General features: G+C 36.4%; 1 protein-coding gene across 1 annotated transcript; it reads right to left on the minus strand.

Annotated features, from left to right (window-relative positions):
* Positions 1-4,570: 4,570 nt before the first annotated feature.
* sema3bl (sema domain, immunoglobulin domain (Ig), short basic domain, secreted, (semaphorin) 3bl) lies at positions 4,571-88,236 on the minus strand. Its single transcript, XM_038294041.1, has 16 exons — positions 87,876-88,236; positions 60,652-60,812; positions 48,084-48,143; positions 39,539-39,658; positions 26,600-26,690; positions 20,737-20,853; positions 20,369-20,511; positions 18,882-18,996; positions 18,635-18,704; positions 17,625-17,769; positions 14,220-14,451; positions 13,543-13,634; positions 13,188-13,229; positions 12,863-13,088; positions 9,749-9,879; positions 4,571-8,078 (listed from the first exon to the last, which is right to left on the minus strand). Exons 1-16 carry the CDS (start codon positions 87,982-87,984, stop codon positions 7,578-7,580), a joined length of 2,355 nt encoding a protein of 784 aa, XP_038149969.1. The 5' UTR covers positions 87,985-88,236; the 3' UTR covers positions 4,571-7,577.
* Positions 88,237-124,881: the final 36,645 nt, after the last annotated feature.

The raw sequence follows: 124,881 nt of genomic DNA on the forward strand, positions 1-124,881 counted from the left end.
TGTAGCCTCTACTGTTTTTCTATAAGGTAAAAGTCAAGACAGGAAAGCCAAGATTCTCCACACCAAACATTAAACATATATCCAGCCATGGAAGTGATTAGAACATCTGTATTTATTTGCTTGTGTGACTCAATACTTTTGGTAATATTGTGTATTTTATAGTATAGGTATAACAAAAAAGCCCATTGTATCAGTTATGTACCAATTAAATGTAAATATGAGGCTTTGTCCCCCTCCCTCCCCTGAAGACATCTGAAGCTGCCTTGTTGGTCAGATGACAAACTGTTATATCTGTCAAGGAAATTGACCCCTGGCTTCATGGACTTACTTTGCTCACACTCTGCCCAGATATGATATACGCACCTCTCATCCTTCTCAACGTTCCTGCAAGATGTCGTGTCATCTGTGTTGGCCAGCTGAGGATAAAATAGAATATTTATTTACTCCCTTCACCTATTATGATCCCTTTCTTTTTGTTTTTCTTACTATAATGGCAGCACCTTTTTATGGCAGGAAGGCCTCAGACACACTGTCCTCCCGTGTCTGTAGTATATTGTTGGTATGTTTTTGTCTTTTCTTTGATGGGCCGTACAGAAAAATAAATTTCGCCCTACTGGAGTGCCACTCAAGGGTGACAAATAAAGAAATCTTTAAACTTATCTAGATTTACTGTAAAATGCACTTTAAGTTTCCTGTATGTAATATTTAAAATATTAATATTATTATAGTAATATTTAAATTAATATTTTAAATTATAAAAAAATTTCTTTAACCAGCATTTCGTTTGGAAAACTGTAACATGCGTTCGGAAAAAATGAACAAATTTCATTTACAAACAATAAGAATCATGATCAAATCATGATAACACAACATAAAGAGGCTATAAGAAATTAATTGTGATCATGTTATTTGAGCCAGGAAACTAAATTCTTCCAATCCTGAAACAAATGAAAACCTTTTAGGTTAAGAGTTGTAAAACGGGTGTTGTGGTTATCCAGATGTGATAAGATTACATCATGTGTGCTGGTCTCTGTCTTCAAAGTTCATGATACTGACGTCCTAGAAAATAGATTACAATAAAATCAGATAACAGTTCATTCCAACACGTTCAACATGATTCAACCAGAACCATCTGGTAGCAAAGGGGAGTGAAATAAGGCATTTCACAATATCTTTGGCTCACTGCTTGGGTGCTGTGGAGACCTGTATAAATAAGCTAATGGAGAACTAAAACAGAAGATTTACAGTAGGTTACAGGCTGTACTTTTCAGGATACGTTTCACTGCTATGAATGCCATCTAAGTTCAAGGAGCAAAATGTCTCGGCAGAATGGCAATGCAGGATTAGCAGGTTAGTAAAACGTTCCAAAAATGTAAGCTTTGTGTCTTTATCTCTCCCAAGGGGCAAGAAAACTTTAAGGTTTAGACTAACTGAGAAAAAAAAACATGTATTATTATATGTTATTATTATATGTTATGCATTTATTCAGATTTGATTGGCTGGATTCCCTGACTCTGTGGCTTCTTCTCATTCCTTATTTTTCCACAACTCTGTTGTTTATATCTCTGATCCCAAAATCTTTTATCTTCACCACATATAATAACATAATTTCCCTCATTTTCGCTCTTTTCTTCTGTTGCACGTTCAGTGGCCTCCTTCACCTGTGACCCTCCAGGTCTCCTGATGATTCATCTTTCCTCAAATCTCAGTCTTTTTTAGCTTTTTATCTGAAATGAAGAAATTAAAACTTTTAAATACACTTATCATTGTGATAATGTTGAATGACCCCAAATCAGTTCCTGATTTAGAATTTTTCGTTATTATAACATGACATACAGTTACCACATCACCGTTCGATTGGGTATAAAAAGTTGAGCCGGTTTGCCTCCATTTTTGCTTCTTCTATTGTCCAACCAATGTTGAGAGAATTATGACCACTGGATGTAATTTTTGGTGTTTCTACCTGATCACTTAAGTTGAGGTATAACTCACAGTGGATGTGGAATAACACTTCTTTTTTTTGGATCCCTGTTTGGATTTATTAATATTTTTTACTGGATTATCGGATGGCTCCTTTGGGTTGGACTTTTAGGCTTGGTTCCTACTACGGTAAGTACAACCTCCTCGTGAAAGTTGGACTTATCATATAATATTTACATGGTAACTGAGAACTGTGAGTTAACCAATCCTAACCTCCATCACTAAGAAAAAGGCAATATTTTTTTCCCCTTTGTTCAGGACTCAGAGACATCATTACATCTGGAATACAAGTTGTCTGCTCCAAAGCCTAAACTTGGAAAGTCTCTGCTTCAGTAGTCAGCTTAGTTTAGATTAGGATGTTTTATTGATTTATCTTGATTAATAGTTGTATTACATGCCGATGCTGCTTATAACCTGCTATTAATAAAGCATAATAAAATGTTGATTGATGTGTAGACATTGAGTTTATGAGTGACCAATTTTTATAATGAGATCTACATGGTGTAAAGCAAACAGGTGTAGGGTGACAGAATAAGAAGAATAGAACTCATTTAAAGCTTGATAAAACAGCATCCTAGTGACTGTTCAGTTGCAAAAACTTTGACCAACTTCCAAAAGAGGTTTTATGAGAAAAGAAGGCTCTTAATGAACTGGAGAGACAATCAGGAAGGGTTGTATCATGGCTGCTAACACACATGACTTGTTCAATGGAATAGGATGTGTTTTGGTGAAGCAGACAGCTAAATGGTCAACATATTCTTATCGCCCAACCAGGTGGATTTCATTGGTTCCTATCTGTGGTCATTCTCAATAGCTCTACACCAGGAGGGCAGTTTCCCTTCATTCTTAATTATTTGATGTTTGTGACACCTAGAAATGCCTTCTGGTTGGATACAAGACTTTTCTACCAAGTCGTAGAATAAACACCAGAATGATAGCACCTGTCTAATGCTTTTGGTTATATCGTAAATGCTTACAAATTACTTTTTTAGACATCTGTACAACTGTACACATCTGTAGTTTTTTTTCTCTTTTGTCAGACCAGTAACCTTTAAAGAAAGTGATGGAATGTGAGACAGCCTGTCTTGCAATGTGAACAATTGATTTTTTTAAAATAATGACTATTTCTCATTTGTGTTATTCCTTAATGTGTGACATCTTCTACTGTACCTTACTAGCATTGTTGACAGGAAAACATGAAAAATCACATATTTTGAAATGTGTAGCTCATTCACTGCAAAAATCAATCAGTTTTAATACACTGCATCCATTGGTAATTAATAATTTTCTTCTTTTTGTATGTTTTTTAGGGGCAAAGAACAACAGACACACTAGTGGAGCTAAAGCAGCTGGAGGCTGAACCCTAGTAGTATTTAAGGATCAATTATTTGACTCATATAAAAGAAAGGTGAGGTTCTGCTAAGAGATAATAATAGTATTATTATTTAAAAAATAAACAATATTAATACAAAATATTTAAAGTGCATATAAATAGGCAGCCTATGTCAAAGAGATACAAAAAAGTAAAAATTTAATAAAATATAACAGACTTAAATACACAAGATACAAAATCATATAAACCTTTGGAAATTTGTCTTTGTTTGATGACCTGCTATATTTACTTCATTACACGATCTAAAGAAAAAAATTTGGTTTAAGAGATTTGGTTTAAGTATGACAAAATTTCCCAGTGATTTGTGTGCTTATTCCGCATGCTTGAGATTTCACATCACTTAAAAAAAAAAAAAAAAAGTCAATTACCTTCTTGCATGTGGCAGACAGTTTCCCTACCCAATACTGACTACCGGTACTCTGTAAGGATGATTTTTGAACAAATGAGTCTAACTTCAGTCATGTCTAAGACAAATTCAAAGATTTTTAGCACAATCCTATCTCATAGTTTAAACTTCCATTCTGTTCGTTAGGGCATACCTTTCACAGTTGTTTATGTTTTGTGTTGAAAGCCATTGGCAGATTGTGAATTTGTATGAAGTCTTTTTCCAGGTTGGATTTGAAGTGAAGAAGTGTTTGCCGAACCAACCATTGTAAACTAGTTCACTAAAGATGTCACATCCCCATTTGCCTTCAATCACAAGCATGGCCAGACTTTTGTCATGGGTAAAGACTTGGTCACTGAAGTCTCCAATCACTTTCACACATGTCTTGAAAAGGCTTTTGAAGTTTACACATAACATCTGGCTAAATGTGACTCAAACCTTTGCACTGAAGTGTGTAAACGTGGTAATTACCAACATGCCTCAACACATAGTTTAGATTTAAGTTACCTGTGAAGTATTCTAGAGTTGATATTAGAACACTATGCAGCTGCTATTAGCAGTGAATGTTCTTCATTCTTTAACTTTTTTAGCCAAGTATATATCGCCCTGCACATATATGGAAATATCAGAGGAAGGACACATTAAATGTCTCAACTTACTGGCCAAAAAAGCCTCATGCAGGTGTTCAGCTTATTAATGTAGTATGTCTTATCTTAGTGCTAAAAGCAAAAGTTTAGAAGAGAATATCCCCCTTAATTAATGGCTTATTGGGGTGGTCTTTATTCTAGCCCTCATCAAGAAATAAATGAGCAAGGGGTTAGCTTTTTATTTAAAAACAATCAACTTTAATTGTGTTAAACATCATGCAAGTTGGTAGAATGCATGGTAAAAATACACTTAAATAAAACATAAATACATATTTAGATTCCCTCTGAGACCCATCAACCACCTCACAAAGGTCGTTACACAACAATGAAAAAAGTTGGGTTTTTTTTATTACTACAGGTACACTCACTTTAAATGCTGACTTTTGTAATAGTTTTCTCTGTAGAATTACATCAACTTAAAAGTAAAAAACTCCAAAGTAAACTGGCTTGTTTTAAACTTAAAAATAAATGTAATTTAATAACTGTGACTATGCATGAGGAGGTCAACTGCCAAACACACACACACATATAAACAGTGAAGCAATAAGACCACTTGCAGAGTCAAGAAAGTGTTCAAATTACACTACATTTACAATAAAATATTACCACACTTTATGCAGCAAGGTGGGAAACGAAATCAAAGTAAAGACCGAATACAAAAATAGTTTGTTTTACACCATCAACCAACTGCAATGAAAGGATTAATGTTCTACGAATGTAAATATGGGTTTATTAATGTCAGTAACTGTAAAAGTTCTGTGTCAAAGCCAAGCTAAGTTAATGCTGATTTCATACATACTTAAACAAAATTTAAGGAATACCTACTGAAGCTCATATCGATTTTTTTAAACAAAGTCTTAAAGCTAGCACATTATTTGACTTCTACTAACCAGATATTAATATAAATTGATATTCTGAAAATTATTCAGGTTAATAAAATCTAAGATTTTAGAAGTTTTAAATACAGCTGAATTAAATGCACATAGTACCTTTTTAACTTCGTCCTTTGTTCTTCATTGAACCTTTCACATAGTATATTATTATAATGAAAAATCATGCACATAATTAGTACAGCATTCTGCATATATTTACATAAACATGATATTTTTTGCTTTTATACTATGGAGTTTTGCAGGGATTTGTGCTTGGGCAAATAGTTTTATGAATAATTAAACAAAGTAAATTTTTACTTGTATTTCATGTTGCCTTAATTTGTGTATTATAATAATGAAACCATCAAATGTTTTTTTTTAAGGCTCATACCTAAAAGGTTGAATAGATCTAACTTTCTTTTTTACTCGTTTTCCTGTAAACAATATAAACATTTATTTTTTGCAAACTGTAGCTGATGAGAGCCAAAAATAAAAAGAAAATTTTCAGAATTTTACAAGACATTAACTAAAAATAATATTATTGGTTTAAAGTAAGTGTTTAACCTTCCCTTTCCAAGTCACTTTTTTCATCAAATTGAAGGCTTATTATTTCCATTCTCAAGCCATCTATCAAATTAATATATCTTCTATGTCTGCTATTCCACTTAAAACCTAAATGTACTTTACAGTTGTGGATCTATGTATTCGCTTTAAGTTATAACAAAAGTAAAATTTTTAAATGACAGATATACATTAAAGAAATTAGCTAATTTGATATTTAAAAATACAACTTTCAATTAGTTATTTACAAGATAGAAAGCATATAAAAATCTGACTATTACATTTGATGACAGTAACTTTTTCTTGTATTGTCTCAAAAGAAAAAGGATAGGTTATTTGTTTTTCTACCTATATACGAGTCTTTTCTAGAGTGAAAGTTTGTTAAGAAAAAAATCTTATGAAGACATTATCTGCATAAAATGCTTCAAAATACAAAAATTAATGATACTAGAGGCTTAAAAATACTACTAAGAGTTTGGCATTGAAATTATTGTGGTGAATATCATGAGATATTTTGTGATCCTTGGGTATAAAAACTTAAAGGTATTTAAATAGTAGTGGCTCTAATGTGAAATGCCATATAGCAACATGACACAATATTCAGTTGGGAAGCTTTGTGTCACACCCAACTAAACAATGGATCAGATTGGATGCAAAACATATAGCACTAGTATTCAAGTAGCTGAATGCAAATGAACAATGGCCTTCTTAATCAACCACTTCAAAAACGTAAAATAACGGACTGTCTTAAACCTCTGTCTATGGGTCTTACATATGATCTGTGTCCTTGTAAAGCATCAAAGACAGGTCCAAAGTTGAGGGTCAATTGCAACCTACAGGTTGCAATTGACCATCATGTCTGTGCCAGGCAGCAGGGTACTTCTGTGAAGGTCCTGAGTCGAATTTGTCACATCCGCTTTTGGCTGCACATCCACAGTGTTCACTAACTTCAGCTATAGTTTGTCTTTGTGTGTATGTTCTGAGATTTTACAGTTTTTACCCCCCAAAAAAATTGAAACAGAGAACTTTCCATCTTTCAGTCAGTATGTTGAGGTTTCTGATCTTAATCTGTGGTTCAAAGAAAGGTTCAGTCCACAGCAATAAAAGTCTTTAATCCATTGAACCATCAGCAGTCGTTTCGCAGAAGGCTTGCGTTAGTTTAGATTATACATTCAGTGTTGCAGTTGACTGAAAATTCAGTTCATGTGTGAGGAGGATGTGATCATTATATGGAAAAGCTGACTCCGTGATTAGATTATGTGAAATTAATGTGAAAGTGGTGCAGGAGTGTTTAAGAGATGTATCAAAATACATCAACAAAGGATAGAAGCACATGAAACAAGATGGTACCCAAATGAAACAAACATTTTGTACAATAATTTTTCTCAGGGAAAAGCAATGCTTGGTAAATCTCAATAAACAAACCAACCTGATCACTCGAACATAAGCATCTTGTTGATGTTTAAGTCGACTGACAGCCATGTCCAAGTCCTTCACGTAACCTTGCATGCCTCGATCAAATACTCAAATGAATAAGTTTAGATATTTTGCTTGGTTTTTCCCTTAAAATTTAAACATTCAATTTATTTTATTGGACAAAAAAAATCCTCCAAATTCTCATAATTTTACTGATTGTAGCAGTCTTCTCGTTGGCTTCCAAAGCCATCCTAAACCAGGCTTAGAAGCTGGATCTATTTTCCACCTTTATTGCAATCCATTAACATTTAGAATGTCTTTTGTTACTCTTCCTGTCCTCTCAGATCTCGTGGCGTCCGGTTGCGTTCTCCAGAACCCTTGCTGCGTGCCTTCCTGGCACTCTCCTGTGCTTGGCGGTATTTCTCCAGCATACTCTTGTGTTTCCTCCGGAGCTTGTCGTTGCACCACATTCTCTCACAGTACTCCTCAACATGAGGTAGATTTGATGGACCAATGAGCTGCATGATGTCCTTGAACCATGTGCGAGACTGGCTGATTTGACCCCTGCTGTAAGTGCTGCAAGGCATCCAGGGTCTGTGGCTTCCTGGAGACCGGTCTTTGAGCATGTCCGATATGCCTTGGCCGTCCCGCGCTATAAGCTCATCCACGCTGTCCCCCTGGAGGACCTGAAGGGTGATGCGGGCCAAGCTTTGTGTAAAGCCATGCTCCCGAGAGCGGCAGATGTACACACCTTCATCCTGACGAAAGAGGCGGCGAAACAGCAGACCCTGATCTGTTGACATAACACGATCATCCAGTTTCACCTAAAGGAGACAGAGAGATAATATTTGTACCTAGATGAAACATTTATACATTGAAGTTGATTGAACTTTAGATGCACAAAGAGAAAACCCTTTGTAAAACCATGTTGTTTGATGCCAGTGTGTTTTTACTAGGTTTTTTAAATGCTTTACTAGAGGGGAAAAGGACTGCTTGGACACAATATTTGATAGGATGTAATCATTCAATGCCAAACATTTATGCTCTATACCAGGAATGCCCAAAGTTGATCCTTGAATGCAGTTGTGCTGTAGGCTCCAGTTAAGCTGATTTTCATTGATAGTTGATTAACAGGCTTTCGCTGAACTGCAATCATCAAAATCAGCTGTGCTAAAGCAGGGAAACCTCTAAAACCTGAAGGACAGCGGGGATCAAGGACCGATTTTGGGCAAGCCTGCTCTATACAAACAAATATATGAAGGTTTTTGGAAGGTCTCCCATTGCCCCTAAAATCCACCACTGATGTGCTTTTTACTTATTTATTTGCTGAGATACAAACAATTCTGCATGCAAAATTTAAAACACTAAAATACCAAGGTTTCTCAAATGCGCATTGCTTTTAAGTTATAGCCAAGTTGCCTTCACAATAGAAGAAACCCATATCAAACCAGCTGCTTCTAAATGCACACTTTTAAGCCAAGTGGAACATTTCTCATTAAAATATGCTGTGATCCCTACAAAAAGTTCAAGTTGAAGGCCTGCCAATCTTGCACAATGTTTACTTTGTTCAAGAACTAACAGAAGCGAGAAAAAAAAAGCAGGCATCATTTGACAAGTGTCACTTGAAGCTAACATATGAAAAGGTTTGCGTTACAATGCAGGTACAAAGTCACACTCTTGAGCAGAGAAAAGAGAAAATCTGTTTTATGGTATGACAACAGAATGGGTGTCTAGAGTCTACTGAAATTATTTTATCAGCACAACCTGTGGTAATTCCTGAGGTTTGTCCCTTGTTGTTTTATCCTAGTGTCTCTTTATTTCTTGCATATAAAGTCTTACTCTCTCTGCTTCCTGTACATATTCCATGCTTCCTACCTCCCACATTTTCATATTTTATCCTTTAATTTCTCCAGCAACACCCAGACGCCAACCCAAACATGTAACCTTGTCAGCTAGTGGCAGCCAAATGTTTATTTACAAGGAATCTGAGAGGTGTGGTAATGCCTTAAAACTTGACTCAGACATTTCCTTGTGTTCAGCAAAACAGAACCTCAGATGAACAATCTCTGTGGGTGTGCATGCACACAGCAACGTTGCTTTCTAAATACAGGCTTAGAGGTCTTTACTGCTTTGTGTTTAAGTCATGGTGGCCAGTAGACATTTAAGTGACATTTGATCTGTTGGCACCATGTGGCAGTGGAGGAGTGGAGCTTTTAAGGGAATTCACTGTTTATTCAATAGACGAGGCAACTGAGCATTTTGCTTTGAAATATAACTGCTTAATTTGTAGCATATGTCTAATGACTGTCAAATGTGTCAGCCGTACGCTGCCAAAAAGACTAATTTCACTTTTATAGGCAGTCTGTCAAAGGTATCCCGCCTCCCTTCAACACTTTTTTTCTTCACCATCATCACACATGCAGTTCATTATAACACAGCTGATATGGTATTTTTATATGATTATTATTATGATTATTTGTAGACATCATCTCACCTCTTCCTTGCGGTCGTTGCGTTGGACAAGCCAGGTGATGGAAGCTTGCGGCGAGCGAGGGATACATTCTAGAAAGGTGCTGTTTTTTTCTGTTCCATATACGACTTTATCTTCAGTCACATCCAGGTCTCCTTAATGAAGGAAAATGGAGAAGACAGAGAAGTGAGAGACAATCACAAAGAAAGATAGAAATACAAAATTTTAGCTTAATTATGAAGAACTAAACTACAAATAATACATTTTTCTTTACAGTTGATTTTGCTCACATCATAGCCATCTTGCTTTATGATGGAGTATTTAAAAACATAATATTTTAGTCTTGAAATAATAAAATAGAAGAACATTGATCACTGTGACATCTTTCCAGCTTTAAGCTGCTCCTGTTCTGAATAATGAATGTGTATTAGGATCAAAAGTGAGGAATTTCCAGTGTTCACTTGTGTCCTGAATGCCTCTTTATGTTCTGACTGTTTTAATGTTTAATGTTTCTGTTCAATGAGATAATACTCTGAATATTATTACTATAGTTATTTGAGTTAATCAGAAAGTAGGTCAGGTACATTTTGGTCTTTTAAGCTGCAGTGCTTACTCTATGAGGCAACGTTTTTTCAGCAGGCTACCAAAAAAATCCATTAGACCCTAGCTTATGTGGTAAACACAGTTTAATTCCTTTAACTTTGGTTAATTCCTAATAAGGAGGTGTCAGAATGTTATTTTCCTATGACATTGTCTCTTCCTCAGTCAATGTAAAGTAGGGAATATGCAACAGCATGAAGAATGATCCGGCTAAATACGTGTTGGAGAGAGTACATATTGTTTTAGGAAAATGACAAATCAAATTAGAAAGCAAACTACAGTGTCTGCAGTCTGGAATGCTAGAGAAAGATCACTGCTGACAGACGCCCATACACCCAGCCTGAGGGAAGTTATTTTCTGGTAAACAATTCTTAACAACTTCTAAGCATATTTGAAAAGCAGCATCTCCCAAAAAACTGGTTTACTGTACCTCCGACTCTGCTATGAAAGCTCCAAATGTACCAACCATCTGTCTACCCCCTGACACATACATACACAACACGTAAAGCAAAATAGAAAAAAAAAAACCTCAACCTTAAAAGCTGCACTGACTGATCATCCACCATCTTCACTCAGAGCTTCAAACATTTTCTGTATCCTGTACCAACTTGACCACCCAGGAGTGTGGCATGTTTCTCGACCTTAGCTGGACCACAATTAACTCAGGCATCCACCACCACAAGTTGGCCCAGCTGCGAGTGCCAGCCTTCACCTGTCAATGAGCATTCAGCTTCCTGACCGACCAGCAGCATAAAAATCCCCCCTCAGGAGTGTCTTCGTCCCACACCCCCTCCTCTGTACAAAAATAGCACCTCAGCCTGCCACTCTGTGAAACTACGGAAGTGTGCAGATGACAGCTTGTACCAGATAGCTTAACCGCCATACACAAAAGAAAAGAGACATTATTATTTATCAGCTAAATCCTACGGTGCTTGTACTTTGTAGCTTGTAATCAGTTTTTAATCCAACACTACCAACCTTTGCCTTTTTCTTTTTTTTATGGGGGGTAGAGACATCAGTGCAATAAAGGGTTTGCGTGAAAGCCAAAATCAGTGGATCATAAGCATGCTTGAACAGGAATTTGTCCTGCTGTAGAGTTTAGTTTATTTTCCAGAGTACAAGGAAAATGTGCAACATCCTCTCTGCAACCTTTCCTACCATAACTGCATTAAAGAGATTTTATGGAAAGAGGCTTATAAGTTAAATATTCCTGTGCCTAATGAGTGGTCTTTACTCAAACTGCAGTTTACACAAGTTGGAAAACACATTCCTAAACACATCAAGTTCATCCTAAGAAATATAAAACAGACTGTGGTATTCATTTTCAAAAACAACTAAACAATTTATACTGGTGGAAGAGGAAAAGCTGAAAGATACAAGTATGTTTAGAACCACAGACGTTGTTGATAGCACAGTTAAACTGCAAAAATTGAGTCTCTAGAAAAATGTTAAAACACTAACCCTCTGAGAAAAGGTGATAAAGACACTTGAAGTAATCTGTCCATGTAGTGTAATTATTTTAAGTAACCAAACTTCTGAAATTAAGGTTATACTGTTAAATTGAACAAATTAAATAAGAAATTAACTCTTAAAAATGATAAATTTTTAAATAAAATAACCTGGACATGACAAGTTTCTTCCAGGTATACCATAACCTCAAATTTACTCACAAATTGGTCAGATTTTAAATTATTTTCATTAAGTAAATAACTTTTCTCTCTGATAAGAAATTACAGGCATTATCAAGGAGTATTGATTAGTAAATAGATTATATTTACATTAAATTTACGGCCTGAGAAATACACATGCAGCAGTGTTTACCTTTACAAATAATCAGTATTGATTTGCATTTTTTCTGACCCAGCGTTTTGTATCTTTCCATTGTTATTTAACAGTTAAACTTTGGGATGAAATTCAAGCCTGTGAGGCAGAAGTGCCAAATTCTTTGCTTTCTCTGGCAGATTCAAGTCAGACATCTCATGGGCCATTATATTATTTAAGTACTGCTTAAAGCCAAGAGAAAAATATGACCAATGATAAAAAAACAAACACTTGTAAACCTTAATCTTAAAATAAATTAAAATATTTTAGGCTGGTTTGGGGGGAATTAAATGTGTTTATTGTCCCACAATGGGGAAATTCTGTATTAGACCCATCCCCTTGGGGAGCAGTGGCTGCCATTTTGTGACGCCCGGGGAGCAGTGTGGGGTTAAGGGTTTTGCTCAGGAGCTCAGAGTGGAGGCTGTTGGGATTGAACCGCGTACTTGCAATCTTCTCAGAGCACAAGCGCACTGCTCCAATCACCAGGCCAACACTCCCCCCTAATTATTCTCATATCTCAGCTTAATAGTAGACTTTAAAACTGATATTTTTCCGCAAAAAACTATCAATCTGTCTCTCTATCACTTAAAAAATATATATAACCGGCAGTTATACTATAAGATTTTAAGGATAGAAATATATACTTCAGTATGTAATTGAAATACGAACCACAGAGAAAGAAAGCATAGCGAAAATGCATAAGAAAGATATAGTTACCGCTAACATTCTGATCCACGCACTGTAGCACAGCGTTTCCGTGTTTGACATCCTGCCTGCGGAAGCGACGTTTGCTGTTTGGGACAAATCGTGCACAGGACGATCCATCCCATGCACAGTAAGGATCTCTGGCAAGGCAGCACTCAGCACAAGCTTTCCCATAGGTCTCACAGCGATGCAGCTTCACCTGTACCATTCCTGCTGGCGAGCCCACATATAAGGCTTGCTGCGTGAATTAGAGGAGTGACGATATGAGAACAGTTTTTCCAGGCGGACAGAGGTAGCATTTTTATATATTACAAGTATGGAAGTAGTATTAACTTACCCTTTTAACAGATATATCCATTGATGTAATTGGGGTTGGTACCTGAAATAACATTTATTTATAAATAAATGTACAGGGAAAAATTTATGATTTTAAATAATTTAATATATTTTAAGGGCAACGGGCATCATTGTCTTTTCGTACCCATATTTCATACACACTTAATGTAATTTTTTTTTTTACAACAGTCTTATAGGCGATTGCATAAAATGGTTGTCAAAGTTAAATAAAAAAAGGTATGAAAAATGTTATCTCAAACACATTTTAATAGCATTTTTAATAGCAGATTTGATAAAAAAAAAAAAAAAAATTGTTATATTAATTATCATTGTATTATTGTAAAGTTAAATCTTACTTTAAAGACTTGTAGCTCCTCTAATGTGACCTCCTCTGCCTCCAGACTGTTTCCACTATGGAGTGAAATGACCTTCAAGACTGTGCCAACATCTTCAAGGAAGACAGACAAATACATTAAAACCGTGTTCATATAACTGATAAAAAAAGGTTAAAATACAAAATTTTTTCCCATATATGACCCGTTCTGAGACAGTTAACAGAGAAAAATCCTATTTTAGTTCATTTTTATATCTGATTCTGAATCATTTTTCTCATGTGACCTCAGTCTAAACCTTTATGTACTTGAATACGGTTCAACAGTTGTCACCAGAGGAACCAAAATAAGCATGGTAGACACCCTTGTTGAAGCCAGTCATATATTTTGTAACTTTTACACATCAACTTGATTAAATATAAGGACACATTTTGACAAATTATGGAGGTTTACTATCCATATTTGCTTCTGTAAACACGGCACTGTGCATTTGAGGACACATCTCTTTCATTGCATGCCGATGTACTGAGGACTATCAGCTGTTTACACTCTGGAAATAGCCTGATATTCAGATAAGTATCTGGAATGATAACAACTTAAATAAAAATAAAAAAGTCAGTTTATCACCTAAAAGTCTCTGACCCTTTGTGTTACCTGTAAAAAATTCTAAATCAGAATGACTTTATATGACATGCGCCTACCTGTACCAATGAACATGACATCATACTGCCCATCCTCTGCCTCAACTCTGTCAACCACGATTTGTTTCAGCTTGTAGGGAATGTTGGCCTTCACAAGCACAGGCTGGCGACGAGCTGGGAGCACGGATCGCCACATCAGTGGGTGGCTGCGGGCAAACTGCAGCACTGAGTCTGGGAAGTCCTTTGTGCTCCCGAACTCTTTGCCAGGTTGGTTGGTTATTTTACTGGGACACTGGCAAAATGAGAAGAAAAACAAACACATAATGAACTTAAGGAGAGAAAATTGGTTGTGTTAATCAGTTATAACTGACCGACTAAAAGCCTGCTGCCAGTGAGAAAAAGGGACATGTTAAACAAACTAAACAGATGGAAGAGATTAAAATACTTTCTTCTCTAATTCCAAATTCCCACAATTTTACACCAAACTGTCGGTGTGTTTTCCAAACAAAGTGCAGTCTAATTATGGTCTTAAATTTTACTCAGAACCTTCATTATGAGTGAAAACTGGTTAAAAGTTCATGACAACTATTATGATTTTAGGAGCTTTGTAGAAGCTCCAATGTATGCCACACTAGAAATAAAAGATTTAATGAGTAACTGGCAGAGATACTGTACCACTGGATTAATTAAAAAGAGTAAAATTGCACCAAATGCTAGCATTTGCACAAACTATCTGAGGTCTAAGTTTGCGTATAATTGCATTCCTTAAGGCGGCAGCCAGTTCTTGTCAAGCAGACCTACATTTTTATTAATCTACCATACTATTGGTTTGTATATGTTTAAAATAAGGTGTAAGAATAATGCCAAAATGGCAGATAGCCAGTGTAGTTCTTTCTACGGATGGAAAAAACCATTAAGGGTTATGCATTATTTGTCTTTTTCTAAAGTTTCACTCTATAGAGTACTGCAGGACAGGCCCATGGGAAAAAGGCAAGCTAACCAAGCAATTGCCTAAGGCCCCAAGCTGGCCTGGGCCCCCCAGACATAGGCTGACCTGGTTATGAACTGCATCTATTGACTATTTGATGTTACTCAAAGCTGCTCACTAAAGAACATCTATGCAGCGCTTAAATGGAATCCAACATGAAATGTAAATCAGTTAGACCAACACATTTTTTTCAGTATCATTTTGAATCCATGTATCATTCATTTTACAACCTGAAATAACTGTCACAGAATTTCATTACATAATATGGAGAAACGGAGCACAGTTTCTGCCATACAACATTAAATATAGTACAGTAATGATAATAAAAAAAGGTAGTAGATCCGTCATTATTTTATTTTGTTTGGGTAGATTTTAGTATCTCAGCCTGCTGGACGCTGGATGTGCCAGGCACTTCTATTGATTATAAAGGATTTAACTTTTCTGGCATATGAGCTAGCTTCTTTTGAATGGCAGTCTGATAGAGCCCTTGCAAATCAGTTTTACCATAAAGATTAATGCATGTAAGAGTTGGAATCTGCTGTAGTCTGTTAATAAGCAATGTAAGTTGCTATATATATATATATATATATATATATATATATATATATATATATATATATATATATATATATATATATGTGTGTGTGTGTGTATTTGTTTGTTTGTAGGAAAAATTGGTGAGCAGACATTTAGTGATTGTAACAGCAGAAAAACACAATGATACCATTATCGGAATACGCCTCAATGGGCATAACCCTTCAAGTAAATTTTGCTTGGGGCCCCCAGATTCCTCGAAACGGCCCTGTTGCTGCATCTGTACCTCATCTGCAGAAATTCTATCTTTTGAAAGGCATAAACAATAATTTTTTTGACCCACTACTTTCTATTTCAGTCAGATTGTGGATTCGTTCAAATTAGTTGCTTATTAGCTTTACTTGGTCAATGGTATTTATCGATTTAAACAAAAAACACTTTACAACTCAGACAAGGAGCCTCACTCCATCAAAAAGCTCTTAAAGCCTTTCTAGGGTTAAAATGTTCTCACATTAATTTCTGTTTAATAATCTATAAATTTACTTCAGCAAAATTCTGCAGAAGCTTAAAAACTGTGAGAAAATGCTCTATCTTGTTAATCTCATTTGGCCAATCTGAAGTGAGACTGATATCAACATGCTGCTCTAAACTGAATGTTTTCTTTTCCTTCTTTTTAATATCTAACTTTACTCTTTTCCTCCCATTTTGAGGCCAAGACATTCCTGTGAATCAGATAGTCCACCACCACAGAGGTGTGCACTCGGTTCTCACATTATTCATCATCTTCCTCGCTCATTCACTCTTGTAATGAAGCAGAGCAGCACATGGGACATCATTTCACGTATGCGTGCCCATGTACACACAAGTGTTTATGTTTTTAATCAAGCTGTGTAACAGCCATGTGGATGAGAGATCGACACAAGAGCAAAGACGTAAACCAGTAAAGCATAAAGTTAAAACAGCTGCACTTCCAATTACAGTAGTTTACATTACTGATAGGGATATTTTCAACACCTCATCTATAATGTTTTTATACCCCCTTTCAATCCCATAATATTTTTCTTTTTTAGTTTTCTTACATACTATGAACTTCATAAACTATTCCTAAAGTTTTAGGCTACCAGCACTTAGCTCCCTTAGAAAAACATTTTCTTAAAAGAATGAATAGCTTTGACAGAACTATAGATCCATTAAAATCTTTTAGGATTCCTTTAAACCAGTAGAAAATCCAAAGTGGCTGGGCAGATGTTTGAACGGGGAGGCTGTTAAACTTCAATGGAGTATGCTTTTATGCGTTTTAAATGCTCTTATTTGGAGCAATTCTTGCTATCTAGTGATCATTAAAAAAAAGGTTAACCAGCACCATAAAAGGCTGCTGTTGAAAACTAATAACACAGCTACATTTTTTCAGTAAAACTGTTAACTGAATTAGAAAACAACAGGAAAACCTTTGCTCTCCGTAATTGAATGCATTACACAGAATAATAAATTTCAATGAATGTCATACTTTTGAACTCAAAACTTGAAATGGCTTTAAAGTGCTTTTAATTTGGATTTATGGACATTGTGGTGCCTTCAGTTTGTTGGAGCACTGGATTGTTTTAAAACAAGCTCCAACTTTCCTCTTGGTAATCAAACAAAACATCAAAATGTTTACATTGATTGCACTGACCACTTTCTCTGAGATGCAAATCTCCCTCTCTGTAAATACAGCTTTATTTTTTACATGTTTAGATTACGGAGATTATCAACGTAAATCCAGGGCTACGTAACTCGCATACAATAGCATAAAAGCATATGTAGGGAAATAATGCTGAGAAGCCCTACCGTGTACTTTAAACATGTAGATTGATGGATAAAAGTGTTTTATTTAGTGCTATAACACTTATAAATATGAGTAAACATTATATTAAAGGAAAAATAGCTGGTAATCTATCACTTACAACTCCTGGTCTTGGATAAGGCATCCTGCCTTCATAGGCGCCCCATTGGTAGTTAGGACCCTCTTTATGGGCAAAGGGTCCATTGAAAGCTTCCCTGATGTCAGCCAAATGGTAAACACATACAGCAAAACCCTGGAAGACATTACTGTGGAAAAAGATGGAAACTGTAGATGACTTATGCATGCTGTGTGGTTACTTTCTGAGTACAATTCTACTGTACATCAGGCAAATCTGCATCAGCAAAAAACTGTGTAGAAAATTAAAAGAATACATTGCTAACGTCACATGCACAATATCAAAACATCCAGATTTAACTAAACATACAAATGCATTAAAAACATAAACTCAAAGGGAACTCTGGCAATTAGCTGAAGCAGTTTTTCCAAACTTTTGTTCATCCTTGAATTAAAATGGGACCTTTTGTAACATACAGACAATCAACAAAGGGGTGCATATTATAAAAGGGCATAAAAAATAGTTCAGTTTACAGCAGCCACTCATCCCACAGTTGTGTTTTGAAGGTGTGGGAAGTCTCATCCTCCGACAAAGCTATAATAAAGCACTGATAGATTCTCATCAGTAGTAAGATATCCACTATCCTTGCAGGAACCCTCCCTAAACCTACAAGTTGGTTAATATGACTAATCTGTTTCAAATAGTGTGGTACATGGAAAGATGTTGACAGGCATTATATGCACTACGTGTAGCTTTAGTACCAAATATTCTGGCCACCTCTAGGGGGAAGTGTAGGGCACATATCGCAAGCTTCGATATAAGTGTAAGGGTTGAATTTGAGCAGTCTCTCATTATGCCAGATCTTTTGGTCTTTCTATAAGGTCAGACTGTTTGTTCACCTGTGAAAACTTGATCCCGGCACAGTATTTTACTCTTATAAGTATACACTAAGAGCATAAATTACTACAATACATGGGTGAAGAAAGTAAAAAGTTTTCTGAGTTACCTGATGGCTATCTGATTATTGCAAAACACATTTTGCTGCAGATGTTTACCTGATAGTGCTGAAAACTGCATAGATGTCTGGGTTTCTCACATCTTTGGTCTGCAGCAGGAAAACATCCTCTGTTTCAAATTAGAAAAGTTATGTATGTAATGTGAGTTTGATTTAATTTCACCACAAAATACAATTAGCTTTCTCAAACAAAGTTTCTTGTTTATGGAAGGAAATATTCCACTGAAAGGTTTTAAAGGTGTCCATGTTTCGTTTTTGTGTCATTTAATTGTTTCTGTTTATCTCACCAAGCTGGTCGAAGTGCGTGTCGATGCCATGAGGTCCAGGTACAGAACAGACCAATCTGGCTTTTATGAACGTGCTCCACTTATTGACAAGAACTCTTTGTCCTCCAACATCATTCTAGGAGAAAAAGAACATAAACAACCAAATAAACACACTTGGGTATTTACTTCTAGACAAACATTTTTTTTTCTTTTTCCATTTTGCTGCAACACACTGGTCTTTTATTTCAAGAATGACAAATATGGACTCATATTTTAGTTATATTTCAGTGTTCTTTATGGAGGCAAAGCAGGGTTTTTAACTTCTGATTAAAAAAAACAAAAACAAAACTGATTTGTCTCACTCACACACTGTGATTAACAGGCTTTTAGAGAAAAGCTAAAGCAATATTCTCTGTTGGCCAAAATAAAACTGTTCAAACTAACTAAACAACTTTTTATTCCAAGAGTAGAGGGAAACAACAACATGTTGATAGTGTTGTGGTTGGAAGGAAGGAAGGAAGGAAGGAAGGAAGGAAGGAAGGAAGGAAGGAAGGAAGGAAGGAAGGAAGGAAGGAAGGAAGGAAGGAAGGAAGGAAGGAAGGAAGGAAGGAAGGAAGGAAGGAAGGAAGGAAGGAAGGAAGGAAGGAAGGAAGGAAGGAAGGAATTAGAAAATAAGATTTGTACTGTAGTTGACCTTCTTTTTCCATCCTTATCCAGAGCTAAAAATACCAGACTGACTTCACAGACTTTGTCACACTGTGTCGTAGCCTAAAAATAAATCTTAAATTCTTCTTTAATTTAAAGTTTGAATGTATTCCGGATGATAACGTGCTGTAAAAAAATAAAATAAATAAAGAAAGATGACGTTTACAAAGAAAGAACCAGACAGCTTGGATATTATTAATATTTTCTTCTGAGTATTTCCCCAAAGTATTTCTGCTCCATATATCAACCTTCAGCCCTGCAGTTTTGTGCATATGTGCATGAAAACATGACTATGTGTCTTTTTTTGTGTTGGCTTCTCACGGCACATATGGTTTTATAAGACAAATCAATGCGTGAAAAAATGTTGGAACACGCTTGGAGTCTGGTTTGGAAATTTGACAGCTGCATTTAATTTGGAAGAAGAAAACATATCTTATTCTGAATATAAAGACGCCTTCACATTCTTTTAGAAGAATCTAAAGACTTTAAAAAACAAATTGACCTTTCAACACAAAGTTTTCAAGTGTCAAAATAAAAAGGCTTAAGCATTGAACACATTATCCAATCCTATAATGTTACCAGTGAAGTAAATTGTGGGACTCTGTCCTTATATTTAATAATTTTTCTACTTGTAGCTCTGTATAGGGTTTCATTTGCTAATTCTTCTGAGGTTGAACTTGAACAACTGCTGTGAGAAAAAGTCTTCATATAGTAACGCTCTTTGCAAGAAACTCTTCAAATGCAGGAAACTGGAAATAAAATAATTTACTGGCTCAAAATAAGAAGCGATTATGATATCTCACCGCACAGACTCGTCCAACTCGTGAATGGATGGCCTCCTCCCTGTCCCCCCGCTCTGACGCCAACTCAGTAAAGAAGAAATAGACTTTGTCATCATCCCTATCATCATTATCTGGGATGAGGTGGGCAGCGATGAACCGAGGGTCTAAAAAAGAAAACAGTCCCAACTTAAAGAAGATAACTCATTTGAAAAAGTCATTTTGGCTTTTTATGTTCTAGTATTTATAACTGAATTTTATCCCTACTTTCTAGCTTAGCGCCATAGGCTTGCTTGAGACAATAAAGGTACAAATATTTGTCTTATTTATCTGTAAAAGGAAGAAGACGGTTTTGTCAAGACAAGCTTTCAAAGTAAAGTCAAACTTTTTACCATGAAGAAGTTTCTGGTCAGTCTCTGTTCTCATGGTGGTACGACCTCCCATGCTCCTAAAAATAACAGAGTCTCTTCCCAGAAAATCCGCTGTCAGCCCTGTGTATAACCCTCCACCTGAAGGCAGGCAGAGGTGGAGAGAGAAAGACAAACATTTAAACAGACAAAAGGTCCAAAAGAGTACAAAAACAAAACAGAAATGGTGGATATTACAAATCGACATGATGGAACATGGTGGCGGATGCAGTCAACCGGGTAGGAATCAGTAATATAATGGGCAGTAGTCGTAGTAGGAGTTTGTCATTTAACTGGTGTGTGTTCATTTCAATCGGTCTCAGTTGTGTCCTTCAGCAAGACCCTTCAAATGGCTACAATGTAGCTTACCGTTAAATGTATGGGTTAATGTACTATGAAGTTCTTTAGGATTAAGGTAGCAAAAAATATTATCTCCATTTTAAAACCAGAATTTGAACTTGTTTTTTTTTCTATCTATTACACAAAAAATATTAAATTAGGCACCTACTACCTGCTATACAAGGATGGGCCTAAAAGCTAATCTGACTGACACCCAAGAAGCTGGTTTCCGATGAGTAATGTTTTGGAAAGGCTGCCAGAGTCTTTCAAGTTCAAGATTATATAACATTCCTCTGTTGGTTCCAAATTGTCTGTAACTTGTTTTGGTAAAGTTCAATATAAATACCTCGCAGCTGTTCATTTAAGTAGTTAGTGCAATTTTTTATCTGACCACAACATTGTGTACTCAACTTTATCAGGTTAAAAGAAAATCTTTGAAAAAAAATCAAGTTTTGATAGCTATATCACTTAAGTTTAATTAAACCCACAAAAGTAAAACACAGATACAGTAAGTAACTGGGGTGAATATTAGACATGCATTCATCACTGCATGAATCGCTAATATAGGATAGCATACAGGTGTTGAAATGAACCTGCAGGGAGAGATCACAGCAACTAAGCTGGTCAGAGCATTAGAGGAAATTACAAAGGATAAAAGAATCTCATCAATATTTTAATGTTTTTGAATTAGGTTTTTAGTCAAAAGCACTCATGAAGACTGGGCTAAATTAGTTGGGAACTTTAGTCACAATAGACTAATTATAAAACCCTTTAACAGAGGGCCAGTTAGATAGGTCTGAAACTCCCTGTCAGTTTCTCCACAGTTCTACCGTCTCACTGATAAATTGACACATTAAACATCAGTTTAATGACAAAAGCAAAACAAACAAAAATACATAACTCAAGACTTTGGTCTCCACGCTCTTGAATCCTATCAGAATCAGAATTACTTTATTAATCCCTTGCAGCAAAATTATTATTTTGCAGCGCAACCATTTTCAGAGGAGAGAAAAATAGGATTGTAAGTACAAATAAGATATAAGTATAAAATAAAATAAAATAAGGATCACCGTATATATAATTGAAAGTATTTACAATTTACAATGCTGCTCAGTAACAAATTTCAATTATTGCACATGTGGATAATGAAGTAATGAAATAAATAAATAATGAGTAATAAAATGAAATGACTGTCAGTTTGATGGCTGTGGTGCAGCGTGATGAAAGGAGTCTCTGACTGAAGGCACTTCTATGGGTAACCAGCACATCATGAAGAGGATGGATGGTGACCAGCATGGATTTTATCATTGCCAACATTCTCCACTCTGACACTTCTGTCAGAGATTCCAGCTCCTCTCCAACAATGTGACTGGCCTTGCGGATTTTTTTTTAAGTCTGATATAAAAGTTTATGAGTTGATATAAAAGTTTGGAACGCTGAGTAACTTTAGCCACTTTAGGCTGCTTCTACAGCTACCTTGTTTTCACTTTTGACATTTTTTTTGCAGGTTTTATAAAATGTTTAATTGCTGAGCATGAATGCTAATGATTTAAGATATGAGGGTACTTATTTAAGGAAGTCGATGTGCAACCCTACCTCTGATCTATGATCTTTTTATTACAATAATTACCTGTCATCACCCAAACGACCTGCCAAAACTGGCCTGGAAAAGCTCACTAGTTACATAATGAATTGTCATCACTGTGTTTTTCACTGGATCTGTATTTGTTCAAATCCCAGCTGATTTAATTTTCTTTCCCAGATTCTGTTGAAACTTAATCTGGCTCAAAGATTACTTTTACACAATATTGTGGAAAAAAAAACATTAACTTTCTTTGGCACCAGCTAGACTTGTAGCAGTACACACCCTGTCTTTGCAAAACGACTAAGAAAAAGGCCCTATCCAAACTCTGCACTGTGAAGGCATCTCATCAGAAAGCAAAAAAGATGGACCACCAAATTAGTGTTTACCATAATTTGAGAGTTTAATAATGTGTTTTTGAAGAAAACATGAAGAAATAAATCAGCTGATAAGTGATGCAAATTACTTCCACATAGTTTAATAGTTTCATTATCAGCATTATTTATCCTTCAAGACAAACATTTACTTATGAAGCCCTTTCACAAACTATAGGGCAACAAAAATGTCGCAAAGTGAAAATAAAAACCAAACAACATCAAACAAAACATAAAAGATATGAAAGCAACTAGTAAAACAATAGCAGAAAAAATTTAATTAGATAAAAAGGCAAAATACAGTTTAAAGCTACAGTGTGTAATTTTCAGCGACATCTAGCGGCCAGACTGCAGACCGCAGCAACATGAACATCTCCCCCCCACCGCTTCTCCCCCCCAACAGTACGGCGAGCGTTACAGGACAAAATGTCTTCCACGATGTCTGCATCACCTACTTTCTCAAGTGATGAGGTTTGTTTACATAGATAATTTTACAGATAGTATTTCATTAGTCTGTGTAGGGTATAGATTTCATGTAGACTTAAGATAATAAATATACCCGTTATTTTTTCTACATCATTGTGACGTTTTGGTGAGCTGCTTTGCATGGTGATATAAACAGACGAAGTAATTGTAGTCATTAGTTTAACAGCGAGATTGTGTTCGCTGGAAGAATATATATTCCCCGTTTACTGAGTCCAAGTGTTGTTTGTGGCATGGGGGTTACAAGGCGAGGAAGAGGGCAGAGAGGCCGGGGTGGGCGTTCAGCCAGGGCCAGGCGAGGGAGAGGCCATCACAACCACAAGCTTTAAGTATGATTCTGTCGCTAAGCAATGATAGCATATCTAAAGTGACCAGATTTGGGTTGCCGAAAAGGAGGGCACTTGGGTGGGGGGTTTGACTTACCGTGCAGGCGACGGTTCTGCTGGACTGTACTCGACCTAAATCCCGGACAATTTTGAAATTTCCCCCGCACATTTTTTTTAGGTATGAAAAGTAGGACATGTCCGGGAAAAAGAGGTAGGTCCCCCTATCATATAAACAATTTGATGATTCAGTGAGTGAGTGCTCGTTGCTATGATGGGTCTTTGCTCACCAGCTTCGCTCATTGTAAACCAACCAATCAGCAAACATCATGAACATACCATAAAAGGAAGAAAACCTGTCATTTCATTCTAGGGCTTTAAACCAGGCTTGCATTAGGGCACATAGAACAGCAAATATGCCATTTTCAGCCCAACCAATGTTACACACCCTATTCAGAGACCTTAAGGACCAGCACCAAATACCCTATAAAATCATTCTCTGAGCCTTTTAAGGTTTTGCCTACTGAACATGCTCTCTGAAATTAAAATTCAATCTAATAATATAAAAGAGATTTCTATATTTCTCTTCCTTCTGGTGTGTTGATCTGTCTTTTACAAAGATAAACAGTAACCCTCAGTAGCACTGTAAACTATTTCAGTTATTGCAAAACTGATCATTGATGTTATATTTAAAATAAATTACCTTCTACAAAAAAGAAAAACAAATCAAGAAGAAACTTATTTTAATTAGGACAATTTTGCCAAGAGGACAATAAATCTGCTCCCATTTTTTAGTCTTCCACTGTGTAAAGGAAACATGACTTACTCACATAACAGTCTTCTTGCTGCATTTACAGCCACACTGTCAAATGTTTCTGGCTCTCCCTAAATCTCTCACTGTTTCTGCTGTTAACTTGAACAGCCGTGTGCCCCTGTGGCCACTGTATATGATAGCTGGGGTTCAAACTGCTAAATATTTGGCTCTGGTTTGAAAACTTTACTGCCAAACACAAATGATGTGGGATGACTTCTGGTGCTGGAATCACCCAGCTGTGCAGATGTATGCATGTGCACACATGGCACAGACTCACACACCATACAGGCCTACACCCTAAAGAGATCCTAGGATCATCTGTCACTGGCATAAATCACCGTTCCTTCACAAGGTGCAATAAATACTAAATGACATTTCAAGAGAAACACCCCAAAATGTTTATTCTAGTGAGGACAGGTCCAAGATGTATTTCTGTGCTTTTAAAAGACACAGTTTCTTTAGCTGCTTTTAACAGGGTTTCGTCTTGTTAACATACAATGAAGGAAGTTCTGTAGAGCTAAGAGGTACACCAACAGAACTCTAGTGACATTTAATGATGTGGCATATTTAAAATATAAATCATTTCATTTGATTTGAAAAGGAAATTTTATGAGCTCAAAAATTCCCTAATGAAATAGGCAATTAAAATCAGTAAGGCAGCTCTACTCGGCCACAAGGAGATTAATATGGAATGTTGCAACACGATACTGTAGATAAAAAACTTAGAAAGAGTTTCAGGAATCAACTGTTTAAAAGGTGCTTTCCAAGTTTTATAACTAAAGTTTAACACTTTAGATTTGATCCTTCTAACTTTCAACTCTAAGAACTATTTGTGAATTGTACTGTAAATAATCTTCATAATTATCATTTAATTTTTTTTAAGTAAACATTTTCATTATTACCTTCAACTCAATGGGTTAGAATTTTATCATTCTTGTGACCACTATCAAACACTAGTGACACTCACAATTAGGTTGTGTAAAGAGGCCCAATAGACCTTGTTTGCAATTCTAAACTTTTGCACTGCACTGAAAATAATAATGCATCCGTTTTTGGCACTTTTAGTTATTCATATTTAGTGACTTTAACACAATTGTTTCATGTTAGCAGGGTAGGACATAAAACACTTGTGTTAAAGTAACTAATAATGATTAAGTAAATGTCAAAAGCGTTTGCATTGTTTTTTTTCAGTGTGACAATCTTTGAAAGTCAGTCGCAACATGGCCTTTTACCGTTAACATGTTGTTGTTTTTTGTCCATGCAGCGCCCCTTTTTAATCCTTCAGAGACTAAGCCCATATTGTAATCTTCCACATGTCAAAATCTTCTCAACTTTAAATGTAAATATATATAAACTTATGTTTCATCCCCATGTTCTCTATTGCAACTAGGTTCTGTTACTTAAGTCAAAGCTTAATCTTTTTTAAAAATTGCTCTTTTACAATCCAAAGTCAAACAAAGCTTAAATAAGTACAGCTGAAATACCAGAATAGATCTAGTCTTTCTACGTCTATATTCTTTTCCAATAACTGATGATGAGTTCTTTAGGGTGCTTCTATTCTAGTAAAATAAACTGGTAAAATACTCAACAGATTCCTCTCAATAATCCACAGTAAAGGATAATAATCCAGAACCTTTATATGTTACTGACCCCTTTGGTTTTTTAACGAATAGAAAAATCCAGGGATCTTTACATCCACAGATTATGATGACCAACATCTGAGACAAATCAAAGGCAGGACAGATGAACAACAATTATAAGTATCTATTTTCTAACAGTTTCGTTATAACCGTAAACGCACAGAAAACCACACAAGAGGATGAAAGAGCTGTGTTGCTGATTTTATGTGCTTTGGTACCTGCTGAAAATGCATTTATTTTACCCCTAAATGCTAAGCTGGGAAATACATATGGTAAAATGAGCTGTGACATACCGCTAAACGTGCTTGCAAATGGGAAGCTGGGGTCATGTGGAACCTTCCCTCGTCCACTCTCCACATTCAAGGGGTTCATGGTGAAGACATGCTGGGGAGGAAAAGACACAAATACAAGTGTTTAAATTAAGTAAAGCAGGTTAGCCCAGAGGAGGACATTGTAATGCTGATATTTATCACAGCCTCAAAAACACCAGAAATTTAGACTAATTTAGACTTCAGATTACTGACTAGAAATATTAACTGAATCATATATTCTTCACCGCTTCCTTCATTTGTAAAAACTTTTTATTTCCAGTCTAGCGACGAGGTCAGTCCATTGGACGGCCTGAAACTGATTATATTATTTCAGCCACTGGGGAGCCAAACCCAAACCTTTTATAAGACGAGGAGGCAAGACTAATCCTTCTTTGTCTCATTGTTCAAATAAGAGCAACTTGGCATTTCTTGTAGTTTTATACAGTTTTGTTAATTTATTCGTCCTCTCATCGAACTCTTGCCTGTCTGAGAACGAAGGAGCTGTCTGAGATAAGAGGAAATTTAGGATTAGTGCAGCTGCCAGAGTTCAGACAAGTTTCCCACTCAGCTCCCAGTGCAGATCAATCCTGGGAGACCTGGAGGAAGAGGGGCCGGCAGGGTAATAAATGAAAACATATTATCAAATAAAAATCTACTGTTAAATGTTAGACTTTATAAAAATACTGGTAGATCATATTGATACTGTGGAGAGACTAAAACTGTGTTTTGAAGAGCAACAACATAAAAAGAGATTTTTAGAGACTATATATATACTGTATATATACTCCACCATAAAGAACTCTCCAAGTTTTCATTAACAATAGATTTTCAACAGATGTTTAGTTCTTCTTTAAAAAAACTAAAGACTGTGCTACTATATACCTTAAATCTGACCTTTTTAACTCTGCCAAAGTTAAATTAATCAGCAGGAATGATTAAACTTCAGGGGAGATTCTAAAGCTGAGCAGATCAACAGCCCCCTTGTTCGGAAATAATAAAAGCAGCCCACCAGAAACAGATCAAATTACCACAGAGAAACAGACCTTAACAGCTGGCCATTTAACGCCTGTTGCCTGTTATAACAGAGCAAACGAGCATGAAGCTGATTACATGCTCTGTTAAAATATTTAAGAAACCCTGTTGAACTTAAATCATACTGGGTTTATTGAATGTACTTAAATAAGCTAAATTAGTTCACCCACATCAATGTTTTATTAGTATGTTTGAAAATCAACCATCCTTTTGTAGCTATTAACATATTGCATAACAGTAGCTGGATATATAATGACTAATTGGCAGAAATGGTAGATCTGATTTAGGTTTGTTAGTTTACTGGCACAAAACAATTTTCAACCATGAATAAAAAATTTTGAAATGGATTTTATGGTGTCCAGGGTTGAGAAACGTGCTGATTTGTGTTTAGGTTAAGGTATATTTTCCTCCTTCTTGAGATTCTCAGAATGACCCTATCACCCTCGTGCTGGACAGTTGCTTCAGTTTTCTTAAGTTTGAAAGCCTCATGTTGTTCCCCAAACATTTTCCTTTTTACTATGACCATATGGCTCAATATTTATCTTGTCTTACCATTAATGTTTTCTCTAGAAGGCATTTTACTCGTCCATGTGCGCAGCTGCCAATTACATTAGCTTGAACATCCTTGGAATGGTCAATCTTCTTTTCTCTGTAATTGCTGTTTATCAGTCACAGTGAGCAGTGACTCTGGTGTTTTAGCATTTCCTTTGAAAAGCTCAGCAACAGAAACGTTTTGGTGGGTTGGATTACTTTAAAGCAGGGGTAACCAATTAAAAATCAGCGGGGTCTGAATTAAGAAAATCAACATCCAGTAAAGGACCTGAGACATTTTTAAATATAATCTGTTAAATTTAACACTGAAATAAAATGAGGTTTTTATGCATCCTTTTTATACATTGACTTTTTAAATAAAAGAAAAAGGCAAAATTTTTCCATTTTAAAATCTAGTGCGCTTTTTGAAGTAGAGAACAACAATTGTTCAGTTTGGTATATAGGCAATTTCCTTATTCACATGTTTTATAAAACACCTAAACTGGGCTTTAGGTTGCCCTGCAAGGTTTTTAGAACTGGATTTGATTGGCAACAAGGCAATTCTCAACCACATATCAAGGTGCTCATTTTTGAGCCTGGATCAATATTTATTTGTGATTATGTTCATGGTGGGGAATCCTGCTTCACAGCAGTAGGTTGAGCCAAACATACTCTAAATTTGCAGGGTCATCTTTGAGCAGCTCATTGGCTAAATTGTATCACGTGTAGCCTGGTCCCGGACGCTCCAGAGGGATTTACCATATTAACAGGAGAAGTGACGCAAGTGAAGTTAGACACTGTCGCCAGACAACATGCGGTAATTATAAATGTTTTAAATCAGGTTGGGCCCGGATTAACCAGCAGGTGGGTTGAGATCCGGACCCCGGTCTGCTAATCCGTGACCTCTGCTTTAAAGTAACCAGTTTAATTTTTCCAACTGTTACTGTACTTCTGATGTTTAAAGCTTAGAACTGATTAGAAAGGGCAACTTTAGGCTTCTGGGATGGTATCAGTATCACCATTGATAAAGATTTATTCACTGCAGTTAGGACAGTTAAGAATAAACTCTTCATCAAGAAACCAAATAATTTAAACAGCTTTGCTGTTACTGCTGGCTAAACAAAGACATTTTAAGTAGATGAAAGACCCTTTTTCTTGCCTTCAAATTTGAATGTAAGAAATGTGGGATCTAAACTGGAAAAGAACAGTTCAAATGCTGCATTTGAAGAATATTAATGACCTGGACCCTAAGAAATGTTGGTGCCGCTTAAGTTATACATCTCTTCACTCAAGTAAAATGCTGGAAAAATTTGGAAAATGTCATCCTTGCTACAAAAGCTTTGCTTGTTAATAAACGAAGGATGAAGCACAAAGAGCAAAGCAGTAGTTTATGATTTCACTGAGTTATGAAATTACAAGGTGAAAAAATCTTTATTCCTGCATTCCAAACACATTGAAATGCAGCTTTTTTTAAACATTTCTTCCTCTTTTTATAAAATGCCTCAACATAAAGCAGATATAAATCATTGACTGGGGGTTTTCATTTTAAATGTGTAAATTATGGTTCTATTTGCAGTGAATTATGTAGCGTTTCAGTGCTTAATAAAGTAGTCAGAAAATAAAATCTCTACACCAGGGCCAGGTGCAAAATCCAATATGTCCTCGCATGTCAGGCGCTGCTTTCCCAATGCACCTCATTAGTAAATACCAACATAACTTCTTTATGCTGAACAGGGTTTGTCAATGGAAATAAATCTTTGCTTACATCTTTTGTTCAGACTCCAAAGTTAATAAAATACTGGAGGGGGTTCCTTTTTAACTTAACTCACTGGTTGGTCAAACTGACTTAATGATTTCTGTCCCAATCCTCAGAAAGAGCGACTTTTAGGTCAGGAACGGGTCAGACTGAATAAAAAGCCTTTTGTTTTCAGTTTTTCTTTTTTTCATTTCAATGCCAAAAGAGTACCAGGCTGTCTGTGACAGAAAGTTTTCGGCACGATCAAACGGGATATTACTTCCAGAATAAAAGTGGGTATGAGAGGCGACAGGACCAACTATAAAACCTTGACTTTGATACAAACCCATGTGACAAATTAAAGTGTCCTGGCCCTGAACTCTGTTTCACAGTCCATGTTCCTCTAACAAACAATGGAGTATTGTTACATGGTGGGCGAGTCCTTTGCTGAGCAGAGATCACAGGGGAGATGATGACATTCAAGTCAGCTGCTTAAAAAAACTTCTCACAAATGGCGAACAACTCACGCATCAAAAAAGTTTTAAAAGTCCATCAACACACACTCATTAGTGAAACAACAGCGAGTGTGTCGAGGAACACGAATACAGAACCAGTGAAAAGTTTGAACAGGTCCTCTTTCATTCGTGTCCAAACTTTTGATTATTATTTTAAATCCAGTTGCTTCAGGGCAGACATATTTGCTGGCACATTCAGGATATTAAACGTGTTCCTTTGAGCCACATATACGCTTTTAAATGTACGTCAAGAGGTTTGAATTACTTTTACAGGTGAACATACATGGTTCACCATCACTCGGAATGGTGAAACACTAGCACACAATTATCAATTTCCTGTTGTACTTTTTAAGAGATTTAATACCCTTTGAGATTTTTCATATATTTTCCAATTTCACTCATAAACATCAGTGTCTTTCTTTGACACAAAGAGAGACATTATTTTCAAGAAACAGAATAATTACACATAGCTTCGACAGTTTAAATTAAAATCCCACAAGTTTTGTTTACATTTGTTTTCAATACCCTTTCAGCTGATACCACTATGACATTTAGTCATACATAAGACCATGAAAATTTATGCCTGTAAGAACATTCAAAGGGGTGGTGTTCATGAAAACATTCATTAAATATTAAACATTTATACTACATTTAAAAAGAGTAAGTTGTACATGGCAAAAAAAAGAAAGAAAAATAGTAATACGATATTATTATTAATATCTTACTATTATTAAAACTGGACATATAAAATGCTGGTAGAAATCTACACCAAAACACATTAAAACACACCTTTCAGATCTTCATTAGCTTTATATTTAGAAACCATGTATTACATATTTTTTTACATAATTATTTCTAACTTTGTTGGTCTGTCACAGGAAATCAAAGAAAACAAATGATCAGTGATAAAATGTGGAAAGATTTGAGATGCAGTCATTCTATTCTTTTTTTTTAAATACCAAAATGGCTCTTATAATAGGGGTTTTCTCTCCATCTGCATTTCTCATTACAAGCTTCTTGAATGTCAGCTGTTCTATGATCTCTGTATGTTTTTACTTTGCTCAATTGTGCATCCCAGACGAGCAAGAGTCCATTTTTCTAAGCAATGCAGTGTGTGAATATCTATGTCTGAATATGTTTTCTCATCATGTTTGGCGGGACTAAAGCAGCTCATTAGACTGTCAGAGTCACTCGGGCTAAACTCTGTCAAAACAAATACACACAAGTTCTGTGATACGGAGAAGGAAACATCCAGACCTCTTTGTGCTCATCTTTGCCAAGCATAATACAACACAATACTGTGGACCCCCACTGCAACACTATCGAGACAAGTCAGAACAGGAACATACAGATAGCTGTATCATTTCCATTTTTAGGAAAAACCTTTCATCTTGCTTCATTACATTTTACTTTAACAAATATATACCCTTTTAAACCTTGCATTGCTAAAACTTTATTTCATGGCTCCAGTTAAGCACAGAGATCACTTCAACCAGCGGCCTCCAAGGGGCCCTCGAGGACAACATGGGCCCTCAGTGTTTTCTGAAAGCAAATTCTGTTTCTCTTCTGTATTACTTATCTTTATAGCATTTCATCATATTAATCATATAGAGTGTTAGGTGTATTCTTTATACATCATGTGCATTGTTACTTTGTTAGCCAGATTAGACAGAGTGTAGGGCCTTCCTTCACATGGTGGATGACACTGTGTGTACGGAGGTCATCTAATCAGGATAGCCTTTGTGCATTTACAAATACACAGGATATGGGCACATCTTGGAGCTGGACTGAAAAAGGAGAGCTATGTGTACTCCTGGGGTAAAGAGGCAAGATGCATAAAGGTCAAGACATGGATGGCGTGTCAGTTTCTGATACGGACAGCTAAGCATCCACCTGATGCAAAACATGGATTCATGGGGTATAAGAAGGAGGAGATGACCTTGTTCGGGGCTCAATCTTTGCTCAATCAACTCGCTGACGTTTTTTGAGCCCACAGCTGTGACAACCCTAAGCAAGGGTTTCTCTGTCCTGTAAAGACCTAACCTGGAATAAACGCTGTTACTTTTTTACTCCTGCTTTATAGTCCTTTTTTTATATGGTTTTACCCAGTTTGAGTTCTTTACCTACCAGGTAAAGAACCGGTAGGGAAGTTCTGAGGCGCAGCTGCCTTCAGGGGGACATAACTTCCATATTTAACAATTGGTGTTTCCACCCGTTGAAACACCAATTGAAAACATTTCAAATGAAAACATTTATAAAGCATTTAAATTTATACCATCTGGCAGAAAATGAGAAATTAAAGGAAACGGCAAAAACATTTATTAAGTATAAAGCTCAGTTGAAAGCTGACCCCCTTCCAGTTCATTATCTGACACGCTTGTCCCAATTTGGGTCGCGAGGGGTGCCGGTGCCTATCTCCAGCAGTCAATGGGCGAGAGGCGGGGATATATATATGAAAACTTGTTGAAAAAAAATTGAATTCGGTATTTCATTTTTTAGCAATTTCTTCTTATTTTAATGATACCAGTTAGGGAACAAAGGTGGCGACCATCAACTAAATAAAACAGTCCACTAACATGGACTACAGTGGGTTTTACCATATCTGCACATTTTGGTGGCACTAACCTGCAGACTGGACAGTTTATAGTTTGCATTAAAGAAGACATGGGCAAAGCAAATACAGGCTGACCAGGAAGTTTGGTAGGCCATGGCCTATAGGGACTATGCCAGACTCTGATTAGCATCCCTCTCTCTTGACCTCTCAGGGCTATCTCAAGAGATTGGATAGTAATAGGCACTGCTTAACTTAAAAAATAACCAAAATGGTTGAAGGCCATAGAAATGAAGTTTATCTTTACATTAATGTGATCTGCTTTCATGCAGGATAAGGTCTGATTTTCATGCAAATAGGATATGGAGTTGATATACCTCTTTTTTAGAGCAAATTTGCGCTGGTACGCGGAAAGGTACCAGGTTAGTTTAAGATTGATGAGAAAGACTGGGGCAGTAAAGAGGGGGGGCACCTCTATGGAGGGATGGTTGTTTATGTAGCCCTGTAGGCATCACTTTAAGTAGCCTTTAGGCTGCTTTACAAATGTTTAAGATACATTTCAGGGTGAGAGCTCTCATCTTTTTCTATATGTATGTTTTTTTTTTTTTTATCCAGTTTAGACAAAGCTGCTAACAGGGGAATACAGAATCAAGCCCCATTTCAGGAATCCTGAACATGTAAACTTTTGAATATCCAAAGTTCTGACAGCAATTGTTTGTTGCAAAACTCAACCCCTTTGTTCTTCTTCATGTGGTTTGTCACACAGCTAATTTCTTTTTATTTACGTTCTAAACTCCATGTCTCTCGTCATGTTTGTGTATGTTTCTGTCAGCATCTCTGCATATTTATGTGCTCAGTTCGGTGCCATTTGTTTTGTTTGACTGGCTGTTTGTGTATGTGCGTGGGGGTCTCGTCCTCCTCATGTCGTCACTGTGTGGTGGAGGTTTATTTGTGTCTGTGACTCTCAACAGGCAGTAATGTCACTCATGGTAAGGACTCCAGCCTATGTCTGTCTATAAGTGTGGGATTGTGAGAAAGTGGCAAAGACAAAGGCACTTATAGGCATCGATCAAAACCATATGATCGTTATGAATTGAACATTGGTTTTACGAAATCCCCTTTGTAAATTAGGATACTATTATATATAATAATTTTATGAATGGATAAATTAAATCCTGCTTTCGGTGAAGTTGAAACATATTCTCTAAGACCTACAAGAAACATAAAGACTACTCTAATTATTTATTTTTATTATTGTGTTAATGGTCTAGAATGTTATCTAAAACTCCCTTCTGTTTTATGCTTTAAAAATACTGTAGGAATTAGCTAAAAAGGAATATCAACAATAAAGTGAACATAGATCACGTAAACCAGCGGTCTCCAGAAATGGGCCCTCAGTGTTTTCTGAAAGCAAATTCTGTTTCTCTTCTGTGACTAAATTGTCTGAAGAAAAGCCTGTTTCTTCACTTCAGACCAGCTGCTTTCAAATGATCAAATTCCTGAAAGTTTTATCAACTTTTATATGAAACTTCTGTGAGACATTACAGACAGACATTACATCAACGTTGGTTGCACCGGTGGGCTGGTGTGAGAGCAATAGAAAGTAAATAGGTGCATCGGCCCCTAACCGAGATGAAACACCTAGTAGGTCAAAGGTCATCCCACCCAGAGCCTTGGAGGCTCATTTCCTGGGAGAGGTCACAAAAACAGGCAGTTGTGTGCTATCCAGCAGTAAACGATTGTTTCAGTAAATTGACAGGCTCCCTTTAGTGCTCTTCTGTCAAACAGACTCTGACTACCTGAGGCCTTGGCTTATCCCTGGGTGATTCCAGCACTTAAACATAGAAGCCGCAGAGAGAATCTGAGAGCTATTTATCTGTTAAATAAGTCTGTTATACTGTATTTTGTATATATATATAAAAAAAAATCTGCATTTATGAAACAAACATAAGAATAAAACACAGTAGTAAACACTTGTGGATGTAAGAAAAATTATTTTACATTTTCCCAACATTGGAGATCAGCCTCTTTAGAATGTAACCGGTAACTGATTGCACCAGTATTTGACTTAAGGCCGGGTCGCACCGGTAACATCCCACTTTTTAATTTTGGATACAATTTTTTCCCACGCCACACTGAAGGCAGTGCGTAGAGAGGCTCCGACTACACAGGGTGATCTGAGCAAGTTTTGTTTCCATATCTGTCTCTGTTCCCCACAGGTTGAAACAATAACCCCATTTACACTAACCCTCTGAAAAACAATCCAGGCCGAGTTCAGACCGACTGTCCCAAGCTCGGTTCCTTACGACCATTTACACATTGCCTCCTAGTGATGATCTACGGTACTACTGCTCTCATGGCCAGACTGCTGCGCAAAACAGATAGAGGATTTTAACTGGCCTAAATTCAAGTTATAACGGGAACTACATACTGTATAAGGAAAAGGAAAAAAAGTAGGAATAAAGGCTATGGCATGGTTTATATAGGTACGGGATGAGGCATTCAGAGGTTATTCTGAGAGCTTTCTGCAATGTTTGCCAATTTTATTTTCGTTTTTTTTTTAAAGAGGGTAGAGTGATAGGCTGCGCCTACCTTAACTCTCTGCCCCTCACTTTTTGATCATGCTGAAGATCAGTATTTTGCTTTACCCTTTGTCTGTCCTCCTGAACTCACTATTATAGGTTACATTGACAATCTTCCCTGTATGCTATATTCTGTATATTTGTTGCACGACTCCAAAACTGGCTGTTTATTTTGTATTTTCCCGCAAAGTGGACGACTTTTCCTGTCAGACCCATGAAATTGCAGCTGAATTGTAGCTCCAACTAAAAGAGACGTGGGGTTAATTTCAGTCAGAGCTTCACAAGACCCCTTGCAGTTTGTATTCATCTCCATTAATTTTCAATAAGCGCCAAAAGGCACATTCCCGTACAAAGCTTTTGTCAGATCGGACACAAAATCTGATTCAGTGTGTTCAGGGCTTAATTAGTTGCATTGCTGTTCTATGAAGGTATGGCAAAGAAAATAATCCCCAACAAACAGCATCATGAAGACCGCAGAACACAGCAAACAAGGTTTGGAGACATTTGGAGCACTGCTTCCTTAGAAATAGTAATCCGAGCCTCACAAGGAACATGGAACAATCTTATCTAGCAAGTCGTGTGAGGAAAGAGTTTATCAGAGTAAGCAGCCAAGAGGCCCATGGGAAAATAATGGAGGAGAGAAGACAAGAATGGCACAATGTAAAAAGCATGTAGGCCTACCTTTTAAGGTCTGCCGTAATCATTACATGGAACATAAGAAACATGGAAGAGAACGCTCTGTCAGATGAGATGAAAATTACATTTTTTGCAAAACACAATGTGTGGCAGAAAATTAACACCGCATATCACCCTGAAAAAAACTTTCAGATTTTCTTTTTTTATTATTATTATAAAAAACTTTGTCTTCCTTTTTTCTGAAAAAATACCAATAACTCGTTGACATAGTTACAGTGTGACAAAATATAAGAGAAATCCAATTTTATAAATACATATACAGCATGTAGCATTATATATTTAATAAAACTTGTTTTTTAATTACATGTATTTTCTTGCTTGCTTGCTGCAAATGTTAATTGTAGGAACATCTGACAGTTCTAAACAAATGGCCAGCCTTTTATAAAATCATCTTATATCTAAAGCCCCACTAGTTTTGCAGGAATCCAGCTTACTTGTTTTTTTTTTGTTGCAGCTTTTTTCTTCTGCGGTGCCTTAAAATCCTCAGAGTAAAACCCAGAGTAAATTGACAGATTGTAAAGAGAGGAGAAAACTGCACCACAATGAAAAACCACACAGGGATGACCACCTAAATACTTAAGAAAAAGGGGAAAATGTTTTACCACACTGAGTTTCTTTTATAGATGCTCACAAATCAATGCATGCGCTATTTCAATGGTTGGCATTTTGCCATTGCCCTCATTTCTCTTAAACAGCTCTGCCAATATCAGCTAGCCATTCTCCATATCCGGATTTTGACCTTCACCTCCTGCTGGGCATTTGCAGGGGGAAACAAATCTAGAAAAACTGCCTTGAACTGCCAGCAACAGACAGATTTGCTTTAATAGCTTCATTCATAGGGTTTCATCCTTTAAATAAATGTGGGCAAGTGATTAAAAAGATGTATAGAGAGACTTGTGCTGTGGCTGAGTAGCCCAACGGTAAAACTAATGCCACAGCTGTCTGTTGAGACCTATGTGATTTGTATCCAGTCCCCAGCCTGCCTTGGTTAATTTATTTCTTTTAGAAACTATAACCAAAAGCTTTCCCTTACAGAGGAACTTAAATAACACCAAGTAATTCTTCAGAATGCATGGCATCTTGCATGGGTATCGTTTCTCTTCTAATATTTGATCTATTCTAAAGTATTGTGGCTCACTCCCCACTACAAACAAGTTTTTTCAAGGATAAAACATTTCACTTGTACTTCTCAGTTGCTATTTATTGCACTTCATATTAGGGATGTCAGTCAAACTTTATACTGTCTGAAATTAAAAAGATTTAGACTTACATTCAACCATATAGGTTTTGGCTATCAAGAAAACCTGCATTTTGCTCTTTCAAAGCAGTTTTTTAAGCCACCACATCAAGCACTATGGTATTAGTTTTCTCTATGGTATTTCATTTCTCCTTGATCATTAGAAAATGCATTTTGAGAATCTTATTTGCAAAATAATATATCTGTAAAATAAAATAGAAAACAAAAGAAATACTTGGGAAAAGTTCTACATTTTAATTTGTCAATTGTTTATACTGTAAATAATTAGTTGATTAAGATCTGGTTTCCTAACCTAAAAGTTTTAATCCTCCTATCTTACCAGCGATCCTACTGCAATTCTTCCATTAAGGGGTTTTAGATCCAGAGAATGTTTTTTTTTCTCTTTTAGCATCCCAAAGGTAATGTCTAGTCTGCATCCTTGGCCAGATTACTGCATAGATTTTCTGTTAAATACAATTTTTATCTCTGACTAAGCTGTTCTGAAACTTAAATTTTCAATTTAATGGGTTTGAACTTTTGTAGACATCTGCTTTGAGTCAAATTGATTTGAAAGAACCAGTGATATCATTTGCTGTTTAAACCTAAGTGCATTTAGAACCATTTCTGATTATTATTTTCTTTTTCTTGCCTTTGTTTAAGGTGTATGATTTTCTGGGCTGATGCCCTCTATAAGAAAGTAGACTACATCAACCCAGTTCTGAAGTCCTTCCCTGGCTCCCTGTAGCTCAGAGAAGAGACTTTAAAATCCTTCAGTGATTCTATAAATCACTGAATGGATCAGCACTTTAATTCATAAAAGATTTGCTGTCAGTGTACCAACCTCCCAGACCTCTTATGTCTTCTAGTTACAGTCTATTCTGTACACACATACAGTAACTAGAACCAAACATGGAGAAGCAGCATTTAGTTCCTATGCTCCACTTACCTGGAACCATCTCCCAGAAGACTGTAAAAGTGCTGAAAGTCTGAGTTCTTTGAAGTCAAAGTTAAAAAACAATTTGTTTAGAGCTGCCTTTGACTGTTGAAGTTAAACTGTTAACTGAGGTGTATGGTTGTGATCCAATTGTTTTATTTGCTTTACTACCTGCTTGTATCATGTTTTTCTCTTTACTTGCCTTTAATCTGCTTTTACTTCCCCTCTATTTTACTGTTTAATTCATGTAAAACACATTGAAACGTCTTTTTACTGAACTGTACGTTACAAATAAATTTGCCTTGCCTTTGTGCCACATGCCTTTAGGTAGAAATTTGATTGTAATGCAACTCTCATTCTTTTTTCAGCCACTAAAGGCTGTTTTTGTGCTATAGTATATAAATTGAATGCTGAATATGTATTGAATATATATTATACAATTTTCTTGAATGTTATATCCACTGTTATATTCACTGTATATATGTTTGTACAGCAGTTGAACAAAACAAAATCATCTCTTAAAAATTGACTTAAACAAGGCTTTCTATTATGCAGCAGTGCCATGGAGTCAGTGGGAATCGCTATATTGACAAGAATGGCTTCTATTTGAAACAGTCAAATTCATAAATTACAGTATATGTGCATACTAAGAGTTAGCCCTCCACTCAACCTCATATTCCACTCTCATATTATCTTGAAACCATACTTTAAGCTAGTTATATAACACCATTAAAGAATATGGAGATACAGTTAAAGCCAAAGAGCCCTGATGTTAATCTACCTATTTAATCTTTAGTTTCTTAGTTTATTTTCTGTGGTTTGGCAAATCTACATCCTTTGTCACAAGACACTGTGATTATCATCTATTAAATCCTTGAAGTTTTTGTTTTTTTCTCTATTAAATTATCATTTAAAGCTTTTTTTTTTTAAAAAAACGCATAGCGCAGCTCAGCACACACTCAAGAGAACTTGTTTTAACAGCAATTGTTGTTCTCTGCAGAGGCATGCTCAAAAGTCCCTGTTAAAACCCCCAGCTGTTCCAAAACTGTTAGTTTTATTACATCCAGACAAAGAACAGATGTACACTGTCCCTCCCATCCCTGCTTACCTCTCCTCTGTGGCCCACATAGATAAAGGCACACATGGGCATGAAGGCACCTGTACCACAAACCAATAGGTGAGTACGATTGTACGGCTGCAGAAGGCGAACAAAGTTGGCACACTCCGTCTGCAAAAATAAATCCACAAAGACTAATTAAAACTTTTTTATACCTATAAAGTCAGCATGACATCAAGAGATCTGAATGTAAAAAGCCTTTAGGTGCTTTATAATATGCTGAATATGTACTGAATGTCAAAAGGACCCCTGTGCCCATGATTAAGGTTGAAAGAACAGACACATCAAGGTTTAAAAAGGAACAGAAATACACAAAATCATAGTAATTTTGATTTTCATCATCATTATATAGCGCTTTAGAAGACCTGCAGCTGAAAACAAATTGCTAATTGCACGTCTGTGACTCCCATTTTAGCAGATTAAATGTAAAAGTTTCCTTAAAAGTGTTCATATCTTTAGCGGGTAGGCTAATATATATAAAGAAAATACTCCGGCCAGGTCCTTTTCAAAAGAACCTCAGAAACAAAATCGAATCTTTATGCTAGAGCAAACATGTCGGCCCTACTACATAAAATAAGACCCACTGACAGCAGACTAAATGTGAAAATATAGTTAGCAGGGGATACGACTTTAAAAGAGAATAAGTTATAGAAAATGGAAGAGGACTCAAATGAAATGTTCTTAAAACAAATCAGCAGAGAAGAGCAAACACAACAGATGTGGTGCCTGAGGACACAAGTATCATGATATTTTCACAAGGATTCAGAGGAGTTGTGGGCAGGACCTCTCTATTTATCCTATCTGTAAAAACAGCAACTGACCAAAGCTTTGTCTGCCCAGAAGAATCAAATTGCTGGTTTTCTTTAACTGTAGTTAAGAAGCTCATACCTCATTTTTAACACAATTACTGGTAACAATGTGTTGCCTGTGTGTGGTCCAAAATACTCTTAATTCAGTGGTTTAAAATCAGTTTAAAGGAGAAACACGATAAGTTTGTCTTCCTCATACCAGAAATGATTGAATAGAAGTAAAAGCAGATTGATTTTAAGTGCTTGAGGAGACTTATAGAATATGACTTATAACAATAATAGTTTATTATACATTTTTAATTTTTTCATCAAAGTAAAATAATTAATACAGTAAACAAATAACAAATTGTAAAACAGGTTATTTACTATCATGAAATGTTTTGTTAGGAAGATGTTCCTTGACACTGAGAAAAAAACTGATGGAAGAAAATGAGAAAATGTAATCTCGGATGAAAGGATAAATGAGATAATATATACAGTAAGTAATATATACCAGAGATTACTGCTTTTCTTACTTTATATTTGATCGAAATGTTAGCTGTGAACATCTCTATGTGTGCATGAGTTGACCTTGTGTGTTTCCACTGATGTTCCTTATGTGGGTGGTGTTACCCTCAGAAAGCTGCTGTTGTCATTTCCTTAACAGTTTTGGAAATACTGGAGATAGATATGACGCATGCTACATTATGATGAGTTCAAATTAAAGTGGTGTGTCATCCTATGTTACCTATTTTAACACCAAACAAAAAAAGTCATAGAAAATATAGATATTTGTTAGATAAGAATAGGAAAGTCTGAGATATCATAGGAAAAATGCTAATTAAAATAGACTTGTGTTTGTGAGAATAGATTTGTTATGGTTCTCATTTGTTGTAACTCTGAGTTTTCTGTTAGTTGTTTTGTTTTTATTTTACATAAAATTCTAGCATTCTTTAGTTACTCTCTGTTGCCACCTTGTGATATCTTTCCCCTTGGATTCCCTCTTGCCAGTTCCACCCACACCTGCTCCTCATTCAGCTCGTTAGTCCATCCTTTGTTTTGTTCTCCTTAGGGGTGTCAAACTGGTTCCAGAAATGGCCGTGTGTCTGCAGGTTTTCTTTCCAACAAAGCAATAGCACACCAGACTCCAATCATCTCATTAAGGGAGTTCAATCTGAGCATGATGACTTGATGAGATGAATGGAGTCTGGTGTGTTATTGTTTGGTTGGAAAGAAAACCTGCAGCCACACGGCCCTTTCTGGAACCAGTTTGACACCTGTGCTAAATACTCCACTTCTGCAGTCACTCAGTGCTGGTTCCTTCTCTATGCTGTACTCATCTACTCAGCTCATCTGCCCGTGGCTCCTCAGGCTCTTTTTTCCCCTTGATGTCTCCATGGTTTTGGTTTGTTTTATATTTTAAGTTGGATTTTTGGATTTCTGCGTCTGCTACAGTACCTTTGGTCTGCAATTAAACCTCTCAGAACTCATCTCTGCTTCACTCGTCTCTGCATCTGGGTCCTCGAGCAACCTCACCACCCACTGTTGACAAGATTGAGTTGTACTGCCCACATTTTTAAAGCCAGTTTAATGCTGGTGACAAACGTATTAACATCAGATGGTGGGTTGAGATGCTGATGATGTAACCTGGATTTTAGAACAAATTTCCATTTTAAAGTATACAACAAAATAACTCAAGAATAACTTGTATGCTCCAGAATAAAGGTAGAACACTACATTTCTATTTTTCTTCTAGTTTGAGGAATAATACAGATGTTACTATGCTTGCTTTATTTCCAAGCATAGTACCTCCACCCCGACACTGAAGAACTCTGCTTCAACATGGTTTATCAACAAATAAAGAGGTGTTGATGTCGTGCAAAATGATCCACCCATTTAGGATTCAGCAGACCACTAATTTCTACACTATTGATTCCAGTATACATATAAACTATCTCAATGGTAGCACATTATCAGCAAAACCAAATGTCTACATAATTCTCTCTTGTTTAAATGCATGTAAATCATTTGCTTCATTTTTTTGTCTTCGTGACAGCAAACCTCTAATGGTATCACTCCACTCTAAAAAAAATAGGTTGGCCAATCACAGAGCCCCTCAACATACAAAAATCTAGTGGAGACAATGATGACATGGAAGATGTTACCTCATTCACCAATTTTAGGGTTTAATTCAAGGTCAATCTCTACCCAAACTGAAGGGATTCTATTTAACTATATACTATATTTAGAAATGTGACTTTTATTTTGTTTCATAACAGTGTGTCTGAGAATTACATTGTAAATGGATTAATATTAACTGCTACTTTAACTTGTTTGTCAATTAATTAATTAGTGCTTTATTTATTATTTCTTCATTAACCAAACCAGACACCGGGAAGGTTGAATGTGTTAGATTTGCTCTATTTATTTAATTGTTTTTAGCTTTTTTTGTCAATGAAAAATGCTGGATTTAGAAATACTTGTACTTTTAGAAATACTGTGTTAGGTTAGGGGTCTGAATTATCTTAGGAGTACATGTAAAAACTGGTTTTAACAATTCACACTGCAGCCAGGAAGATTAAAATGTAAAATATGTATTTTTTTTGTTGAGTTTTATTAAATGTCAAAAAAGCTGAGTCACCAAAAAAAGCAAACACTGTGTTTTTCAACAGGATGAACGATGTCCAGCTGAGCTGAGTCAACCCACCATGTGTAAATCTGCCTTATGTTCTGCGAGAGCGTTGTCCTCGAGTTCTTAGGTACCTTTGAGACCAAGGTGTTGAATGAAAGTTGAAAAGCTAAAATATGTCTCCAGCCTTCTAGTCTGGGATTTAGAGTATTACCATTCTGTGTGGTCTTTTAGAGATGGGGTGGCAGCAAAGGAAGTGTGGTTCAGCAAAAAACCAAGTGGTTTGATTACTAAAACTCTTAGGGAGAAGTTTTCTTGCCAGAATTGAAAATTACAGCATAAATAGCCGATGAAAACAAAAGCCCACAATGTTCTTAGTGTTTAGCTCCGGTTATTAGGAAAGATTGGCTGACCACAAATATTCCCGCACAGAAATATACGCAAACGGTAACATTGTTTATGTTGCCCACAAAAACCCTTCAGTGTGTCCTGACCAGAACAATTTTACATGTTAAATATTGCTTTATGCATTTTTACAGCCTCATTCATTAACATAAATAAATAGGATCAGTGCCATGCTGTCAAAGCGGTTCTCCATGTCTCTACAATTTACACTGCTTAGAGTAATTCTACTGTCAATATTGTAAATTAATTACCACATAAAACAGAAAGAAATGTTTCCAGCAGTCATTCAAAAGTTTAGCCACACTTGAACATACAACGGAAAAGTTCATTGCCTCTTTTCAAAGAAACAGTAAAGCAATCTGGGTTTGATTTTTTATTGTTATTTTTTTTTACTGTAATTTCTGCTTACGTACTATTTAACAAGGGATATATATATATCATTACGTTCCCTTCACCGTATGGAGGTTAATAGAAAACATTGAGGGAAAATCTGCCATTTCCTTCAATGTGTAGAAGCTTGTCTGACACCAACACTAAAAGAGTATTACAAAACTAATGCTGAAGAAAGGAAAACTACAAAAGTATGAATTCATGACTCCTGTATTAAACTAAGCTACATTTGACAGGCATGTGCATATAGAATCTAAAAAGTTAAAAGACTGCTTTGCAAAATGTACAAATTACTAAAATGTTTAGCTTGTGAACTGAGGTGTAGTGTGATAACATAACACTAGACATGTTAGGTCAGTCTTCCTGCTATTCTTTACCAGTTTTTTTTTTTTTAAGTGTGACACATATGTGACTAAATAAAACCACTAAGACCAATAAACAATTGTATAATTCTGAAAATGTAATAATTTCCTTCAGATTCTTTATAGATACAATTCCCACAAATATCAGGTCCCACAGTTAGTCACACACAAACCAATTATATAATATGATTTATACTCTATTAAAAGTGGTCCACTCCCTTTGTAATTCAATATTTTTTTTAATTCTGTTGTTCATTAAAAGATCATTATCTTCCTAAGGAGGCTCAACAGATTGCATTGATTTAATGTCTTATTCTGAGCCATGGGCAACCATGTGTTTATTTATTATAAGAAAAATAAATTTATAATGTTGTGTATAGATATATATACATGTTATGTTCAGCTCTAAGCCACAACATGGTGACATTTTTAATCACCTCTTGGAACTGAAATATACTTTTGCCGTCATTAATTAAACACTTAGTTTTAGGACTTGGCATTTACAATATAACACTAAACTAACACCAATGACAGCTTAAGTACTGAGACATGATGTATGAACAGTAAACTAGCTGGGGCAAAGCAAGTTTTTGACAGAGGGTACTTTGGTCTATAAACAATTCTAGGTAGGAAAGAAATGTAGATTCCTAATGTTAACAAAAAGCATAAAACAAATTAAAAGTTGCATAAAAGCAACATATGTATGGGTAAGAGACCTGAACGGCTTCACAGCTGGAAGAACTGGACCATCCAGTTGTTTGGTTTCTACAGCTGCTAAAAGTGAAATTAGCCAGTTCACATTTCCAGAAAGCAGGACGGGTTTTCTGGATATAATGAGATCATTTTCTTAATACCCACAATTACCCCTATCATATTTATGAAAACATGCCAATTTTGACGTAAAAAATGATTCATGAACTTTTACTAGTAATGCTGATGATAAATAGTGTAATAATATGAACACCTCATGCAAAATTGCATTTACAGACCATTTTTAGTATTATAGATTATATAGATACAGACTCTGGAATTTGAACAACTTATTCAACAGTTGTATTGCATTTGCATCTATATACACAATCACCAAAAAACACCTATGCAGCAGTAACATCGCCCCATTTGTTGGTATAAAACTACCTGGGTTTTGCAAATGTTTTTTCTTACTGACGAACACGCTGATGCATTTTTCCTGCATTTTTGGCATAATGATAGTCATAACTGACACTGACAGCTTGCCAAGGACTCCCTTAATGTTTTCAAACTTACCGGTAATGGAACTTTTCTGGTAAAATAAAGGTGAAATAGAAATTAAAAAGCCCATCACCAGAGCCTACTATGCATGTGTGGGGAGGTTGAAGCCTCTGTAAAGCATACTGTATGGTGAATAGGCTTGTGGGAAACACACAAACACCATTGGTATACAGTCTTATTTATTTTTTTCTATTTTTTTACAGGAAATAATTTTAAATAACATATCACAAATATTTAACTCTGAAAAAAGACAAAATATAATGAAGTAAACTATTTTTAACCAGTCTTTGAACACACAATAGGCAAAGAGGGAGCAAACCTCAAATACAACTAAACAGCTCTTTTGTTCTTAGGCTTTATCATTGAACCTGTTGGATACTTACAGCTATACTGTTATCATGCCAAAAATGTGGCATAGAAAATGGGGTATCTAAAAATATCTTTGGTAAGATTAAGAATTTCTACAAATTTTTGTCATTAATGTCCTGCCATACATATGTATTACAAAGTTGTGTAGAGGCAATACACTGCATAGCATTACAGTACATGTCTCATTTTCTCTGCTAGAAAGAGGAATAGCAGCCTGACTTATATTTAGTCAGCTTTCAAGAGTAACATACAAACCAATGAAGCGGAAAACAATAACAGAGAGAACAAGGTAGAACAAGTTAAAGTGAAGTCACCGAATTCTTTCACTCTTCCTCTGCCTGGTATTTATTTGCCTCAGCAATGATTAATGACTGAGGCAGCTGTGAGGTTTTCACTTAGATACAAACTGCATTTTCTTGCTTTTTTCCATAAAAGACTTTTCTTAATAAGACACATGGCACAGCTGTAATCTAAGGAAAACGTTTTAACATAAATGCCCTGTTTATGTTAAAATGCCCATTAAAAGTCAAGTGTTTTCTAATTTCAGCGCCATTTAAGTCTATAAATATCTTATCACATCATCAAGCCCATGTACACACAAACACACATGTATGTTAAACAGAACAAGGTGAAAACCTTTCACCTTTCAACTCTGCCTGTCTCAGACATGCACAGCAAACAGATGGGCCATAACACATGCAGACCTGCGTGAGGTTGTCAGTGTTACGGGTGTGAGATCCTTTCACTCAGTTTAAAACCAAACAACTGACAGAAAACGGCATTTTTGAGGGAAAGCAGTAGGGCATCAATATGCACAGCCTTTTGACTTCCCTTCCACAAGTTAGATAAAGCACTGCAGGCGCTAAGATCCTTCAATGTGTCGTCCCTCCTCTGCTTCTGCACATCTTCCTCCAAATGATTCCTATGAGCATCATTTAGGAGACACTCAATAAAACTGCTATATGATACCCCAGACACACCTGCCACTTCAAACACATACAATATATCTTATATGTAAATCCCAGAGAACACCAAAGGCTAACTTGTTCCAGATGCAGTACCCTGTCAACCTTTTTGGTGTTTCTGAAATATGTTTCCAAAGTGACAGTAAAATAACCTCAGGATTCTTTTGTCAAAAGCCTTTTTTTTTGTCTAGTTTCACGAGTTAAAGAAGATAAAATTTTTCCATTCCTTTTATTATATGTTCCTCATTCCATAGTTAAATTGCTTCATTTAGTGTTTAACTGAACAGTGGGCACAAAGAACTGTACCTCTATCCAAATGTTATCGAGTTCAGCATCAGTCATGCCAGAGGGCAATGTTTAGGATCCTTTATCTGGGCCCTGGCCAATACAAGATTTTAATAGAGTGATTCTATTTCAAAGATCATCTTCTGTGTTTGGTAGTTCATTATTTGAATGTGAATTATTGTTCTTTATTAGTGGATTATTGAAGAACATGGGTGGTCTTTGAACAACTTCACTTTGTTAAATCAAAAAAGTGGAGATAACTTTCAAAAAAACAACACAGACATCTTTGTTCTCAAAATTTCATTTTTGATGTCTAATCTGGATGTATCATTAACCCCCTTTTACTCATTGACACTGGCCAGAGTTAATACATTAAAACAGTGAACCATGACTGGGTACAAATATTGAAACATAAATGAAATGTAGGAAAATAACTGGTTATTGTCTTCTTAATGCACTGAGAACTACTTACAGTATCAGTACCACCAATTAATAATTTAAATTTCTTTTTGGAAACAAAATAAAAAGCAAATGTTTAAACCTTTAACAATTGACAATGCATTCTCGAGTTACTTGAAGAAACCGGAAAACTGCATACAATGGAAAACCAAAGATCAGCTGATAAGCTTTCAGAATGCTTTCTCGATTTTACAAGCTTTTTTAAAGTATAGCTGCTCCTTTAGAGGGGAGTTTAGAGGTTGGATCACTTAGGCTAGAAAAATCAGAGAATCTGTTGTATTGCTTTTGACAGTTATGCAAAGAAAGAGTCCAATTATTTGGAAGAAAGATAGATTATAAAGGGAGACACAAGGACTCAGTAGGAAACAAGAAACACTATTTAAAAATTGTGCAAAAGGATTTACAATTAACAGATATGAATATTGAACTAGATAAAAGAATATCTACATTTTATTGCATTCCAAAATGAAAATGATAGTTTCTGTTGGTCTTTCACATAAAATCCCCATAAAAAGCATTTAAGCATTGTAACATGATCAAATATATAAGCTTTAAGTTCTATGTATAATTTTATAAGCTGTAATATTTAGAAAAACTTGTTAAAAAATATGTATAGATCGCTTATACGCTCACCTGTTCCTTCCCTGTTTGAATACAGTCTTCTCTGTTTCCTGGTAATGGAGGCCAGTAGATCTGTAAAAGAAGACAAACAAAGACAGAAGAGAGAATATAAGAAAAAAACGGCCTTTAAGGGACTAATGCAGCTTAACAAGACAAACACTTATTCAGCTTTAGTGTCATTAGATATCAGCCATCATCCATAAAGTTTACATCAGATACATTAGTAGCAATTTAAAGCATGTTATAAATAACAGATATTTGATCAACAAAAAGCAAATCCTACAATGGAAAAGCTAAAATTCTAAACATGGTATTTCTATCTTTAGCCATGGTTAACCCTATAATATTTTTGGAAAATGCCTTAAAAAAGAGTTTTTGGGTTTGAAACTCTGTTATTTCAGAGGAAGCAATTAAGGTTTTTATAGGCTTATTATATTCTGTTCCTTTTTTACACCTATCTTAGGGTTCTTAAGAACATTAAGATTGTTGATCTTAAGTCCAGTTACAGTTTTTCTGTTGAAGTATATCAATGTGCCTGAGTCTGAGAAAAAGTCCACTTTTTCTTTGCAAAGATATCACTGACAGAAATGAATTAAACTTTTTAGACGAGTTCCCACTGCAAAGGTCCAAGATTGTCTGTCAAAGGGCAAGAATGAGTAAATCTGTTGGATCAGTAAGCGTGCAATGAAAACTGTACCCCAGACCATGAGACTAGTTTTTCCACTGCTTTCTGTACGCTATATGAATTCCTGCTGTTTCTGAAAAAGGAAGTCCAAGCCTGCCTCTGTTGAACTTCAGTGATGTTGGTTAAACTGTTGCTTTGTGCTGCCTTCTAAAGACAATAAGCATTTTTCTGGTCCAGTAGGAAACTGTCTTTGTTTTGGCTAGCTGAGATGAAAGCAACTAAAAAACAAATGATCCAGACTTGCATCAGTTTGACTCACTGAGTTCAGAATGTGCATGGAGAACATGTGCATGTGTTTAGGGCCCATGCTGCAGCTATATAGACAGAGTGAGGATGAATCAGAAGCAGTAAAGTGCCTTGTTGGCTTTAAAGCTGAACCACATTCCCTCCTTGTACCAATCAGATGGACTTCATGTCAGCAGTAAAAACCTGTGAGGCACACTATATATCATCTAACATAAACTTCGAAATCATAAAAATCTTCCTTGTTGGCTTTTGCAGATAAGATAGCTTGAAAAAAAGCCACAAAAAATTATATAAACCTGCGTCTGATTTCGTACTTTGTCTCATAAACATTAATTATTTGACAATTGAAAAGAAGTAACAGTATTAACCTAATCAATTTAACAACAGAATTTTTAAGTCTTGACAAATTTTCTTTTTTTGTCTCCATTTCATTGATTGTAGATGAAATAGACTACCCATTAAGCCCAGGCCAACTGGTGGCTCCTTAATCAACTACAAGGATAATATCCAGTGCAAAAAGTTGCTCATCAATTTTGCCAGAAAAGATACAAGAGCTGGTATGTCATCACTTATCAAATAATAAAGAAAGCTTTCAAAGTTAGGGGGCGGTTATCTAACACCTGATTGGTCACCCTGCACATTAAGACGAAGCAAATCGATTACAGAGACTGTGATCCACAGGTTGTGAACATACTCTGATACAGTAGGTGGCGACTCGATTCGCGTTAACCCCGCCCCCTAACTTTGATGGGTGAGTTTGACAGATTCTTTTAATGGTTTCGATGCACTGCGACACAGGACCATGAAATAATTAAATGCACACTGAAATAATTATATATATATTTTTTTATAAAATGAATACGTATTTTATTAAATTTATGACACATTTATATATTTAATTCCTTATTTATGTAATGAATTACACATTTAATTAATTGTTTATCGCTGTATTTATTTATTTAATTGTGGCACTTTATATTAGTGACGTGGTTTTAATTAATGAATGACACATTTATTTATTTAATTCCACATTTAATTAATTATTGACTCATTTAATTATTTATTTAATGCTGTATTTACTTATTTAATTTTGGCACTTTTTATCCTCCATGGGGGGGGGGGTGTCTTAAGTGGGCATGATTGCCCACTTCATTTACCTGTGTAGCTCTGCACTGTTTCTTATCACTGCTCATCTGATCCACCTGCTCCTCCTTCTATTTAAACTCCCTGGTCCCAGCCATCAGTGCCAGATTATTATTGAGCCCTGGGTGTTGAGAGTTCTGCAGCATTTCTATAGCGTTCCGATAGCCTGATCATGATCCATTTCTGTATTTTGACCTTTGAGCCAACCTGCCCCTGTCAGATCTGTTTGCCTGGCCTGTCTTAGGACTCCTGTTGGATTCTTCTGTGGACTGAACCTGGATCTGCCTCTTGACTTCGCCCTGTGGATGATCCTGCCTTCCTTCGTCTGCTCGGGGCCCTGATCTCCTGTCAGTTCTGCAGCCTTCTAGACTTCCACATCTGGAAATCTTTGCCAACATCCACTGTGTCTAATCAGCCGACCGGCTGGAATCATCCTTGTTCTTTAGGCACGGACTGTCAAACCAGGTTAGTGACTCACGCATTCATAATCATCCTCCATCAGATTATCGTAGTCTTTAACCTATGTTCAGATCCGTTCAGTCACTATTTTGAGTAAACGCTTTTTAAGTAATTTAAGTCTTGTCTAAATTCTGCATCCTACTTTCTGAGACATTATAGTTAAAGTTTAATCAAAAAAATATAAAAAAAAAATAAATAAATCATAAAAGGAAAACCCAACAGGCCTCCGGGTGTTGGTTCAGGTAAAAGCTTCACATGTCCAGTAATTCATTATTTCCTAAAGCCTGTTTGAACTGTCTCCTGGGGTTTAAAATGCAGTCTAAAGCAGTATAGATAGAAATAGTTACTTTTGGAAAGTTGAAAGAGATGGAAAAAAAAAAAAGATCAAAGCAAAGAACGGTATTATGAGTTCCAAACCAAATTTAATATAAACAGAGTCTTATCTAAATCTCACCAGCCTATAACCATACCAACCTTAAAACAAGGCCAGTTTTAAAATTATCAGTAAGATCCGGAAATTAGGTTCTACTGGCTGTACAGGTCTCATCCAGAAGGCTTCTGTTACTGTAATCCAAAATATTGCTGCATGAGCCCTGACCAACACAGAATTTCAAAATCTTGTTGATCGTCTGCAAAACGGTTTTGGTTTTGATCCATTTCAGCATAACTTGGCCGGTCTGAACCACAAAGATCCCCCATTGCAGACTTCTTATTCAGTATTCCTAAGAAGAAAAAAACTAAAAAAGAGGGGTAGCATTTATCTCTATATATATTACATATATTTAATATATATGTAATATATTATATACATATATTTCTATATTCTATATTTATTATTTATCTCTCTCCCTCTCTTTCTCTCTCTATACATGTATGTATATATATATATATATATATATATATATATATATATATATATATATATATATATATATATATATATATATATATATATATATATATATACAGGTGCTGGTCATAAAATTAGAATATCATGAAAAAGTAGATTGATTTCAGTAATTCCATTTAAAAAGTGAAACTTGTATATTATATTCATACATTACATACAAACTCATATATTTCAGATGTTTATTTTGTTTAATTTTGATGATTACAAATGACAACAAATGAAAATCTCAAATTCATCATATCAGAAAATTAGAATATTACTGAAGACCAATAAAAACAAAGGATTTATAGAAATGTTGGCCAACTGAAAAGTATGAACATGAAAAGTATGAGCATGTACAGCACTCAGTATTTAGTTGGGCCTCCTTTGGCCTGTATTACTGCAGCAATGCGGCGTGGCATGGAGTCGATCAGTCTGTGGCACTGCTCAGGTGTTATGATAGCCCAGGTTGCTCTAATAGTGGCTTTTAGCTCTTCTGAATTGTTGGGTCTGGTGTATTGCATCTTCTTCTTCACAATACCCCATAGATTTTCTATGGGGTTAAGGTCAGGAGAGTTTGCTGGCCAATTAAGAACAGGGATACCATGGTCCTTCAACCAGGTACTGGTAGCTTTGGCACTGTGTGCAGGTGCCAAGTCCTGTTGGAAAATGAAATCTGCATCTCCAAAAAGTTGGTCAGCTGCAGGAAGCATGAAGTGCTCTAAAACTTCCTGGTATGTGGCTGCGTTGACCCTGGACCTCAGAAAACACAATGGACCAACACCAGCAGATGACATGGCACCCCAAACCATCACTGACTGTGGAAACTTTACACTGGACTTCAAGCAACGTGGATGAAGTGCCTCTCTTCTTTTCCTCCAGACTCTGGGACCTTGATTTCCAAAGGAAATGCAAAATTTACTTTCATCAGAGAACATGACTTTGGACCACTCACCAGCAGTCCAGTCCTGTTTCTCTTTAGCCCAGGCAAGACGCTTCTGACGCTGTCTGTGGTTCAAGAGTGGCTTGACACAAGGAATGCGACAGCAGAAACCCATGTCTTTCATACGTCTGTGTGTGGTGGTTCTTGAAGCACTCACTCCAGCTGCAGTCCACTCTTTGTGAATCTCCCCCACATTTTTGAATGGGTTTTGTTTCACAATCCTCTCCAGGGTGCGGTTATCTCTCTTGCTTGTACACTTTTTTCGACCACATCTTTTCCTTCCCTTCGCCTCTCTATTAATGTGCTTGGACACTGAGCTCTGTGAACAGCCAGCCTCTTTAGCGATGACCTTTTGTGTCTTGCCCTCCTTGTGCAAGGTGTCGATGGTCGTCTTTTGGACAACTGTCAAGTCAGCAGTCTTCCCCATGATTGTGTAGCCTATAGAACTAGACTGAAAGACCATTTAAAGGCTTGTGTAGGTGGTTTGAGTTAATTAGCTGATTAGAGTGTGGCACCAGGGGCCATCAATTTTGAACCTTTTCACAATATTCTAATTTTCTGATATGATGAATTTGAGATTTTCATTTGTTGTCATTTGTAATCATCAAAATTAAACAAAATAAACATCTGAAATATATGAGTTTGTATGTAATGTATGAATATAATATACAAGTTTCACTTTTTAAATGGAATTACTGAAATCAATCTACTTTTTCATGATATTCTAATTTTATGACCAGCACCTGTATATATATATATATATATATATATATATATATATATATATATATATATATATATATATATATATATATATATATATATATATATATATATATATATATATATATATATATATATATATATATATATATATATAAACAATACTTTATGATCTAAGAAAATGGGGGAAAAAAACATTTTTCAGCAAATACATTCTGCTACTCAATGTCTGTATTGAAAATTGAATTTTTTTTAATTCGTAATCATATTAGAGAAAATTAAATATGATTGTGGTTGGTCTTTTTTTTTAAGACAGCCTCATCTTTTTACTTAATGATGCCATGACTTCTTAGACATCTGATCTGCTGATTTTCTTCCAGTCATGAAGAGCCTTCAGAAACAATAATGTGAAATGTGAACTAAGCTGAAATTAAGTCAAAAATGAGGTGTCATCTAAATGGGTCAAATCTCTAAAGATTTGTATTGAGTATGATGCTGAATAATTCATATAATTGTCTGTCTTGATGGCTCACTATAAACTCTAAGTTGGCACATTTTACTTAGACTAATATACTGTTAAAATCCACCCTACGCCTATTAAGGTCCCAGGGACCTAACTATGTGTGTTGCAATTTCCCATCCATTGTCTACATTTCTCAGTTTGCACGAAATAGGAAGTACAGCCAAACTTCCACCTGCTGTTGATGTCATTCATCAAACTGTCCCTGTGGCTCCAAAACACACTGTTTGATTTCTAATCTTTCTTTAAACTTTCAAAGATAATCCTTTTAATCTACTGACGTCTTTCCTGGATGGGAGACAAACAAGTAACGAAAACAAACTGTCCTTTCACTTTAATCTGTAGCTGTAAATAAATTATTGTAAAAAACATTAGTAGATTCAGAAACTTGTAATACTCAATACTTTATTATTCTTAGTTCACAGCCATGAGAATCGCCTGAGGTTTGATGAACTCCATATTAAATTTAAGCATAAACTTTATCACATAAAAGGCATAAATAATGTTATTTTTTTTCCCCTTTTATCTTGCAAAAGTTGGAACAAAAGTACACAACATTTGGCTTTGTGTATTAAGGCTATAATGAACAAATGTGCAACAGCGGGAAGATTCAGTTCGGTTAAAAAATTGCACTGTATGACCAACACCATCAAAACTCATTTAAAGAACAAGATATGTGCCCTCCAAGGAGATATTTTCACTTTCATCACACCCTCCGTTTTTATAAACACATCAGTTCTAACACTGTATTCCTTTCATGCTAAAAGGATTCCTGTTGGGTTCAGCAACGATAAGTGAGCCAGAACACATGCCATCACCAGAGTCACCAAGGTAGATGAGCTCCCCCTGTTCAGTACATGTAACCAAACACTTGGCAAAATAAACATGTGGTCTGAATGTGAAGAAACATATAAGACATCTGTGACAGCTAATCCTAATTAAAAGCCAGGAAAGCAACAATGAACACTTTAGTTTTACTACAATATCCAAAGATATTATATATCAAATACCCTTGTGTATATGTTTTACTGTGAAGAAAGTGAACTCTGTAACATAAACATTTCCATTAAGGTTTATGACTTATTCTACTTTTCTAGTAAATGATACCAAGATCATTTCTAGACTTTAAGTAGTGAATCATGCATAAGCTTTTTCTGCTTTTTGTACATTTGTCAGTACTGATATTAGGAGTTTAATTTGTTTTTTTTTTATCTCTTGTGTTTTTTCTATGTGTTTGGAGCTTCAGAAACCACAAAAGGTTTCCATTGAGAGATGGTGCTACAGGTCTTGCTTCAGATGTTGGAGCCAGCAGGTGTGTTACTGAATACCTGCAAATCATCAGCAGTATAAGAGGTGCTGGATACTTTACTATTTTTGCCATTCTGGGGTTACCTCAATAAAGCTCATTCTGGATCCTCCATCTGTACTAAACTTGATTTTCTTGTTTAATTTCCAAACCTACAGTACCTGCTCCTCTTCCCCATCCACAACCTCCTCTGAACCTGACCTGTCCACCTTGCAACATACCATATCTTTATCACTCCGCTGTCTAATGGAAATTGCTCCATGTCTCCATGTACAGGTGCTGGTCATAAAATTAGAATATCATGAAAAAGTAGATTGATTTCAGTAATTCCATTTAAAAAGTGAAACTTGTATATTATATTCATACATTACATACAAACTCATATATTTCAGATGTTTATTTTGTTTAATTTTGATGATTACAAATGACAACAAATGAAAATCTCAAATTCATCATATCAGAAAATTAGAATATTGTGAAAAGGTTCAAAATTGATGGCCCCTGGTGCCACACTCTAATCAGCTAATTAACTCAAACCACCTGCAAAAGCCTTTAAATGGTCTTTCAGTCTAGTTCTATAGGCTACACAATCATGGGGAAGACTGCTGACTTGACAGTTGTCCAAAAGACGACCATCGACACCTTGCACAAGGAGGGCAAGACACAAAAGGTCATCGCTAAAGAGGCTGGCTGTTCACAGAGCTCAGTGTCCAAGCACATTAATAGAGAGGCGAAGGGAAGGAAAAGATGTGGTCGAAAAAAGTGTACAAGCTAGAGAGATAACCGCACCCTGGAGAGGATTGTGAAACAAAACCCATTCAAAAATGTGGGGGAGATTCACAAAGACTGGACTGCAGCTGGAGTGAGTGCTTCAAGAACCACCACACACAGACGTATGAAAGACATGGGTTTCTGCTGTCGCATTCCTTGTGTCAAGCCACTCTTGAACCACAGATAGCGTCAGAAGCGTCTAAAGAGAAACAGGACTGGACTGCTGGTGAGTGGTCCAAAGTCATGTTCTCTGATGAAAGTAAATTTTGCATTTCCTTTGGAAATCAAGGTCCCAGAGTCTGGAGGAAAAGAAGAGAGGCACTTCATCCACGTTGCTTGAAGTCCAGTGTAAAGTTTCCACAGTCAGTGATGGTTTGGGGTGCCATGTCATCTGCTGGTGTTGGTCCATTGTGTTTTCTGAGGTCCAGGGTCAACGCAGCCACATACCAGGAAGTTTTAGAGCACTTCATGCTTCCTGCAGCTGACCAACTTTTTGGAGATGCAGATTTCATTTTCCAACAGGACTTGGCACCTGCACACAGTGCCAAAGCTACCAGTACCTGGTTGAAGGACCATGGTATCCCTGTTCTTAATTGGCCAGCAAACTCTCCTGACCTTAACCCCATAGAAAATCTATGGGGTATTGTGAAGAAGAAGATGCAATACACCAGACCCAACAATTCAGAAGAGCTAAAAGCCACTATTAGAGCAACCTGGGCTATCATAACACCTGAGCAGTGCCACAGACTGATCGACTCCATGCCACGCCGCATTGCTGCAGTAATACAGGCCAAAGGAGGCCCAACTAAATACTGAGTGCTGTACATGCTCATACTTTTCATGTTCATACTTTTCAGTTGGCCAACATTTCTATAAATCCTTTGTTTTTATTGGTCTTCAGTAATATTCTAATTTTCTGATATGATGAATTTGAGATTTTCATTTGTTGTCATTTGTAATCATCAAAATTAAACAAAATAAACATCTGAAATATATGAGTTTGTATGTAATGTATGAATATAATATACAAGTTTCACTTTTTAAATGGAATTACTGAAATCAATCTACTTTTTCATGATATTCTAATTTTATGACCAGCACCTGTATACTGTCCTCCTGCTGTGAAATCATCTAGTTCTGGATCAACAGACAGAACAACTGCTCCACAGTTCACTGCTTAACATGCTTTATCAGCTTTATCAGTAAAATCCAGTCTCCTGGTTTCAAACTTTCGGTTTCCAACATCCTGGTTTCCAATATCGTAGTTTCTAACATCCTGGACCAGCAACTACACTGATAAAAATGACTTTTTGGTGTTGTAAACTCTATTAGAGTATTTGTAATAATTTCTAATTAGAATTTTTAAGCTTCTGTAAGAACTAGAGTTTCTGAAGTAAAATTAAGCCTTTTTTTATGTAATACATGGATTTAGGAAGAAGAGTAAATTTACTTAAATCATTTGAGTGCAAATACTTACAATATATTTTTCAAGTAAATCTTATGAGCTGCTTTTTTTTAGTGTACCTATATTTACACAGTGTTGGGCAAGCTACTTGTAGTGAGTTAAGCTATCAGTTACTCAACAATAAATTAAGCTTCACTACACCAAAGCTACCACCTAAAGAATTATAGCAAGCTAAGTTACACTAATGTGTTAAAAGTAGCTTAACTACATCAGAAGCTACTTAACGTTGTACCAAGCTAATGTCAATTCAAAATGAGTCTGATACACTGGCTAAAATATTTATTAAAGATCAGCCAATGACATAACACAGTGTAAACATTGCTTTATGATCAGCATATTAAAATAAAAATTAAGTAATTACTAGTAGACAAACTAGTAAACAATCTGCTGTTATTGGAACCGGTATTGGAACCGGTGTTATTGAAAGGTACTGTGTAGTGTTCTACACATCGAGACATGGCTATGAGTTTGCATTCAATGGACATCTCTAGGGAAAACAAAACCCTACAAAAGGCATTTTATTTCTTTAGGGTCTCCCTTAGAGAAAACTTCTTCAGACCTCAATTAAACAGTCGATTCAAGTAACAAATGAAACTGTTTACTAAAAAGGTGAAAAAATAAAGAAGCTAATTAAGAGATATATATACATTTATGTCTCACTGTATAATTTAATTTCTACCTACATATTTATTCATTGTATTTTTGGGGGCAATTAATTAAATGCTTATTTATTTATTTATTGAGCATTTATTTATTTATGTATTTATTTTATATATGGGAGAGCTGTTCCTCCATACGTAAAAAATCTTATCTGTGCAAAGCCTAAAAACAGATTTATGTAAACATCCTGTCAGGTAAACTAGGCCATGAAAATACAATATGGAAGTTTAACTACTGCTCTCTAATTAGAGTATCTTAGTGACACATATGGGAGAATTATCCTGCCATAATGCAAGAGCACATCATTTCAATTTGAGAAAAGAATTTCATCTTCTTGCACTCAAAACTTATAATGCTCACACTCAAAACATGCGCTCTCTCTCAAATATTTCTCTTCTCTCTCAAATCTTTGTTTCTTCTCTCAGATTTAATGCTTCTTGCACAGATATTTTCTCCTCTCACTTGCCTCCTTCTCTTTGCGCACAAACCGCGCTCTGTTTGAGTCTCAGATACGCTCGCAAACCCGTAGGCTCTGCTTGAGGATTTTTTTTGCTCTCACTCAGATTGCAGTTGGATCGTCGCCTAGCAACCTTTCCAGCCAATAGAACGACAGCCTCGGAAAGGGTGCGCTTGTTTAACCGTACTGAGTGTGCCTGTGCTACTACGCCACTTATAAGAGCGTCAGCTGAAACTGCTATTTACAGTAGTTTTGTGGCTGATTGTTGTTTCAAAATAGAAAACCTGGTTTCATTACTTAGTTTTGCCCTGGATTTTGTAACGTTTGTGGACGCTGCGTCGCTACTTGATCAAAACAATAACGTCGCTACAGGAAAGTTACTTGATAAATAAAGCAGCGTCGCTACGGTCAAGCTACTGGAAAATGTAGTTAAACTAATAGCTTCGCTACATGTAGCGGCGCTACTGCCCATCACTGTATTTACACCCTCAGTAAATACATATATATATATTCTATATCATGCTTTTTAAGACATTTTAAAGTCAACCACAGTGTAGACATCTATTTGATGAAATACTGCATTTGGCACTATGGAGTATGTATTTGTTATGAAGGGTTGTTTATTATTGGGTGTTTTCTGGTGCTTTTTTCTAACCCTGACAAAAGAAACAGTGTCTTAGCTGTAATGCCAGCTCTCCCCTTATGAGTATCACCCATCTCATCATGTTGCCTAAGACCCACTACTATATCAGTGTTGCGCCACTTCACGTGATTAAGCTCCTCTTTAAGAAAGCTGAAAAAAGTCAGACTCAGCTGGAACATGAATTTATGCAACTTAGTATTAGCTTAAAAAGAGCAGTAGCTGTCACTGTGCAGATTAGGTGGTAAAAAATCCACTTCATCACAACTATGAGTAGATATTATCTGTAATGTGAGGTGCTTTGCCTTGCAGATTGGAAAAACTGTTGTTGCTTACTGGGCAGGTGAGGCGTGATAAATATATGTGCTTCCTGGAGGGGATAGATTACTGTTGTACACTGAGCTGTGATTGCTGTTTTATGTAAGACAGTTCTCTCACTTTCCCAAGACAGGCAGAGCAGAATTCAGGATGATTACCTGGACATGCAGAAATCAATCAGAAATATCCTTTCTGGCAGGATTTTGGTGAAATGATATCATTGTTGCAGAGTTAGAAGCTCCAGAAGTCGATTTTGAAATACAACTTGAAAAAATTCTCTTGTCTCCCGAGAGTGTTCATACATAAGGGTCAGAAAGCTAGAAATTTAACATGTAACTTGCTTTGTAGAAAGACCAGGTCTGAGCTTCTAAGCTACTCTTGCAGAGAATCACAAGCAGCCTGCCAGGTTCCATTCATTTTAATGTGTTTGGATTGCTACAGACGTCATACAACTCACTTTTTTGAACTGATACATAAACAGATCCAATGTGTTCTAGCCTTGGCTCTAAAACAAACATAAGTATTTGCCGTTATCTGAGAATTCCCTCTAACAGGAGTCTGAGAGATGAATTAGAGGGCAGACAACCTTTAGGACTAACCTAATGACGTCTTCTTTAGATACAAATAATGTAATATGTAATAAGTGTTTCAAATACAACATTTTCTCGCTCTTTTCTGTCTTTAACAAAAGATCTGCTTTAAAGTTTATATTTCATGTGTTTTAATTTTTAAAATTTTTAACTGAAATGATTTATGAGAAGGTCCATCTTTACAGATTTTCTGTATTTAGAAAGATACAAATGTTTTGGCTAAAAAAAAGAGACAGCGAATTTGACATTAAATTGACTAGAAAGCAACTCTTCACAGACCAAAAACAACTAAAGTACAGGTAGTATAGGTTGATACTAAAGGAGGGATTGGTGGACATTTATAAATGTATTTAATAAATCTGCTATTCTGTCATCCTTTTCTGTTTGCTGAAATATGATCTTTAAATGACTTGTGCTTAATATTTTCCACATTTCACCCATGATGCAAGAGCACTGATATAAAATGATACGTCTACTCACGTTTGACCCCGACTCCCTATTTATGCATGATTTATAGCAGAGTACACTTAAACAGATGTTCTGTATAGATGAAGAATACTGGAAAAAAATCTAAACCCACAGTGCCTCATTACTAATATATCATCATTCTTCAGATTGGGACCGGTTGCAGAATGACTGGAAGTTGTATAAATATGCGACTTAATGTGTAGTGAAAGTATACAATACAATGTACAGCACTAATTGCAGCAGAAAACTTGCTTTGGATAAAAATACTTTCAACACTAACTGTTTATCAAAACGTACCTCTTTGGATTCAGTGCTGATGGGACTCAGTAGGAGAGAGTAAAGGACATCTTTACCCCCCAGGAAGAGCCGATCTCGGTACTCATCAAGAAAGACAGCGCTGAGAGACAATTGGCCATCATGGCCACTGAAGAGGGAGGACCTGTTGGTGGACAGCAGGTCTGCAGAAAGAATAAAGCACAAACGGTTAACGGCAATTAAAGCAGCATGCTTTGTTTTGCTATTGTTGACATTGACAAACAGACACATTTAATCACAAACGTTTTTCTCTTGAAATAAATTCTCCTTTTATGTTCTCCTCACAGTATTTGGACACAAGCAGACTCTCAGCATTTGCAGGGAAACATGGATGCAATTATCTAAATAATTAGTTCAGCATATAATGCATTTAGTTTGAGGTTAAGAAGTTAAATATCAAGCTCTAAAATAATTTCCATATGCTCAATTCATATTAGCTCCTATCTTATGGGTTTCCTTGGGTTTTATTAAATGTCTGCCAATTTTTTTAATCTGCCTAAATATCTACAATGGGGATTTGTTTTGACACTAAACATACAGCTACTATGGTTATTTACTCAAACCCAGCAGGTCAATTGTGATATTATAGGGATTGCTTCTGTTGAACTATACAAATGAAACACTTAGTGTCACTAAACCAGGATCCCTTTACCACAAATCTATTTGTTTTACATTAATGCCTTCCATCTGTGTAGAATACAAATAACCAAATAATCTTCCAGTTCTTAGGGCATTAACAAACCAGTAATCTATTTGGTCAAACCAGTCTGGAGGAAAGCTAAAACAAACAGGCCTCTGACATTCAATATGGTCTTATCTACACACTAATAAACAATAAGAGGAAAATTTTCCCTCTAAAAAGCATTTAGAGTGGCTCTTTTTTTATTCCTTAATGATCAAGCATTTTAGTCAAACATGCTATTGTTTCTTGTTTTATCCGACTTTCTGTCCAACTAATAAAGTGAGAAAGCGATATACAGACAAGGCTATTTAATTTCTGTTGAAATGAAACAAAAATGACTGACGCTTGATATGTGGTTTCCAATGTTACTTAGTAAATCTAAATAAATTTTGAGTGGTACAGCAACCCTAATGACTAACAGGTTTATAGAGAGCAGATGAGAAAAAAAATCTAACACCAAAACCAAGCACAAACTCTCTCTTTAGTCACACTTATACCCACAGTAAATGTAACAGTAGCTATTAATTCAGCATTTCCAATATTGTTTAATCTAAACTTCACAAAAGGAAACATTACTAGGTCTAATTTAAGGTAAAATATTTTGTTTGCTACCTTGTGTGTTTGCAAATGACATCTCTTTAGTTTCTTCCTAGAAAATGCTAAAGGAATACAGGACACAAAATTAGCATTTGAATTAGAGAATTGCTTCAGCATAGTGAGGCACAAGGATCATCAACTATCAGTGAAATTTACTTGATCGTAACTCATCCTCAGTTTCTTCACAGTTAAGGTCAGAAGGGAAAACTCAAATCTAATGAAGTCTATAGGGAGGTTAAACTAGCCTGTACCACCTTAAGCCACACTGTGAAAGTTTCCTTTTAGTGAAGACATGAGGCAAAAACCTAGAGGGGAAAAATATTCAACATACACATTTTTAATGACAAATAAAGTAGATGTGAAATTGAAAGAAAAAACTGTCATGTGTGCAATTAAAAGTATGAAGACAACATATTTTCTTGAACTAAGAAGCAGTTTAGGAGTCAAAAGGTTGACTTTACAGCTCTGCAGTTGTGGTAAAGTTGACATGACTTTAAGTTCAGATAGACGCAGGGGTCTTCTCTTATCATCTAACAACCACTGCTTGACACAAGCTTATCCTGCTTCTACTCTTTAAGTTGACTCTTTCTTTATCTGTCAACATGAAGATGTGGGCAAAAAAAAAAAAAAAATCTTGTGACAAAATGTCATCTAACTGTCAAAGCCCCGCTGATGTAGATGGGGGTCAGAATCACCTTTCTGTTCATCCCTCATCACCTCGTCGCTTGAGTCACTCTGCACTTGGTGAGCCGTATTGAAAGAGTGAAGCTGGAAGACCCCGTCACACCTTGTCCATCACTGTGGCTTTACAGACAAACACTGGATCTGTTTTTATAAGAGATCTCACTTTCTCACACTCATGAGCTTCCAAACTGGGCCAGAAATGTCCCACTTGGGCAGCAAGATAATATTATTTCATTTATTTGTTTCCCGTCAATTTGCTTGTTTTAGAACCATTCATTTATTGTATTAGCGACCTACTGTGTACCTCTCAACAAAAAGCCTCACATGGGATTGTCTTCAGCCACTGCCAGATATCAGGAGGAAAATGCTGGTATACAGGGCCTTGTAAAAGCAAACCAAGCACAAAGAGGGAGGGAAATTGTGTTTGGCCAAATTTTCTTTGTTGTATTTCTGCATGGCAACGAATCTATTACAGCTATAAAGACTGTTTATTTTCCTTGAAATGAGGTCGCATTTGTGAGAAAAACGTATTTAACTGTAGAGTGGCAGAGCCGAGTATATGTGCCACTCCCAAGAAAACATTACCAGTCTCCCCCAGTGCCAAACGGCTTTCTCTGCCATTAATTCTTGCTTTTTTCATTTATTGCATTGGAAGAAGTTTGAAGACACAAATTTTTTTTGGCATTCAACAGTTTATTAATTTTACCAACAGGGATGGAAAATTGCACTGAATAACTAGGCACAACCAAGACAGCCTGAAGCCTCCTTCTAAGCCCGGTTCCACACTGTTGGGGGATGGCATCTTATTAATTTGTCAAAAAGCATTAGACACAAAGTATTAGGTTGTAATCGTCTGTCTATTCACAGCATAGTCACCTGATCTAAATCTTTAATGTGTTTTAGATCATGACTGCAGACAGGCTGCTGCGTCCTCTAACCTCCCAGCTTCTAGCGGTAATCTCTGATAAACTGTTCTGTTGGGGCAACCATTAACATATCAAGGATTGAAGATCAGTTTTAGGATATAGAGGTATTGCCACTAAAGAATAAAACTTTAAATCACTCAACAAGGGGATTTCTTCTTATAATAACAATCCTTGTTTGCCTAGGCAGGAAGAGACCATCCAACACCATCATGCTCCCTTAGCCAAAAGCTGCTTGGTATTGGGAGACATATTATGCCAAGATTTTCAGCTGTCCGCATACCGAACTCTGATGTTCAAACCACCAATGCCAAGGATCACTGATACAACAAAGAAATTATTGTCCAAAAGCGTTTTTCTTTTTATTTGAACCTTGAACTTTTTAAGAAACTGTAACATTACAGCCACTTTCTTGTATTTCAATAGTTTTATTTAAGACTCCAAAACAGTACAGCCATGTTGTTAAGTGACAGTAAGCAAATACATTTTATATGTGATTCTAATGTAAAGAGATGTGAGAAACTTTAGAAATTATAAATAGTTTTGAAGTTACTGTAACTGTTCAAAAAAGAGACGGTTTAAATCTCTTAGGTGGAAAAAAAATAAAACATGGTTTTACGTAGACAAAGCATACACCTGGAATTTTGTTAAAAATGTATCATAATACATAATAGATCATATAGAAAAATAGCAGATTAGCTTATAAAACCTCCTCATTAACCATAACAAAGAGCTTGCTGAAGTGTTGTGAAAACATTTTTAGTATTTAAAAACATATAAGCAGTTTCTCTGATATATTTCCCTCAAACCATTAAATTAAAGACCACTATTATTCAGAAACATTGGTAAAAAAATATATAGATATATATACTGTATATATATATAGTCTTATGTAATGCTTCAAAACCGTGAGGCGTTATAACTATTTCTACAAAAACACCGTTATTAGTCAACAGTGGGAGGAAGACTTCAGAGGTAGAACATTAAAGCTTCTGGCGACACAATAATGAGGGAAAAGGAAGGAGGGAGGCAACAGGGATTTTCACAGTGGGGAGAAAAATAAGTTAAAGCAAGAACAGGAAAGTTAGAAAGAAAAGGAAGGAAATGTGGTCATTAGATGCAGCAGAGTCAGAAAATAATGAGCTGAAAGAAGATAAAGAAGAATCCAGAAAAGACCGCAGTGTAAAAGATTCATCACAAAACATCGACCACATGTCATCGTGCTTTACCTCAGATGATGAAAATGTGTCTCTGACATTGATTTTATTTTAAACAGCGCTTGTAGTGCTTATATTCTTATATTGTATCACATAAAGAGTAATGTTATAGGCTGCTCAGTGGGGCAGTGGATAGCACTGGGTTCTCTCTGGGTACTCCGACTTCCTCCCACAGTCCAAAAACATGACTGTTAGGTTAATTGGCTTCTCTAAATTCTCCTTTGGTGTGAGAGTGTGTGTGAATGGTTGTTTGTCCTGTTTGTCTCTGTGTTGGCCTGCGATGGACTGGCGACCTGTCCGCATGAAGCTGGACACTAGCATCCCTTACAACCCCGTTTGGGATAAGCGTGACGGAAATGGATGATATTATTTATAGGAATACATTTGCTAACATATTGTTAAAAAATTACCGTGTACTTTCATAATAACAATCTTTGTTTATGTCCAAGTATCAAGATAAGACTTCACAGTACTTTTACAGACCAATGGAAAATCGTAAAAGTGTCTGGAGTGATCATACACAAAGGGACCACATAGAAAAGAGGATAATTTATAGGACACAGCATAAAGTTTAGTATTTTACGACATGAAGACAGTATTTCCGTTGGCAGTTTAATGACTTGGATCCATAATCTTTCTCTGTTCTTGGGAAATATATACGATTACCTCAGATATAGCAACATTTTCCATTTATCTTTGTGCTGGCTATTTTGGATCGCTACTCAGCAGCTTATGTTATCTGAAATGCTTTCCTGTAGCAGACTTTTTAATGTAATGCAATAACTCAGATGTTAGTTTTAAGAAACCTATAGTAAAAAAATAACTCTGTTTATCTGCCACGTACTCATACTTATTAGTTTTCTTTTTTGGACATTTTAAAAAGAGTCAATACTGCAAAAAATTTGTCAGCATTTCTTAAATTAAGTATATTTACTCTTAATTTGATTAGGTAAATAGGATGATTTGTCTATGGAATTAGTATTTTTACTATTAAAATAACATAATTAGATAATATGCACTTAATAAAAGACAATGCAATTTTTTTTCTTATTTAAATGTAAATTGTCTTGTTCCATTGGCAAATTGTCTGACTTACCTTTTCAATTCAAGAACAAAAGCAATTACTTTAAGAAAAAATTGATGGACAATTTGTGCTCCATGTAAGAGCAGTAATATAAAGAGCCTACGTTGGTTGATCCTGTGGTTTGACTTTACGCTTACAGCAGGATGATTATAGGATATTAAGGGAACATTTTCTTGACATTTTAATCCTGGGGGCACGAGCAAACTTTAAAGCAGAATCCCATTTTTGTTTTTTTCTAAATGGATCTGTACAAGTATTTGATCAATACAGTATGTTTTTCAACTTTCTTGAAAGATCTAGTTTCTTCTCTTTTTACATATTAAAGGAGAAAGTGTTCTGAGGAAAAAGAATCCTGCTTTATAACCTTCATGTGTTGTAGTATTTATCCTAAACTCATTTGGATGCATAAGCAGAGACGTGTTTGATGTCTACTTCTCTTCCGCTCCATCTTTAAACCTCATTAATCACTCACTGATATATACATGTCCGTCTCTAACCAGAGCAAAAATGTAAGCACCTTAGAGTACATTACACAAAGAAACTAAAATGCCAAACAGAGGAGGAAAGGTGAGCTAACAGCTTCCATGTGTGGCTTGTTATCACTCCAGCAATTCACGGCTTAAAAGTCACACCAGAGTCTAACCTCTTCCTCCTCCCCTGTTGACTTTCCATCTGCACCTCTCCTTCTTCAATCAGTTCCTTTTTTCTATTTTCCTGCGTGCTCTGTAAATTCATCTTTCATGTCCTGTCTTATTATTTCTCTCCTCTTGAAGGACTTTTTTGAATACCGTATCTGCAGTTTCATCTCTCCTGTCTGTCTATCTGTCTTCCTGACTCTCTCCCCTTTGCAACCTGATCTCTTTTCCTTTTTTGTCTTTTTTAAAATCTAGTGCCTGCACACCATATAGAGCTGCAAACCTCTGACAGCATCCAAGGTAAAACATCTGCCTTCAATGTGTATCACTTCCCCACCGGCAGTGAGCCGACGCTGCTGCCACAAACAGCAGACGTGCCAAACCAAAGCGACAGGCGAGGCAGCATCTGGTTTCACTGTGTCTAACCTAAGCCCTTGCATCTCCCCGCTGCGAGATCTGCGGAGATGTTTATGCAATCATTTATTCAGTGTTCTGCTTAGTCAGCCGGCCATGTTGAGATGCCTGTCAGATCTGGCAGAGGGACTTGTGGACATCTTATTCACTTTTGTGGCTTGTGGTTTTCCTTTGATGTGGGGGCTTACATGAGCTCTCCATTACGCAAAGAACAGTAAAATGTAATCAAACTGCTGAAATAGGATTAGAAAAAAAATTTGGTTGTGAGGAAAATGACTTTAATAAACATTTGAGTTTTCTTCCACATGAGTTTAAAATATTTTCTCTGGAAACTCTTATCCGCAGCTGTGTTTCTTTCATCCCTTCTTTTTGTAAACTCTTCACTCTGTGTAGGTGTCCCAGCACTGTTAGGATTTGTTCTGACACTCCAAAAACATGCAGTTTAGGGTCCCCGCTGAATCTAAACGGCATGCAGAGTCAGTTGTTTTCTTACCTCGGCTGGGTTTCTATAGTTTGGATGACATTTGAATATGGTGGGCCAGGAAACACCCAATGCTGCCAATATGAGGTTTTTCTTATGCTAAGATATCTATTTACAATTCTTATTAAGGGTGTGCAAAATAATCGTCAAATCGATGAATCGTGATTCTAATTTTTGTGATCTACTGAATCGATTCTTGAAGGCAAGAATCGATTATTAAAAAAAAAAAAATGAACAAATAAAATACATTAATGGTTGGCGCACATCAATCAAACCAAGTGGAATACAACTTCCAGTCCAGCAGATGTCGCTGCGGATGTGTTGACGCCTGCTGCTTTGTGTCATAAGCATGTCCGGACTGATTATCCTCATTTTGTTATTTTAAGTTTGATGAATCCTAAGATCTTTTTGTTGGTGTGTCCATGCCAGTAATAGTAATATTTCTGTCCAGTATTTGTTTTCATTGCAACACCTCCAAAAGTAATTTCAATAAATACAGCTATGTATGAATTCAGTTGCTTTCAGTTATGTATCAATTGAAGACACTATCCAGATCACACCCAGCCAGTCAGCCACTGGTAAGGGCTGTATCTTTTTCTTACAGTGTTCAGTGAAAATATCACAATGCATCGCAATATTTCAAGTATCGTGATGCATCGTGATAGAATCGCATCGTGGCATGTGAATCGTGATTCGAATCGAATCGTGACTTCTTTGCCAATACCCACCCCTAATTCTTATTCAATAGGATATAAATCCTCAAAACTAAATTGAACAAACATGATCACTAAAAGTCTGCTATAAAGTTTCTAAAGTCATTAAATTTGGATGTACAGTAAGGGGAAAGTCCCTCAGATATTCAAAACCTTGGTACCCTTCCCCACCTGTTGTGATGTATTGGCCCTCAGCTGTTGAGTAGAGCTTCAATACATTTCTCTGGGTAGAGGGAAATACATATTTGGGAAACAGCTTGAACACTAAGAGTAATAGAAGACTGCACACTTTTTATGCACCTGATTACCACAACATACACATTTCAGGATAATAATACTTTAATAGATTAGAAAACAAAAACCTTTAAGCAGTGTAATTCATCTAAATAAGGCACATATTTAATTGTTTCCTATTTAAAATGAGGAAGTTTGTGTGTGTGTGCTGCTATCATTCATTGTAAAATTCGACCAATGTTGAACAGTTTGACTCTTCCAGGATTCAAAGGGTGGATTGTTCTTTCATTTCCAGGCAATAGCTAAAAATCCTTTGCTTTACATGTATTAACCTGACCTCTGCTCTCCCTCTTCATAGCTATTGTTAGTAATTTCAAAAACTGACTAAATGTGTTACTGGCAAATGTTTGGAAATTTTCCAACCACCCTTTCCTGTAAACCCAAATGATACCTTTGTTTCCAGAAAGGGCAACTCATGCCTATATTTTGCCATTTGCACATTTAGACTTAGACTTAGATTTAGATAGACTTTGTTGTCATTTTGTACACACATAGTGTAAACAAAATAAAATGTAATTTCTTTTAGTACAGCTTCCAAGACATTTCCATTTCTTAAGTGCAGCAGTGATAAAATTCAAATATGGTGATCAAATGTAAACATTAGGCTGGCATATGATTTAACATTCAGCACATTTTTTTTCTTTTTTTTAACCTAATTTATACAACATTCAGCAGTCTAATGGGAGTGGGGAAGAAGATGTTTTAGAATCTGCTGGACCTGCATCGGATGCTTCGAAGCCTCTTCTCAGAGGGCAGCAAGGACAGCAGTCCATGGTGGGGATGTTTGGGGTCATTTATAATGTTACGGGCTCGGGACTCAGTGCCAGAATGATATGCCCAATGATCTTCCTTGCAATTCCTGCAGAGAACTGCAATTTCTTACTGGCTCTGGCTTCTTATGTTGCCCACTTTCAGCATTATCAAATCAGCTCATGTTCCAGTATCTACTGTGTGTTTTGTGGGGTTTTATGGTTTATTTCTGAATTTCAGTTATTCCTTGCATGGTTGTGCTGTGCGATTGGGTAATTACTTTCAAGTAGGTCTAGAAAAACAAAATTATTTCAAAGACTGAACACTTTATGGAATTATTAACAAAGGCATAAATCAAATTCCAATCATAATACTGTAGTTGGGTTTGGGTGTGAGATTATATTTTGCTCTTTAAGAGAGGAAACTTGAAGTCATCTACAAAAGGACTAATGAGCCATTTTCAAGTCCAAAAAGTCCAATTTTATAAGCTGTGTTTAAATTTATTTAAATGCCATCAAACCCACAATCTAAAAAAACATCTTTAATGACTTAAAAGGAAATTCAGAAGGGCTATAAAACAAATATTTATTATCCATGCTACTTTGTTGCTGTAAATGCCAAAAGGTAAAAGAAAAAGCTGGTAATCATACTTTGAAATCTCTAATGTACAAATTGTTCAGAGGTGAAGTGTAGGCTCTATTGAACTTTTGACAGGTTTACACCCATGCATATCTATAGGCACACACGCATGCATGATCGCTATCAGTGTTGTTGTGGCTTAGTGGGGCAGAAAGAGAGGAACACATCTGAAGCCTATTAGACCCCCTGTACTTCAAAATATACCAGACCCTTGCCCCCCCCCCCCCCCCCCATGAATAAATAGGTCCCTGATTCAAACACATCTTTCCACATCATAGCTGACAAAACTGGCTGTTTCTCTAACGGTTCCTCCTCTACATTTCATTTCATCGAGCGCTGACACGCAAACACTCTGACAGAGTTTCATTAGACTCATTACACCGCTGACTGAGTTCCCAAGGTATCATTAGATCTCAGCTGTATATTATTGCACGGCGTCAAATATTTCTGGAATTTGCTATGTGCGCAAAAAAACATTGCACACCCTCCCACTCCTCTTTCATCCTTCTGTTCCAGGTTTGGTCTGACCTTCTATTATTGTATCTGCCCTGTCTGCATAATTAATCACAAGGTGTATATTATAGGAGCTAGAAAGTAATGCACTAATTTCATTACTGGTTCTGTCATTGGCAAATAATAAGAAGTCTCATACTGTAGATCGGTACAGTATATTCAACACTGGCCTCTTACCCCTAATGATATATCGTTGTTTTATCTAACTAAAATATCAGATTACTTTGCTAAGACTTGGGAAGATGGTTTGAATTAACAGCTTTCAAAACTAAGCAGATCTTTACTGTCATTGTTTAGTTTCATGGAAGTGTACTGGCAGGAAAACAGCAGCACAGAAATCCGATGACAGATTTAAGTTGGAGATATGGCGCCAAAATTGTTCCTCTTCCTCGTTGGAGACGTCATGGCTCGTAATTTAACAAAGTTAGACACATGTGATCATTTAAGTAATAACAATAAAAAGTGATACTAGCATCCTGGCTCTAAGGAGCTGACTGATTTAAGCTTCTTGTCATCACAGAGTTTCAGTTTCATTAACACCTGCTTCTTTTATAATGACCTCCTTCTCTGTTTTCTATTTTTATAGTTGTATTGTTCTTCACAAATTAAAAGCAATCTAATCCCTCTGTGCTCTAGCGTTACTTAAAAAAAGAATCCTGTTATTTGATCTTCCCTCTAGGGCAAGTTAAAACACAGCGTAGGATCTTACCTCACCCCCCTCTAAACACCTCTGCAATGAATATCTCCATCCTCCTTCTCCCTCGTTACGTCAACATCATCCTTTTCTATCTCCTTCTTTCTCTTATCTTCCTCTCTGATATTCAGTAATTGTAGTTTTAACCATTGCTCTCTTAGCCATAATTGATCCCACTGAAATCCAACATGAAAAGCACCTAATCCTCCATCTTTCCTTAGTTTTCTTCTCGGACTTCAGTCTTCCATTTAACAACTTTTCTCAAATCTTTCACTGCCGTTGTGTTTGATCTGATGCCTCTATTCTGTTAGTGAAATCTGCTTTGATGTGCTAAGCCAAATCACCACTGGCCTCACAAACACTTTAACTCAAAACAGCTCGATCCAGACACATCTGAAGTTCTACTTTATCCCTCATTAGATTTACTGAACACTTATCTATAGAAGTTGAAAAACACATTTGATTTCTACAAAACCTAAGATCTGTTAGGTGCTTTGATTGGGATTCTTAATCATATCATCAATAAATTCCAATTGAAAAGGATTTTTAGTGTCTTTCATGGCCAACATTTCTTTGTATTTGTATTTATTTTGTTCACTCTCAGTGCTGTTAGTTTAGAGTATTTTAATGCCTTTATGTCTTTAACCTGACATTATATAAGCAAATGAAGTGTTTTTGTTTTTTTGATTCTTAAAGAAAGGCTAAATTCACAGACTTAGGATTAGTACAGCCCAAATTAAATTTGAAATGGTTGCATCATGAAAAAAATCCCAAAATAAAAGAGCAGGTCAAATGATACTGTAGGTACATTTATTTTACACCGAAGCTAATTCTCTGCATACTTTAAGATGACTTTTTTACATTGCAAACTTGAACAGAAAATAAAAGACCAAAAACGAAGATATGCATAAAACTATGCAAATGCTTTAAACGTATACCCACATATATAACAGAAAGATTTAGATCATAGATCATGTTTATCATGTTTATGCATTAGTATCAAAGTCAAAGTCCAACTGTAATCTTTGTTTTGCTCTTTTTTTTTTAGATTTTTATATTTAAATTATGTTTAAAATCCTGTATTTATTTCATTCCACTAAAGAATTACATTTATGTTGAATAAACAAAATATACTTTCTGATGAGTAAGTTTGCTCAGATTAAGAGTTCCTTTTAAAAAAGCATTTAAGCAGGTGTTAAATCTAATCTCCAATACGCCAAATAACAATATAAAAACATGTTTTAATGGTGTGGTTTAATATTCTAATCTTTTCATAAACTAATCATAAAAAACATAATAAATCTATAAATCTTCTCCCACTAATTCGGTCAAATTCATGGAGGGGCCAAGAAAGAAGCTAACAACCGTCCACACACACGCTCACACCTAAGGACAATTTAGAAAGGCCAATGAACCTAACCGTTGTGTTTTTGGACTGTGGGAGGAAACCGGAGTACCCGGAGAGAACCTCCATGAAGGAATCAAACCCAGAACATTCTTGCTGCAAGGCAATATAGAAACAAACAAAAATAAAAAACAAAACATCTGTATAAGCATCTGTATATTCTAATGTTTTACACTAAAAGAACTTTAGTAATATTATAGATAACTCAAGACTTATTGTTACTCTTTCAGATTAAACACCACCAAAATACATCTAACCTAAACTTTAGCAAACATGAATTTCTAAAATGTTAGTATATTTTAATTTATTTGTGTTACAAGACTGGATGGTGGTGCAGTTCTTAGCACTGTTGCCTTCTAGCACAGAGGTTCTGGGTTTTAACTCCCAGCCTGGGGTCTTCCTGCATGCAACTTGCATGTTCTCCCCTGCATGTGTGGCTTCTCTATGGCTACTTCAGCTTCCTACCACAGTCCAGAATCATGCCTGTTAGGTTGGGGTCTCTAACCTCTTTAACCTAAGGTGTCTGTGAGCATGGTTGCCCTATCTAGGGTACTTTGTCTTACACACCAGCCCCCCATGATGCTGATAGCTGGCAGAAGACGGATGAGTGTTTCTGTTACTTTCTCAGCTGTGCGGTGCATCAGCTGCTGCATAACTTACAAATCATTCTTAAAGTACAATCCTTTATGCATCGCTGGCCTTTTCAGCTGCTGCTGTGGAACTAATTGATTGAATAAGGTGCTATGGGGTTTTTTTTCCTTCTTTTTTTGGTTGTCTCTAAAGTTCCCCATCTTTCTTCATACAAGGTTCCCACCAACTCCATCCTGTTTCTCAATTACTTCATGTTGGCTGTAAGCCAAAATGCTAGGTGGCTATACATGACTATAAAACTACAGTGCATGAAGACAGAAGGATCTTTGTTTTGGTTTATGACAGTAAGCTTTATGTTTCTTTTTGCTCGCTTGTTTTTCCGAGTGAAGACATGGCTAGACCATATGGTATTCTCTATTTAATAAAATATCAAAGGGAGATGGCTTTACCTCTCTATTTAAAAAATGATTCTAGACAGATTAGGCTTTTGCAAGCGGGAAAACTAAAACTTTTCATGAAACACTCTTAATGCATGAGCAAGTTCAGCTACAAAAGCTGCTGAATTGAAGTTTGTAGCTTGCAAAGGCACAGCGAAAACATAAATCACATATAATCACACTTATTAACAGAATGCACTTGTAACTAACTTTTTCTGACCCAAAAGTAAGGCAAGGCACAAATTTAGAGGATTTTGCATTCATATCATACAACAGAAGTTGTATGATGTGATATGTATTTTCAGCCTCTGAAAATCACCACCTTTTGGGGGGCTTTAGGGATGAGGAATCTAACAGATTTATTCCAATCTGTAAGTCACTGAAAAAAAAATACATATTAGCTTGAAGGTCTTTCATGTTTTGTACATGTACAGGTTTCAAAAGAGAATATAATTTATTATAGATAATCTGTTATTTGAGTAAATTGCCTTATTTTCTCCATTCAAAGAGTTTGTATTTAGTTTTAGTCTTTACCAAAAAAACTGAGACAATTTGTTATATCAGTGATTTCTGCAGACGGACAAAAGCTAAGACTAATGCTTAAAAGGGGCTTATGTTGTTATAACTTCTTCCCATGTGGTCACAAATTTTACTGCTACTGATTAGGAATTGCTCATATTTCCAGAACATTGTGGTGAATAAAGTATTTCTTACAAATAAATACATTTTTTTACAGATATTCCTGCCAGACAGTGGAAATAACTAACAGCTGAATGAAATGGAGTTAGACATCGAAACAAGCCCGGATTCTGTAAATCTCCTTTGTTTTTGAATGTCAGTCACACCAGCTTGTTCAGGTTTCAAAGTAATTCCTTCTATAAGGATGCCTTGTTTGTAGATTCATAGTTTCTGATCACACAAAAGGTGTAAGTCATGAAATCCATGAGAATCGGAGTACCACAGCTGAACCCACTGCTACAGAACTGATGTAACTGTGACTCAGACATCAGACACGACACCATATCAGGCTAATTTATGCAGATAGTTTTCTCATCTCAGGAGGCAAGAAGCCGCAAATTGAAAGTGAGAGATGCCTTTTTGGCAACTTGAGGGCACTTAAAAATCCTTCCTGCATTTTTAGTGAACCCTTTTATATATATCTTCCCGCCTTGTTTTAATACAATTTAAAAAGAGGTAAAACAAGAGAATGTTGTTGGAAATCGATGCATCTGCTTAAAATGCAGCAGGCCATTGTGATTTCCAGCTCTCTGTTCTCAGCCTACGCACACTGTGCTAAATAGGAGCACATCAAAAGCAACACACATACTTCACTGACATGACAAGACTTGATCTTCAACAAAATCACCTTAATTTCCCCATGTTTTACAACAACAGATGCGAAACAGTGTAAAAGCAGCTGATTTAACATCTAATTTAACCAAATTGTGTTTTAAATCTCCACATTTAGGACACAATAAAGATAGCAAATGCATACATCTTAGAGGCAAGAATCCCTGTAAGCTTCTACGAAAACAAGGTCTTTCATTGATTTCCCTTATGCCAAGGTAATGGCTCTATTTTTGGCAGTCCATGCGGCACTTGGGCTGTTTCTACTGTAAACCCTTTTCTTAGATGGGTTTCAAAGCACTGAGGATAGCTGGCAATCTAGTTTTAATCATATCAGTCCTCTATTTTCTTCTTCCTCCCTAATGCATCCGTTTCATGTCTGCCCTTAAACCCATAGACATTGATCTAAAACAAATTCCCAGTCAGAGTCAATGTGAAGTACTTGTCAGCATGATGGATTGCACTGGCCCACATATGTAGAAACTCAAGAACTCTTCAAAAAACTCTTAAGATATATACAAACTTTGAAGATTTATATTTACCAGGGAGCTTTTAAAAACAGCTGGAAATGGTACTGATCCTTTTCTTTCACTTTAATGGTGTAGCAGAGTTTAGTGGGATTTCATAAATACTCTTTTAGGTCTTAAACACCCATTGTTCAGAATCTACTACTGTGATTTGTAGGGCTCATGTTAAAAACCCCATTGTGCTGAGGATATGTTGGTTGTTGTTGGCTACATCTGCAGCAGAGCTATGCAAACTTTTTTTGCTTTAGTAATTGAATACCAGTGGACAGCCATACATATTTCCCAATGAAAAGAGATGTAAGAAGCTGTGTATCTTAATGTATACACACATGCACATTTCACATAGTTTTGCCGTTTACTAGGAGTACTTAGTAATCTATATGACAGATGATCAATGCCACCATTGTTGGGACTTGAACTCTCAACCTTTACTAGTCAAAGGGAGCAGTGTTCCTCGGTTTTCAGGTTGGCTATTCTTTCCCCTTTAACTGTCATTCCTACACCACTCTTTCAATCTCCTGTATTTTCTCCCCTTTTCTCTCCTTGAAGTAAAGCAATTGTCTTCTTTTTGCATCCGTTTTGCACCCTGTGCATCACTTATTTCACATTCGATTCGGAAAGCTGATTGCTTTAAATGCATGCATAGATATACATGCCTGACATATGGGAGCAATTTGCATCAGGTCGCAAATTTTTCTCACTCCCACAAACACAGCAGCTGTAGAGGTGATGAGAAAAGTAAAGAAAATGTTTTACTTCTTATTATTTTAATTAAAAAAGAAATCTAGGTCTTGACCTTATGGACCATTCAGTAAAATGTTAAGAACATCAACTGCCTGGAGAAATCACGTCAGGCTGGCTTTTCTGTATCAGTACGTGAAGCAGCAGCTTGTAAGAGAAAGTATTGCACTTCAAATTAATTACTTTTCTGATTCGTTCAGAAACAAAATTAAAATTGCTGGTGAAGATAGTCACTCATTCAGGTCATAATAATTCCAAAATAAATGAAAAGAAATCCACTGGACTTTGTTTCCAAGTTTGAAGATGTTTCGCTTCTCATCCAGGAAGCTTTTTTAATTCAAAATGGATTAGTGTTTCTTTGAGTTGAAAGGCTTTCTGGATGGGAAGCGAAACATCTTGGATTAATCAATGCAGAAAGATGATTTTAGTTGCCGGGTTAATTTAAGAAGCACATCTGCATCATGCATCAATTAGCAAACATTCACCAAACCCACATATTTTGCATATTAAGAGTATTTGATCAGACAAGTTCAAGTGCCTAATTGGTGCCAGAACTTTCAAAGCACTGGTTCTTATTGTCCAGAATTTGATCCCAGGACCTGTTCTAACCCCTGCACCAATTTGCTGATGTCAGTAATTATGTGCAAACATCTGTGCGAAGGATTACTGCTTAAAAAGAAATATTGGTGTTCTTTAAACATATCCATCCACCACAGTTCTTCGCAAAAATAGAATGGAAAATAGAGGGGATGAGAACATTAATGGCTGGGATGTTGAGATTAACCGGTTAAATAAAAATAAAAAAAGCTTTAATTTGGGGTCTTGCTGAGTTAATTAAATTAAACCACTTGATAGGCTAAAGCTTAATTGATACTGTTATTGAGTTACACATTTTGTCTTATTTACAACATTGTTTGAAAAGCAAATAATGTTTCTCCAGACGGAGAGTGACCTTTGGCTAAATGTAGTTAAATGTACACTATATTGCCAAAAGTATTTGCTCACCCATCCAAATTATTGGAATCAGGTGTTCCAATCACTTCCATGGCCACAGGTGTATAAATTCAAGCACCTAGGCATGCAGACTGTTTTTACAAACATTTGTGAAAGAACGGGTCGCTCTCAGGAGCTCAGTGAATTCCAGCGTGGAACTGTGATAGGATGCCACCTGTGCAACAAATCCAGTCGTGAAATTTCCTCGCTCCTAAATATTCCACAGTCAACTGTCAGCTGTATTATAAGAAAATGGAAGTGTTTGGGAACGACAGCAACTCAGCCACGAAGTGGTAGGCCACGTAAACTGACGGAGCGGGGTCAGCGGATGCTGACGCGCATAGTGCGAAGAGGTCGCCAACTTTCTGCAGAGTCAATCACTACAGACCTCCAAACTTCATGTGGCCTTCAGATTAGCTATAGAACAGTGCGCAGAGAGCTTCATGGAATGGGTTTCCATGGTCGAGCAGCTGCATCCAAGCCATACATCACCAAGTGCAATGCAAAGCGTCGGATGCGGTGGTGTAAAGCACGCCGCCACTGGACTCTAGAGCAGTGGAGACGCGTTCTCTGGAGTGACGAATCGCGCTTCTCCATCTGGCAATCTGATGGACGGGTCTGGGTTTACCGGTTGCCAGGAGAACGGTACTTGTCTGACTGCATTGTGCCAAGTGTAAAGTTTGGTGGAGGGGGGATTATGGTGTGGGGTTGTTTTTCAGGAGCTGGGCTTGGCCCCTTAGTTCCAGTGAAAGGAACTCTGAATGCTTCAGCATACCAAGACATTTTGGACAATTCCATGCTCCCAACTTTGTGGGAACAGTTTGGAGCTGGCCCCTTCCTCTTCCAACATGACTGTGCACCAGTGCACAAAGCAAGGTCCATAAAGACATGGATGACAGAGTCTGGTGTGGATGAACTTGACTGGCCTGCACAGAGTCCTGACCTCAACCCGATAGAACACCTTTGGGATGAATTAGAGCGGAGACTGAGAGCCAGGCCTTCTCGTCCAACATCAGTGTGCGACCTCACAAATGCGCTTCTGGAAGAATGGTCAAAAATTCCCATAAACACACTCCTAAACCTTGTGGACAGCCTTCCCAGAAGAGTTGAAGCTGTTCTAGCTGCAAAGGGTGGACCGACGTCATATTGAACCCTATGGATTAGGAACGGGATGTCACTTAAGCTCATATGTGAGTCAAGGCAGGTGAGCAAATACTTTTGGCAATATAGTGTATCTACTCCCCACTGGGCAGCAGAATGAACCATAAAACAGCATAAGCCCGGTGAAATTACTCAATCTGATAAAGTTAACTGAGCTATTTAAGATGCAGCCACCGTATAGAAAGCAGCTCATATTTCAGAAAAATCAACAGCAAAAACAGAACGCTAAAGAAAAAGTAATGAAATGCATGGCATTAGTAATGTTTCACAGTTAGAGAGATTTTAAGTTCAGCAGGTCAATGAGCACAAAGCAAGTTATTCAGAACAAGCCAGACTGAAATCACATAGGAACAGTGCAATCAGTATATCTCTACATTGAGAGAATTAAACAATTACACAGTTTAAAAGGTTAGTTAAATCCAAAGTCGATTAAGTTTCATGTTTATAACTCAGATTAAAAAATAATGAATAAATGCTCCATTGTCTGGTGCTTTAGTATTGCATTGTTTCCTTAAGGTTATTTGAAAAAATTATATTCAATCACAATGAAAAAAGGTAATCTAAACACTTCTCGCAATCTAAAAGGCATAATTTTAGTTATGGAAGAATAACAGTTTGGAACCACAACCTAGGAATTAAAGGTATAATATGGTTTGCTTTGCTAAGTTATGGGCCTCATTAGATTTTCTTCAGAAAACAAAACACACTGTTAACATTTAGAGCTTTTCTTTTATGACCATAGAAAATGTTAATCAAGGCTTAGGGGTCTCTTTAGGACATGTTAACTTCCAGGCTCCAGAGGTGAAAAGGAAAGACCACAGCTGACCCCTTCAAACCTGACAACAAACTGTTCAAAGAATCTCCCTTCTGCAACAAAAGCAGCTTCTTCCCATCCGTAGCTAGCCTCATTACCAAGGTCCCCCCCCCCCCCCCCCCCCCGTCACTTTGCTGTTGAAAAAAAGAAAATTCTAACATCTCAGCACATGTGTATACTTTTTAATCTAAGTCCATATTTTGGTATATTTTTGTCATGATTTGGTGCTGATGAGTGGCTGGATTACTCATTTAATCCACCTACCTAACTTTTTCATTACTGCCCATCTGATCCACCTGCTTCTGCCTCTATTTAAGCTGCCTGAATCCAGTCATCAGGTCCTGATTATTTCTCCCAAACCAGTGTGGAGAGTGTGTCCAGCGTTACGTTAGTGTTTCTAATTAACTATTCTGCCTCTCAACCACTGAGCCTGCTTGTTCCCATCTAATCTGTTTTAACCTGCCTACTTTCAGTCATCAAGATTATTTTCTAGCCATTGGTGAGGGTGATTCTGTGTTACCTTAATGTTTCTGAGTACCTGATCCTGACCTGTTCTGCCTCTCAACCACTGAGCCAGCCTGTTCCCATCTGACCTGTTTTTGGACTCCTTCTGGATTCCTCCTGTTTGCTAAACTTGGAGCTGCTTCCTGTCACCGACCTGGATTTTCCTTTTGAACCTCTTCGGATTTCTAATCTCATGGTTCTGAATCCTCAGCAAGTCCTCAACCCCGGCTTTGGCTTCGCCCTCTGGATTTTCCTGCCTTCCTTTGTATGCTCGGCTCTGGTCTCCTGCTTGTTCTCTGTCCTCCAAGGCTGCGGCATCTGGGACACTCTGTGTCTCCTTTCTGCAGAGGTTCCTGCTTTAGACGCCCTAGCCGCTGCAACTGCAGATCCATTTTTTTTTTAAATTAACACTTTTTGAGTAATCTGACTATCTGCCTTGCCTTGAATACAGGGTCCTCTGTTCTGAGCCTTGACAATTTTTCATGTCTAGTTGCTCGTCTTCTGCAAAAGTGGCACTATTTCTGTCTATTCTCATAAGCTTCCCATTCACTTGCATGTTTGTTTGTTTTTTCCAAATTACACCTCTCCAAATTAAAGAAATTTTCTCAATTTATGTTGACATAAGTTAATTTTATATGTAGCATCTTTTAACCAAACCAAATGCCTCTGAAGTGTAGAACAAGACTTGCTAGTAAAACTTTTTTTTTACTTTAAATTAAATTGATTCTGAAAAGAACAAAAATAAGGACATGGTTTCAATTAAATATTTATGTGCATTAAAGATCGGATGTATAGAGATAATTGTAAGAGTCAACTAAATTCAAACCAACTTTGACAAGGATTCATTAGGGTTTACAAGAAGAATCCTTCCTGTCATCCAAAGGCAGGATACCAAAACAATGCCACAAGACATTGCTTCCTGAATCTCAAGTTTAATTAATGTACAAAATACATGCCTAATCAGGAATCAGTTTGGAGACCTTAAAGGAGAAGTTCGGTTTTTAACACTTTTAGCCCATTTTCTGTAGTGTCCAGGATGAAATCGAATGATCGACACCAAAATTTTGACAATTGGTCCTGTCTCTGCTTTTTGGCTCATTTAGAATCCACCCCCTGGCTGCTTTAGAATGGCTTCCATAGAGCATGTCCGATAATGTCCTTAAAACAACCTTAAACGTTCTTTTTTTTAAATATGCTACTCACCGGGTCGTCAGCGCTGTTCAATGACGTTCCAAAAAAAGTTTCGTAAAGAAAAAACGTTCCTGTAGTGTTTTATTTAGCATTTTGTAAATCCCATTGAGTTCTGTTGGAATAGTCAATATTCCCCTGCCACCGGAAACGGAAATGGGGACTGTTTACACAGTTGTAGTCTTTTCGCTTCACTCTGTGTACTCCGACGTCGAGGTGCTAACGTCTCTGTTAAACACTTTAAAAAACTCTGAAAATGGAATACGAAAGGTGGATTCTTGATTCTCGACGTCGGAGTACACAGAGTGAAGCGAAAAGACTACAACTGTGTAAACAGGCCCCATTTCCGTTTCCGGTGGCAGGGGAATATTGACTATTCCAATAGAACTCAATGGGATTTACAAAATGCTAAATAAAACACTACAGGAACGTTTTTTCTTCATGAAACTTTTTTTGGAACGTCATTGAACAGCGCTGACGACCCGGTGAGTAGCATATTTAAAGAAACGAACGTTTAAGGTTGTTTTAAGGACATTATCGGACATGCACTATGGAAGCCGTTCTGAAGCAGCCAGGGGTGGATTCTAAATGAGCCAAAAAGCAGAGACAGGACCAATTGTCAAAATTTTGGTGTCGATCATTCGATTTCATCCTGGACACTACAGAAAATGGGCTAAAAGTGTTAAAAACCGAACTTCTCCTTTAAATTTTCAAGACTGACCTAAGATTCTGTGAAAGATTGGTACCAATATGTTGAGATGAACCCTTTGCAGTTAAATCCATATGGAAGAATTGCAAGAAGAGACTGGGTATGAATCAAGACCTCATAACAGTTCAACTAAGAAAGGCTATTCTTGGTGATTCATAGTAGTCATGGTCTGTGTGAAATAGTGCCTCTATTAGTACATATTTTCTTTTAATTCGGGAGCTTAATTTGCTCTTCAACCCAGCTCCCTTTGCATCTGTGGTCTCTGATCTGGCTCTGTGTTTGTCCTCGCCTCCTCAGCTCTCCTCCCATATTCACCGTTACTAATAAGAATATTGTCTTCAGTTCTACCAGATCTCCATCTGAGAGCTGTTACAGGAGAAATACTGCTGACATGCCACACAAGTGACACTCAGATGTCTATATCAGATGTGCAAACTCTGTGTGACTGCCACAGTGTCAAAAACACTTAGAAAAAACACGTTCAGCAGCCCCGTAGAACCAGATGTTCAATGGAAAACATCTTGAATGAAGAAGCTCAGAAAGCATCACCAACAACAACAACACACAAACAAAGTGCTAATTCAAAAAAGGCTTAGAAGCATTCAAATAGCACACACATATCCGTTCATAACACGCTATATATATATATATATATATATATATATATATATATATATATATATATATACATATATATATACATATATATATATATATATATATATATATATATATATATATATATATATATATATATATATATATATATATATATATATATATATATACATATATATATATATATATATATATATATTATTTCTTTATTTATTTTTTCTTCCACACTGTGTTTTTTACCACTCAAATTATTTCATCTCAACATTCAAAGAGGTACAGTACATATTGCATCTTGCTCTTTGTATCATACTAACCGAAAGAAAGGGGGGAAGATATGTGTAGCATACAAATTGCACAATTGGCTAAATGGTGTATTTACAGTTCTTAACTAAACGTATGCATTGTATTTAAATTTAGTACTGAAGACTGAAATTTTAGGTTTTATTCACTGGGTGGAAGCCTATAGAAGAGGACAAATATCTGTACCTTGTTGAAATACTTTGAAAATCACATAAGGAGTTTGTTGTGATGTAAAATAGTAAATACTGTACATGGACTGCCTATTTTGAGAAAAAAAAATCCACCATTGTTTGTCACAATTTCAGACAACTTAAAGTTTGTCATTTGTCTTCTGGCTGTAGATTTGTGATGCTTCTCTCTGATATATAGAGCCACACAGATCTAATATACCGGACATGTTCCGCTGCCTATCACATTTGAAGGATTAAGCAAAGATGGATTAGTCATCATTTTAAAACTTATATCTAAGAGTAAAGGGAAGCTCTGAATTATTAAAAAGGAAATATATTTTCACTTTAATCAACATTGAAAGGTAAAAAAAAATTAGTGAGTTAAAGGATATAGTACAATGTTCCAGTTACATTTCTCTTTGCGAAAAGTACTTGTGTGGTTAATCAGACTCGGGATTTTGTAAAGCATAGCTATTTTCTTAATATTGACATTTTTACGTCCAATACAAAAATACATAGAAATGGATAAAACTAAATATAAATTCAAATAAAACATAGAATTAAATGAAAGATTAGTTATGTTTACATTTCTTAGCTGGAGGTAATGCAAATGCAGAATATTAAAAAGCACAAAAAGATTTTTAGGTATATTTTACGTGGCTGCAAATAAGCCTGTAGGGTGCTTCAATTAGCGGTGCATTCATAAAATAGCCAATTACTTCTGGCCAAAAATGCATACCTCTGTGATGCTTTTCCTCATCATTTTTAATTGGCCAAACTATTTGAACGAAGTTTTCGCTTGCTTGTTGGTTTGCCCTCTGGTGTAGAGAACAGGAAGTGCATAAATGAAAGTTATTCCTGTATGCTTCGAGAACAGAACTGTCTGCAATTTTTAAATCATGCATAGGCCAAGCCTCCCTTTCACCATGTCTTTGAAAAAGATAAACGACTTTAGATTTATGTATGATTCCAAATTATGGGGCTAGAAACAGGTAACTAAATTAGTCACTTGCTCATATTTGCTTTTTTTTTTATCAATTCAAGATTTTACCCATGCATTTTATAGTTTAAAGTTAAACATTTGCCCCATCATGCTATAAAATCCCACACCAAGTATTTCTTTTATTTAAAAAAAAGACATAAAAAGTTTTCTTCCAAATGCTTCCTAAAGTTAAGGCTCCAAAAAGAAAAAGTTGTTGATCGTCCAGCTCTTCATCTTTGTTATTTTTTTATTACTTTCTGATTTAAGTCTGAAATCATATGAAGGATTTGGGAGCTCTTCAGCTGAACTTGAGAAATACAGACGGCAATGAATGATTGCAGAGAATTAGTTATAATGCATAAAAGATGGATGAAGATGGATGGAGAATGGACAAAGAAAAGCTCTAAAAGATGACAGAATGAGAGACGCCCTACATTCCAGCAGGTCTGCAGTCTGATTCTTTTTCCCAGCCCTGCAGCAGAACAACTCAGACTCAGCAGTAACAGCATTCAAGTAAGGCTAACTGAGAAGGCAAACTCATTAATTCAAAAGGGTGCAAAAGCCAAACAGACCCTTTTCCTTCTGAAAACCAGCACAGTGGGATTAAAACAGGACAGTGATCTAAGTGTCTGAGTTTTAAACCACCACCCCCATCCTCAGTGAGACAAGGTGAATATTGTATTTGAGAGAAAATGTCTGTTTCAGGTCGTACATAAGGACCAAAAATAAATTGTATATTGTCTTATTAGACAAAAAAAAAAAAAACAGAAAACAGTTAACATATTTATTACAAAGAGTAATAAAGGTGGAATTAATTATGCAGATAGCTAGATGGATGGAAGGATGCACAGATAGACGGACGGCCAGACAGATTGATTCTAATAAGCATTAAATTTTGTTTGAACAAAATAAAAATAAGAAATAAAGACCTTCAAACAAACTTTATACATTTATTTCCAGCCAAAAAGTAAAGGTATCAAAAAGTTATTGAGATTAATCAAAACAGAGAGCAGACACAGAGCACATGCACCCATATGGCCCTGTGTTAAAAACGCTCGACTTCCTGCATGAACTTCTACCCGCTAATTGATTGAAATGAGATAATGATGGCTTTTCCTTCCACTAAATTACCTCCACATCCTCTTGGCAATGCCAACAGCCTATGGGTGTTTCTGGCCATTAAAACAGAAGGTGAGGCTAATAGCTGAGAACACAGCCAAACATGTGCAAACAGAAGGTTTAGAAAAAAAAAAAAAATATATTAGAAAACCAATAAGGAACATTAAAGGAGGGTAAGAGATTTAGTAAGAGAAACAAGAGAGGAGGGCTAATGCAACGCTGGGGGGACTTATGTATGGAAGGGCAAACTGAGAGGTCACATTAAAGGTCAAAGAGACAGGAAGCAAAGAGCTGTGTGGTCACTAATGAGAATCTTCAATGGCAAAGCTCTTCCCACACTCTTCATGAGGCACAAGAGGCGTCTTCCGTTCACATATAAGAGGGCTAGGTAATAGTCGGCGGCTAGAAATGCTGAATTTATCATGAAGTATTTTTTATTGCTAACAGAATTTGTGTATCAATTGCAGTGTTTCTAACTAATAATACAATGATTTGGTCTTATTTCAGCTAAATGAGGTCTGACTTTTGTTTTTTAACAAATAAGTATCCATTAATTGATATTGTGTGTGCATTTTACTCTCATATGACCAATAACTGTGGGTCTGAAAGGATCACCTTTATATGTTATAACACTAAGATAGCTTTTACTCAATATCGTAAAAAAAAGGTAGATCTAAACAGGAACATGTTTACCTTTTATACTGCTGACTTGTTTGGTCTTAGCTTGCCCTGCTGAGGTCAACACAGAGCGCTGGATGTTGAAGGCCCCAAGATAAACAGCTGGTGGCGCCAGTCAGTAACCACAGCACAAAAAGCACTGAAGGTAGGATGAGATTACATCATTTAACTAACAACCAGCAGTGAGAGCTCACACTTTGGAAATTACTCCAATCTGGTGATAAAGGAGGGAGGTGATTTGTATCTATTTGTAATGAGTGTTGTGGTCTGGAAATGCAACAGTTTCAAAGCCTAATGGATTTCCTACATAATAACTTTTAAATATTAAAGTCAAAACCTCTAACAAAAACTCACTTTAACATTTCCTCTATTTATTTTCTTTTATTATATCAACATAGTACTTTCAAAACAAATAGTATTTCCTATCAAGGTTCTACTTTTTGTGAATTCAAACACTGACCTCAGGGATTCGCAAGGGTGAAGAATAGAGACAAAGGCACTTATGCAAAAAAGTATGATATTTATTACCCTTTTTGAAGGAGAAGTTGTCTTTAATTTACAGTTCATATCGGACAGACCTTTCTACGTTTCTACGTCGTTAATTCATCCCTCACCAACAAACTGACCTCTGCTTACTTTCATTTCTGCCAGGAAGACCAATAAGCTCAGATGGTGACTTTTCTCCTGAAAACTGAACAGGAGGAAATCCTGTGAGATATATCGGGCCAGTGATGATTGCAGAACAGCTCCAGGTTACACTGAATGAAACAATGAGCCGGGCTTGGCAGCAGCAGACAACAGTACTTACACACACTGTTTAACAGGCCTATTATCTTTAGGCATGAATGAGTCATGGACAACCACTCAGATTAGAGAAAAAAAGTAACAATGCAAAATGAACAAAAACAGACTGTATAGATATTATTACCTTAACTAATCACATGAATTTACATTTTAGTATTAAATCCTGTACTATAAAAATGAGTTTTGAATGTTAGCTAATATGCTAATAAAATGTTCAATAAAAAAGTCTGATTAATTTTACTCAGTATTTACACTCATGCTGTTCTGCAGAAAACTACAATCCTGACATGATTTTATGGCTTACGCTATAAAGTAATATATTATCTTCATAAGTGTTAAGAACTATTATATTGGAGCAGTTAAAATGAATGCGTTTCCAGATAACAGTCTCAGAGATCCCATTGTAGTCCATCCTCAGAAAATCAGACTTAACAAGAAGCTTTAAGTGGAAACTCCACCTGTGCTGCTATGAGTTTAGTGTATCATGTTGGTGAACGTGTGGAATCACCATTTAAAGGAGGGGCATACATTTTTTCCTAATAGAGCTAAGTAATGTAACTGTTTTTGACATTTATTTAATAATATCTAGTAACTTTAACACAATTGTTTTATGTTAGCAGGGTAGAACATAAAGCAATTGTGTTAACGTTACTAAATGCCAACAGCGGATGCATTATTTTTTTCAGTGTACAAGAAAAACTTTATCTAAAGATGCCTTCTTTCTAAGTAACTTTTATGAAAAAACATGTTTAGATACATCTTTAAGTTAATAAAGTCTTAAACCCTTCATGTCCTTCTATCAGTCTATTACAGTTTGAATGTGTATAATTAGATCTAGCCACGGGGCCCCCATCCTCATATAAATGTGGCCCTGGAATGCCACCCTATCATTTCACCCATATTATGCTACCCTTCATATTACTTCAAATATTTCAGACTTTATCTTATTTAGTTGAGAAAGTAGGTATTGTAAAGATAGATTAAAATTTCACTACTTTAAGTGTATATTAGCCTTACTGTTAAAAAAATATATATGCATTTGTTCTTGGATTGAGGAGGTAAAAGAGACATTTTGCCAATGGAACAAGACAATTTACATCTTAAATAAGAAAACACAATTACATTGTCTCAATTTAAGTGCATGTTATCTAATTATCTGATTTTAAAAGTAAAAATACTCATTCCAGTGTTAAACTACCTCATGTTCCTATTCAAATTAACGGTAAATACCCTTAATTTGAGAAATTATTACTTTTTTCTAGATGTTTTTTCCAGTGTAACATCATTACTGCTTGAGTCCAAATCTGTGTGAACAGTATTAATTAACCATCGAGGTCGGTGCTTATTTCCATGCCCTCAGTGCTTGAAGCAGTTTAAATGTCGGCCGAGTTACATGCCTCTGAATTCCGACGTGGTTGCCGTTCCTAATAAACTCTTTTAATGAGATGGTCGCACCGTGGTGGATCTGACCGCAGAGAAGTGAAGCTGCGCCTAAAACCTCCTGTAACTGCGCGCCCTACCAGCGCAGCAAAGCATGTGCGCCTCCTGAAGCACGTAAACCTGTGAAACAGTAGCCAGATGAGCGACCCGAATTAAACGCTTCCAGCTTGGACAACCGCATGGAGGACAATAAAAAAAAAAAACAGGAGCAAAAATATCTGTGAAAAGTATAAACTACTGAAAAAAGAAATGCATATCATCTGATGGGCCGTTCCACAAGTTTATGCCACCTGCAGAAACGCGCGCAAATGCAATGATAAAGAGCGTCTCTTTAGGGTGGATGAATAAAATGCGTTACCTTTGTAGGAGAGTCTCAGCCGTGGGACATTTATTTTGGTCGCGCAGATGCTGCTTACAAGGAGAGTAACCACAATTTTGCTGAAGAAGAAAGGTTTAAATCCCATCATTCTTAACAGATGTCCCACCTCTACTAACTAGGATTGTTTTTGCTCTAAAAGTTAAAAGTCCAGGGGGAGTTTATCTTGATTATTCTAATCAAGGGGATCTTGCGGGTGTTAATTCCCAGAGCGCCTAAAGACGCGCTCTGCCTTGTTTGGGAAAGGACTGCCGCTCTGGCAGGGATACTGCTGAGCAAATTCACTGCCTCTGCTCTGAGTGCCTTCGTAGCTGAGTTCCCACAGCAGCCCATCAGAATGCCTCTTCCAGTCTGGGAGAGATATACACCACGCCTCAGCAGAGAGAGAGAGAGAGAGAGTTCATTGCTCACTCCGACTTTACGCGCAGCTCTACTACAGAAACTAAAGAAAAATAAGTGTTTGCAGTTTATCAGTTTATAGGTTCTAAAAGAAAACTTTGGCTTAATTTTAAAAAATCACTCAATTAAGTAATGCAGTTATTTTCCTCACAACAGGTTGTTTTTTCAGCTTTATTTCGACATTATAATACATGACCACATAACACCACCTTTACCAGTTATAACATAAGTATTTAAAGTGCCCTAATCGACTTTATCCTCTGATAAAAGTGTATAAGAATAAATGACAGTAGATCGTTTACTGCAGAGTATCACCAATGGCGTAGCTATTGGTAAGCAGAGACTGCAGTTGCTTAGGGGCCCTAGTCCTCTCAGGGGCCCCATCACTGACACCTGGTTGGCCCCCTATACGCAATTGTGGATTAGGACGTCCCTTTGCAGATGTAATGGTGTGAAAATTTCCTCTTAAACCCACCTGATTCTAGGATGACTGACTGGTCCGTATTTATACCCCAACACATAGCAGATTTCCACATGATGGTGAGCCGTTTAAACACGACACCAATAGCAAAACAGATAGTGGTACTTTTAATTACTATGTTAATAACTGTGTATAGTTCATTAGACGGTTGGTAAAAAAAACACCTCATATAATATGTTTCATACTGCAATAAAGATCTTAAAAGAACGATGTATTTGAGTATTTTATTTTTTACAATACGACTTGGAATTATGGGTAATCCAGAGGGTAGATTAAAACCATAACTGTTACGTACAAGGTGGCGGGTAGAGGATGGGGGTGTTGTACTTCATATGGGGCCCAGATAATGTTGCGTACGAGCCTATTGTTGGGTCGTTACGCCATTGAGTATCACTACTGTAAAATGTTCTCCCATTACCTTGTTACTGACCCCTTATACTTCAATTTTTCTCTACCCTTGTTTTTCTCCCTTCTAGATGTTTAATATATATATAGTTTATTATTTAGCTATGACACTATTGTGGGTAGGAAAATAACTCCAGTGTGCTGTGCTCAATCTAGACAGCTTTACAGATGTCGTTATGTAATGAAAACACACATTGATAATGTGTGAAAATGGGACTACAACCTTCCAGATAATAACTACAAATAACAAAAGTTACAGAAATGTAGCAAACTGCTGAAGGTCTCTATTAAAACACCCCGACAATATGAAGTTATATAAATTTGCATACATCACATAAAGTACACATGAAGAAATTATATTTTGATATTAAAGCTACAATGCGTAATTTAATGTCAGCAACATCTAATGCTCAGACTGCAGACTTCAGCAACATGAACTCTCCCCCCACACTGCCTCTAGTCTCCAGCAACACGGAGGCCTTCATGGTAAAAAATGGCTTCCACAACTTCCACTTAACCTATCTTCAGTGATGACAAGGTTTGTTCACATTAGATCGCAGCATCAATTCCATAAATTTAGGTGGAGTGTGGCCTAGTGATTAGGACATTGTTTGTGAGTGACTTTTATAAAAGGCATTTTAATTTAGCCCTAGATGGTCCGACTCAGCTGCTCACTCCAGCCACACACTCCTCTGATGCTCAATGGTCTTTTGTCCATCTCCAGCACATAGAGCCTACAGTAGCCTTGGCCTGCCATGGCCTCTTCTCTGCGCTGTCTCCCTGGCGGGCTTGTCTGATGTCGTGCCGTCCTCCTCATGGTTAGCCGCAGCCATTCTCCAGAGGGCAGCATTTCTAATCCCACTTATGGATCTCTCTCTCCCCGGTGTTCTCAAACTGATTCCCCGCTGCCTCTACCTGAGCTCAGGAATGCTGTCTCCTCTTACCTCTGTTGTCCAAGTGATTCATCCCCCTGTTTTGGGCACTCTGACCAAAGCAAACATACACCAAGGGCAAGAAGTCTAGTATTACATAGATAATTTAATAAATAGCATTTTATTACTCTGTGTAGAATTGTATATAGGCTCAACTGTTGAAGTCCCATTCAAGCGTAGTGGTGATCTCTGTAGTTACTAGTTTATCAGCTTTGCACGGCTCAAAAGACATCTGCCTCCACAAATCCCACTCCTATGTAATTATACACTAAATGGCAATTTCTAAGGCAAGGCAAATATAAAGATCGAGACTTTCAGTTCATAGGAGATAATAAATAAAATACTTATAGATAATATATTACATTTATGTAAGAAAATGCCTGTAATTATTACACACTGTACATTTAAATTCTATAAGGTGAGTTTTACTTCTTGTCATTTACATTATTTTGGGCATTCATATATTTCATATGCAGCCGGTTGAAACTTCAGAATATCCCTGTGATAAATGAACTATGGATGGAAACCTCCATCTATCTTTTTCCTCCTGTCTCCTTCACTGCCAGCACTATTCAGATGGGACTTATCATGGCATCCTCTAACATACTTCCACTTTGGTTTGAGTGTCCTTACCATTTTCACATTCAGAATAAGTCCATATCTCTTGGCTGATCCTGGAACTCCATGGGAGAAGGAATTTTGGGTATCTCTGCTGAGATTTCTGCACCCAAATATCAGGTCTGAATAAGCTCAGGATGAGTATGTGTATGTTTAATGTTTGTTCATAGTTGGGATCCATTAAAACTTCCATTAACACTTCTAAACTATTTATATACTTTTAAAAACTACAGATGCCGTATATTGTGATAGAGGTAAAGGCAGATAGTCAAAGAGAAGTAATTACAAGGAAAAGAAACAAGTGAGTGTAATTGCTAATTCTGATACAACCGTGCAGCAGCAAGATAACTGAACTAATGAGAAATGACTGAATAACCAAATGACAACATCTGGAAAACACAGGGACAAGGGAAAATGGAGTTAATTCACCCATGAAGCCTATCACATGCAAAAATGGTACAAAAACGCAACCATAAAAAACACAAAAAAAGCTGTAATTACATGTGAATTAATAAGATTCTTATTCAACAGTTTTTAGATGCAAAGTTTCTGCATCGTGGCAGCCCCCTTCTTGTGTTCTGCCAATCTTATTTGTACATGAAGACAAACAGAACTTCTGGTGCCAGACTTCCATCTTGGATAAAAGAAAACCAGACCTTTTTTTAATTCTTGGAGTGAAAGGTCGTCATTGTCTCCTTGTGTCCTAGAATTACCTTTAAAGAACACCCCCTTTCTGGACTAGCAGTCATCTGGCCACGTGCTTGCTTACACCATAACTTAGACAACTTTTATTGTCATTTTGTATACACAGACTGTATACAAAACAAAATTTCGTCTTGTACAGCTTTCCTGACATTTCCCAGCATGACATTTATAAAACTGGGAGGTTTATAATTGCTTACAACAATTGTTATGAGATCATACCTTTTAATCAGTAGTTTAAGCTTTGTTTGTGTTTATGTTCACTATTAAACACACAACACTGTGAAACAGATCCAACAGTTTCTTATTCACAGAGAGATGGAAAATAAAGTTATTTGTGTTGTTGAGATTCTTGGCATAATTTTAAACACAGTTCCCAACTGATGCCATAGGTTTAGCTGAGCGAAGAAAACCCCCAGACAAAGTCATTTAGAGTGATGTGAAAAGAATATAGCTTGAATACATGTGAACAATGAAGAAAGAAAGTGGTACCCTCTAGCTTAGCAAATAAAGACCCTAGATACCCATAAATTCATGGGTTGTCCATGAACAAAAAAGGGATGAAAGAGAAATCCATCTCAGAATTGAACTCTCCTCCAAAACCTCTGAACATGTGAACTTCTTTACCCTCTGAACCATTGTCATGATCTCAAGGCTTTAATTAAGTTGTGTTGTTCCTTCTCAAACTCTCCCCATACATGCATCCCATTCACATGCAAGCCAATAAGTGCACACAAGGGTCACGACAGAATAAAACCTAGCTATTCAAGGTATCAATGCTGCTGTTGCCCTGGTTCTTCTGGGAGCACTTCTTTGCAGCAGCAATGAAACTGCCTTACAGGCTTAATACAGACCTAAAGGCCAAGGGTGTGAACCAAGAGGGGTCATGGCGATATGTTGGGAATGTTGAGAGCTTCACGAAATAATGTGCTTTATTCTGCATTTTTACAAGGCACTTTTATGCGTTCACTTGTCTGCTCTTAAGATGAGCTATCTTTTTGAGATCTTGGTATCTATGATTGCTGCTCTCTAGAGTCAAAGGAAAGTCAATTTTGTGTTCAAAAGAACGTCCTTCTACAGGGCAACAAGATCGAATGTCTTCTTCAAGGAGACCTTTTCAAAACGTCTTGATCTAAATATTTATGTATCACTGAACCAAATAGCTTCCTGCAGTCAAAAGAGACCACAATATTGACAATGTGTAGTGCTTTATGCAACAGAGTGATCTTTTTCTCCTTGAAGATAAGATTGTATTTCATATAAACACTAGTGCTTGTTGATTGATAAAACATGCTGTTACTGGACAATTTCATCTCTTTTTGTATCTTTTGTAGAAAAGTAAACATATTGGAAGAGTTTTTCCATTTTCCATTTTAGTTTTAGGTTACCAGAAACTCTGAAATGAGAACTGCTTTTTCTGCTCCTCTAAAGGGATATAGCAGATGTGAAAAAAAAATAAGATGCAACTGTTAGAAGAAAATCACTATCTAGGATTGAAAGATGAAAAAAAAAAACATTATGAGGCTGCAACCAATATTATTTATGATGGGGTTGGCAAGTTCAAGGTAATGACATTTGAGATAATATTTTTTTGGGACTAAGGGTAAGTTTAGTTTTATCTCAAAATACTTCCTTTCTTTTGTTTACATTGCTTATTGGAAAACTGCAAAGGCGAATATTTATCCCCTTTTGGCCACTCAAATCATACCTACTCCTCCAAAGTCACATCCTAGCTGCTACTCTAATTAATATTTTCCTCACCAAGCAGGTTTGCAGCTTAGCCACATAATTTACGAATAGTGCATGATGATTTGTACAGTAATGGGTAAAACGTTCAATGGATGCCTAAACGAACACAAGAAAGAAAACCACATATCCTTGTTCTTCTACTTTTTCTACTGTTTTGGAATATCACTTTAAATTCCAGTAAATTACATTAAAACCAGTAGGTGTTACAGGAAAAAGGTAAAGGAGAAGGAATAGTTTTGCAAGACATTGCATATAAAAGATTTTGATGAGGTACCTTTGGCTGATGTCCTTTCTAAAGTGAATAGCTCTTCTTCCTGAGAAGCTTCTGATTGGACAACACTTCTCTGAATGCAGATTCATTTTGAAGGACAAACAGACGTGGGAACCCAGCGAAGGGGGCCACAAGTGGAGCCAGTATTTGAGAGCTGAATAATTTATAGCAAAAGCAGCAGTCTTCGTACCATCATTGTGAAGTGTCCCTTGTATTTAACAAAGCAACTGTTAACTTTGAATGACCTAAGATGACAGCTGCTTCTCTAACAGGTTTGAAGAAGGAACATGAGCAGTTGGGATGATTAAGCTAAGTGATTTTCTATTGCTCTGGTTTGCTTTTTACTTCCTAACTCTGTATCTGAATTCCTCTGTGTCACTACTAATCACTGGCAGCACTCATGTGGTTTTCAAACATTGTGCTTTCTCTTAAAAATCACACCAAAGATTGTCTTGTTTCTCCGTCTCAGCTTCCAAGGTCTTTAACATTGTAATTCAGTCTGAAAGGGGCGCCAGACGTTGTAGAAATTGCACTGTATGCCTGAAGGAATTTCTTACACCTCCCATCATCTCCCAAGATTACATTATGCTCTCTAAGCTGTCAGTAGTCATGAAATGTAAAACAACATACAGAATTTTGACATATTGTCATTTTGAAAGATTGTGTTGGAACTTCTGGAGTGGTTATTGGGGATGACAGGGTAGAAGTTCATGAATTCACAATGTGGGAAGCAGGGCAGAAATAATGAATAGAGAACAAATTTGAGCCTTAAGGCATTAAGACAGCTGGTGTGCTTGTGAAAGTGCCCCAGGATTCATAAATGTTTAAATGTTCTTAGGTAAGAAAGTCATGTACAGTACAGAAATGAAATGTTTCTTGGTGTGGACAATAGAGCACACAGAGGAACCTTTGTTACTCAGACATTCTTTGTGAGACTGAAATGGACAAACTATGAGACAAAGAAAAGAAACATAGAAACAATGTTTTTAAACTCATGAGGAATTTGCATTAAGACTGAAACACAGTGACAGCTATGTTAACTTGGCTGATGGATGTATTTTGTTTGGGCATTAATATGATGTTAGGGATATACAATTGACCAAAAACAACTGCAAAACTGTCATTATCAGGATCAGTGATTAATACTCTTTCATGTAGCCTTGGCAACTTCATCCAAACGGACAGATCAAAGGTATTTTGGTTACAGAACACAATCTATTTAGTTTAAACTAGTCGCATTGGTTTGCACAGTTCATGCTTTTTCAGCTACTTTTCCATCAACTCCTGCAGATCTAGATAACCTGAAAAAAAGGTGTGATACCATGCTGTACACCTTTGCTCTTTGAATTTAAATTTTTCTATAAAAGCTTTTTCTTAGGTAACTGTAAAGGCACATTCATACTGAATGTGAATTTCACAACTGGAGCAAAGGATTCCAGTATTATCTCTATGTTGATTGGTGATTCTAGAGCAAAGCTATGCTGAGCGAGGCAAAGGTGGTCAATTTAGGGAGGAATGCCATTTTGGCGACATTTGATCAGTACATAGCCTGCGAATGAAGTTGAAAAATCTGAACTTTTTTTTAATTCTCGTTGGGAAATCCAGTCAGGGACTAGATGTGGCTGTAAGCTATAGTGAAGGTGTGAAGCTGAGACAGACTTCTTTTTTTTTTAATTAAAAATGGAAGATAGAGAAAATAATGTTGACAAAGTATGAAGTAGATATGCTCCCAAGAGGATTTAAGGAGGCTTTTAAAAAGTCCCTAGAAGGGCTGTTTTGTCATTCTACCTCCAGCGCAGGCATATGCCTTCTCTCCCCGGCTCCACTAGTGTCTGCCTGGGCAAGCTTCACTGATCATCATAGGCACTCCTTTCATCTCTCAAAGTTTCCAGAGGCAAGCTCCAGCCAGCCATAGCCATAGCTCCGCCTCCCTGGCTGGCTTCTCTAATGTATCATAGTTCTACTCCCGGTCAGCATCTCTATCCCTGCTTAACTGTTCTGTTTTCCTGGTGGACTCATTCGATCTTCTGCAGTGCTCCTTTATTCCTCTACAGTTAGCTACTAAAGCTAGACACAGCCAGCTATAGCCTCTCCCCGCTGGTGCTGTTTCCCCAGCGGGCATCTGCATTCACACAGCTGGCAGGCTGGTCCCGGTTCAGTTTTTTTTTCTGAAACTGTACTACCACTAATTTCCCACTTCTCCTATCTAAGCTACTGTACAAAATGCCTTTTCCCTTAACCATCTGTTGTCTAAGGGTTTTTTCCCCCCAACCAACGACCAGCAGACTCCATGAGATAGGAGCCTTTCGCCCACCAGGCTAATTTGCCTGCCCTGCAAATGTTCTCACTGGCCAGGCGAATTTCAAACTGACTGAAGGAACAGGGTTATACACAGCTGGTTAGAGAAAACAAAACTATATGGCCAAGAAATAAGAATTAAGGTGTGGAAAAGTATTTTAGAGTTATTTTGTCTGAAGAGTGTTAAGTGGCCTTGTACATATTAGGTGGAAAGAGCTGGGACCAAAAAAAGAAAATACTTTAGTGAAAGTACCAATACTTCATTATATTTCTACTTGACTGAAAGTAAGAAGCAGTCCCAACATTAATTAAAAGCAGGAAGTAAAAAGACTCCTCCATCACTAAGTAACTGTTTAACTATTTAAAATTATGTAAATTAGACAGAACATGTTATAAAGTAATAAATGATGTTTGAAACAAATAATTCAGGCAGAAGAAAAACTTCTCATAATCATTTTTTTGTCATAAAACATATCAAACCGTCTCTTAAAGTATGTAAAGTATACATGATGGAACAGAGCGAACTATAACAAGGGTCAATATATACTTTTTTTTTTTTTTTTTTTTTTACTGTATATCACCTTTTTAGTAACACTAAAACAAAAGGGATTGTATACAAAAATAATACTTGTTTACTGATGGTGAAACTTGTCTCAAGTGCCTTTTAGGTTTAAAGGGGTCATAAAGTGATTATATAGGGTATTTTTGGCTGGTCCTTAAGGTCTCTGAATAGGGTGTGTAACATTGGTTGGCCTCAAAATGGCATATTTGCTCTTCTATGAGCCCTAATGATTATAAGCCCTAGAATGAAATGACAGGTTTTCTTCCTTTTATGGTATGCTCATGTATATTTAGATGAGCTGTGTGCTGATTGGTTGGTTTAAAACTAGGAAGCTGCTGAGCAAAGATGTATCATAGCAACAAGCACTCACTGAAACATCAAATTGTTGATATAGTAGGGTGACCAGACGTCCTCTTTTTCCCGGACATGTCCTACGTATAATACCTAAAAAATGTCTGGCAGAACCAACCCCGGAGCTCATGGCTCGGTTGGAATGCCCGGTCCAGTCAGTGCAGTCCAGCAGCACCCATCTCCCCCCCCCCCAAAAAAAATTCCAAAAGTGTCCTCCTTTTTAGAAACCCAATCTGGTCACCTCAGATATGCTTGCATTGCTATCAACACCTAGCAGTTGTTAGGACTCTACGGTGGGAACAGCCCCTCGTTTCAGTAAAAGAAGTTTAGCAAAACCTTTCTTTGAACTGTCCAAGATTTTGAAAGCTGTCTTCGGTAAAATGCTAAGAGCAAATGAACAGCTGAGCATCAAAATTTGCAGGGATCTTCTGATACACAAAAATAATCCATGCCTGTTGAGTCTTCGGAAGACTGATAAAATTTCCCCTTTCTCCATGCAGCCTGGAACACTACATTTACACCTGGGGTTCTGGCTCATTTTCAATAGAGAAACTGTCTGCTTTGTAAATCTTGTAGAACTAAAGCCAACTGTAGGCTAAACAGCTAAACTGGTGTCTTAAATCTACCTCTATTCATGTTCTTGGGCCATGAACAGTGGGCTGGTCTGTATGTCAATTTTGGGGCATGTCAAAAGTACAGGCCTGAACCAAATAAGGGCAACATGCCCGAAATGACGTCAGTTTGGTGCTTTGTTTGAATTTACACGTTTTATGGTGGAAGTTTAGAATTGTGAGTTTTGCAGAGAAACGAGGTGTCGATGGGGTTTGAACTTCTCTCTGAACTATTGTTATTCATCTCAGTTTTGCATATGACCCCTTTAAATGTGCTTGTTCTTTTTTGTAAAGTTACCGTGGATAACCACAGATTTTACCGAAGAATAGTGAAACTTCACGACAACATTATTCAAGTAAAAGTAAAAAGTATGTGCGGTAAAATTACTCCTAAAAATTCATTTTTATCAAAGAGTTACTCAAGTAAATGTAACTAGTTATAACTCCACTTGGAACGTGGATATAGGTTAGAGAACAAATAGCTCAACCTTACACAATAGTAACATTATGTGTCATCTGATGCAAATATTAATAATAAAAAAAAACATTTAAACCTGTACCTCAGCCTAAAATTCACCATATAGAACTAAAAGAATTGAAAAGAGAGACACTTGTTGCTGCTGTGGTAAAAAATATTTACTTTGTTACTTCGATTCTTCCTGGAAAGAAAGAAGTGAAGTAACTACTGAACTATTTCTACAGCTACATGAGATCATGCCTACCTATTAAAAAGAACATTATTTGATTGTATCAAACTTTAACAAAGAGCAAGAAAACAAATCAATAGATGAATCACCAGGCTCTGTAGTGAGCCAAGGGAGCTGGAAACTGTCCCAGGCTGGCAGAGATGCACACAGAAAGGTTACAGTCTGATTTGCGGAGGCCCAAAAAGCCCACACAGACACAAAAATAAATAGTATGACTTTAATTATAATAATCTTTCTCTACTGCACACATTTCCTACAGCTGACATCATTTTTTGTATCTACAGTAGCAATTGGTTTTGTTATTCTTGTTGTGAAATTTGACCTGCAGATTATGAATATCTGAAAAACTAGAACTGGAAGTTATAGTTGATTAATATGTAATTCAAATTAATTGTAAAACCAAGTAATGATGACATTGACAATTTCTGGAATTATCTTGTCATCAAGAGACGGGTGGACAAACGAATAACTAATAACAAGGTCTAATTAAACCCACCCATAACCATTGAAACAAAGCTTTTTGCATCAAAAACGCTGTGTCCTGTCCAGAGTAGCTTCTTTCAGATGCCTTCTGTGTCTTGCAGGACTTGTGATAAATTTTCTTCCACACGATCTTTTAAACTATCTCTTTTTTCTAACCACACTTTTAAGAAGGCCAGATTTGTAGAACTCCTGACGAAATCGTCCAGTTGACAGATTCTCACAGCTATGCTCTAGATTCCTGAAGCTCCTCAAGGTCCTATTATTTTTTTCTTAACAATGCTCTTGCTGTCATGATCCACAGATGTTTCCCTTGTTTTAGTTTTGTTGATTGCATTCACCTGATTTTCATGTAGCCCATTACATGTTGTTTATATTTAGGTTCCTGGTTTCTGCTCCATTGTTGCTAGATTTGCCTCTTTCTTTGCTCTGTGTCATGCAAGCTTGTTGTTTCATCTTATTACATCCCATCTGTACTCCTACTAGTTTCCAGTCTGCACCTTGGTCCTTCTCCAAATACACAAAATATGGCATTTTCTTTCTGTTGTATCAGTTTAAGTGGTAATCCATGTGTAACTGTCACAAAACTGTTCAAACTTTCAAAAAATATTTAAATAGGGGTAAAAAAAATCTGGATCTCATTTACCTAGTTAAATTATAGTTAGAGATGAATACATATTTGAATACATTTTCAAAATATTTTATTGACTCACTGAGCATTTAAGTTAATTACTGTAACACATTTTAAATGGTTTACAACTTAATATCTATGAAAGGCTGAGCTTTTATTTTTTATTTATGATCTATTAGTAGTTCCCATTAGCATCATAACGTAAAGTCTCAGAAAAATGCTTATTTATATGAAATCCATTGCATTATCATTACTGTAATAAAATTAAATTACATATGTATGGTAGTTCCTGTGCTGTACATCTTTCCTTTCATCTTTCAACCTTCTTTATTTCTTTTTTAAATCCAAAGCTTAACTTCCCTGTTTGCGCTGATTATTTGATCCAATAATGTTTTTGGGGTACTGTACTGTACATTGTAGTGTAGAGTAAACTGGTTTTATTAGAAAAGGGAAGCAAACAGAGGAGGACAAATTAAAACTGATTATGGGAAAATATAGATTTCCATTGGAACTTTTTTCACATTTCCCTATCTGTACCAATATAGTTTTTTGCATTAAAGTCTAAATGACCAATACAAAGGAGGGGATAATGATGTCTCAACAGTAATCTATTGGTTTGCAAGTTTTACTTTTTAGAAATCCAACAGTAAAAATTGCAATAATTTTGTTTTCAGACCCATTTAGCCTTACAGACCTCACAAACCGGGAAGATAATCTATATGTACATGGATTTAGATTTTATTTTACTGCCTCAAATGTTTATTTAAAAACAAACAGCATCATGAAAACAACTCAAAACAGCAGAGAAGTTAGGTATAGAAATCTGCCGGAATATAAAGCAGGGTTAGGGTATTAAACAGTACTCCGGGCTAGCTCACAAGGAATTGTTCAATCAATTAAAACAAAGGAGATAAATGACCAAAATGCCAAGTAATCAAACATAACTGTCCACCTTAACAGGACGTGTGGTTCTTATGAATATTCCAAGTTTGATGTCGTTTTTAATCATAACGTTAAATTCCATTCTTAAAATTCCATTTCTAAAAGTTAAGGGAAGAGAAAGTTAAGGGACATGGCAGAAGAGGAAAGAATGAGGTAAGATTAAAGGCAGAAGATGAAGGATGGTAACCAGAGACAGTGAATTTGAAGAAGGTAAAAGGAGAGGGCTGTTGAGGGTAAACATGGACAGAATGCTCTAATAGAAGATTGAATGCAACCACTCTTTTGCAGGTCTTTCAACACATGTGGCCGGTGCATAAAAGGCCAGCATAAGGGTTCTCTCTGCCAGTCCACACACATAAACACTCACACATAAACTTACACAACCTGGCCCTGTCAGGACCTTTAGGTGCCCCAAGTCTCAATTTAGACTGATTAGAGGTTGACCTTAGCAGTGAACTCCCACATTCACACACAGCAAGAACTCCTGGCTGTCCTGATTAAGCTGTGACCCTGCCACTGACCAATGGATGCTAAACACTCCCAGACCAGGATGAAACACAGCTGACATGCTTTAAAGACCACATGGGGGCTTCCATTCTGCAGGGAGAGAATGGAAACCCTTAACTGTGGGCTTGCATGAGGAAGTCATTTAAAACTCCTCATGTTTGAAATGGATGGGAGTTTATTTCAAAATGGAGATTAGAACTAATGAGAGGATAAAACAATGAAAGCTATTGTCTATTGATACGAGCAGTTGCTGTTGGAAAGAGCTAGTTAACAACTACTGGATGAATTAATACAGCATACAAAATGTTGCTTTGTGTCCAGTTCTTTTTGCAGTTCTCAGTAAGTCAAAAAGCGCACAAAGCAAAAATGGATGAACTAACTCTGATGACCAATGTTACGGTTAGGACAATTTGAAAATATTGTGAAGGAAAACTAATGCTGAACATACGCTCCTAATAGTGAAACATGGTGTGGACAAGGTCATGCTGTGGGAACATACTACACCAGACAGGCCAATTAACATCAATAGAGAAAGAAAGGTTTTTAAGGTTGCAAAACACTTTAATCCGGGAAGGAAAATTATTTTTTTTGCAGAACATCGAGCCTAGATACTGTATGAAGAAAGCCTATATTAGAAGTTTTCTTACCTTGCAAGCAAGATGAATTGTGGTGAGATATCAAAAACACCCAAAAATACAAATTCCCAACAGCAGCATTAGCTTCCATACAGAAAAGTTCCAGACCACATCAACTAGAGGTGGAAGGCTGAAGCGAAACAAACATTGCTGCCCTGGTTTTAGCTGAAATACACTCCATTTATTTTTCAAAAACAAGCGAAAGGATGCGCTTTGTCCATTTGTGGATAGGAAAGGTGATTTCTGGTTCCTCCTAACCCGATTTGATAAGAGTTTGATTAATCCGTTAACTCCGCTAGATGTGAAACAAATCAAGAATGTGATACAGTGAACAGCACAGCTCCTACTGCTGCTGTGATTGGCTATAAGCTCAACATAGGAGGCATGTGCCACTTGACTTACAGTAGCCAATCAGTTCAAAGAATTTTACTGAATGTCCCTCCCTTTTACAAATACTTTCAACAGGAGGTTTTCCAGAGGCCTGAACCACGAAGCAGGATTACTGGGTTAGCGAGATAACTTAATGATTCACCCTGACTTTACAGTGCAAAGCTGGATTCATTCTTTGTTAGGCTAGTGGCCTTGGTAAAGTATTCTGAACAGAAAACCTACTCCAACTCCAGGGCAGGCTAATTTTCAGGATTGATCTGAATTCTAGAAAGCACCCCACCTAGCAACCAATCGACTATTCAAGCAATTAATTTCATACCCTTTCATTGAAGATCTGATTTAATTCCGTGGGTGAAAAGAACTTAAACAAAACAACGACACAATAAAAGGACTTAAAAAATGAAAATCTGTTAAAACCAGGCTAAAATTTTGTCATGGTACATTATTTTACCAATTCAGTCTATGTATCATCATTGTCTTCTGTATATCCAGGAACGCGGACATCCCAAGTCTCCCGGAAGTTCTGGGAGTCTTCCTGATATAGATAGTTGTTCACAGATGCCTGTTAGTCAGATAAACTATCCCGGATTTTAGACTATGCAAGGTGTTTTTTTTTTTTTTTTATCCAAGTGAGAGGATGCAGGAAGCGCAATAGTTTGTGCACCATGTGCAGGTTAGAACTACCTCGATTGTGCAGGCACAACAAGAGGGTTCGATAGGCATCTCCCTAAAATTAGTTTTTGGAACTTGGGATGTCTGGGAACGGGCCACAGGGGCAGCACTCAGTACAGACTCCCAGATTTCCTTCCCCCCTCACGCCTCCTCTAGGTCGCCTTGGAGAAGACCAAGGTGCTCCAGGGACAGCCGAGAGACAGTCCCTCCAGCAGCTGATGAAGATGATAGCTAGGCATGTGATGTCGCCCAGTATAACAGATTAATCCTGCAGCCAGGCCTGAGGTGCGGGTTTATTGGAAAACGCTTGGTAGTCAGCTCCATCTTGCAGGGGGGACCATGAGGGCCCGGTGCAAAGAGGACTGAGCGGCAGTCAGACCTGGAGGCTCGGCCACCTGATCCACAGAGACTAACAGCTTATCCATATAGTGCCAGTGCTCAACACGTCTACAATAAACACAACAGATTAAATTCAGAATGGAATGATCAATTTTTATTTAGATCTTTATTTTATTTATTTTTTTTGCCTTTTAATGATGCTACACAAAATTATATATATATATATATATATATATATATATATATATATATATATATATATATATATATATATATATATATATATATATATATATATATATATATTTAAAAAAAACGGTCCAAAAGAAACGTCCCAATTAAATGCATTTTTTTCTGTCCTGTTCTCAACCTATATTTCCTTTTGTGTTGAAACATTCAATACAGTATTAATAAAATATCTTAAAACCTCAACCTCCCCACATATATATATAGAAAAAACTGGTGAAATCTAAATGAATAACTTCTCCTGTCATACCTCTCCTCTTCTTCATCTAAATCATCTACTTTTTTCATCTCCTCCTTTCCATCATGGTGTCATTTGTTTGGCTTCCAACTAAATTCCTACAAGGAGACTAACTACCAGTGGCTTCCTTATCATGAGAGGTGTCAACATAAATTGTCCTTAATAGTGTGTTGCGACAAGGTTTACTGTTGATAACATTCCTCGGTGAGCAGAAATGTAAATCTCTCCAGCAGATTACTCAACAGAGATGTACAAATTGGAAATTCACAGGAAAGTTTAACTGATAGCTCATCTTCATATTGGAACATCTAAATGCATAGTTTTTAGCTCGTAGAGTTCTAAATCGTATGTGATTTAGCGATGTAAGGTTATTTTTTTTTTAGCAGTAATCTTAATAATTTTTAATAAAGCTCATTTTTAACAGTACATGGTTGTTTTTTAAATCTTTCTTGACCAAAGCCAAACAAACAAAAACTCTAAACATCAATCTGCTCTATTAAAGTCCCCAGTACCCTCCTAGTAGTTCAACTCTATCTTATCACTCATCACTGTTTACCATTTACTCAAGCAGAAAATAGTTAAACAATTATCAGCAAATTAAAGAAAAACACGCCAGTCGTGTGCGTCCACTCTGTCGAGACAAAGTGATGACTGTTGTGAGGTTCCCACAGCACGCCGAGGTCAGGACCCTAAAGTGGCTGTTTAGTGTGATTGTCTCATGAACACACAAACCCACACATAAACAGACACTGGCCATGGTCTGTGACCTGTCTGACCTCAAGATCACAGCAGCAGATGTTTTTCTGCTGATTTCTTCCATCCTTAACGACATCCATCATCATTGTCAGGGTGGAGGAGGAATGCACGTGTTGGGATGTGCCAGGGTGCATATGCTGCGTTACTGCTGCTGAGTGATATGTGGTTTGTCAATATTTAGCTCTAATGAAATTTAGGAGCTACGGTAAACTGGGTGGTCAGAGTGAGGTTGCGTTCGTCCCTAACAGCTGGAGGATTAAATTCAAGAGGGTGGATAATTGTAGGATGAGTTTCTCATTCAAGTCAAGAGACACCATGTCACATTAAAGCTACAGTGTGTAACTTTTAGCGACATCTAGCGGTCAGACTGCAGACTGCAGCAACATGAAAATCTCCCCCCCACCGCTTCTCCCCCCAACAGTACGGCGAGCGTTACGGGATAAAATGTCTTCCACAACGTCCGCATCACCTACCTTCTCAAGTGATGAGGTTTGTTTACATAGATAATTTTACAGATAGTATTTCATTAGTCTGTGTAGGGTATAGATTTCATGTAGACTTAAGATAATAAATATACCCGTTATTTTTTCTACATCGTTGTGACGTTTTGGCGATCTCGCAATCGCTAGTTTGTTGGCTCTGCGCTGCCGTAGCGCAAAGATGTCTGCCTCCATGGCTGCGAGACCCGCTCCTATGTAATTATAAATAACGAATTCTAAGGCAACGCAAATATTAAGGTTAAGAGGCTTAGCTCGTAGATGATGATAAATAACATAGTTATGTATAATATATTACATTTCTGACTGTATATCCCTGTAATTATTACACACTGTAGCTTTAAGAGTAAGGAAGAGCATTTTCCATATCTTTAAAAAGGGGGAGAACTACAGTATGTAAAATGGTTTAGAAGCAGCTCAATTCAGTTATTTATAGACATACCTCTCTAAATTGAAATGCCTTTTTTTATTGACATCTGACTTAAAGTGGTTAAACATATAATACGATAATTCTGGAACAGTTTTCCTAAACATGAAGGGCAGAGGTCACAGATTAGCAGACCAGGTTCAGGATCCGTACCCACCTGGTGTTAGGATTCCTGTCTGTGTGGTTTGTGTTTCTGTGTCTGTCTCCCTTCCTCCACCAGGAGGCGCCTGGTTCTGGTCCGCCACCTCACACACCTGCGGAGGGTTACCTCGTTAACGGAGTGCTCTTAAGCTGCTGACTGCCACTACTTTGAGGCCAGAGTGTTTGCCAGTTTTGGGTACTCTAGCCAAACTGAGTTTTGTCAACCTGAGTTTTAATCTTGCTATTTTTACCTTTGCCTCTCGGCAGGAAGTCATCCGGTAAACTGGATGTTTCGGACCTTCTCTCCTTGGAAGGATCAACTGAGCCTTAAACTGAGCTGGGGATTCAAACTGGAGGTTTGGATCCACTTTCCTCCAAGGGATCGTTTGAGTTTCACACTGAGCAAGGGATTCATCTGCACCACAGTGGAGTCAAAGAGTCAACCACTTTTCTGGAAACGTGAGTCTGCAAACCATTTCTTCTCTTCAAGTTCGAGAATCAAATTTCCCACTGAACCTGAACTAACCGCAGTGTCTTCACCTCACCTTTCAGTTCCGGTTGAGCAGTGTTCAGAGCAACACTGGAATCTCCACAATCTTCTCAATAAACATGTTAAACTTTTTCCCAGGTCTCTCTGTATTGGTTTCTCTGCATGTGGGTCCGAGCTCTTGATAAAATCATGACACCTGGCTTATCCGAACCAAACCTGATTTAAAACATTTATAAATTACTGCATATTGTCCTATTTGTATGGTAAAGCCATTCGGAGCGTCCGGCCAATGGGCTGTGTCAGTCAGGGTTGCTGCTGCTAGCTACTTTTAGACACAGCAGGCAAAAAGCCGGGCGATGGGAAAGAAGGAGAAGACTATGAGAAAAAGAGAGCAGAGAAAGTGTAGACTGCTGAAAGGAGCGGTGAACTAGTGAAAGAAAAGTGAAATGGTGTGCTCAAAAATGACCCTGCACATTTTAATTATGTTTGGCTCAACCTACTGCTGTGAAGCAGGATTCTCCACCATGATTATAATCAAAATTAAATATAGATCCAGGCTCAAATGAGCACCATGATATGTGCTTAAAAATGGCTTTGTCGCCAATCAAACCCAGGTTTAAAGCCTTGCAGGTCAGCCTAAAGCCCACTGCTCTTATTAAACCATAAAAAAGAAGAAAAAAAACGGTCAGTTCAGGTGTTTTATAAAAGAAAAAGTGAGTCAGGAAATTGTCTATATACCAAACTGAAAGATTGTTCTTCTCTACTTCAAAAACAATTTATATTTTAAAAAGAAAAAAACATTTTGCTTTTTATGTTTTTTATTTATAAATTCAATGTATAACATGGATGCATAAACGCCTAATTTTATTTCAGTGTTAAATGCTGTTTAAAGTAACAGATTGTACGGTAATAAAAAACACTCTGGGTATTGCTCTAATAGCCTGGAAGCTAAACTGCCCCACAGCATGATGCTACCACCACCATATTTGACAGTGTTCTTTGGTTTGATAGCCTCAGCTTCAAACACCTTTGAGAAACTTCATTATCATCCAAAAGTACAACACATGCTTTTTCCCAGTCTTTCTCCTGGTCTTAACGTGCATTGGGAACAGAATCTTTCATCATTTGACGTGTTTCAACCTGTATTAAAATAAATAATGTATTAGTCACATAATCAGAGCTCACTATTTCATGCAAAGTTTGTGAAATAAAAGCTTGATTTAGATCAGTGTAATGTTTTGATCAAAGCCTTTCACACGGTTCTCTGTAATACGTTTAGATCTCAGTGTTTCTATAGCTACACCAACACTGACACAACATTGAATTAGAACTGATTCTGCTGATTGAGCTTTATGGTTCTACTAAATAAATAATAATAAAAAAAAAAAAAAACGTGTATTCATGATTGTACATTTAACTTTCATTTTAAGATTAAAAGTTAACCAACCTCTCTCTACATGATGACTGTAAACTGTATTTTAAAAGGTTTGCATTTCGTTAAATAATTACAGACCACACTTCACACATTTCCTTTCCCTTATTTTAAGTTTCCTGAAGATACAAAACAGCCATTCTCATCCTGCTGTGACCTCACAGCGGGATTTAGAAGAGGCTGTTTAATGTCCCTTTACCTTTGCTGCCTTTGAAACCTCTCCATAAAAGAAAAAAAACACGTGTCAGACAAAAATTTATGAGACAATCAATTCCTTTCCATCAAATCTCCTCCAATCCATCATCATAAAGGCTTATCAAAATAAGCCTAGAAATGATTTACGTCTGTAAAAAGTTTTTAACTGGTGGCTTGACCGACGCACAGTAGAGGGGTATGTGAGAGAGGTCCTACAATTTATCATCTGTCAATTTTGTTCCCTGCAGTTCGGATGTGTGTATCAGTGCATGCAAATGTTTTTTTTGTTTTTTTGTTTTTTCAGTGGCCAACATTTTCTTTGGGATGAAGGGATAAACATCCACCACCTGGCCTTATGTCTGATCAACATGATCAACAGCCATCACTATATATTTGATCTAAAATTGTTTCTTTCATTATTTTTATACATTATAGTCCAACTTAGAGAATACATTTATATTATTATATTGCTAAATGGCATTTACCATCATTTGTTTCCTTATAAAAGACTTCTTATTTTATTTTAGCGAAAAACATAATTTTTAAGGTAATATTAAAATAACATTAAGTCAGCATTGTTTAACTTTTACTACAGTATGTCACTCTTGGAAAAAACGTCTGAAGCCTAGAAATTGGTAAAAGTTGTTTGAATCAGGATCTCACCTTGGAAGCCATGCTTGTTTACCAGTTCTTTGTTTAACATCTTTTATCTTATCTTGAATATCTTTTCCAATGACAAGGCCAAATTTTAATTGATAATTTTTAAAGAGTTGAGTGCATACCTATGTATTTATTGTAAATGTTTATCATAAATCAATATGTCTGCACATATGACCTATGAGTGTGGTGGTGCGCCCGTTTTGTTCAAGTTTCTCATCAAATCTCTCTCTCCTCCAATAGTCTTTGGAGGGACTTTAGTTTAACGTAACATTGCTCTTTTTTGTTGTTCATTAATAACATCTGTTGCCATCCATTTGTTTTTCATATTTCTGTTGCATATTGGATTTTTTTTGTAAAGCTTACTGCTTTTAGTTTCCTGCCCTGAGGCTTTGAAGCCCCCTTGGGTCCTTTTGGGTATTTCACAGCTTTTACATTTTGTTTGTAGTTCCTCCAAATTTCTCTGACATCTAACTGAGAAAGACAAACATCCTTTACTATATCCTGAATTACCGAAAACTAAAAAGGGTTTTTTTTCTCGCAGCAACTGACAAATCATTTGGTCTTATTGACTCACTCTGTTTCTTATCACTCAGCCAGGTGTTGCAGGTTGTTCAAATCCACAGGTTCTCTCTTTGAACACCACAAAAAGCATGGGTATTTGTTTCAGACCTAATAATTATGGTGTGAAAGGAGGAATAAAAAAAACAACTAATTGCATTTTTAGAATATATATTTTTGCAAATATTGCAGAGAAATCATGAATTAATGACTTATTTAAGTATAAATGCAGTTCCAGAATGTGACAGTAACATATTTTTGAGAGGAACATTTTGCTACACCGACAAAGTTTAGGTAGACAAACATTTTAAACATATCCTTTAACTATATTCTGAAGCAAAGCTTGAAGCACCAATTGAGATTAAATAAAGAGAAAGGCTTGGAAAAGGGTTTTAGGTGTCAGCACCCAGTGCACCTTTGTGTTTGGGAGAAGTTAAAAGGCTCCTAAACAAAACAAAACACCACAAAAATTCATAAAATAATAAATTTCATGTTGAATCACTGTTCAGAAAACTAAATGATACGGTATGCTAGAGTTAAAAGCCAACATACAATAAAATCAAACTTTTAAGATAGTATAAATATATTTTAGATAATAAAACACCAGGCTGAGAAGGATAAACTAGTAATATCACGAAGAGATAAGCTTTCAGACCAGTTTTAGTTTTGAACAGTGAGTGATGTTTAGGTCAGATGACAGTAGATTCCAGACTGAAGGAGAAAAGAGGCTGAAGGTCCTGCTGAAAGCCCTATGATGGTAAGACAGGCTGAGATAAAGAAGCCTGTGATATAGAGACCCGTAGAAGCTCTGATACTGTAAATATGCAAGAAAGAAGCTATGAGAAGGACAAAACTGTCCAAGTTCTGAACTCTCCAAGATGTGGGAAAGGATTTATTGGGGAGAAAAAAATTTACAGTTATCAATCCAGGATTTCACAAGACTTAATTAAGCTAAAGGTCTGTCTGAATCTAATTTGCAGCTAGTTTGTTTATCATTCTATGGTTTGCAAAAAAAAAAAAAAATTCAGAGAATTCAGCCATCAAATGAGAGTGATAAATAATTCTAATCTTGGTTTCCAGTTAACAGGGTAACACGTTACAATTTAAGGCGTTACTCTAACGATCTATTATATTTAGAAAGTAATTTTAATGTCAATATAATTTACAGACGTAATTAGTTACTGGTAACTGATTACTTTTTGAAGTATCTAACCTAAAGCCTTTGGTTTCTGTTTTGAGAGTCTCATTTAGTTTAAAACTATTTTAATGGCTTAAATTGAATAACAAAACATAACTGTTCGAAGCCTGGGATGTTTTGCTCTAACCAGAATAGATTATTCTATACTAAACAGAATTTCTTTACAAATCTAAATTTGTTATATAAAAAGCTTCCATTCTGTTTGTGAGATATATAAAAATAACATTTTAGTTGCTAATTTGCAAAAGCACAATCTAAGCTTACGACTTGATTAGAATATAGTAAACACTAACTAATAATTATTATTTTTTATATGTAAAGTCTGTGTGTGGGTGAAAAACTTTTCTTCTAAGAAAGATACTTCAACCACATGTAATAGATGTTTCCAAGCAAAAAAGAATTTTTGTAAGTGCTAAAATGTCTTTCATCATCAAAGTTGATATTTTTTTCCAGCAGTAAAAAAAACCTAAATAACATGAATTTTAAAAATATTTAAAGCTGTCATGTTAAAGCCTGCATCCCTGAAATAGCAGTAACTGATGATCATCATGTTTTTTACTTTCCAAACGTCCGTCCCTTTTTTCACTCCCAAGCACTAATATAAAGGTCTTTCTGCTTCACTGATGCCCAGTCGAGCAACTACATCTTTCCTCTTGCCTTAAAAGCCAACCCCACCCTCTGCTGCCCACAGACCAAACTAGTGAATGCTGCAGAGCGTGCCCAGTGAACACTGATTTTTTTTTTTTTTTTTTTTTTTTTACAATTCCAAGGGTTTCAAGTTGGCAGATCACAGTTTTTTTTTTTTTTTTAAATGAATAAAACCAAAACAGCTATTGTGAACTCAACCATGAGAATTCACCTATTTGAGTTCAGCCACATTGGAATTTCTTTGAAGAGCAAAATGTGTCTTTCTAGACACATTATTGGGGAAAAGAACAATTTCCTCTGAGACATGTTATAATATTAATAGGAAAGAATCAAGAGCTGTTCCTGTTTCTATAGGACAAAAACTTGTTCTGACTTCAGAAATAGTAAAGGGTAGATATCATGAAAATAACTGCCAGACCAGCATCGCACCTTCAAGTGTTGAAGTGTTAATTTAGATACATATATAATTATAACTTGCTAAAATACATTTAACTATTGTTTTTTACCTGCCCAGAATAAGCTCTGCCACCTCTTTATGAGTTAATAAGCTCTTATGGATGTTTCATTTTAAAAGCATTCATACTGTATATCCTACTAGAAAGTCAGAAACAATTTCAATCCCTTAAAAATTTTAGTAGCAAGAGAATGAATGGTCATTTTGTCCTTTTTTGTCTCTCCATTGCGCCTCCCGGCAACGTGCAACCCTTCTCTTGCACCCTGCTGTGCATACACACGGATTGCACTGGAGAAACGATCTAGAAATAAAGTAACAATTTCTTAAATTAGGTGTATTTACTCTTAAATTAATATTATTTACTAATAAATTTGATCAATTTGACTGTATGATCTGGTTGAACTGTAAAGTGCCTTGAGATGACATGTGTTGTGAATTTGGCACTATATAAATAAACTGAATTGAATTGAAATTAAATTGAGTAGGAATGAATATTTTTACTCTTAAAATAAGATAATTAGATAATATGCAAATAAGGCATTGCGATCGGGTTTTCTTATTTTAAGTGTAAATTGTCTTGTTCCATTGGCAAAATGTCTCTTTTACCTCCTAAATCCAAGAGTAAATGCACTTATTGTAAGAAAAAATGACCTATCGGGATTTAGATTTTTTCCAAAGTAACAGCTCCCTCCAGATGAATATGCGATTTTATTTGTCAACGGTAAAGGTGCATGACAGTAGAAGCAGGAGGAGGAACTACAGTAAAACAATATCCATTGCAGATTCTCTTAATTACAGAGAACAATATGAAAGACTAATTGGAGCATTCTTAAACTATTTTAACAACTGAAACTTACACAAAAAAACTTTGACCTCACACCAACAATATGATGTTATATCTATTATATGGAAAGGAAGAAAATATAACAGAACTGAAGAATTCATAAAACATGGCCATACAACTACAGTAGACTGACAGGCAGGGTTGGAGATTGATGAGAGAAGCAACAAAGTGGCCCATGTCCACCCTGGATGAGCTGCAGATAGCCACAGCTCCATTTGGCCAAAGGTCCAAAGATCTGTCCCTCATGGAAAGGTTACAAAAAGAAAAAATAAAGTTGAAAAAAGCAATGAGAAGTCTCATTAGAAAAGCCTGGAAATATGGTTAAAAATGTTCTGGTTAGAGGACCTAACTTAACATTCTGGTCAAAAAGCAAAGACATTTAGACTAATTCTAACTTTGATTTACTAACTAAACTTTGATCTCAATATTGATATTTTCATATTTTTTCTATTCTGTCTGACTGAGCTTATGTTACTGACAAAGTAAATTGCTAAAACAAATGATTGCGTAAATGAGCAAAGCAGGAGGAGACAAACTTTGATAGCTGTTACTGTAAATACATGAAAGAGTGATTTAAAAAAAAGCACTGACACAAATGGGCTGAATACAAACACACTAGATGGGTTAAAACACAAAAACACCACGTAACCTTTCCTTTTCCCCTCTACTTATCACTCATAAGCTACATTAAATTGTATTTTGCACAATGTACCATTAGGGTTAACATTCAAAGTCCTAACTTAATCAAAGAAAAGAAGAGAGAGGATACAAATACTTTTGCAAAGGTTTGAAAACTAATTCTTTATGAATCGGTTGAAAAAGCCCAGTGAATTGTTTGGAAGTCTTAGTTGATTTCCTACAAAATAACTTCTTGTCCTGCTCATGAAGCTATTTAACTTTCAGCCTGAGATTAACCTATTGTGAGCTGTTGCTGCACTTGAATGGGAATTCTGGCGTTGCATCTTATATGTACAGTACACCACTTTCATGAATAGAGTCTTTTTATGTGCTAACATCAGTTATAATAAAAAAAATGTGAACCGGCAGACATGATCTGTGACATGCTATAACGTGGCACATCGTCAAGCGCTTACTTTACAGAGTATATTTTTCTCATTTGTGGTTCCGGACAGCTGCCAGCTTCCCTCTGACAGCTCCAATATAGCCATGCACGCATCAAACCCATTCACTGAAAATGTGAGCAAAACAATTTATCGTCCAGTCAGATTAAACCAGCAGATGAGCCAAAACCAAATCATTCAGTAAACATAGCAGTCTGTGAACAAAGAAGAGAGTCAGTCAAGAAAAACGAAAGAATTTAGCTACATTCTCAGTGAACATTTCAGTGACCTCTGTCATTGTTCATTGTTTTACTCTCCTATTTCCATGAAGTAGCAGTGAATAATCTCCATGGAATTAAACACAGACCAAACATTGTTTGCTGGATTCCATTTGTCCTCAGAAATCTAATCAAATCAATAAGATGGAATTGAACCATTCTGTTAAGCTTGGGTGTGTTATAGCTTGAGGATTTTTTGTTTGTTTGTATTTACTGTTGATTTAACTGAATCTGCTGACATTATTAATGTTTTTATTCTATGTCCAAGAGCCCACTTCCTGGTTTCCTGGCAGATCTTGCTTTCTGATATTTGTACAGTTATTCCTACTTTTCTAACTACACCACCTGCTTTTTGTTAGTTAATGATCTTTTCAGTTTATACAGCTTCTGCTCTTCAGTTGCTCTAATTTAGTTGGTTATATGATTACATCAAGCCCCAAATTTTGAATGTAATTTCTGGCATGGATTCCTTGCCTGCATTCAGTTTTTTATTAGGACTTTATGGAAATATGGTTTTCATTTATATCCTAACCAATAACAGTGCAGAGCAATGCGTGACAGAAATAGTCTGAAAAACATTGTTTGAGCCACACTGGCAGCAGAGATGATGTTCAAACTTGAGGTTGGTTTTGTGAATACCTTCACAGGTAGGGGGAAAAAGTTAAGCAACAACAGATGGACGTCTAGTCAATATCATCTGACCAATTAAAGGTAGAGGGGAAAAAAGTAAAAATTAGAAGAAAATATGCAAAGCAAGTTCCTTTAGATGCTGTTTGAAATTAGCTTTAAAGATTCAATAACAGGAGCACTCTTCAACCGGAAGTTTAACGGCTTAAATATTTGCAACTAATTAACAGTTTGTCCGGATGTTGCAGTAACCTCTATATATAGACCTTATGCTAAGAACACTTCTGGTGTTTTTTCTAATAACATTTACCTAAACAAATTGTGCAAGTCTTAAAAAAGCAATGGCAAAGTTTTCCCTTCAATTGCCTTGATGACTTTCTAAAATAGAAAATATATTGTTTCCAGAGGAAGATAAACAAATGGGTATCCAATAATTAATTTGAGAAGCAAAATCATTACCAAACTTAAAATGTTCTCCTATGGTGTGTTCAGGTGTCTAAAAATGACTCTGTACACCAGTCCACGCAGCTGAATGCAGTTTTGTAAAGGATAACAAAAACACAAAACGTCAAGATTTATGCAGCTAAAACAGAGAATGCTTTAAAATATCAATAAAAAACAGGAAATGTTAGGAAAATATCCTATAAGGCAAAACCTAACTGCTACAGTCCAAAGAGGTGTGACGGTCATCTATATGCTTGATCCCAACTCTTTTAACAGAGTGATTTGCAATCTTAAATGTAACCTACAATGGGTTTCTCCACAAATTTGGAAAATAGCAATTAAAAAAGACAATTCAATGACAGCAAATTAGATTTTAACACTTTTCAATTCAATGTGAAAACAATTAGTTACGATACCAAAGTAAAGCACACAAATTTCCTGTTTCTAAGTAGCCAGATTAAAAAATAGTTTTTCTCTTTAACAGATCTGCTGTCTGCATATTTTGTTAACTTAGACTGCTGTCAGTATGAGGTTTGACTCTGTGTATTTTTTAGGAACTTGTTTAGGAGTTAGGAACTTAATGGCTTTTATATTATTGTCTTTCTGTACCTTATTGTTTTATGTATCCATTTAAATATTTAAAGTTATCAACCCAATAATAGAGGGGGGTATCTTTCCAGAGCTACGCACCATGCAGAAGATATTAGACAACCAGCATGGATAAATTTAACAACTCATTTGGCTTTTTTTTTTTTTTTTTTTGTATCTATTTTTGACTTGTGGCTCATTTCCATTCTCATTTTAGCTTGATTTACTTTTTAGATAAAGCTTTCTGTAGAGTAGCTTGCTCTTTTAAGAGGTTCAAAGTGTCTTTTTTTATGCCTTAGTCCATAGCAGCCTATGTGACCCTCATTTATCTCTCACACTCCCCTCTCCTTTAATCACAGACTCACTGTCACTGATGTCTTCCGAGTTTCCTTCCTTTCTGGGTCTGCTCCTCCTTTTCTTTTTATCCCCCATCTCTTTCATCCCCCATATTTTCCCTTTTTTTCTTTCATTGCTCATTAGTCTGTCTCTGTAAATTTCTCTCCCACATGCGACATCCACCAGACACACATACTTGGAGACCTCTATCCACGTCTTAACACGGTGCACATAGAGAACATTTAAAGAGCCCATAAACCTCGACTCTTCATATAAGAGTGTCCATAAAAAACACTGAATATTTTAAAGAAAGTGTCTATTAAGAACCATCTGTTTTAGGGTTTGCAGATAACAATTTTCTAGTTAACTGTATTTGTGTTGTTTTTGTTACCTTGTTTAAAATGCAGCACTTTGTTAAAAAAAAAAAAAAACTCAAACTTTTCACATCTTTTCATATTGGATACAGATTTGAAAACAGGGCAGGTATCAGTCATAGAGTAAATCAGCCTAAATAGATTCTTATGATAAAGCATGTCAGTTCTGGTACAGTAGTTTTAATGTCACAAGTTGTAAAGATTTTCAAGTTAGAAGGATACTTCTGCAGGGCACCTTACATATAGCACATCTCCATCTGCAAAAATAATGATTTCTCACATCTGTTTTCAGAATGTTTTAAAATAATCCTGTTGCTGCTGACCATGTACCAACTACATGCTCAGTGTGGCGAAAATCTGTTGACGTATTCAGATTTATTGTACGTGAGTGCGTGTTCCCAAGCAAGTGAGCTTGTAAAAAAGAAAGCACACTTGTTAAAAGAACATAGGCCTTCCATGATTTACAGTCTGTGTCTGATGTAATTATGTTGTCCATATACCCACATAGGTTCTCTCTTACAGTCTCTGTCACTATTTTCGAACTTCACTGCACATCTTTTTACATCGGAAAGAAAGAGGTCAGAAGGTTAATGCGAAAGGGGAATGTCAAATTTAGTTTTAAACAGAAAAGAGATTAGCCAGGAAACCAAGAATGGAGCTAAAGAATATAGCACGCTGGAAACTGCAGAGATGCCTAACAATAGGTTAAAAAAGAGAGGAATATTTAAAATAAATAAAATGTCAAAAACTCTGAACAAAACTCAAAACCTGAAAATTAAAAGCAAAGATTCAGTTGCAGGAAGTGTGATGTTTCTCGTGCCTTCCAAGAAAAACTAATAGTGCTGCTGTTGACCTCAAACTGTGAGCTCATAGAAACTTTGGCTTTACTTTCAAAGTTAGAAATAAGGCACATAATCAATAGTGTAGACTTCACCTGAAACTGTTAAACATGTTTTGGTCCTTATATCTTTATATATAACTGCATTTCATAATAGTCATAACTTGTAGTTTACAGCATTGTTAAGAGATGAAGTTTGTCTCAAAACAATTCCAAACTTTTATTTACGACTTACTATTTACTTCAGATTTTCTTTATTTATGTGAGCTTTAGTCAAGTTTTTCCTACAACCCTGACCAGGGATTGTTACTACAGGTCTTAGTGTCATAAAATAATTAATGAAGTTCAATAGTAAGTTTGAGTAAAAGTGAGAAAATTTATCAGAGGGATGGAAATAAACATCTTTGATTAGCTCATTTAAACAATTTAAAGCAAATGAAACTAAAAATGACCATTTAAACTATTAACTATTATGAATAGTTTACAATTTCACAAAACACAGTTTGTGTCAACTGGTGGTGGATATGGTTGTGGACCCAGAAGCAGAGTGGAAGGAGACAGAGATGATTTGCTGATTTAATGAAGATCCAGAGGCAACACAGGCAAGTCTAAAAACAAAATACAGAAAACCAAAAACCGGGAGACGTCAGCGAAAAACGAGCATGAGTAGCAAAGAAACAATAAACCAGCAATGAGGAACTGCACAGGAGGTGTATATGGGGACAGAACAAAAATTGGCCAATCAGCTAATACGGAGCAGGAGAGGATAGAAGTAACTAGAAGGGATCTAGGGGGAAGGAGACTGGCACAATAGGGGGGCAACAGAGAGTAACTCAAAAAATGCAATACTGCTTATATATAAGACAAAATGGTAAAGAAACCAATGACCAACAAAATAGAATGACATAAATAACTGAAAACTTAAAAAGAAATCCAAAAGGGGAGAACCGTAAGAGTTTGTTCCTGTCTGCAAGATCTTGAAAAATGTTTGTAACTATTTCTGTTGGACTTACATTAGAAAACAATGTCTATAAATATCTGGATTACAACTATAAAACTCCAATCTTTTTTATCTCTACACACTGAAAGAATGTGGTCTTTATCACGACCCTCCAGGTACTGATTGCAAAGCAGGTAATTCAGCCATCTGATTATATTGAGCCAGTTGCTGTGAAAAGTTGCACCACATCGACCATCAAGGACTGAAGTTGAACCCCTCTGTTTCCCGTTGTTGATATTTGCCGTAGATATATCGTGCATATCTACAGCAAATTGAGACGTTGCTCAAATCTGTTGAAATAAAAAGGAAAAATGTGACTCATTTGATGCAAATAAGAGTCCAAATTAATTATTTTATGGTATTTCTCACCATCTTATTAAGAGGATGTTTATATAATTGAAGCTAAATGAATTAAACAGTTTTCTTTCTTTTTGTAGGTAAAAAAACAGCATTTAATTATACATTCAAGAAAAGTGATTTTTATCTTAAGTGAGCAGAAAATTGTAGTTTAAAAAACAGGCAGTGGTTTAGAAAATGTAATCTATAACACTGTTCCCTGATGGTGGGTAATAAAACTTGGCTGAAAAAACAACTGGGATGCACATCTGGTATAATCATCCTTTTGAAGTCAAGATCTGATACAGAGTGGCTTTAAACCCTTAATTTATGGGTTTAAGGCTCCATAAACACAAATGAAGGTGTTCTAATAAGTGGTTTGAACAGCATAAGTTCCAGTATTATATTTAACAACTGTGGTTGAATCTCCTAAACATAAATGTGCAATTTAATGAGCAGCTTTAGCTGCATAAACATAAATCAGTGTTTATAGAAGGTTCTAATTGTGTAAATATGTGTTTTCATTCTCTGCTGTTCAGATGATTCTGCCACTGTTGATGAAGCACAGACCAAACCCTTTAATCCCCTTATAGCCCCTATCCACCAATCTCATTTCTAAGTCTGGCTTTTTTTTTTTTTTTTTATTACGGGAAGCATAACTTACAACCCGTAGCCTGTAACATCTTCCTCTTGTAAATGAAGCTCGGTTAATCCCCCTCTGAAGCCCAAGTGATTAATTAAATACCACAGGACTAAAAAAAAAATGACATAGTTTGCATAGTTTACAGCCACTTGCTCTCATTGAGGCACACAAATCAAAGGTGCCTGCAACCACAAAACTCTCTCCATACGCTGAGCTTTTACTCACGTCTGCTACAAGTTAAGTTTATGTGCAGCAAACAAGATAAGCTGGTCATGTGGAAGAAATTATGTAAATTTAGCCAACATTTATCTTATTGTTATATTTTATCAGCAAATGATAATTCATTTCTAGATAAAGATGGGATCATGTTGATCTATTTCTATGGGAAACATTCAGTCGGTGTCAAGGGAAACCCTTAGAGAGACATCTTAAAGGAGCTCACTACTTTGTGTTAAAGTCTTGTAGGATCATATTAAGGTAATCATTAGCTTAACTTAAATTTAAAACTTAAATTTAGGTAATAAACATAATATCTAGTTGATTAATAACAGAAAAATACAATAAAGTTAAAGGGCAAATGTATGACATAGTGCTCTGCTTTTTTCATAACAGAATACTATTCAGTGGTCACATGCTTCACAATGGGAAATCTGGCCTCTATTATAGCAAAAGACTCTCACAAAAAAACAACTTCTGATGCAATTAAATGACATGTGGAGACTCAGGTATCCCCACAGCTGGGAGCTTTCTGAACAGCAGTACCAGAAGACAGCAGGCGTGTCGACAACCCAGGAGACACCTTTCTTTCTTCTTCTTCAAAACACTAATTAACAGACAAACTTGGTATAGGAATGATGTTGCCTCAAACTTTAATTATACATCTTCTGGCTCAACTGGTCCTAAATAAGTGCTTAGTCCAGCTTACATTTAAAACACAACACTTACATCACCACTGCATCACTTCCATGACTTTTTACCTTTGTTGGTTCCTTTGAAGGTCATGTGAGGTGAGTCTGTGTCTACCTGGATTGAAGCGGCTCCCAAAAAAGGTCCAATTATCCAGCATGAGTCTCTGAATTAGAGACCAAATGTAATTTCCTGATTCTTCATGCTGAGAAATTCATTTTTTAAACTGGATATATTCAAATTTCAAATGAAAGTCAAGTGAAGCTAATAGTGAAGGTTGTGAACTTGAATCCTTGAATCATGTTGGTTGGTACAAAAAAGGCCTTCATCCAAATCAAATTTATCCCAATTATGACGGCTTAAGACACGTTAAATTTGACTTAGATAATTCCCTCTATTCATAGCAAAGAACAAGAAGCCTCAGTGTAATTTTTAAATGTCTGTCACAGTATATTTATTTACAGTGAGTTTAAAATGTATCTTAATGACACAAATACCTGGACTGGCTCAAGGTACAAATACACTAATCAGCTAATTAGGGCCCAGGAATAACTGCTCTTTGTTTGTTTGTTTTTTTGTTTGTTTTTTCAAGTTCAATAATATCTATATGATTATAGCAACAAACACACAGTTTCATGATAACATTTTGCATTAATCTATATATTTAATCATGTCAAAATCACTTTATTGGGGGATCCAGTGAATTGTGTGAGCTGATAGTTGAGCTTTACTCAGGGACCTGGAAGATGGAAGTCCAGTTGGATAACACAGGTTGAAATAACCTGTCCATGATGAGCAAGCATGAAGCGACAGTGGAGAGGAAAAACTCTGTGTTGGGAAGAAACCTTTGGCAGAACCAGACTTAACATGGTGGTCATCTGCTGGACCAGTTAAGATGAGACAGGGAATGCAGTAAGAGTCCGGGAGAAATGACACTCTGATTAAGCTTTAGCTACAATGGTGGAGGAAGGGATGGAGGCCGGTTAAAATGGTGTCATCTGAATGAAGTCAGAGCGCATCCACCACCTGCACACAGGAGCAGACAGATGCGCATCGGAGGCCTTTTAAGATGAACTTTGGATGCTGATTGGCTTTTGTGGAGGAGTGGTTCAAAGCTGATTGGCTGTCTTGCAGGTGGATGTATGAAAAAACAATGAGTTTCTTCAGTTGAATTTCCATCTAGGCTCCATGTTGACCATCAATTTTCTAAAATAAGCTCAACTGTGGGGGTAAAGAAACTATAATCATTATTTTACATAGTTCTACTGTAAGAACTAAGTATTAAACTTTAAATTTGTTCTTTAGACCCTCTTTTAAGATTGATTTCAGGTAACTATTTATTTGCTTAGCAAAGAGTAAGTTTGACCTTTTGTTTTTGTTTATTTTTTAACTACTTAATTTTATTTTCCAACCTAAGTTACCTTGTTAGTTGTTGTTCTTGCTTTCCAGATTATTTTTGGATCAAAATATACTAAATGAGATGACACATTTAGTAACGCTTGATGAGGGGATAATGCCACCAGCACTGCCAGAGCTGCAATGAACGACTGTTGATTGCAGGGATTTATATTTTAGACAGAAATATAAGGCCCTGAAATTAAATTATCTCTCCAATGGATCCAATACTTGTAGAACTCATTGAACTCCAAAAATATATGGCCTGTCCAGTTCAGAAAGGGGTTGTGATCATTTTTCTTTTCCACTTAAATGCAATGTCAGTGCATTATCAAATATAAACATCCATGCATCTGACTTCTAACTTTTAAAATCTTATCTGAACTGTGCTTCCATCATACACAGCAAAAAGGTTAGGCAAACAAGACTTACAATTATGTGCTAATTTAAATTGAGAATCATCAGAAGTTATGATTCATGCACATTTTTTGTAATACTTTAAAATCTAAAAGATAGAAAATGGCAATCAGTGAAGCAGAGCAAGTCAGAGAAACTGCAATAGGATTTAAATTGGTCCATTAAGCGGCCCTGCCTGAGTGTTATGTTGTTCAGTGTTTCTATCAGCAACGCTCTGTTATAATAACGTGGGGCAATTCAACACATGACCTGCAACAAGATTGTACCTAAAAGAGCTATCATTATTAACTACCCGTGGCTGAGCTACATATGAGAAAATGAATTTCTGCTAAATGGAGAACCCAAAGAAAAGTGCAGGGTACAAAGTCAGAAAGGAAAGGAGAAATACTGATTAAAACAAACCAAAGCTGCAAGAAGGCATTTTAAAGAACTCTGTCTTTGAAAACATACAGAAGTTAGGTATATTTTAGGTTCTAATATCATTCACAGTCTATTTGGTTATTTTTCAGTGTGATGAAAAGTAGCAGCACCTACAGATTTCTCTAGTTTGTTCTTTTCATAACACCCTTTATGTAAAAATGAAAGTACATGGAACATGGGGAAGAAGGATGTTCAGCCAAATGTTTGTCACATTAAAGTCAAGTATACTTTTGCTTCAGCAGAACGATCCAGGTCCCTGAAACAATCAGTAATATCTGAAAAATCTTCACTGAGGCTGAATTAAAACAATTCAGCAAGGAGGAATGAATCTAAATTCCTCCACCGTGATGGAAACCACTCATTACCAGTGCTATGGTATCACATAAGGCTTTTTAATGTTTTAAGAAAAAAAAACGTTTTCTGCCTTTGGCCAGGCTGTAAAGAATAACATTTTTTTCTTTGGTTAATCAAATCCAGAGATGGCAAAAGTACTCACTTTCCGTACTTGAGTAAAAGTACAGATACTTGTGTTAAAAAATACTCTGGTAAAAGTGGAAGTACTGATTAAACTTCTTTACTCAAGTAAAAGTAACAAAGTACAGGCTTGTAAATTTACTTAAAGTATAAAAGTAAAAGTAGAAACCACTTTTTTCATGCCGTTGCCTACATTTTAAATGGATGTCTGCCAATAGGACTAGATCTCCGTTGTGTTCATTTTCAATCATCTCGTCGTCCATGCTACTATGCTAACGCCACCGCCACCAAGCTGCATTGATTTGCCGGGAATGAATACCGCCGAATCTGTCGATTCATCTTGTAGTGGTGCGTCAAATGCAACGTAGATTCCCATCCAATTAGATTGAATTTGGTATTGATGACCTGAAAAATAATAACTGTAACTCCATTGAAATGATTCAAAACTAAAGTAACGAGCCAATTTTTTTTAAATGTAAGGAGTAGAAAGTACAGATATTTGTGTAAAAATGTAAGGAGTAGAAGTAAAAAGTCGCCATAAAGATAAGTAGTAAAGTAAAAATATCAGAAAAATCTACTTGAGTACAGTAACGAAGTATTTGTACTTTTTAAAGTACAAATCATCATGTACTAAATCATCATATGAAAAGTGCATTTTGTATTTATTTAAGTTATATTATCTCTTCTAAATATGAGTTAAAATGTAAAAATGGAAGAAATATATATTTTAGTAAATATATACCCTATGTCAAAGGGGATCATGAACCATTAGTCTGATTTTTAAATTATTAGATCTCAAGACTCTTATGGGAATTCCTGCATTGTAGGATTTCATTCATTCTTTTTCGTCCTGCAGGGAAAGCACTATAAAATTATGGAAGTGAAAGTGCAACGCACACAGATATTACATTACGTGTCCTAATTACAGTTTGCCATGAATTAAATATCAAATAATTTCTCTAAAATATATCCTAAATGGAAGTTGTCAACTAATATGGCATGAATGTTGTTTTATTTCATGTTTTAAAAGCTATCTGGTGTGAATGGTGCAACACTGCTGCCTTTCGCTCTAGTTTGCTTTTATTTTAGATTTTAAGATCACAATATTATTTTGCTTATAAAGAGTGAATGATCTATCTCTTAAATATCAAAAACATGAGTTTTTTTTATTTTAAATTTATTGTAAAATGCCATTCTTGGGTTTTCTTTATGAGGAAAGTTTGCTTTGTCAAATTATCACCAAAAAGGGAACTTTAACTATCTAGTCAGCCAAAACACTGACTTTCATGAAGTGAATTATTTGCAGACTTAGTCTCCAGAAAGACTAAGGCTAGAACAATGACTTTATTTGCCAACATTAAAACTGAAGGATAAAGTTAAAATGGCTCAGGAAACATTTTTTTAAGGCAGAACAAGTTCCATCCCTGACAACCAAACACACATGAAACTTGTTTGTTTTTGCTGCAAGGAAATGCTTCCAGAACCGTCTTATTATCAAGAGAACAAAGACTCTGTTTTTAGTTTTATTTTTCCTTTTTCAGTTTTTTAACATGCAATACAAGTATTTTTTTTTTTTTTTTTGATTCTCCAGATGTTACTGTACACACCCCACATTAAAACCATAGCAGTATCTCTGCATTAATATACTCCTAAGCAAACACACTAAAACTCCTCTCTGACCCTCAGGCTAATTTCCTTTTTCCGTGCAGCTCCTTGTCTTTGGTTTGACTCTGCTATAATGGCTCCCTGAAGCCGAACCAACGACACAAAGACAGTCTTTCATACACAAATACACTGACACAGGGTGTGCAACCTTCCCATCAGCAGCCCTGAGGAAGCCTTCTGGGCATTTTCAACTTCTGATGGGAAATTGAAAATGTGAATAAATGAATAGAACATTATAACAGAAATGATCTAAAAGAGTCACTGGTTGCTGATCAAATATTCATCAAACTATTGATTTGTTTAAAGTGATTAAAATAATGCAATCTCAGTGCTGGTATTCTGTTTAACAGCAAGGAACCACAAGACCAATAAAAGATTAGATTCAGTTTGTATATTTAAATGGTTTTTCATGATTTGGTTTTGTCAGCTCAGCTCTAAGCTTGTACATATTATTTTTTTTATTTCATACACAAATAATGTTAATGCTGCGGTTATTATTTTAAATAACAGCAGCATTTTAAGTTGAGTTTATATGTTCTTTTTTTTTTTTTTTTACTTCAATTTCTCAATTGGTGTTTTCTTATTTTGGTGAGTTTACATGAGTTGCCCTGCATGTAATAAGGATAGACATGTCTTCCCCAGGTTAGTGTCTAAAAGTTATCACTTTCCTTATTTAATCAGCTTTATAATAATTGTATCACTTTACGGCTGCAGGGAAACCCTGATGTTTACCATAAACTCAAGAAAAAAAAACTCTATCTCACTCTTATCATCAAAAGTAATGTAAACAACACTGATGGAGTTACAATGATCTAATTTTGCATATAAAAACTTTTATAGTGATTTTTTTTTCCTTCCTCCATAACAACCCTGTCTCTCTTATCGCTTCAGGTGATAAGGGAACTGAAAAAGATGAAGGTTTGAAACTTCAGGTCTAAATGGTATCCAGTGACTTCATGACTAGCTCAGTGGGCTAAATCTAAAAGGTTTCTCTGTTGCACAGAGCCTTTCAGGAAACTATGCCGACACCATTCCTGTTCTTCCTCTCCATCATCTCCTAAGGCTGCTGTCTTTAGAAAGTCTCTTATCACCTTACCATAAACCGCTTTATCACAGGATGATTTGGAGAACAAAGACTGGAATTAGAACTGTATGAATTGGTGCCAATGGAAGAACCTCCTGATCAAAACAAGGAAAGCTAAGAAGCATGTTTGGTCATGTTGGTTTGTAGGCTTTTGAACCAAATACAGAATCCCATGCAAAACAACAGTGAGATTTAATGTTTCATTTTCAAAGCAACCAGAATCTGGAAGCAGAGACCTGCAGGAATTCAGTTGAACTTTCTGGTTGGTCTGAGGGGAGAAATCAGCCTGATCCGTAAGGAGTTGGTTGACAACTGATGGCTGATTGATTTGCTTACTTGAGGGATTAGGGGACGTTGGTTTGAAGACCTTTTTTTAAATCTATGACGGCATACAGCATCTTCCATTGTAGTTTATTGGCAATGCTTATCTACAACAAATAGGAAAAGATTAGATAAGCTATTCAGGTCTTGGGATCCCCCTGGACCGAGTGCTGGTGGTGGGAGACAGGAGGACTGTGGAAAATATAGCATCACTATTAGACAACGTGTCTCACCTCATGCAGAAGCAATCGCAGAGCAGAGGAGCTCCCTCAGTGTCCGGCTGCTGCATCTTTGGTGAACTAAGTAGCTTTAATG

Source organism: Cyprinodon tularosa, unplaced genomic scaffold, assembly GCF_016077235.1.
Source record: "Cyprinodon tularosa strain WSP-4 unplaced genomic scaffold, ASM1607723v1 ctg333, whole genome shotgun sequence".
Classification (NCBI taxonomy): Eukaryota; Metazoa; Chordata; class Actinopteri; order Cyprinodontiformes; family Cyprinodontidae; genus Cyprinodon; species Cyprinodon tularosa.

Coding starts and splice junctions, on each gene's coding strand:
- sema3bl (XM_038294041.1), bottom strand. CDS start 87,984: ATGATGGGATTTAAACCTTTCTTCTTCAGCAAAATTGTGGTTACTCTC. Junction 48,144..60,651: donor TCAGCACTGAATCCAAAGAG/GTACGTTTTGAT, acceptor CTTCTTTTACAG/ATCTACTGGCCTCCATTACC. Junction 13,635..14,219: donor TGTCATGTTCATTGGTACAG/GTAGGCGCATGT, acceptor TCTTCCTTGAAG/ATGTTGGCACAGTCTTGAAG.